Source organism: Eleginops maclovinus, chromosome 17, assembly GCF_036324505.1.
Source record: "Eleginops maclovinus isolate JMC-PN-2008 ecotype Puerto Natales chromosome 17, JC_Emac_rtc_rv5, whole genome shotgun sequence".
NCBI classification, from domain to species: domain Eukaryota; kingdom Metazoa; phylum Chordata; class Actinopteri; order Perciformes; family Eleginopidae; genus Eleginops; species Eleginops maclovinus.
The window spans coordinates 9,301,811-9,445,989 of record NC_086365.1 but is presented as its reverse complement, the minus strand read 5'-3'; the positions used below and the strand labels follow the sequence as shown (position 1 = coordinate 9,445,989).

Below are 144,179 nucleotides of genomic sequence, written 5' to 3'. Positions count from 1 at the left end.
ACTACCTGATGAACATCCACGTCCAGCCCCGTAGCATCTACCTGTGTCGGCACGGAGAGAGCATCGACAACCTGGAGGGGCGTCTGGGCGGGGACTCGGACCTGTCACCGCGGGGCAAACAGGTTAGAACCCTTAAAATAGATTCTTAGTTTGACGAATGCGGTTTTCAGGCGCTAAATATGCTCGTGGCTTCAGTTCTCAGCTGCCCTGGCTGGCTTTGTGAAGGAGCAGCAGCTGCAGGACCTGAAGGTTTGGAGCAGCCAGCTGTGTCGCAGCATCCAGACCGCGGAGCGCCTGGGAGTCCCGTACGAACAGTGGAAGGCTCTCAACGAGATAGACGCCGTAAGCATCGCACTAACACACCAAATCACAGTATTTTAATTTCGGTCAAACTGATATATTATCCTTATTTTCAGGGATTGTGCGAAGAAATGACGTATAACGAGATGAAGGAGAAATACCCGGAGGAGTTTGCTCTGAGGGACGAAGATAAATACTACTACCGCTACCCTGCGGGAGAGGTATGCACACACACGTAATAGCAGTGATTTGCATTTAGGTTGTTTGGTGATATATAGCAAAATAACCCAGATTATCATTTTAGACACAAGAATGCAAACTTACTTCAGAGGTATTTGATATACGAACAATAATAAAGATGCCAACCCTCCGTATCCTGGTCACAGTCCTACCAGGACCTGGTGCAGCGGGTGGAGCCGGTCATCATGGACCTGGAGAGACAGGAGAACGTCCTGGTCATCTGCCACCAGGCCGTCATGCGCTGCCTGCTGGCCTACTTCCTGGATAAGAGTGCAGGTGGGTACTCGAAATCCCAGAAACCCTCTGGTGCTGTATCATAATGTTATTGATTTGTGATGCTAACGCTGTTCATATGTGTTGTTCCAGAGGAGATGCCGTACCTGAAGTGTCCTCTGCACACGGTGCTGAAGCTCACCCCAGTCGCCTACGGCTGCAAAGTGGAGTCCATCTCATTGAATGTGGAGGCGGTGAACACCCACCGAGACAGGCCAGAGGTAACTCCAGATAAACTCACTACTGAATGTGGGAGGAGTGCTGTAAAGAAGTGGATATATGTTGGTCTCAATCTCAAATTAATATTTCCATATGCTCACCTGCAGGACATGAAGAGGGGACCCGGGTCGTTGATCAGGAGGAACAGCGTGACTCCTCTGACCAGCCCCGAGTCCAACATCAAGAAACCCCGCATCGACGATCTGGACGAGGCTGGCTTCTCAGAGCTGCCTCCATCTGTGTCCTCGCCGTCTCACTGCAGCCCTTCACATACCCCCATCAGCCTGTCTGGACAGGTAGGGCTCTAATAAACACACACTCAGAAAATCACACACACATGCCTTTTTATAGTAAATCTGGCTTCTTTATAATGCATGTTTTCCCCTGACTTGTGTCCATGTCTCTTCTGCTCCTTTCCTCCTCTCTACCTCTCTACGTTTACTCCTCTGCTCCTCTCTACGCCTATTCCTTTCCTCCTTTGCTCCTTCTTCCTCTGCTCCTATTTTCCTCTGCTACCTCTTCTCCTCTCTCTTTCTGCTCCTCTCCTCCTTTCCTCCTTTCCTCCTCTGCTCCTCACAGCACTGGCTTGGCAGAGTTTGCCTGTAAGTATTCTCTCTGTCTTTTCATCCAATCGTTCCACTCTCTTCCTGTTACTGCTGCTTCTTTTTTACAAGTTTTTTTTATGGGTGACCTTACTTTTCCTGGACTCAACTTAGAAAAGCGGCTGTTCCTTTTTTGGACACAAAATCAAAATAAATAATAGCGACATGTATGCACTCTGTAATCTCATTTGTGAGTATATGACGGAAGCATCATTTTTCCGTAGATGGACATGTTCTCTGCGCTGTGTCACACTGGCGGGAAATGAGTGTGTTTCCGCCCAGTGAGGGGAAAAAGAAACAGGAAAACAATTGTTATTCCTGCCTGCTGTTTTCACCACTCTTTACGCTGACTCATGCTTACTGTCCTCTCCTTGTCTCTGTGCTTGCTTTGTTTCTGGCCTGCTTAAAGACGAACCGTCCTCCAATATCTGAAGGTGGTTTCACTCTTAGCCTTTCAAACACACTGTAGAGGCTCTGCATTGCTTTGACTGTAGTTCTGCTAGCAGTCATATCAGACACAAATAAATAAAATAAACTAGATTACTGTGACACAATGTCCAGTTTATGAAGAGCTATTGGACCAAAGAAACACCATCAGGCTGAATTAGCATAGGCTTGAAAGTAGCATGCTAAAGCTGGCTTCCAATAGCTGCGTTGTTGTTGATGTTGGTTTGCTAGGTAGCATGCTAACAAGCTAAAAAACAGTATTCACAAGCTAGAAGTTATTTAAAATGTTTCTCTCCGAAACAAACTGTAATGTGTTTTGTTTGTTTATAGCTGGACAATTTCAGAAGTCTAGGAAAGACAGACAGATGTGTTTAATGTGTCTGTGAAGGTTTTTCTGACTCAGCGTAAAGGCGCAAATAACACCCACACACACAACCAGCAACCTCTTTACACAGTGATTAACTCAGTGGTTGTTTTCATGTCCTACTTTTGGGATTACACTGCGTGAGGAATTACGCTCCAAAAGAGGGATTACTCAGCATGAGGAAGTATCAGTACAGGCTGTGTTTATATTATCGTTGAACTTCTGGCAGCCATTGTTAACGTGTTGCGTATTTAAAGGTTGCTACACAGCAGGATTCACATTATTGCTGAATGTGTTTGCATTACAGAACCTGAGGAGAAAGTCCTCGGCCCTGCACTGACGTGAGAAGGTTGGACATCAGACTACAAGCAAGAGTTCAGTTATGAAAAATTGTGAAGAGACACAAGTAACTGTATGTTCTATTGTTAAAAATGATGGTTATCATTCATTTTGTTCTCTTAAGTTCTCCTATTTTATATTTCTTTGAGACTGAAGAATTCAACAACTATAATATTATGAAAGGACAGCTCAGATGGCTCCCTATAAACTATTTTCTACTTGTTTATTATTGAGAGACCAAAGACAGTCATGCCTACAGAAATCCTTCAGCCCATCCTTTTTTCAACTTAAGGTGGCACTGTCAATTTACATTACACAAACTGCACATTTTTGTAATTTGTTTGCAAAAGAAGATGATTTAATTGTATGCTTACATTATAAAATGAGCGATTATTTTGCACAGTGGGAATACATTTGTACTCTTGTTTATTTTTTGTATTTTTCATGTCATGGAGTTGCCGTAGTGCCTGTAGCGCTTGTTTTTTTCAAGCCTTACGCCACTTCTCTTGCCATCGCTATGGAATAGAGACAACATCTCACCTAATAAGTCCATATATCACTTTAATATTTATTACATATTTATTTTTCATCATGATTAACGCTACAATGCATGTTAATAATTTAACTGAGTTCTTAATTTTTTCTTTTTCTGTTTACAATGTCTGCTTCGCACAAATGTAACCTATATTTTTGTTATAACGAAGCGTGCTGTTAATAATATCTCTGTAAATGTTAGTGTTCATACAGTGTAAATGAAGAGATGCATGGGAGACACTTTCTAGAGTCTTAAAATGGAAATGTACGAAGAACTATTTTTGTACTGATGTTTAGAAAGAAGCCTCTGCTTACTTCTCTCAGCTGAGACCTTTAACATGTTTGCACGAAATACTTAAAATGTGTCTTTTGTTTTGTTATTATATTATTTATTTATTTTTTGTAGTTTTGGATGCTTGGAGGGAGAGGTACCCTGTTTCAATCTGAGAAACCAGTATGTTTTACAGTAATGTTGCATCTGCTGGACCAATAAAAGAACTGCTAAAAATCTAAATATTTCAATCTAGTGTTGCACTTTATTTGAAGGTTCTAATGTCCTTCTACTTCTACCACCTTTATCTAATGATCTTGGGGATATTTAAAAAAGAAATTGACAACATGAAATACAAAGTTAAACCACACAACAAAATAAAAATAATCAAAAGTAGGTTTTTTGCAGCAAGCCACAACATTAAAATAGATCTATTCATCGTCCTAATATTATAATGTAAAAACTGGGCCCCATTGGAGCCATAGTAAGTACTTTTACTTGCTTAATATAACTTGAATGCAGAACCTTTACTAAATATGGTATTGGTTCTTTTACTCTATTTCTCAATTTCCTCCAACGCTGCTGGGACTGTGTGTGTGTGTGTGTGTGTGTGTGTGTGTGTGTGTGTGTGTGTGTGAGTGTGTGTGTCAATTTCAGGGTGACAATTCAAAGAGCTGGAGTTTTATTGGATCAAACTATGCAGACAGTTTCAGGCTGTCTCGGTAATAATGTCTGTATTCTTCATCATCTTGTGACACTTTCCCCACTTTGCATATGAAAATGATCTGGGACTTTTATTGCTTCCTCAAATTTCCATATTATAAAGTAAATGATGTAACCTGCAGGATAGATCTGGGCTAATCTTGATGCTAACTTGCTAAAGAAAACGATTTTTAATGAAATTGCTTTTAATTAGATTGTTAGTTATTATATTTTCCTTTTATCTGTCTCTACTTATAGAGCAGTGGATTGAACTTAATCTTAGTTGTCATTTGCACTGTGAAACCAATATGTATCATTAATATTATTATTATTATAGCTGCTGTGTACAGTGCCATGCCATTTTCTCTCCACCCATGACTCTCTCTCTCACACACACACACACACACACACACACACACACACACACACACACACACACACACACACACACACACACACACACACACACACACACACACACACACACACACACACACACACACACACACACACATGCCAGCAGAATGTGGTATTTCCCCTGGATCGTGTGTATTGGCTCATTCTGCGGTCAGATGGCTATGTGGCTGCTGTCAGGTACACTCTCCCTCGTGTACGTGACTTTTCCTCATCTCTCCTCACGTCACTGAAACTCTCACACCTACTTTGAATTTTATCTTTGCAAGTTGTTGTGTTTTACAAGTGTCCCACTGTGAATTAAATATGCAGAATATTGGAATGTTGGACGGAGAGACCCGCTTCTGTGTCATGGAGCGGGTCAAACTCTGTCTCTATTTTTGTTGCTACTTAGCATGACTCAGCAGTGGTTTCCCTGCAGTGACTGCACATTCATGACTTACTGTAAAGACCCTGGTGAACGTGCAGTAGTCTACATCGTCAAGCTCCTGGAGACACAGAGTTATTTCCGAGGCCTTGCAAACCACTCTTAGCTTGCAAACACAACAAAACAGGTTAATCCAATCAAGTCTTTAAAAACGTTAATATAATCAGACAATTGAGAATTCAGGGTGGAGGGACAGATTTCCATATCGGTATTTTGAAAAATATATCCCAATAGAAATCAAAATGTATGTAAATAGAGGGGAAAATCCAACCCCCACCCCCATGCCTGGGTGTGCGGTCCCTGAGCTGGGAAATCTCTGACTAGTGTACTTTTCAGATATGAAGCAATGTGGTACTGCCTCATATGCACGTTGACCTTGTACACATACCTTCTGTTTGTAAAGAAGGCTTTACCTCCATTATTGATGTGCGGTACTCCCTTTGTGCAGAGGCCATTGATGAGGAGTTTGGGTCTTGAATGGAGAGGATAAGTGACTCAGCTGGCCTTGAATAGAGCAGATTAAATAGATCATGGGTTATCCCTGAACGTACTGGCACTGAAATGAAAGCCCTTTAAACAGGATCCTCTGCATAGTTTTGTCACAACATTTTTTTCTAAATGTAGTGACTCATCTTAACTTCACAATGCATTGGTAGATTATCAAATTCAAAGACAGCTTTTTTGTATTACTTTATTTAACTTGGCTTCGGGCATAGATGGCTATCAATCATTCAGAAGGTCAGTGGTTTGATCCCCAGTCCCTGCAGTTAACATGTCAAAGTGTCCCTAGATACTGTACCCCAAATGGGTTCCAATAGGCACGGGCAACACTGTACAGTGCTTTGTGACTCTTCCGGGTAAAAGCATTGTGTGTCCATGTGTGTGTGTGTGTTTGTTTGACCTGTGTATTACCCTGTTTGTGATGAGGACTGCAGAGGACAGATTTAGCAGCCAACTGCCTTGGCAGAGGATACCTTACCATCATTACCTTGCGGCCCAATTAGACACTAGATTAGTGGCTTGATTGCAAAAGATCTAAATCACCAAAGGGAGGAGGCAAAGTAGTGTTTTTGGTGTTGTTGGACAACAGCAGCTTACTTCCTGTTATATCGCTGTCCTGACTCTTCCTAATTCCTCCGCGAGTAATTGGGTTAGAGATTGTTGACAAATAGGATAGTCCCGAGCTGCAGACACGGCAACATTATGAGAGAGGAGAGGAGAGGAGAGGAGAGGAGATGAGACAGAGTGGAAACTATGGAAGGAAAGAAGAGGACCAGAAAAAGGACTGAGAACCTAATTTCTAACAACTTAGAATTGCAAGACAAGGAGAGCAAGGAGGACAAGAGGAAAGTAAAAGAGGAACAAAAATGGATAGGATGTAAAATTAAATGGACCAGTGTGAGCTTCCTGTCCTTCACCCCTCTCAGTTTTTTCCTCCTTCCCTCCTTTTTTTTGCCCTCAACTTGAGTAATCCTCAAAGTGGTGTGCTGAGGCTCACGTAGTCTCATCGCAGTTTAAAATCAACTCATCTGTTTTTGGTTATTACATATTATCCCTAACAACCAATGCAACCTCCTGGCTTTTTTTCCTTAGAGTCCTTTTATTCTGAATTACAACATATCACTATTCTAGTAAAGTACTTGACCTGAAACTGCGTAAAACACAAGAGCCATGTTGCGATAATCAGATTTATTTGGTGTATTACTGGTAAGTAGTAATGAAGTAATGATTTCTTTTTGCAATGTACTGACAAATCTGAATTTCTTGAGTTGCGTAGCCAAGTTCCCCAAGTTGCAAAAAGTCATTTCTGCAAGTATAAACTTTAAGTTTGCCTTCAGTGTGACCTTTGCCAGTTTCACCCCGTTTCAAGTAACTTTTGAAGAAGTTATTGATGTTACAATGTCTGTACACATGGGTATAGGGTAGCCACAGTACTGTATGGCTTTGTTCAGCGTCATATCACGTGAAATTTTCAGCCCGTCCTCTGAGGGTCAGCTGAAATATTCTTACCCAGGATCAATTTCGAACACGCTGTCTGTCACACCATTTATATTACCAGAGTGATTTAAACTGTATGAATTACTACTTTCTAGTTGGAGCAAATGTGGACACTTATAACAAACCGAAAGAAAGAAAAAAGCGTTCTTCCACCCTGAGAGGTGACCTAAGGTTTAATCCCTCTGAGCCCCGTGTGAAGGCCGGTATAATGCTGAACATATTATGACGGTACCTGCATATCCTCTTAACTCATGGGATGTATGGACCTGATCTGAATACCATGCACTGGGCGCAACATACAGCACGGGACATTGAGTAAATCAGACATTTAGCCTTAATTCCTTATGCAGCCACTTCTTCAAAGTTATAACTATTGCATCGATCAGCCAAAGTCAGTTGTTTTAGACAAGCAAGAGATTTGTCACCCCCTTATATCAAAAGTTAGTTCTGGACATAAGTGGGAATTATATCTCAAAAGTTAACTTTTTATATAAGAGGGAACCCTTATCTAAAAATGTACATTTTAATAAAAGCGGGGATCCGTCTAAATGGTTAGGGGTTATCTAAAAAGTTTAATTTGCATATAAGAGGGGACCCTTATTTAAAAAGGAAGTTCTGGACATACACCATTTGACAATAAAGCCTTTGAATTGAATGTGTTAAATAATCTTCAACAGTGCATCAAAACTTTACTGAACACAAACTGTTACCAAAAATATAACAATTCATATTTCGAAATCCACGAAAATTCAACCCTTTTCATTTGGATTTGAATCTTTCTTCAGTGTCTTTTTTGCTGGATATAGTCCATGCAACACTTTTGAGATAAAGAGCAAATAGTATGAACTCAGTTAACCTTCCTGTGCAGCAACCATGCCCCTTGCTGGTAAAACTACTGAATCACATCTGTAAATAATATTACAGATGAGTGCACACCAATGTCACGAGTTATACCTGAGTCTCTGCTGCTCAAACATGTGACCCTATTAGATCACAAACATATTACATTGGACACTGTAACGAAGCCAACTTTGTTACTTTGGTCTGAGAGGTTTTGGGCCTTGTAGCATTGCACATGTGGTTTGCACTTTATAAAACAATTTCCCTTCTACCAGAAATAATGGCCCTTGAGCAGCGGCTCTACTTTATTAGTGTGATGGGCACAGTACATTTTGACATAGTTTGTACTATTTTATTGATGTAGTATTTATTAAATAATTCAACCGTATTATTGGAGTGTCATCGGCAGAGGAGCCACCAGAGACAGTGTCACAACACTGCTTCATACAGCCAGTGGTGGAAGAGGAGGTGGAGGAGCAGTTCTTCCCCACAGACTTAAGTGAACCAGGTCCATTGGAGGTGAATCATCTCACGTCGGTCCAGCAGCAGCACATCAGCACGCTAATCGATCCAGAGCTTTTCCAAGAGCAACCGGGTTTCACCAATCTGGTCCAGCAAAACATCTACCTCAAAGTGACCGCTCCCAGCCGAAAGAAAAGCTACCTTATCCCTGAGCAGTTGGTGCCGGCCCTGAAGAAGTAGATAAAGCTGATGTTAGAGCTGGGGATCATCGAAGTGTCAACCAGTGAGTGGTGTAGCCCAGTAGTGCTTGTACCAAAGAAGGATGGCTCCTTAAGATTCTGTATTGACTTCAGGTATCTCAACAGCATCTCAAAGTTTGACCCATATCCAATGCCAAGAATCGAGTTTCATCCCCACATTGGATCTCACAAAGAGTTACTCGCAGGTGGCATTGGCACCTGAGGCCAAGCTGTTGACTGCCTTTTCCACACCGCTTGGACTGTACCAGTTCTGGGTAATGCCATTTGGTGCACCTGCAACCTTCCAGAGGCTCTTGGACCAGATACTGCGGGAGGTTGCAACATTTTTAGCAGCTTACCTGGACGATGTGCTGGTCTTCAGCCAAACCTGGGAAAAACACAGGGGACACTGCGTCAGTTTTTCCGCTGTAAAATCCAGCCGCTAAACGGTCAGTCTCACAGACACATAAAGACAGTTATAAAAATCTAAAGAAAACAACTGAACAATGATAGCATTAACTCACTTTGATGGTGCAAATAATAAGCATTAACTTCACAACATATATTTTCCACAAGTATTTTAGTTTGGTGTGTGAAAAAAATGTAATCTTGACTGAATCCCTGTGAAGCGCCTATGGAGTTAGGTTTAGTCCCTCAAAGGATTATTTATGCACATGACATATTGCAGTTGATGCTTTATTAATTTGATTGATCTATTATTATAAAAATTCCAGTTTTACACGTTATTTTACATTTCACATAATAATTGTCATTATTTATCCTTTATGGATCACTTTCCAAAACAAAATCATAAAAAGAAAACCACCTTCTCCAAAACCTTACAATGGGAAAATCGAAAAACAAGAAAAAACATACAATTAAATAAATACAACATATGACAAGAACAAAAGTTCATTTTCCTCCATGTAAATATGTACATAACAATAATAACCCAAAACAAAAAAAACAAACAACAACAAAATGCTGTTCAGCATGCAGTTGATGCTAAGGGCTTGTGGCTTTTCCATTAGATGTTTCATCAGATGTTATTTAAAGGGGAAGCCTACATTGTCATGCTCTGTTTCACAATAATCATTTCTTCACTCCGCAAAACTAATTGTAATCACTTTGTTGCTCTATCTGCTGCACTGACACAACCTTTTCCAAGATGAGTCATGACTACCAGCTAACACTAGATGGTGGTGTAGGGTTTAAGATTCAAGCTATTAAACATTTTCAACTAAAAGAGTTACAAACTGTCATTACAAATCCAGTTGTTCTGTGACAGCAATCCATTCAAGCAAATTAAGTTTGGAAACCTCTGCTCTGTTTATTTATATGCATGTTTTTATGCTAATTAACACTTCGTAATTAATTTATAATTACTCTGAGATATTTACAATGTAACATTCATGAAATATTCACAAATATGTTCTTCTGAACTGAGCCAAGATAAGAAGCAATACCTGGGCAGAGCCACATAGTCTAATTCCCTTTAAGCAAGCAAACTTTAAATCAATGTGGTATGATTAAGAGACGACTTTCTAGGACAAACCCATACAACAATTAAGTAGGAGGCTAAAAAACATTGTTCTGCCAGTCACGAGAATTCATGTGCTTTCTATTTTAAAGATAAGAGCAGAAGTTCGAGGTTGAAAGCCTCTGCAAAGTTTAATGAGAACTCTTTGTGCAGAAGTATTGTAAACACATAGGAAGACAAAAGCAGGCAAGATATATACGATATAGAAATACAAAAAGACAACAACAGTGATTGTTGTGCTACACCAGGCAGCCCTAACTAGCATTACCAACAACCAGCTTACAAATATACATATATAATATGAGGCATATGAATCCAGGTTTAGGTCACATTTGGCATGTCATGTTTTTTAGCCACTTTTCTTTAGCCAATTTGAATCCAAAATGATCCACTAATGCCAGTATGCTTGGAAACTCAAGTCAGTGTAACGTAAGACGTGCTTCCAACACACACAAAAAAAACGACAGGGAAAATAACACGTTAGATGTTACCGATACATTGGTGCTTAAAAAGTCTATGTTACTCATATAAAAAGAGAAATAGCTTAACATTCTTACATTGTCATATTGAAAATGAACACTTGAATCACAATCTGTAACATATAAATAATAAAAACTACATCTGGAAATAAATGATTGTACACCTATCACTGCTCACCATAGTCTAAACTAGTATCACTTCTGTTGTTGTAACCCTGCGAGTTTGTGCAGCTCGCCCCGGTTCACAGCACTCAGTTAAACTGAATCCTGCAGCTTAAAGTCATGTTTGAAATGTGCTGCTGGGAAACCAGGGGCCTCTTCAGTCCCAGACACACATGTTTTATAGATATACACTCACTGTGGTACAGAAATACCGTAGACATAAAGGAATAGTTTTATGGGAACAACATTTTATGAGACTATTTAATCTGTTATCTAATCAGCGTTTAGTTTTGCTATGCGCAAAGACAAGTCAACTAAGCTAAGCTAAAATAAAGTAACCGGCATTAGCTTCATATATTACGGACATACATGACAACGGTGTCCATCTTCTTATGTTATTCTAGGCAAGACAGTAAATCAGGGTATTTCCTAAAAACTTGGTGCTTGTTTTTGAACTTTTTTTTTTCCACAAGCATGGCATTGATACCTCCGCCTTTTTATGTTTGAGATGTAAATCATCAATTATATCACATAAGTCAAGCTTGTCAAATGTAAAAATTGCTCTAGTGAACAGGAAGGTATTGAGAACAGTTTGAAGGAAACAGGTACATGTATCTGTGAGTAAGTGCCAGGTTAAGGTGTGAGAACTGGTGGAGGAAGTCAGGCTGCTTCTCGGGAAATGAACCATTGAGCCTGTTGCTCATGTACTGCTGCACATGAATAAGTGGCAGAAAGGCTGACACTGCTGACGATGTATTGGCTTTGGCCTGAAGCCTACAACTTCCTACTATGTTCCTGTTGGACAGTAATCACTTAGAAATAGTTGTATGACTTCCAGTAGAAATATTTGAAGGACTATTTCTCTTCAGCTCCTAGGACAGTGACCCACTCCAATGCAGTATTTTCATAAATGTTCTCTCAGCAATGATGACCAAAAAAAGATATTTCCCATACAAGCAATAGCAACAATGTGAAATGTGAACATGGCACAAGTTGGAGTAGGATAAAGAGCACTATAGTTGGAAAAGGGTCAAAGAAACTCACCACCTTGTTGATGAGTTTGTGTGTGCTATAATCGGAAAGGTTAAAGGCTGTTGTGTTCACATGAGGATGACTCTTGAATGGGATGAAACAGGACTGTTTGGACCATAATGCCTCAGCTTCGCACTGCTTTCTGGGAAAAATGGGACCATAGCTGATGCATCAAAAGGCATTTTACAGCTGACGTCGGTAATATGTTGAACAGCTGTCTTATATTCGCTGTATAGCACAACATTATGATCACTTCAACATCTCATATTTCCCCAAAACCAATCATCTCAAGCCAATTTGTTTCACATTTACTTTACACCAAATCACCAGGGATTCCCAAATGTAATACTCTCTGAATACAGCAGTTTAACACAAGGTTTTCTCCCTGCATGTTCCAATGTGGAACGTTTGCTCAGATTGTGTCTCTGATATTTAAGATACAAACAACACATGAATAAAATCTTGAAATAGAGTTAAAATAACACCATGATCGAAAAATGGAATCATACAAATTTGGCTCACAGCAATAGTATGAATGAAGTACATATTATTTGTACAATGAAATGTTTGGAGAACAATAACACAATCAGCGTTCGGCCTGGTTCCCTATAAGCCTTGCTTTACAATGCAATTATGTCTGCCTCCACGTCATGATCACCCTTTAACAAAAACACACAGTATCTTTCATCCCCAGGTAGCAAAACAACAGAAGAGATATTAGCTGTGATATCTCTAAGCTAACCTTTAAATTGAAGGCGAAGAGGTAGGGTGATGAAAAAAAGTTATTTCTACTAAGCTAGCTCACTAAGTAACAAAAGCTGCCTAATACTACTGGGGGGGTTCACTTTGAGTGTCTACTTCTCTGGGATTCTTGCGGTTGTTTCTTGTTCTTTTTAAACAGTAGATCAATCTTCATGTTTGAATGAGAATCAACAGACCGGATTTATGTTGTCAGCGTCTCCGCTGTGCAGGAAACTAATGCAGTGTGTTCTCTGTTGTACGTCACTCTGATGGACACAGAAAGAGATACAACAGCAGAACCAACAATAATACTTGCTCAAACACTATGTGACAGAAAGTCACCTCAGTTAAAGGTACACATTCCTCTGTAACATTTGGGATAATGCAAGTACACAACTCAAAAACATAGAAAATATAGGTCTAGTTGGTTTTACACATTTCATGCAAAAGTGTAGTTAGCTATATTTAGAAAAGGGAAAATGTTCTAGATGTCCAAGTTACATATAACTATAAATAACATTTGAACAAGTGTTTTAACATTGTCACGATAGGGCATGTATTTAGTAATAAATGGTTTAAAGTCACTTGGAAATTCCCGATCAACAAAGGCAGTCTTTCTCCTCTACATCTTCTCCCCTGGACCAAGTCTGACTCCCAAATGGTGCCATTATGAAATTGGCTATACCCAGAAGCCTTGAGGAGAGTAGTGCGTTTAATAAATGAAACTTGTTCATCAGCCGATATAGCCACTGATGTATTCCAAAGAAACCCTTTATTACCAAGTGCAACCTCTGTTATGTAACTTTGAGCTTTGCACGTCGACAAGCTTCTGTTAATACCACCCCTTAACCCCAGGCAGTCTGGACTTGAAAGAACTACTGTACAAAATTGATTTAGTTTGCAGTCTCTTAGCTTTGTGCTCTTTGAACATGAATTAGAGATTACTAACAGAGACATTACAATGAGTTAGTTGTAAATATCATATCCCACATTACAACATTACAATTACTTGTATGTTCTGTAAATCTATTTGGAATGGTTTGCAAGTTCCATTGGAAACTCATTGAAGTGTTAACTTCATGGAACATTTCAGAAACCACAAATAAGTCCAATATGTTTTATTTGTAATCAGTTATAGGTAACTGCATTCATGTGCTCTTTTTCAAATCAATGGCAGTTCTTCTAAATAGTTAAATACTGTATCTGTGATGTAACATTAGTGATACTACCCTGGGTGTGTATTCATTAATAAATACATTACCGTCACTTGGAAATACCCGATTAACAAAGGCAGTCTTTCTGTCCTCTAAAGTTTCTACCATGGACAAAGTCTCCAAAAGGGTGCCACTGTGAACTTGACTACACCTAAAAGCCCTTTGGTGATTCCTGAAGTGAATAAATGAGACTTGTTTATCAGCTGGTATAACCACCAATGCATTCAAAAGAAACCCTTTAGTACCAATTTGTGACCTTTGTTAAGTAACTTTGTGCCGTGGACGTCCTCTGGCCTCTGTAAACACGACCCCTTAACCGTGACAGTCTGGACGCCAGCCCAAATGTTGGAGAACATTACATCTGCTCTCGTCTTGAGCAGCTTTAGGACCAGTGCTGTCTTACATCTAATGGTTTTGCACACTGAGCGACCATCTTCTTTTGCATCAAATACCCTGAAAAACAAAAACAAAAGCCAGTATATCGAACAGGCGTGTTTTTGTTGAGGGGTACCTCGGTCCAGCTCTCAGTGAGATTTAGAGAGCTGATTGACCAAGCAGAGAAAGCAGCATGTGCTGGGGTGTTTGGTTAACCATAACCCTAACCATGTCCTTGATGTAAAGAAGTGCCTGATCAATTCACAGCATGGTATGCCAATACCAGCGTCTTGAAATAGATTCAAGCAGCTGCTGGTATCCCATCGAAGGGAGTGGAGGACAGTGTAGTGTGGGAGTTGCCGTAGGCAAGAGCCTGGACCAGAACCTGAGTTACCTTCTTGGTCAGCAGCGGGAGTATCCTTGCAAGTGTTTCTGCAGGAGAGGGTTGTTTCAGCAAAGTTAGCAGTCAAGGATAATTGGTCGTCTTGCATCATGCATGCACACTTGGCAACCACCTGGGTTATAGACCGTTGAAAATACAGAATCAGTTGTGTGTCATCTGCATAGATAGCCCGATGGCAGACCCGAGTGAATTTGTGTACAGAGACAACAAGAGGGGATTCAGGATAGAGCCCTGAGGGATCCCTTGTGATAACTTGAAAAGGTTTCGGCACAAACCCTCTCCATGATTGATTGACTGGAGACGACGAGTGAAGTATTGGAGCAGCTGGCCTCTCATCTCAGGACCCCCATGATCCCAACCTTCCAGAGCCCAACCATTATTTCTCAAGCATCCTGACTTCCCTGTTAAACGGTGATTTTAAATAAATACTGTGTTTTACTTGAGCTAAAATACTGGGGGTTGCTTGTCTGGTGCTGATCTCCAACCTGCACACATGCTCCTGTATCATTATTTTTCATGGGGAACAACAGTGTGCATGGTATGATGCAGGTACTTTGACGTCACATAAGGGAGGCTTCCACTTTTACTAATGTTGGAGGATATTTCTGTGACGTGCAAACAGATTTATGAATGGACATCCGTTGTTTAGCGGCCACATCCCCTTGATCTCCTTCTTCCTCCCGCCTCTTCACAATCTGCTCCTCTCAACGTGTTTCCCTTGACTGCCCTGTTTCCACAATCCCATTTCATCAGAGTACTGAGAGTCAGTGTAAAGCCCAAACGGATGTGTTCACTCCGGCTGTGCTTGGGAGGGGGCTTCCCTGATGATGTTGGAAGAGGATTAACGTCCCGCTCCGCCACCTCTCTGCTAGATTACACCCTTCGGATTATGTCAGCATTCACCCAGAGGACAAAAAAATCTGACTTTCAACCCCTTGTGGGCGCACCTTTGGAGTCAGACAGCTGTGGGGAAATCATAAAAATGTATGATTACTATTTACTTCTATACTTTGTTCATTATGTTGATGTGAAGTCAGCTACTCAACTCTTTATTTACATTTCATTTTGACGGCACTTAAAAATCAATCAACTTGGGAAAATTTTCAGCTACAGTATTTAAAGTTTTCCCATTATGTTAAAATATCCACATAAGTACTGATTTGATAAAGCAGCATTTTATGATATCAACAGTATTGAGTGTGCATAATCTGTGCGTGCTGTCAGAGGAGCAGTGATTACCGCTCATCTCGACTTCCTGCTGGATTAGTATCCGAGCATCAGGGGTATTGTCACGAGAGCAGCAGGAGGATGAGTCTGATGATGTTTGAAACCTCTAACTTAGTAGTAAAAGTATGGTTCATTAATTATTATTATCAGCAAAGTTAGTATTATTTTAATTGGTGGCAAGTATGTTATCTCAAAGAAGGAGTTGAAGGTTAGACTACTTACTTATGATAGGGTGAAGGTCCATTTAAATGGTGATTTCTAGCAAAGATACAGCGGATAACAGAGAAATTTCTCTTTCTTTTGAAGTATATCTTGTAGCAATGTTTGTGAAGATGATGAAGAAGTGCCCTGCTATATCTCCAGATTTAATACACCACACTTTTTATCACTGCTCTCGTATTTGGTCATTATCTTAGATATCTCTGTCACCACCACGTCTTGCACAATCATTATCCAGCTGAGGAGCTGAGATGTGAAAAGTGAAGTGATTCAGGGGCCTGTTTTTCTTCGTCCAACAGTGCATTTACTCACAGCATGATTGAACAGTGACAGAGATTGTTCAGGCTGGAGACACACAGCATTTTTAAGCTTGTTGGAGAAACAGTTGGATATTTTTGGAGAGATTACATTGATATCACACACATAGGGAAGTTGTCAAACAAGCATATTTCACAACATTTGTTCACGTTACTGATTTTGTCACAGACTGGCAGGGTCTTAAAACCTGACTGAATTCGCTTTAAAGGGATATGGATGACATTCTCTTTAACGTTGTAATTTTCTGTATATCAATTGTGTAACGTTTTTTTTAAAATAGCCTACAGTTTAGCGTAAGTGAACTGTTTTGGCCATTTCAAAAGTCTTATTGTGGTGGAAAGATGGCATGGAAAACCAGTTTGTATTTTAACTGCCAAGGGATGTTGTGGAGACAGTGTGGATATGTGTTTGAACACATGAAGGCAGCAGCACAGACAACTAAGGTCATTTTTGTTCCACATTATGTCAATAAACAGAGGTCTTCTTTGCCCTACGTCCCTGATTTCCCGAGTGGATTACATAACACAACATTACAGTCTTTAGCGATGAGGAATCGGATTTGAAAGATTCCTGTGATGTCCACAAACACGTAGCTTCTTTGATTAAAATCTTACTGCATCTCTTATGAAATTCTGGGCCTGTTTCAACACCTGCGGCCAAACAGAGATGCTGGTCACGCGGTTCAATGATGTTGATAACAGAGTCTTTTTGGAGCAGCTCGGAACACAGACCTGCTCTTATAAATACTTCAGAATGATGCGTTCAATTTGATGCCACTTTTTCATCTTGATCGCAGTTTTTAAATACGTTTAATCTGTAAATCCTATGCTGTAAGGACTAATATCAAATCAGTGAGCTTTATTAGCTGCTGCTGGTCTGAAGACGTTGGATGAATTTAGTTTTTTATCCCTGCTTATTCCTTACAATAATGAACAAAACAACTTACCCGCTCCAAATGGCGTCTTCCTTCCTGTGATTAGTAGTTAGCTTAGTAGTTAAGTACATTGCAAAAATGGTTTTAACATTTATAACAAATGACCAAATATTTAGCTGCCTAATGAATGCTTTATAAAGCAGCAGTATTATACTACGGTATGAATGCTTTAAAGCTGCACTTTTAAAAAACGTTTTGATATTTTAGATCAATACAACATTTTGAAATCTAATAGCTTCTGCTTAAAACAAATCCAGTTCAATGCAACTCCATAGAACACATCTTTTATCTAATTTCTCCCTATTTAGTTCAATCTTCCAGCTTCCATAAACCAATACCAGTTTTTTTAAAGATAAGACACCACTGTTAAACTGTTAAAAATGTTATTATAAGTAAGAAAATTCCCAGTATGCTGATTTCTCCTCAATATGCTGCTACAAAGTGAACCTTAGGTCACCTCTGTCAGTGGACCTGTTTGATCCTAAGGTCGGCACAGAACTTCTCTCTCTATGTTTGAATCAAAGAAGTTCACTATTAGAAACCGGATTACATAAGAGGACTGGACTTGCTAGAGGCTCAGAAAAGCAACATCTTAGGCCTCTTTTATTGCCAGGATGTCACGCAATAATGAAACATTTGGTATCAGCAATTTAAGACCAAAGTCCCCATAGAAGATCTTCAGAATCCTGGATGTCACCTGATTTTCTACCGTGATAAGCCCCGTCTCTCTGCAAATACTCTGATTGTTAGATTTAGGGGAATTTGGAGAGCTCAATGTTGCATGTTGAAGCGATCTGTTTGTATAATGATACTGTTGTCAGCCAGGTTTACTTTTACTAGAGGTCAGAGACCGAGCAGCAGAATGTCAGGTATACAAAGGACTTTGGAAGCACAGATGCTACCTGAAACTGACTGGGACCGAAACCGCCCAGATATACTACAGTCCAACCCACTTGTGATTTCACTCTCTACTTTACCACTACTTTACCACGTATCTGAGGTTGGCTGTCTTATTTACATATATATATAGTATATATATATATATATACTATATATATATATTATATTATATGATATATTACTTATATATACGTAAACAAGACAGCCAACCTCAGATACGTTTACTCTCTTAGCTTACCAATTTCTTTAACTGGCTTCTTTTGGAAACATATTCATTTAGCGTCCTAACTTGAAGGAATCATTTGACATCTGGACATTTTTTTCTTTCTTCCTGCCAAAAGTTGTCTATCTGTATTGTAAATGTGAAGCTATGCAAAGTTTTCTAATTTAGTTTAGCTTAAAACAAAACCGGAAACAGTGTAAATGTGACACTTTCTGGTTGTCCTGGAGTCTTAAAAGCGACCAGCGGGCCCTCATTAATCTTATTACCCTTGCAAGAAATAGTTTGAAACAATAGTGTGTTTTTGTTGCATATTATGAAGCCAGGCTAGCTGTTTGCTTGTGTTTCCAGTCTTTGTGTCCAGTCTCTCTTTCAGACTGTTGTCATAAAATGTTCGTAGCCATACGTCAAAGTAATGCACCAATACTTGTCTATAACCCACAAAATCTATTTATATGTTTTTCATGTCTTTGTGAACCACAAAATAGGCAGCGTGACAAATGGGTGGGTCCAAAAACACAAGACTTTTACCCAGATTGCTGTTGATGTCAATCCAGAAGTGTAAGTTACTTTTTTGTCACGTAAATCTCACACTTAAGTAAAACCACTTCCGTTGATATAATTTAATCAAAATCACAATCTTATCCTAAAATAAACCAATCTCTCTCTTGCGAAGATGGCACTCAATTCTTTGAAAAGACTGTTTGCCAGTAAAAAGCAGGCGACATATGCTTAGCAGAATGACTGGTTGCTGACACATTAGTTCTAGAAACGTTTTTACAAACAAATACTATTGTAGTGATGCTGCATTTACTCACCCATACTTTAAACCCCTGGCACTTTTGAAGACATATCAGAGGAACACAGCAGGAAAACCCAGTGTCAGTCATCTGCATGGGAAAGAATTCAGTAGCTATTCCCAGCCGCGTAACTCGTTTTCCCATGTGTCAAATATGATTTACTCACGAGAGGCAGGGTGAAACAAACAAATCTGAGAAAGCCTTCAGATTTGACAGACTTTTTGTCTGTTCTGATTATTGCTGTTATTGATGGTATTCTCAAAACATGTCATGCTGTTTCAGGTCACATTAATATTTGGATGTGGATCCCAGATGACATGTCAACAGTAGGAAGTCAAACTGCAGATCTTCTTATCAGTGAACCAACATTTCTCTCCTGGGAAAAGCAGATTATAAATTCTTTCCTGTGATGGGGTCAAGAACAGGTTTCTTTCCTTGTTTGGGTGTCATTTTACGATTCTAAAGACAAGTGAATGACAGTTTTTTCCACAAAAGTATGAATGAAAATTAAGTTGTACAAGCCCCGACCTGTCTTACCAACCGCCTGCATCTACAGTTCTCTCATTTTTATGACAGCAACAACAAAAGAACTGTAGATGCAGACGGGTAGATGTTGTATAGATTAAATCCACGGTTTTTATGCTGTTGTCCATCAGCGACATTTCTCCTCTGTCTTTCATCCAAAGGCCTGCGGAGACACTTGGCTTTGCAAGCATGTAAACACACTACATCTAATGAAAAGTCTTTCACGGTTCTACAAGAAAAATCGAGGAAACATTTTGTGTGAAGAACAAAAACTCAGGAGACTAGAAACAGATTTTTACAAAGAGTAAAGCTGATGAAAAATCAATGAAGGCAATATCAGAAAACAGTGGAAGCTTTAACCACTTGCTTTTTCACCGTCTATCCATTACCAACCCATCGACCACCCACTCCGACACTTCACCTTCTATTATCTTTTTCTCCGCCTAATCCTTCATGCTCTCCATTCTTCATGCTGCACAAACTTCCCTTCAATCACTCTATCAGTGAATATTTCTAGAGCAAGCTTTGGTGCACCCATTCTAAATGTTAGGAGGTAGCTAGATGTTCTGTAATAAAAATAAAAGCTCAGACCTTTGGGTAAGTTTTCTCATTTCCCACTAAATGTCAATGGTGATATGTTGCAAAAAAGTGATTTGTTCTGAAATGACTTAACGGGACGTGCCTCTGCTGTCCTGAATCCTCCCTCTTCATACAGGACAGGACAGTGGAAATAATTTATGTTGTGTCCTCCCTGGGAAAAAAAATAAATGCTGGCGACATGTCTGGGACGAGAGGAGATGAGAGGAGAGCGGCGTCTGAAAATAGAGGTGGAGATGACAGAGACGAGATGGATGTGCACAGTGAAAGAGTGGGACGGAGAGAGACTTGTCAAAACTTGGCCTCTTTGCTGCCTCGTCAACTGAATTGCTTTCAGCATACCGCTCTTACACATGGCCGTGTGTGTGTGTTCTTAAATACTGAACCCGTGCTATCTGAAGTTGGGTGAATATACTGAACCCAAGGCAATATTTTAAATCAAGAAAATTGAATCACTAAAAAGCACACTTGATGTAAAATAACACAATGACACACATGCTCATCTATTCATATTATCCCTGATACCACACAGAGATACTGAGCTAGTAAAATGTAAATGAGGTAGTTCACACAACTCCCCCCTGACATCATGCAGCCCCGGGCGGCAAAGCCTTGCACCACCTCGGCTAAAACACTTTCCCTATGATGTATATCACGGAGCATCAAGCAACAAAACCTTTCTGTCACACACACAACACACACACACACACACACACACACACACACACACACACACACACACACACACACACACACACACACACACACACACACACACACACACACACACACACACACACACACACACACACAGCTCTATCTTCTATAGGGGCATTATACAATACATTAGATTAAAAAGGAATAGGATCATGTTACTTACAAAAATCACATGGCTCTGGTTACAGGTGTGTGTGTGTGTGTGTGTGTGTGTGTGTGTGTGTGTGTGTGTGTGTGTGTGTGTGTGTGTGTGTGTGTGTGTGTGTGTGTGTGTGTGTGTGTTTGTGTGTAATAAGTATGTAAGCAATTCAACATTTCCTGCATCCCTGCAAAAAAGAAAAGACAGAACATGGATTTGGTGAAAATGCAGATTTTGTTATAATTCAGTTGAATTCCTGAATGTTGTTAGGATGAAAACAATGCATGGAATGGTATCTATTTCCACAACATTTATCAAATAGGAGGGCTGCGCTGCTAGACAGATGATGGAAAGGGAAGTCACGAGGGAAACAATAATGGAGGGGCAAGAGAGAATGATAAAAAAAAATTACTCTCCCTTTTTCAGTTCCTGGCACTCCAGTCTGGGATGCTAATTCAGTAATTGATCCTGAGACGCTGCGCTGAGGTTACTGTGTGTGTGTGTGTGTGTGTGTGTGTGTGTGTGTGTGTGTGTGTGTGTGTGTGTGTGTGTGTGTGTGTGTGTGTGTGTGTGTGTGTGTGTGTGTGTGTGTGTGTGTGTGTGTGTGTCTGGGGTTACAGCCCTTCTTGTTCTGAATCAGGGATGTGGAAGAGGAGGAAGGCTCACCCCTGGGAAAGCAAAATGGGAGAGGAAGACATTACGGAGGGAGAAATAGAAAAAACTGAAAGAGGGTACTCTCCGTGGCAAAGAGTTGAAGTGAAACTACAGAACGTCAAATGTCAGATGTCAAAGGTCGGTCCTGGCACATGACCATAATGTCTGGCTCGGGGAGTTTTTAAGGTTTTCCCATGGTTCCCCAGATTGCTCCTCCTGTTTTCTCAGTTCAAAATTATACACACAGCATTGTCATGAGTCTTTCTCCTATACTCCTACAGTTATGTGGTTGTTGGAAAAAAAAAAAAAAAGTTACAATTCATCAAACATTGTTTTTAGCATTTTCAGCAATAGTCCCTCTTGTAGCATGCACACAGGGGACAACTAGATGCAGATGGATGTATTTGTTATCAACACAGACGACATGTGTTTATGTGTCCCTGTGGATATCATGTGACCCTGCTGGGCCGTGGCTCCACACTGTGAAGTGAAGACATACTGTAGCTGAGCAAACACTGACAGTAGTATTTCACACTGTTACAGATCAACAATGATCTTAAACACCCAGGGGCTACAAACTCAATGATTGCTTATTGTGATTTTTTTTAACAACACTTTTTACATGTTCTCTTTAAAGCAGACAGACCCAAGGCATAGAAAATATTTGCGGAATCATGTCGATGGATTTGAATTCCACAAACTCCACACTGCTTTGCATTATAGCTCACTGAGCACGTTCATATCCTGATCCCTGACTTCACATGAGACAATGCGCTAACCCTTTACATTAACACTGTGGCTGTGTTAATTATATGCTAAATTAATCAGAGCACACAAGTCCAATTAGCCTCCGGATTTGTTGTACGACCTGCTGCTGTCGAGCACACTAGTCTCTAACTGTGTGTAATAGAAGTGGGGAATTGAAGGTGAACAGTGAATGAAAACTACAACCATACAAAATGGCTAGAGAAGGCGAAATGGAGTATGATTTAGAATCAAATTTCAGTAGAATTTCCAGAAAATCGGACCAAAAAAAATACGATTACATCCGCTGCTGTTACACGACTATTTTATTGAGTTGGATACATTCAGATTAACAGGTGGTGGTGGTAATTTCCAAGTAGGGGCCTTTAAACAATTGCAGACAAATTCATTTTCTGATCTATGAATTGCAGCATAACACACCCACAACACAAACTCAAGACACATGATCTGGGGTCAGTGCCTTACTGAGGCCCTGCTGGCTCAAAGTGTCAGGGTCACGGTTAGGGTGGGGGTAGAGCTAGTGAGAGTATACGGGTCACCTGAAGCGGGGAAGAAATTACACTGAATTGGTTTTAAGTAATGACTCCCAGATCTTTACTAACACTCCTAAATAATGCAATCTCTCGGTGTGCTTTATTTATGCAAATGCAATGAATAAAGGCTGGCAAAAATTTAAAACTAGTAACAAGGTTAGGTGACTCAATATCAATTCTGTTTTCAATTTACTGACCCTGAGAAATCTGTAGCTGGTGTGTGTGTGTGTGTGTGTGTGTGTGTGTGTGTGTGTGTGTGTGTGTGTGTGTGTGTGTGTGTGTGTGTGTGTGTGTGTGTGGGTGTGTGTGTGTGTGTGTTTGAAAGGGAAACCTGAATCTTGACAGACAGCGAGAGTAATCATGGAGGTCAGAGTTGAAAAGCAATGTTTTTGTTTCATAATTATGTATCACAAGCTGTGGGTCGGCCACTCAATGCCACACTCATGCCTACACACACACACACACACACACACACACACACACACACACACACACACACACACACACACACACACACACACACACACACACACACACACACACACACACACACACACACACACACACACACACACACTCTGCTGTTCATTCTTCAGCTTGGTGATGTCCTGGTAATTGTTCTTGTATTCGTTCAATGCCTCGGAGGATACTTTTTCAATATTGAGCTTTGAAGCTTCAGTTTGAAAGTATGCTGAGATTTTATCAACCAATGTCTTGACTTGTGTTCATGTTTTGAGATCTCTCTTACCATCAGTCATTTCATGGAAGCTTTACTTTGTATGGGTGTGTCATTTTAACAGGATTAAAACAGCAGAAAGACGGACACACGGTGGTAAAGGTTTAGGATGCCAGTATGTTTATTATGAGAAATGTCTGTTTTTCATTAGTTCAGCTCCAGGAGCAGCTTGGGCAAAGCCTTGATGCAGGACCAAGTATATTATGTAAGCAGAAAGCAGCAACCGGTCCAATCATCAGCAACAAAATCTGCTGAGCAATCCCCCAGGGCAGGGCATTTTCAGGTAAGCAATGAAATAACAGTTAAACACATGTATAACTATGAGCTGCATTAACAGTTTGTGGTGCAGGTACTTCAGATAAGAATGCTGCAATTAAACATAATTATTATGCATCAAAATTTAAGCTGGGATGATTTACAGGAAAACATTCCTACCAACAACCATAACCCTGTACAACAAATCACCTCTGGCTGACAGAGAACTCAATGCCCTATTGCTTGTAAAGTGTCTACTCCTCCATAACCCACAACAATTTGCACAACGGTTATTTTGCACAATTTGTATAAATGTGCTGCTAGTGTCAATTTATACATCTGTCTGTCTGTCTGTCTGTCTGTCTGTCTGTCTGTCTGTCTGTCTGTCTGTCTGTCTGTCTGTCTGTCTGTCTGTCTGTCTGTCTGTCTGTCTGTCTGTCTGTCTGTCTGTCTGTCTGTCTGTCTGTCTGTCTGTCTGTCTGTCTGTCTGTCTGTCTATCTATCTATCTATCTATCCATATATCCATCCATCCATCCATCCATCCATCTATCGATCTATCAACACCAACTGTGTCACTTAGGAAACTTTGAGAGGGGTATTGTGCAAAAATAGAGAAGAAGAGAAAATAAGATCAGAGAGAAGATGTTTGATTCACAGAGAAGCAGCCTGAGGTTGAGGTAAGTCTGACGCAGGAGCACAGAAAAAGGTTGCAAGCAACAATACATCAGAGTTTAAGCAACAATATATCTGAATGCAGGCAACAATATAGTACAAGCAACCTCAGATTGCGCTAAATACGTTTTCTGAGGTGTAGAAACAATATATAAGATTACAAGGAGAGGCAACAATATATTGGCGTACAAGCAACAATAAAGTGCGATAAGCCGTATGTCTGAGGTCAAGAAACAATATGTCTGACTCCAAGCATGCAGTATGAAGAGAAGCAAAGCATTATTTAAGTGTGAGGGAAAGCATTACAAAATCTGAACGTGAAATCGAGGAGTCACGCTCAGAAACTAAATGCTGTTTCAGTTTACAAAGCTGTTGCCCATAAAGTCTTCAGTATGGCTCGCCGTTCCACGTGGAACAGAAAACATGGAGCCACTTCCAGGATGAGAGACAAAGTCTGAAACAACAACCAAACTACACCAGATTTGGATCTGATCTTTTTCATCACAGGCAAAACCTTTAGCAGCCAGTCAGAAAAAAAAATCTTGGTACTGTAAACATCCCGGCATAGATTATTAACTCTAATCGAACAACAACAACAAATAGTTCCATGAGGCAGACTGGCCCCAAGTTGACCTCTTACAATTGGTTCTGTCTCTGCAGAGCTGGTCTCACCCTGTGTGTGTGTGTGTGTGTGTGTGTGTGTGTGTGTGTGTGTGTGTGTGTGTGTGTGTGTGTGTGTGTGTGTGTGTGTGTGTGTGTGTGTGTGTGTGTGTGTGTGTGTGTGTGTGTGTGTGAGACAATCCTGTCAGGTAGTATTGTTCAGTCAAGTATAAGGAGATGATGGATAACTGGGGCCGTTTACTCCGAGCACCACTCCCTCTACTTCATACAGCAGCCGTGTCACAGAAAGATGACGAACTGCTGCACTGGGGAGCGGTTCTGCATCCTGTATTAAATTATAATAGTGCCTTTGTTTATAGAGCACTTGTCTATTCTTTTATATATTCATAAAGCAGCTAAAAACCAGACAAACAAAAGATGCAGGATTATATAAGGAAGATATATGACTGCTACTGTTTAAGCGAAAGGTGCGTTCATGGAAAATCAAATATATAAACGTTACCCTGATAAGGAATGTGCTTCAATGAGAAAAAACACTTTATGACATAACAAAAATAAAAGATTGACAAGCATTCAAAGAAGGTTTATGAGGTAAATAAAAAGGACGGACACAGACAAAGACATCACATGCAGAATTAGTAAGTGGGAGAAGAGATAGATTAGAAAGACGGTTGGGGTCAGCGTTCCAGCTAGCAGTTGGGATTGTTTAGGAATCATCTAAACTTATTTAGAGTCGGCTTTATGCATGTAAATGGGTGAATGCTGACTTGTATATGTAAAAGTGCTTTAAGGCGTGTAAAGTCTGGAAAAGTGCTATTAATGCAGTCCATTAAGTTCACTGTTTTACATCCCAAAACATTTTTGAAGTAAGGGGAAACATGTGTTTGTATAACTGACTCCTGGTTCATATCTGTCTGCAGCAACGTTTCTTTGACAGGAGGGTTAAATAACACACAGCTAACAGATAATTTTAGAGTCCATTGATCACCACTTCTTTCAGCCTGTGCTGGAAGTAAGCTGCTCTGGATCAGTGTTTTGAGTTGTTCCTCTAAGTGTTTTCGCCCCATCAACAGAGCAGGCGGAGCGTTCGACCGCACCAAAGATATGCTCTGCTTGTGCTGCTGGATGGAAAGGCTGAGATAACATCCAGCTGAAATGTGGTTCTCAATGAGCCAGTGGCAGGTATGTGATGAAAGGATTCATGACTAGAGTAGGAGGGTTATTGTAAGACTGTCAGAGTTTGCGCACATGAGCCTGGGGATGTTGATTTTAGGTGAGTACAGCATTTCTCAGGTTCATGTAGACCTTCTTTCTGAGAAGGTACAACTTCATTACTTTTTCTCACTCCTGGCTGATTAAACAGCATAATATATGAAGGATTGCTGAGAGGAAACTAAACATGAATGGTAAGGGTTAAACAAGGATACGGCTGCTGAGTTACCCACTTACAGCTGACCTGTGGAATCAAAGTTCCCTTACTTACCAAATTATTATTATCAGTGAGCTTTTACCAGGCACACTTACATTTTACAACCTTATTTTTCCAAGCCAAGACATTTAAAATATTTTTAGGAAAGGAGCCCACCTAGAATGCGTACACTTGTTATGCTGTTACATACCTTTGTCGAATCTTAAATAATGAAAAAATAAATGAATGTAAAATTTGATGCAAAAGTGTGAGTGTGGTTCAGGTTCACTCAAACAGTACTACACCTACGCTTACACATGCAGTCAATCCCAAATGCATTCTTTTGGATAAATGTTTCCCAGCAACATGGAAAATGTAAGCCAATAATAACAGTTCAATGTGACGCTCGGTTAAGCAACCAGTTGCAAAATCTCTGAAGTTTGGCGCAGAGCAGGCAAATGTTCGCAGCTTACAGCTAAGCAATGAGAGCTGCAAGACTCAACCAATACGTTGTAGGTATGTAAAAGCAAAACAATGAGTTATGAGATGCTACATGTTAGGGAATATTTTGTGTAAGCTTGTAAATCTTTAGCTCATTTGCATCTCTTCTTTTGGTCCTCCTTTGACCTGGCTCTACGGCCTTGCAGGTTCTGTTATCTTCATTAAGGAGGGGCAGCCTGGGCTTTCGAAGCCTTGTTGTTCCCACAGTGGGTACAAGCTCATGCTGACCTAAGATTGGCTTTATAGGCACAGCTAGCTCCAGTTTATCTGGCCCACTATGCTCCGGTAAACACCTTATTTGTGACCTGGATGACAGTTTAACTTTAACGTATTGTCTTGTTTAGTCTGACGTTTGAAGAATGTTGATTATCCATTCGGAACTAGTTAAAACCTCTTCCTATTGTCGAGATCTTCAGAATTGGTTTGGCAACCGCTGTGGCAACTCGTGCCTCTACAGTAAATGTCTTGTCAATTCTCCGGGCCGTAACTCTGAATAAACCCAACAGTGTTTTGCCATCAAGTTCCTGCTCTCCAGCGTCTCTCTGTTTCGTCTCCATCGCTTCAGAGGTTTCCACCACACTGCATATAGTAAGACTAGATTTCACTCTACACTACGCTTTACAAATCCAGGTGTCCAATCTGTGGATTTCTAGTGCAACAGAGAAGGTCACTGGAAACAGCCAGCACCACATACATACACAGTATACCGTAGTGTCTGTGATCAAAGTATCAGCTTCTCCCGATTAACAGAGAGAGAGAGAGAGAGAGAGAGAGAGAGAGAGAGAGAGAGAGAGAGAGAGAGAGAGAGAGAGAGAGAGAGAGAGAGAGAGAGAGAAACAAGGACGCAACACAATGCAGATTATTAATATTATTTTCCTTAATCAGTGGTGGGGATGTTCCAATGTTCCAGATGTGGCACTCTCTCTGCCCTCCTGACTCCACGTCTCTATCGCAGCATTCCTCCCATCACTGTCAATACCTAACATTTAGATGTTATATTAGAAATACCTAAATACCCCACTCATCTATTGGTAATTTAAATATGGAGTCTTGTTATGGTGACGTGTGCAGAGACAGTAACCTTTATCACCCACCTGTAGGATCACAGAAGGGGATATTGGAAAAAAATGTATGTTCCTATATTTATAGGAACCAAACATTCACAAAATAGTCAATATTTTCACGACAACCCAGTAATTGTGTCTATTGTGAGACTTTTTCCGTATAGTTAGATTTAGAGTATGCTTTGTAGCTGTTACATTTACCTAAAAAATGGATTACTTACATGGAGCTGTGAAAATATATCCACATTATTGTCATTATTTCTGAACACCTGCCTTCGGCTTTCCTGGGCTTATGTCAGCTTATACCCAGCTGGCATTGGTTTTGAAAAACTCGATCACTTGGCCTTTACTCTTCCTCTGCCCTTGTTTACTGGGAAATATTTGAATAGAGGAAGACGGGGGAGTCTGGGCAAACGACATGGGTACGGGTGGCCAGTTTGTTTAGTTACTTTCACTCTGACTTGAGCTCATTTTATTTTTAAAGTGTAGGCTGTATATGCATTACACAAACATGTTACTATGTATAAACATCATGTGATATTAATGAATCAAACTGACTGCATTCTTTTGAACAGCTGAAATTGAACCAATAAGGAGAGTCAGAGATTGGACATAAGAAAGCCACGTGTTGTTTATGTGACTGTGAGGAAACAGTGTAAGAAGCAGGGCGGTGTAGGAACAAACTCATTGAGTAAATAAGGCTTGAAAGACATCTGGCGATGAGACAAACGCTGCATTGAGGCACACATGGCAGGGATAACTAAGGTCCTGCCGACTCCTTTCAGTAGCAACAGGTTAGAAGGAAAAAAGAGCGGAGTTAAAGAACCTTCAAAGACGAAAGCATTCAGTGACAGCGAGGGAAAAAGAAAATAAACTCTGTTACAGTGCTGTTAAACTCCCCCCCACTACAGATAATCTTGAGCCAAGACACAGCAGAGAACACAGAATGACAGATAAAGAGTACCAAAAATAACATTCTGGTTGGATGAAAGCATAGTGGAGATACTCGCCGAGTTAGTCACCAGGTGAATTATATGTCGAAGGAATTCTGGCATGGAAGCACACGCACATAGAGTCACTTTAATAACACATGAGCACTTCAATTTTATCATCTCATTTTTTTTTAGGTATCTCTTTGTAGCAACTGGGTGCATGCCAGAAGAAAAAATGGCTTAGGTTCGCTTATAGATATAGTCAGTAGGCCTATAGCTACAAATCTTTACTTAAAAGTGAAACTAAAACTTGTCATGAGATGCGAAATCAACAAGACCAGTTTTGATCTAGTCTTACCTATCGCCTATTCTGAATTTATGCTTTCCTATTCAGCATTTTGGAGGACGGGTTCATGACCTGTCAGCTGGAGCAGAAAACATCAAAGCCACGAGCATTTTACACAAAGAATAATGAAGATTAATAACTCAGCTGTTGGCACGGCACTGGTCAAAGGAGATAAATGCATCAACAGGGTCTCAGCAATGATACAATCTGGGGCGTTGGCTTTAACCATGCGACCCTCCCATACCCTGAGAGGAAACTCCCTGCTCCCGCTGACCCTCCCGCAGGTGAAAACAGCGCTCTGCCGTGAGAACAAGAGATGGAAAGTCAAGTGGACAATGAACGCCTGTTCATTTCTCTCTTCCTTTCTCCTGGAGGCCGATGTTCAGCTAGAAGCCTCTCTTTCTCTGCTGTATCACTTTACTCCGTTATCTGGAGACATGCACAGAGGCTGCCAGCCTGACCTACTATGCACAACTTCAGGGAAACTTCGGCTGTTATCCAGTGTTTTGCTGTGGACATATTTTCAGCTTGTTCTACTACATCCTATCACCAATAAGTGTACTATTTCCTGTTTGCACTGTTGAACTACTTCTTGACTGGGTGTCATTGCAACAGATAGGATCATAAAATAATTATTGTAACACATTCATGGTACTCTCCTGTGGCAAATGTATAAAAGACATTACTAATGTACAAATAAATAGGTAAATATTCAGGGTTTTATTACATTTTCAGGGTAAAAAAAATACAGTTTCAAGATTTTTTCAACAACTCACAGAATTTAAAGTAAAGCGACATTTTGTCCAAAAAGATGCTAAATTGGTAGATGCTTTTGAAACTTAAGGATATGAATATTTGCAAGGAAAATAGGATATTTTTTAAACTGGCATCTACTGAATTTGAAAAAACATTTTTTGATCAACAGGATTCATGATATCTCATCTTGTGATTCTCAGAATTGTATTGCATCTTTTTCAGGTGATAAGTTTAAGGGTGATAGGTCGACCCAGCAGCCACTTCCGTTCTTTAGGTTACAGCTTATAAAGAAAACAACAGGGTTGTAGGTGAGGACATTTTAAATAAATAAGTCCCTCCTTGTGTGTCCTTAAGGGCCGAGGCCACACAACATACTTTGTCTTCATGCATTACTCCCTTCCTGTCTGCATTACCTCTACTGTTGATTTCCTACTGTTTAGTCACTTTCGTTTCCCACGTATTGCTCCTTAGGCAACACCCTTTTCCTCTCTATTGTAGGTTTTCCCCGTTCTCAGCATGCTCTTTATGGCCCGCGGCTTAATGAGACCCTGAGTCTTTGTGTGAAAGCATGCTGCTGCGGTGAGGGTAAACAGCAATACAGCGGGACTCTTTATAGCTTTGTATTTCCTGAGGTCTACAAGCCAAACTCTCAGCTCCCAGCTCCCATCCATGTCGTGTTCATCTCCAGTGAGACTCGATATCAGCACAAATGAGAATGAATGCACCTGTTAACAGTTTAATCATGAGGTCAAATTTTCACTTTCATCGTACAACATAGAAATATTGTATGATTCTATACATTTTCCTTCATTATTTGCAAAAACAATACAATTATGCAAAAAACAAAACAGACCAAAATTCTAAAGAGACTTTTTCTCAAATAACCCAAAGCATAAATATGCCATCACGCAGAAGATTGTCATGTAGGGCTGTTTACCTTCTGTGCAGTAATCTTGGTTTCCTGCACGGTTTACGAGCCAAGTTTTTCCTCTCCTCTATAGTAACTGTGTGTGTGTACGTGTTTGTGAGAGAGTGTGTATGGTTTTCAAACAATTTCAACCATTCAAGAATAAGGAAAAATTACAGGATACAGTAATGATGTGTGATTACACTGTTTTATGGAAAGTCTTTTAGTCCATACTGTACATGGGAGAACTAACTTTCCTAACGTTTTTATATTGTTGTTAGTTCTTTGTTTTTATTGCAATCCGGTTTGATAAGATAGTTACGGGTTAAGTATCTTGCCGACACTTGGACATGTTGACTGCAGGGACAGGGCATTGAACCAACAGCACAACCACTAACCCTAACCCTAAACAATTCCCCACAGAGCCACTGTGATTAATCGGGCACCACATTTGAAAGCATTATCCAGTTCTCATTAATACATCCACAATCCAGAGTTTAACTTGGCAAACTTGGACGTTCCAGCCTCTTTTCTCCAAATTTAGCTTGGAAAAACAAGGAGAAAAACTGTTGTTATCTGCTTCCAAAGATATTACACACATTTGTGTATACAAGTAATCGTTTTTTATAAATTATTGGAATTTTTTCTTTGTTTCTTTTAACCCGAGAAACCAGACGTTCACTCAGCAGCTCAGCTCCACAAACGTTTCACTTGCCTTCCCTTTTCATTCAATGACTCCTGAAGGAACACTTATTCTAGAGTTACCTACTGCCTTCCTATTCCCACATGGGAACCGCACACTGATCGCAGCGGGCAATCTAACCCCACATAAACACACACACACACACACACACACACACACACACACACACACACACACACACACACACACACACACACACACACACACACACACACACACACACACACACACACACACACACACACACACACACCTTAAACAGAATTCTTTGACTTTGTGTGCAGTGTGTTAAATAGAAAGAGGAGACACATGGATAGACACAAACATGCAAACCCCTGCAACCCTCTCACACTACCATATGATTTTGTGCCCAAGGATGCATTTGTCCGTTTGCTTTCACAAAACACTTGATTTATGTGTGTTTATCAGAGTGTGTTGAAAGCTTTGTTTTTCACTATTTGTGTATCTGGTCAATATACAGGACAAACAACAGCAGAGTGATGTGCTCTCACACTGTTGTGTGTAAACAAGAGTGCGTTCTTCCTCACAGATTAAATGTTACGCATGTAAGCGAGAGCATGTGGGTGTAAGCAAAACATAAAGGCGCTATGCGAGTGAGTGAGTGAGTGAGTGAGTGAGTGTGTGTGTGTGTGTGTGTGTGTGTGTGTGTGTGTGTGTGTGTGTGTGTGTGTGTGTGTGTGTGTGTGTGTGTGTGTGTGTGTGTGTGTGTGTGTGTGTGTGTGTGTGTGTGTTGAAGGAGTGTAAATATGAGACTGAGCGGAAGAACTGTGAGGCCCTGAAGGAAAATTAACAAACTTCTCGCTAGGAAAACATGTATCGAGCAGCTATGTAATGTTGTATATGTTTGCCTCACTTCTTCCTTTAAAAATAAACTGCAGTCAGTCCATCTAGGTTTTTTTTTCAACTTTAAAAAATAAAAGACGAGCCGTCGCATAGCTCACTTTTTAGAGCTGGCGGCCCATGTATCGGGGTCTTCACCTTCCAAATCCATCTCTCATAAAGGCTAAACTGTCCAAAAACGCCTTGAAGGAAAATTAAATAAAAGATTATACCCAAATCTTCTTAGGGGACTTTTTTGTGCAAATGAATACCGTTTCCTGTGTCAGTGTGTGTATTCCCTGTATGTAATCTAAGCGATGACCCATGAAACTGAGCAGAAATGTGATCCAGACAGTAGTAAAAGCTGTCTTCCTTTTCCTTTCATTCTCACTCTTTCCTTCTCTTCTTACCTGTATTCCTTGCTCCCCTTTCCCTTTTCCCAACTCCTCTTCTTCTCCCCATGCCCAATGTTTTTCTGTCAATGTATCTTTTCTCTTTCCTCCCCGTTTTTTTTCCACCTCCCGCCCCCTATTCGGCTTCAGGCCACGGATCACTGTCACACACACACCCACACACATACAGAAGAATTCAGTAAGGGTAGAAGAGGGTGGGGGGTAAGTCATTCCTAAAAAAAAGGAGTAGAGATTTGTCATTTAAAGTAAACCATCTCTTGGCCGTGTTGTGTTACGCTGAGTGATTCGTTCATGGATGCTTGGCTTGCTTCTGTCGGTTCTGCCATTTATATTTGGATAGTGTTTGCGACTACTTGCAAACCGATGTTTTCATTGTGGGAGGCATGCAACAACTGCTGTGCTCGGAAAGTGTCACTTTCTAGAAGGGAAAGAAAACAACACCATCAAAAACAAAAACACTACCATCCATATCATTTTTTTCTCAATGGAGGAGTTCCCCAAAATGTCATACTGTATGTTGATGTACAAATGATAATGCCCTCTAGGGGCCAATGTAGGTAGGTAGCCTATAGGCAGACCTAATCAGCCATCTTCCCCTAACCTTAACAAGTACAATTGGTAACCCGTACATCATCTTTTCCAACACTTACGAGAAATTGTGGTTGGAAAAAGAAAGATAAATGGTGCTCCAGGGAACAGACATGTGTTACTGCTATACTGAAGGTCTGACCAAAAATCAGTTACAAGCATGGTTGTTGTCTGTCTGTGGACTTGAGAGATTACTGTTGAGTGTGGAAGACTTGTTGGGACAAAGACAGAGACAGCATCTTTTCTAGGTGAGTTTATCATAACAACCAAAGTTTATTCTAAGCAGCAAAACTTGTAGTCAAAGCAACACATCCAGATTCCAAAACACCTCAACAGATGGATATGTATCCATCTTAAACCATTGGTTTCTATTTGGCTGTATTAAATTGGTGGCAGATGCAGAATGACATGGAGCATCTACCATTTCTCCAAAGAGCCAATACATAAACACCTACACACGTGAACAAATGTCTTCTTGGCTCTTAAAAATAACAATAAGACTGAAGCCAAACATCCCAGCCATTGATGAACTCTGAATGTGTTTTGACAAGAGTTCATCTCAATAAGAGATACAACCACTTAAATAAATCCAGATCTTCTAATTGTGTTATCTTGTTATTCCCTCCCACAGCATCTTTGTGATTTCAGAGCTCAGTGAATAATTCTTGAAAAAATAAAGCCTCTTGGACGACAACATGTCTTTTCTTTACTCAAACATTTCAAGATGTCCAAAGACAACTTACACAAGGGCTGTGAAAAGGCCATGGTATCCCAAGCTTTTACTTCACTAATCTTGCTTATACAGATCATATCACACATCCTGGTGCTTCAAAATACTGCCAAAAGCCACCCATAATCATTGGTGATCAGTCAGGTTTCTCTCAGATGAGCTACGTCTATTTAACACTATCATCAGAAACCAATACATTTGGTTTCCCCATCAGAACCCCTGCTTTGTTTACCAGGTTAAAATCCCCCATCCCACTTACAGAAACCAGGTCCCTCATGAGGTTCTTGATGAAAGCCAACAATAACCCTGTTACTTACAGCTAATTGAAACTGAGATGAGGGGATTTGACCACAGGTCTCTGCTATGATTAGCAGGGGTTTACTCTTCGAGTCTTGGATGATTTGAATCTATATGTAACAGATCTGTTAAGGCTCAGGAATTAAGCACTTGTAGTTCACCGTATCCTAACGGCGACAGTGCGACCTAAATTTCACTTTTAAACACCTATGGTTTAAATCTGCTGCATCAAGTTTAAAAATGAAGAGCTGCAGAATGCACAGTGGTCAAATTAGAAACAAACGGCAGGCACAGATTGCATCCAGTGGTTAATTGAAATTACACGGTTAGTACATTTCTTCCAGTATTCATCTCTAATTTGAAGTAACAGGTTGGCTTATGTTGTGATTTCTTTTTGTATTCTTAGAAGACTTGGTCAAAGTAACCTAGGCTTTGTTGTACTTGCTTCTTAGTACAGGTATACCCCCCAAGTATTATAGGACTGCAATCTGCAATAACAGGTCAGTAAATCACACTATAACCTTAACTACACAGTCAATAACCATTTGGCCAATGTCAAAGCATTATCATTTTGGATTTACGATAGTGTTTAGTACATTTGTTCACACTATGACCTACACAGCCTGCTTCGAAAAGGTCCGACGCTTTAATCAATGTCATTTTTTTAGTCCTGAACTAGGGTAAAGGTCACAGCAGCTTTTGAAACAACACGGTTTTCCTTTGAATTTTTCAAATTGAATGGATATTATAAGTGCCTTATCTTGTCGGGCCGACGTTAATCCGCCAATGATAGCAGAGCGCCATGACAGTGCTGACCTTAGTGGAGGTAGGTATCATCACTTCATTTCTCTCTCCACTTGAATGTTACTGTCCTCTGTCAGAGCACAAACGGCTATGCTAAATAGGAATGGTTTGAATTCAATAACAACACAGGTTTTTCACAGCAGCTCGATTCCTATAAGTCCTAACAGATCTGTTACATACATACGTGAATCCCCAGAGACTTCTCAAACACACAAAGAGTAAACACATTTGTAATTAGATGCAAGTGACAGGGTTATTGTAAGCTTTCAGCGGTAACTCGATGAGAACCCTGTCCCAATAAGAACAAACTGAACATCATACGATAATTGAATAAAATCTGTTACAATTATGGGAATTCCTGAAACCCCAGTGACAAGTGTTTTATGGAAAGTACTTTATATTTGATTGTGGTATACAAGTTGCAATGGAAAGTCTGGTTGCTATTTAAAGATAACAGGCTCTAAAGAAAAGAACACCAGACTGGCTGATCAGCTTGAATGGTGCACATTATCCCGCTCATTACACGGCCAGATACTAAACAAACTAACGACTCGACCCCCAATATGGATTGAAGGACTGTTTATACATGCTCCTGGCTTTGTGATATACAGTATGTTCCCTTGTAGGTGTTCAGAAATTCTATGGAAAATTAAGTAGACCACAAAGTTATGGAGCAAAGCAGGCTGACCAAGGAGTGTCTTTCTGTAATGAAAGCAATGCATTTTCAAGTCAACATTAACCTCTACTAATGGCTCCATGCTCATACAGGGAGTAATTAATTAAAAACTACTATAGATCTATGTTTATATTATCTTGCATTAGTTTAGTATATTTGTTTGAAACTAAGTTTTAGGGTTAGGGTTTTGTTTAACGTCTTTGACTTCACATCAAGATTGTAACCTCTTCACATTCTGGTGTGAATGTTGATTATTCTTTTCTATGTTATATAACTTCATTTCTATCATATCTGAAACTTCAAAAGTTGTATCCGCATTTAGACATTTATGGGTCATTTTCAGACAATGCACATTTTTATCTTCTATATTTACCTTGCATTGCATGTATTTCGAGCAAGTGTTGGGCACACGTCCCGTGCTGAACCCGAATAAATCACAAATAAAGCACACAAGCACACCCAGAGGAGTGAGAGCGTTGACGGACGGTCTTGAAGCTGCTTATTAAAGCAACAAGAGAGCAGAACAGAAGGAAAACATTGGCGAGAAAATAAATTATAGCTCCTTGAGCTGTGATTACATTACATTCTTTGGCCAAGAGAAATCCGAAGTTAACTTATTACATTAAAAAATAAACCTTGTGAGTGATTTATCTGTGTGAGCTCCGTTTGTCAGAGTTTTGTTTACATTTACGTTTAGTTTGTATTTATATTCCTCTAAGCTCCTTTCAAATCACTCACTTGAACTTTAAATACATCAACTTTTCAAACCCATTCAAGGTCTTGGTTGGTGGATTTGAAGGCTTAACAGGCATGTAGGAGTAAAACATTTCCCATGTTAAATTTAAAAATGCCTAATAATAGGTTCTTTTTCCCAACTGCAGGCCTTCGTAAGGAATTGAACACTTTAAGTAGCACCTAGGGTATGGATGGACATATTTATTTAGAGAAAACTCTCAATGGTTCTTAATGTTTTGGGGTTTTTGTACGGTCATTACACTTTACTCAAAGGCAGGAACCAGACAGAGTGCAGTATTCATTTGTATAATAGTTTAATTGGACCAAAAATGAGTCATACACACACAATGCCCTGTGTTCATTACAGGCCACATTATGGTTAATATTTTTGAATGAACTATTATCGTGTTTTTACAGCTGGTTCACCATTTGTGAACAGTGTGTGTGTGTGTGTGTGTGTGTGTTTGTGTGTATTTGTGTGTGGGCGTTGTCAAAGCAACATTGGTGCTGAGCAAACCTTCCCTGTGTCAATAAAGGTTATTTTAATTTAATAAGACATGCAAACACACACATACTGTATATACACACAGACACACACACAGCCAGTAGCCATTTGGAGCTGTGTGAAGTTTAGTGCCTTGCTCAAGGGTAATGATAAGTCACTCACACTTGTTTGGAATGATATATTGCCTTTCCCTTATGTCACGCTGTTGCACAATATTAAAAGAACACATATGTGTCACCATACCAATTGGCAAACCATTTGTGATGACTTAAGGCCTGACTCACACTGAAAGTGTCTTTGCACCAAATGAATAATTTAACATGCTTTCAGATGATGTGAATATTCACTGGGCTTGTTTACAGCTGTAAGACAACTGTCTCACCTATCACACCTAATTATTTCTGTACCAACTTGTCATAATGCTGACTCATGCCAGGTTTTTAGCACTCATAACACTGACTCATGTCAGAGTTTATGGACACACTGATTCATTTCAGGGGTTTAAGACTCAAGCAGGTGATGAAACCAGGATAGATTCAAATTGATGTATATTTTAGGCACATTGTCAGCAAGACTTTCCAAATCTCCAATATAAATACCTATTCAGACAAGTTTAAATATAATTCAAATTAGAAAATTTGACTCCCATCATTTCTATCGGTGACATTTTGTAGTAAAATCAATATATTCCAATGAACCTGCTTGTGTCGTGCTCCTCCACTTCAGTTTCCTTCCTCCTCTATCCTTCTTTTCTTTCAACCCTTCCTTTTCTATCCTTACTTATTCTCTTCCTTTTTCTGCTTTTCATTTGTCCCACTTTCCTCCCTCACCTACTTTTTTCTACCTTCTCTCCCTGCATCAATCCTCCCGCTTTCTCCCCCCAGTGAGCAGGATGAATAATGCAGTGTTCTGCTCTGATAATCATCATCATCATCATCATTGGTCTCTCTGATTTGTCTTTTTGCTTTTTTTCTAAGTTAGTGAAACATTTTTCTTTCTCTCTCCTCTCATGCTCTGCTTGTCTGCAAAATTGACAAACTACATTTAAAATACTGTCATTAAACTGTATGCTATATTACAGATGTACAGATTGTAAAGCTGTAAAATACAGTTTCTATAATGTACTGTATAAATACATTTAGTGAGCCTAAAGTTAAATATTTTAAAGATATAATCTATGTTACGGTGGTGTATGATTACAGGTGAGTTATGATTATTAAAGGTTTACAATTTCTGCTATCACAATCTAAATTCCTGCACGGTATTGGGATGGAAATGTGAATCCCAAACTATGGTCTCTGATGGATCGCAGTGGAGGGAAGAGAGGGTTATGTAGCAACCTTTGAGAAATAAAACGTGTATATAATTTGAAATATTTGACAGTATTTTTTAGAGTAATTGATTTTTAATCAGAGTTTTCATTACAAAAAGCTAATGATAATATAGCCGTCTCTATCAGGGTGTCATTTAGTCATGCATTTGACATTTCTAACGCTTTCATAGACATGTACAGACATGCTTGCTTACACAGCAGTCTATAATCATCACCGACATCGTGACTGTTGACACACACACACACACCACACACACCACACACACACACACAACACCACACACACACACACCACACACACAACAATCTACTCCGGTGTGCTTTATTTATGCAAATGCAATGAATAAAGGCTGGCAAAAATGTAAAACTAGTAACAAGGTTAGGTGACTCAAATCAATTCTGTTTTCAATTTAGTGACCCTGAGAAATCTGTAGCTGTGTGTTGTGTGTGTGTGTGTGTGTGTGTGTGTGTGTGTGTGTGTGTGTGTGTGTGTGTGTGTGTGTGTGTGTGTTTGACAGGGAAACCTGAATCTTGACAGACAGCGAGAGTAATCATGGAGTTAAAAAGCAATGTTTTTGTTTCATAATTATGTATTCACAAGCTGTGTGAATGCTCAATGCCACACTCATGCCTACAAACACTCACACACACACACACACACACACACACACACACACACACACACACACACACACACACACACACACACACCACACACACACACACACACACACACACACACACACACACACACACACACACACACACACACACACATCTCTCGTCTTCATAATCCTGTTTATTTCCACTTCCTTCCTCTCGCTTCCTCATCCTCACTCTTTGTTTTCATTTCTTTATCAGGTGTGTTTGTTTTGTATGCCAGCACACAATATGGCTGTGTTTGCATTTGTCCTCCCGATGGACTTTGAATAAGCATGCATGCGCTGCAATCATCTCGATTTAATATGTGTGTGCTGTTTAATTTTCCATGGCTCATGACATGATGCCGTGACAAAATCATTGTCCCATCAATTACTCCGTGTGATACGTGCAACAAGAATAGTGTTGCTGTGGGTGGTTGGGATTGGTTCACTGATGCGTATCACGGGGCAAACAAAGAAACAAGTTGCGCGGTCCTTTCGAACGGGCATGCTAGGATCCCAGCATGAATTCACATGGATTTACTGCTTGCCTAAATCAGGTTTTAAACAAAATCTCAAATACATCTAACGAGACTAGTGCTATCACTCTTGGAAATCACATTAAACAAGAAGGTTAACCTTGTATGCAAACACAAGATGGAATATAAAGTCCATGTTCATTTCATTATAGATTGTTTGTCATTACAGGAAGAGCACTAACAAGCTTCGGAATGAAATACCTTTCTCGGTCCTCACAAACTCTTCTATGAGCCACACTGACCCCAGACTTTGCCATATCCTTGTTCTATCTCTCTTTCATCTCATGATATCTCTCTCTGGCCTTATCTATGGTTTATGTGCCTTCTACGTTTCTAGGTAAAACATTCCAGTGCATTCAATTAAGATGTTTATAAAAATAATTCAGAGAAAGATAACAAGTCGAGATAATGTTTGCAGGCATGTGGTCATATGGGGAAAAGAACACCAACTGTGTCGCTTGATGGTGCACATAACCCCTCATTCATAAGCCAGATATCTAACAAACTAACGACTGCGCCCCCATCATGGATTGCAAATTATTGATTGACTAAAAAACGTATTTCTCTGCTAGAAAAAGAAAATCCGTCACACATCACCAACACTGAACTACGTAACAACAACTACGATACACTGATCAAGTTCTGTAACATCAATCTGTTCACATTCGAACAAGTCCTAAACACACAGACCCATACCCATGTTCCTAAGTGTTCACTTCCTGTCTGTCTTAGTTTTCCGACTCCAGTCGCTCCATATGTCCTATCCTGACAGCGTCTGTACTATGTTACAACTTACATGTTTCCTCATATCAGCCACTGATAGTTTATTTTAATATGCACACTATTCTTCTCCACTCAATATAGTCATCATGTCCAGGTACGCTGTGCATCTGCTTTGGCCAATTGGGGTCCAATTGAGTATTCGTATTTTAACTAAATGGCTTTCATTGCCATTTTCAAATGTGGTGACCCATTGCAGTGAACATGACTTCAAATTGACTAATAAAGTTTATCTGGTTATGTATTTAGGATGTTAGTGGTGATCCCATCAGGATTCAGTCGTAATGACTTAGTCTCCACGTTTGGGTTTGTTTACGGTGTCCCAACAGGGGCATCATGTTTTAAGCTCTATGGACAAAACTCAGGAATTCTGGAATTCAGTCAAGAAACAAAAGCAAGAACAGCAGGAAGAGTAGAGAAGGCACCTTGAGTGATTTCAGTGCTCCTGTATGTGTGATTGCAAGGATATCTTCACACTTTAATGAACAAGCAACAAGCTGTATCAACAATCTTCCCAACAACTTTAAACAAGTGATTGTCTTGCCTAAAGTCAGGTTTAAACAGAAATTGCTTCAATCACATCTAACAGAACGATAGGCTTCACTCTTGGAAAATCACAGTTAAACAAGAAGGTTAATCCATTGTATAGCAAAACGCAGGTGTGATTTAAAGTCCAAGTTCATTTATTGTAGATTGTTGTCTCATTACAGGAAGAGCAAACCAAGTTTCTGAGAATAACTACCTTTCTTCAGGTCCTACAGAACTTTCTATGGAGCCACACTGACCCAGAGCATTTGCCATATCCTGTGTGTTCTGTATCCTCGTTTCATCTCATGATGAATTCATTCGTCTGGCCTTATCATATGGTTTCGAGTGCCTCTACTTTCCTAGGTAAAACATTCCTACTGCATTCAATTTAAGGATGTTTTTATAAAAAAATAGATTCAGGGAAAGATAACAAGTGCGAGATAATGTGCAGCGATGTGGTCATTATGGGGAAAAGAACACCAGACTGGCTGATCAGCTTGAATGGTGCACATTATCCCGCTCATTACACGGCCAGATACTAAACAAACTAACGACTCGACCCCCAATATGGATTGAAATTATTGTATTGACTAAAAATGATCGTATTTCTCTGCTAAGAAAAAGAAAATTCCGTTCCACAGTGCACCAACAGCTGGAACTGCGTTAACAACAACTTTACGATAGCACTGATCAAGGTTTTCTGTAACAGTTCAAGTCTGTTCACAGTTTCTGAACAAGTCCTTAAACACTGCAGAGCCCATACCATGTTCCTGATAGTGTTCACTTCCTGTCTGTCTTAGTGATTTACCTGACGTCCAGCGCTCCATATGGTCAATATAGTCCTTGACAGCGGTCTGTACTACTGGATTAACAACGTGTCACATGTTCACTCACTCATTCGCCCACTGATAGAGTTTATCTTTAATAGTGCACACTATTCTTCTCCACCTCAAATATCATCATCATGTTGCCAGGTTACGGCTGATGCATCCTGTGCTTTGGCCAAATTGGGAGTCCCAATTTGAGTATATTCTATTTAGCTAAATGGCTTTCATTTGGCCATTTTCAGAAATAGTGGTGACCCATTGCAATTGAACATGACTTAAATTATACTAATAAAACAGCTATATGTTATTTTTGATAATTACCTATTACTTTTAGGTGATGTAATGGACTGTTAAGCTCCTGCACCTCGTTGGGGGAAGGTAAAGTATCAAGGAGGTCTGGAAACTGCACTAGTGTTAGATTATAAAGCAGTTTTTTGTAAAAGCCTTAAAAACACACTATATGAAAAACTGAAATCTGTTATCTCTGTTCTTAAACAAAACTCTCTTTTGTATGTCTGTATCAAAGTCCCTTTCTTTTCTGTTCCAGTAAGTCACTAACGTATTTTTAATGCATGCACTTTTTGGGATAATAAACGAGCCCTGTTAACCATATAAATCAACCTCCTTCCTATCTTTCCTAGCTTCACCTATTGTTCCTTATCTTCAGCTCTCCTCATTTTCCTTTCTCGTCCTCTTCCTCCTCACTTTCTCCTCTAAAACTTTCCCCCTCTCCCCCGCTCCTTTCATATTTGATGACTTTACCACGGTCCGGGATAATAATCACACAGTATTCGTGTCACGTGGGCATCCCCAAGGATCTGCTGGAGATGTGCATTGCCATCGTGCTCATTAAATATGTAACGCGTCCTGTACAGTGACGATGCTGAACCACAAACTTTTGTTTTTAGCTGTCTGTGTGGATATCACTGTAACATAATCAGAAGGCAGATTAAACCAGTACACCAGGTAATCATTAAAGTTGTACATCAACATTCTCCATACAGTGTAGTGGTGCCAGCCTGCCTTAAAGGATCACTATTCTAGAGCCATCAAAAAGAGTATTGTGCTCTTTTCTGCCAAAAACTGCTACCTCGTGTGGCACATGCTGCCTAAATGACTTGTCATTTTGTACACACACTTCTTTTTCTTAAGTGCAGCAAAATTAAACGCAAAAATTGCTCGGGACAACTCCATGTTTGAGTCGGCTGCACAAAAAAAACCCATATCATTTACCATGCCTAATCTCCTGCACACATTTAAAAAATAAATGTGTATAGGGCCTCTGCCAGGCTGTATATAAAGCTGCTTTAATGGTTGCGGTTTGGCAGGCTCTAACCCCATAATGGTACAAACCTTAATCTCCATCAACATAGTCGAAATCCTCAGCAGAGCTTTTAGTACACAGGCTAACAGGAGGGAGAGCCTGCCATCTTGACTTTTACTTTTGTTCTTGTTTGATAATATCAGTCTAGCCATCACCCACCTGTTCAATTATTAGTCAGGTCACATCTTGCCTGTGTGTACCGACCAATGACAAAGCATTCCAATCGCTTCCAGATGTGCAGCTACAACAGTGATAACAAGTCCCTTTTCATGTGTTGGGTTGAGTTGCCTTGGGCTCATACACAGAAACACAGCAGTGGATCAAAAAAGTGTACACAAGATAAATGAAGAAACACTTGTCAATGGAATTAAAGTTAAACTACAACTACTGTATTGTTAAGGTTTGTTGGTATAACCAGTGGGTCTTAAAGGGGCCCTACTATGCTAATTTTAACTTCCTGTCTGCCTTCTGCTGCTGATTTCTCCATAGTCCGGCTCTCTGTCTCTTAACCTCTTTCATTCTCTTGCACTGTTTCTTGTTATTGCACTCTTTAGTAGGGAAAGTAACAGTTATACCAGCTTTACTTAAAAAAAACACAAATGTAAAAATGTGTATTCAAAAAAGTTTTTTTGGGCCACAGCTGAAATTGTTAAATTGACCTGACTTCTTTCCAAGGATTTATGACTCAACATTTTCACTTGATCAGAGCTTCAGTCCGCTATCGTCACTAAACAGACCTCAGAGTCCAAATTGAGGAATCGTAACCAAATATCTAATTAGGCCATGCAATAAATTAGGAGGAATGGTACCCTATACACGTGTACAAAATAATTAAATTGGAATATTAAAACTTTTATCAAACTTATTAAGGAAACTATTTACTTTTACAGTGTGTACTTTACAGCAACTTAACTGTGAGTTATGTAACTTTTGTTGTGCTCCTATGATTACCTATATGCATTGATTTCAGTGCATATGTATTGGTGTAAATCAGCAGTAACTTGAATTAAATGTATGTCCATATTCCTTTGATTACTTGAGACAAATGTCTGCCATAGATGAAGAAGTAAATATTGCTTTAGTCACACATCCATGCTCCTCACTCAGTGTCAGCAGTCAGCAATGCTTGCAGAGAGGGGCAGCATACATGCACCCAGAGCCATCTGTCCCGTAACAGAAAGAGCGAAGATTATGGTGTCTAGAGAGAGAGAGAGGGAGGGAGAGAGAGAGAGAGAGATAAAGAGGGAGGGAGAGCGAGCGAGCGTGCATTACGCACACCATGATCCTCTCCACACAGAGCCAGTGTAGCGCACAGACAGGCGGCAGCCCTCACACAGTGGGAAGTTTTCGCCCAAGGATTCAGTTTGAAAAATAATCTCCTTCATGTCGACTTTGTTGGATAGCTACCCGCCGATGCTATGGTTACCTTTATTACGGTAGGGATTGCTTTATTCATTTGGTGTTTTTTTTATGTCGCTGAAGAACGCTGATATTGTAGAGTGTGACACGAGTGACACAACCTGAACCACAGCGTGCAGTATGTACGACAGATGACAAACAGGCACAAAGTTGTACTTCAGTCACAGAGCTTCTGGAGTTGGTGGTGGACTTGGGTGAATAACTTTTAAAAGTTGTGAAATTGGTTCTCAGTGGTCCAAATGTTATTCACACAGGGGTTTGAATGACAACTTCCGAGACTAGTTTGTTCCTCTGATCTGAATCTCTGCAGGTAAAACTAAAGCAGAATGAGAGACGCGCCGTCCGCTGCACACTCTTCTTCCGCTGCTCTCTGTGTGCTCAGGTAGACTAAATGTTGGGTCTTTGCTGAGCTCGTTTACGTACACATACACTAGAGAGTCCTGTTGTTTAACATATGCACTCGGGAGCAGAACTAACTCCATGCGCACGGAACGGTGCAGATGTGGTCCAGGTTGTTTCTTTGGAGTACTTAAGCGTTAGTGGGAGTGATGTGTCATAGTTGACTCCCAAAACCAAGGCGGACTTTGCATTAAATTGGCCCCCTTTTCCCCGCGTATGGTGCATATTTGTTTGTGTTTGCACGTAAACTGCCTGTGCGCACAGAGGTCCCCTCCATGTCTTCTGCTGTCTTTAAACGTTATCCGTTATCCTAAGTGCATCTAAGTAATTTATCATTGTGTAGAGACCTCTCCCTTTCAAGTGGGGGGGGGGGGGGGGGGGGGGGGACACTTTTTACGTTATGTCAAATAAGATCATTGGGATGCGAAGTTGCAGAGTTGAAGTTGTGAAACATTTGACACGTCCTTGTTTTTTCCCAGACAACATAATTTGAACGATGGGAGCACTGGATGTGATTAGAGCTCAGCAACCAATAAATACTGTGCGAGTGTGTCCATCCTGATAACATCACACGGAGACAGTTGTGCGCATGCTCTGTCGTGCAGCGGTGTAGTTAGCAATGTCTGATACGACGTGCGGTTTGGGCAGCTTTGCCCACAGGCACGCATGAGTGGTTTTCTTGAGCCTTAAATGATGCCTTCCTGCTGCTGTCGGAGTCCGCTTTTGCGCGTGCATGTCCTTGAGTGTGTTTGTGTGCGCTCAGCCTCTGCTGGAGCAGCTGTTGCCGCTGCGGATTTGACGCAGAGCCCCTGCTGACATGCAGGCGTACAGCAGGAAAAGGATAATAGGAGGCATAAAAGGAGGCAGGAGCTTCCATCCCGTAACTCCCTTTATAGGCACTTCAGCAAAAAATGGCCTCCCAGGCGCTCCCTGAGAAAACTTTCTCCTACAGCTGTGCTGCGGCGTGCGCGTTAGAGAGGGTTTAGTGCAGCTGCAAAGACTCAGTTTAACAACCTTCAATTTGTGTTTTACTGCAGCAGAAAAAAAATAATTTGGAGCAACGGGTGTGACCAGATTAGGCTCTTGACTCATGGGGAGGACATCAAGAAGTTTAAAGATAGAAAAGGGGCCAACATAACTCCCAGATGTTTTAATAAACTGATAGTGTTACTATGGAGAGTTCCTGTTGTCCTTTTTGGCTCTGCATTCCCAGCTTGTTGCCTTTTCTGTGTAACCAACTGCCCGTCTCTTCCTATCATTTATGTTGCAGGACTGGTCTGCAAACACCAGGTGACAGAAATAAACAACATTGTAAATGCACAATACTTTTGTGGCTTCTTTGGAAATGTTGTAATTGTTTGTTTGCCCATGAAAGAGTTAGGGACCGGGTTGAGGAGGAATGTAGGTGCTAAATTATCCATTTAAATATATGTTTTTCTAACTTTCTATCTTTGTTGCATTTTCAGATATTCAGTTTATTTTAACTCGTTGTACTAGTTAAAGGGTTTAGCATCACAGACTTAGCTCTGAACTAAGTTGGTTTCATTCTTAGACAAACAGGTAAAATATGTGAGGAAAAAGTTGAAAGATGAACTATTGAGAACAAAGATGAAGACTAAGAGCGATATGAAATGAAACACACTGCACTTTGGAACACATCTCATATTGGACTCATTGACACTCTCTGGCAGTTCACTAATTTAAAGGTTGATTGTGTGCCTGGAGGCTTGCAGGAGTGTGAATATGTAGAGACATGGTGCCTTACTAATTAGATGTTCAAACAAACATGAAATGATGCAGGCCGGTAGCTTTCCTGTTTATTTCATACTTTTGATTGCTACATCAGAGCTCTCTCCTCGAGAGTCACCTGTCATCCTGTCAATTCTTAAGGTTTTCCTGAAACCTCATGGAGGACTGATTTGGAACTTATAAAGTTGGGGCCATCCGAACACCAGGGGGCAACGCCAAAACAGTGCGTCTCACGGACCTTTTGTAAAAATTGCTTTCTGCATACAATATAATTACATTTATCTGCATAGCAAAAACTGAAAAACAAGGGAGAAAAGACAATCAACAATCATTCCTTCAATCTGCAAAATGTGATCTGATTGCCAATCGTGTCTTCACCTCTCCCCATGCTGTGTCATAACGTAAACTTCAAGTTCAGAAATGCATAACATAATTCCTCGTAGTAAAATCACTCTACAGTGAATACAAGAAGTCACTGAGCAACAAAAAGAGTAACAGGAAAGTGTGCCTATTTCTTGTGAACTCTTGTGATTCAGGATAACAGGATCCAGAGAGTATTTTATCAAAAATAAATATCAAGTTAGTCCTTTAAAGAATTCTCTCTTTTTTCAGTTTGTGTACAGAGATGTGGGGAAGGGATTTTGTATTAAAGTTAATCTTGTGATTGTTTAACTCTGGTAAAGCTGAATATAATAGTGTTTTTATATTGGAATGCAACCCTAACCCTAACTGTCCAATGCAAGATCATTTGAAAGACTTTTTAAATTGTAAAAATTAACGATCCTCTGATTCTGGATCGAGATCCAAATTCATATCGACCTTTTTGTCACAGTTGTGCTGCATTTTGGGAAAACTATTGTGACAATCCCACACTTTCGATCGCAAGCTTTGAATCAGTGTGTTGGTGAGAGTAAGTAAAACAGCTTGCAAACAGATGTCCTGTAATCTGCGTTAGGCCCATGTCACTTCCCTGAGGTCCACCCACCACTTTGCAACTCTTGAACCACTTCAACATTTCTTGCAGGTTGTTTCTGCCTTTCAAGACAGTTTTATGATTAAAGTGGAAGTGGAACTCAAGTACTTTCTAATAGATTTGCTTCGTACACAAGATTACTGGGGGCAAGCACTTACAGGGTTGGTAGGGCCTTTTTCTAGTGAACATGAAGTCCTTTCAATTTGAATTTAAAGCCTAATAGGAAGATGTTCTGTGCAGTGACGTAAGTACACTGCAGAGCTGTGATGCCTCAGTCCAAACCGTTGTGTGTGGAATTTGTTCCATGCTTCTCTCGTTCGTGTGTGTGGGTCTATACTTCCGCAGTGTCACAGCCCAGCCTGCTAGAAGATGGTTTATACATTTAGCTCAGTGTTTATACACTGCACATTCTTACGGCTGGGTACAGCAAAACAAAGTGTACGTACACACAAATAAATGTCAGGACACTCGTTTAGAGGATTCCTTTAACCTCAACATTTACATCCATGTTACTCTGAAGTGATATCCTGAATTAAACTTTGTCTCCTTTAGATAGAGATCATGTGGTTTGAAGGTGAGGCCTGGCCTTCCCGGCACTTCAGTCATATGACAGTTCAGCCCTCCTCTTTCTGTCCTTTTTGACCTGATAATCTTCCTGTCTGTCTCAGCGATGTTCCTGATCTGGCTCACATTGACTGTGCGGATCTTAATGTCCCCCTTTGCTCTAGAGCCCCCTCTCCATCTCTGACTCTGTGACCTATCGATACCATCCTGGTCCTGATACAGCTGATGAATGATAGTGCTGAGTACAGTGAATTCCCGTATAAGACTTTCAATTACTCATATGTCTCCATAGATGGGGTTTTATGGTACTATCATGCCTAATTTTATTCCAAAGTCGCCTCTAGATTGAGTCTAGATGGGATTTTGAAAGCTTATATTTAAACAGAGAGTTAAGAGACAATGCCTTCAATACATTTAAATCCAATCAAACTGACAGAAGAGCTTATTTTCTGTCCTACGATAAGTTAACAAAAAGAAACAGCTGTCAATCAAATTGACTGCTTCCTGTTTGATTTGCATGTTTCCTGGATGGCTGTTATTGATGTTTGTTTCTGTTCATACAAAACCCTAATATTGAACTGGAGACTCAGTTCAAATTTGAATTTATAATAGTGGTTCGGATGTGGAGGTGGTTTGGAGCTTCAGCATTGTTGGTTGTATTTACATGGTCATCTTTTATGGATCAAATTCAAATCCAGTTACCCATAACATTTTTTATTAGAAGCTGAAACTTTTTTCACTAGAAGTGGGACAGAAATACTTATACTAAGCTCTTTAACATTGTATAGGTAGTTGTGCTTTTTCAACACTATTCCAACCCTTAAGTACTGAACTGCTCTGCTGCAGAAAAATGAGGCAGATGTGTCGTAAAAGGTTATGCATACATTTCCATTACGTTAAAATGAGTCAGTGTTAAACAATGTACTGTTGGATTATATTATTGATTGTATGAGATTAGGATCTGGGGCCTGTTGCAGCTAAGGTAAATAAAGCCATGAAATTACAACCAAAATCTTTTTTTTTTAGTTTTGCCAGTTTACACCTTCTGAGTGACCTCGTGGTAACCCGCCAAATGAAGGGCCCTTGTACAATCATTGTCTTTTTTTCCTTTCGGACTAAGGAGCCTATAGATGACATCTGTGAACACTGATGTGTCAAGTGAGAGGACACCTTTGATATTTAAGCTGACAGATGTTCAGACGGCCAGAGGGGAGAAACCACACACACATAGACACACACACACACACACACACACACACACACACACACATACACACACACACACACACACACACACACACACACACACACACACACACACACACACACACACACACACACACACACACACACACACACACACACACACACACACACACACAAACAAAGCCAAAATTCCCTCAACATGGCCCTTGAGTAAGTGAGCTTTGGAGTTAAATATCCTCAAGGGCCTCTGATCCCATATGTGGTGGCCTAGGTAAATCACGTATCTATATTTACCAGCCACAAAGTCTAAATCAGTAAATCGGAGATACACAGACACTAACCCTAACCCTAAGTCTTTGTTTTGCTCTTCAGCGCTGGGCCCGGTGTTGCTATTCAAGCCATATGTCAATGAACAGAAGACAGCTATCCTCAACTTCTAAAACTTCCCTACTCTTACATTGTTTAAAGAAATGTGAGGGGTGGATGAAGTAGAGTCTAAACTTTACAACAATTTATGACTTCAAGAACTTGTGCAGGTTATCCTGTTTTAAAATGACTATGTAAAGTGATTTATGTTACAGCCTTGTGTGTACGTGTAAGTATATTGGGGCAGCAGTATCTCAGTATAGGAGACTTGGCTTATATGAACTAAAGGTTTGCAAGTTAAATTCCCAGAAGCTGGAGAGGGCCAACATTGTGTGACACTGCGTTTCTACACGGAACAGAACAACTATGTTTGCCACATTGCATGTGGAAGGACAGATTAGTTTGCTTATACAAAATATGGATTAGATTTGGGAAAAGCATGACTTTCTTTGTACTGGAAGACAATAAGCACAACAGAGTTGTTACAGTAACATGCAAAGGCAAATTCAAATAGCTGCACTCAATCAAATGTATGAATACGTCCAACATGATTGTGATATATTGTGATAGTAATACAGCTCTTTTGAATGCATGCGAGTGCTTTTGCATGCCTTATTCTAAATAAATACCTGTGATGTTCCCCAAAATTAAAGAGAAAGCTTTTATTTTGAAAATACTTAAAAAGACACAGAGACTTCTTCCTCACTTTAGTCTAAATGCATGTCTTTTGAACACAATGCTTTGAAACAAATATGCATGTGGCTTATTTTGTTTATATTATTCACATTTTGTTCATCAACTAGTCAAGACCAGCATGTCTTATTGTGACATTAAAGTCAAAACTATGTTACACATTGTGGGCTGACACTAGCCTACTGTCAAAGCCCACACATTCTTAAAAACGGCCTTTAGCATCTTGAAAGTTTATTTTGTAGGTAGGTTTCAAGATTAAATCATTTGAAATACTAAGTAAAGTATATTTAACGTCATTAACAGGCAACCGTCATATTTAAAAATCACTTGAAGGACAACACTTCTTAGACTAAACAATATGAGAACACGTCCTCAGCCAGGTACTTGAGAGGACATATCAGCCAACTTGTAGTGCTCCCTGCTATTAGAGAACAAAGAGTGAAACACTCTTGGCAAAGGCAATGTCTGCTCTGACAATGAGAACATTTTGTCTTTAAAGAGTAAAGCATTTTCTCAGGCGTGGCTTGATCACTTAGTATCTCAACAGCAAAAGCTTATTTGAGCAACTTAGCAAGTGAGACAGGAGGCTTTCCTTTCCTCCATAGCCGCCCAACATATCAGCTGTATCCTGTACTCATTATAAGACTGTTGACCCCAAAGTAGTCGGGAACCTGAGACATCTTGAAATATTGATGACAATGGTTGTTTAGTTTGATATTGTGGTTTGCTTGGCCCCCCCTGCTTTTTTCTCTTTTAGTTGCATTGGCCCTTTTCGATAACATTTAGGACAGATAAAGGATTTGTGATTGTGATCCTGACAGCAAAGTTAGTGCCGGTGTTTTTAGAAGTAATGAACAATATACATGTTTCACTAATAATGACCAACAATGACAGTACTCACACCAAACCATTAAACTTTGTGGCATTCTCTCACACAAATGGGAATTTTTAAAAGGTGTGAAACATTGTCAGTGCTGCCAACATTTCTGAAGTTAATTTTAATTTACTATTGTTATTGCTGCTGTTGTATAATTCCTACCTACTTTTGTGTTGCAGAATGAGAATAAAATAACCTTGAGTCCTAATTTCCGCAACCATGGGTTGAACAGGCATTAAAAATAACTTATATTAGGATCTCAGTCAGATGACAAATAGTGCCTCAGAGAAGAAGACTGCAAAACAGATCCTATCGTGACTTTTGTTTTCGAAGCTCTTTAATGATCTGTTTCTGAGAATCTGCCTTTTGTGTCTTTAAAACATAATTATTGGGTCCTCTTTTACTTTGTGGACTGCATGGGTTCCATTCCTTACTCTCTCTGTGAAACAAAGACAGGTTATCTATAATAACTTATTCCAGATCTACTGCATGTCTCGGAGAAGTGGAACTAAACAGATTGATTATGACGCTGGGACTCTCTTTAAGATCTGTAAGCAGCAACGTAGGTACAGTAAGCACCGGTTGCAAATAAGAACCAAGGACATACCAAGTCAGGGCAGTGAGCATAGGGCCATAACTGCTGCTTGAAACCACTTTGGGGGCTTTTTCATGCTGTGAAATCCTCCGGTAGCGCACACTGTCCAAATCTGCTCCTCCCTTAGACCACCTGGGTTGATGGTGTCGAAACGTTCCTTTATTTGTTCTGCTGCTTCAGGTTTTGTACTGTTCCTTGCAATATTAAAACAATACACAACCAGCATAAGAAGCTGTCGCCCACTTTGTCAGGTTGGCAATACGGCCTCTGCATCAATAATCCTGGAAATAGTACCACCATGAACACACACACACACACACACACACGCTCACCCAAACGTTGAAGCAAGGTCAAAGCCACTGTTGAGCCGTATGGTCTATTCCTGTCTGTGATTCTATTAGGCTTGGCACTGGATTAGCTCCCCTGATCTCTGCGGCTGATTTGGGTTGGTTATTGTGACCCATTACTGCTCCGCCGCTCATGTCACACTCTGTCAACCTGCTCCTGTGAAGGGGGAGTCTACTGAAATGTAACTCCAGAGTGATTCCAACAAAAGACACAGTAAGAAAAGAGTACAAACCTCTGCTGCTCCTGCTTTCAGTGTGTGTGTGTGTGTGTGTGTGTGTGTGTGTGTGTGTGTGTGTGTGTGTGTGTGTGTGTCGCTAGCCTGTAGTGTGAGAAGGGGATGGATAGAGGCTCTCTGTTTTTCTTTCCTCCTCTCTCTTTCATTGAGGACTAACAGACATGTGTCAACACTGCTGCTCTCCTTTATCCAACAGACGGACATGTGCCACAGAGTCTCCCCCCCTTATGCAGGAGCAGCTGGCTTCACTCTTTAGTAATTTGCTCTGTTATTAAGTGTGAAAGCAGGGTGTGAAGTTACCTTCATACTGCGGCCTCCCAGTGGAACATGGAAACATAGTCCCGCACAGTTTTCTCACTTTAATTCAGACTTGAAGCTACATTTCCGGTCAATTAACTAGTCAAACAGAAAAGTATTTAAAGCCTTAGAACTTTAATGCCTTTCATCAAGTCAAGTCATTTTGGCATGAATACTTTTTATTATAAAGCCTGCACTATAAACTGGGCAAGAACATTCTGAAAGAGGTTTGTGTTCATAAAAGACACTGTGGGAAAAAGTAGGATTCATTGACAGAGACCATTATTTTTTTAAGATGGTCTTGCGCAAGTCCCTTAACTTCAAATCATCCTTCAATATCTTGGATGGCAACTCTGTCCTGGTGATGTGCTGAGCTGATTCAACCACCCTCTAAAGAGTCTTAAGTTTTAGGGTGGTGCAACAAGATCTCAATGCTCCGACCTCCCCTTTGTACAGAGTCTCACTGCTGTCGGCGAACAGGCCCATGGCGGTTGTCGTCAGCAAACTTGACGATGGTGTCGGAGCTGTGTGTGGCCACGTAGTCCTGTGTGAAACAGGAGTAGTGAAGAGGGCCGAGCAAGCAGCCGTGGTAGCTCCAATGTTAAAGGGTCACGGTGGAAGATGTCATGTCACCCGCTTGCAATGCCTGGGGTCGGCCCGTCAGGACTTTGAGGGCAATTGGGAGATAGTTGTTGAGAAAGAGATACCTTGTGTTTTAGGGGACTGAAACGGTCATGGTGGACTGTTTAAACTGGAGCAGTATCCTTTCGAAAAGTTCACACACCTGCCTGTTTAAAACAGAAGGGGAGGGATCCTGGGCCTTCTGTACTTCAGCAGCCTGGGATATCTCCAAATGTGCATAAAAATGGTTCAGTTCATGTCAGTACTGTAATCCATGGCACGATCTCAACGGGCAGCAGTAGAGAGACATATGAGCACCACTGTTAATGACCACAAAGCAGACACCTCCTCCCTTACTTTTCAATGGCGTGCCATCTTACATCCAATTGTGTGCATCCTTAAAACCTCACACAAATCTTGAATCCATTTCTACCTCATAAAACATTTGCAATGCCAATTCTCTTTCAACATTTTATGAGGTAACCTAAGTATGGCTCTATTAGCATTCACTCAAACCAGAGGTAATAGTTTATGGATGGTGTCCTAACCCATAAACCAAAGGGGCGACTCCTGATTATTTCAGGCTTTTGAAATCTCTATTGTTTAAAGGTGCATATACTTTCCCACAGTCTATGTTTCCCTTGCCCTTTGCTTGTGCCTGGCGGCATTTCTTGGCATGTTGTAAATCAGTGTGATAATGGAAAAGAACTGGCAGGAAAGTGTATTGCATTCATTGTATTGTATTATATATCTGTTTTATCTTACTAAGACAATAGGGAACTTAATTATAATTTCACTATTACTCAATAGAAAGCTTTGGAAATAACAGAAAGATATACCAATGATTGATTTGATAAGTTGCGCTTGCTCCACTCTCTACAATGACTGTACCATTTCACAATGGACTTTTGAGGATGAAATGGGGGCCACATGTGAAAACGCTGTCAATTTCTCAACATTTTTTGCATTCAGCTAACATTGGAACATTTATTTTAGAGTATAAATGATTCACAGGTTGTGTGATTGGATCGCGCACTGGTGATTGTTTATGTATTTAGCGAATCCACAAAAATATACCCTGTTACTTCTCTCCGTGTCTTATGTGGTCAAACTCGCAAGGTGTGTGTTCAGGTTTGTCTGTCAGCTGAAGGAATGTGTACCTTTAGCACTTTATACATACACACACTTCCCTTCCCGTCCCTTTCATTCTCCTAATTGCAAACATGAACATGCGCCACACCAAAGACGCTTGCCTTGCAACCACAAATGTACACAAACTAGTTTGCTGAATGGATAATGCCGATGACTCACCTGGCTGAAGACGGTGAAACATTCAGAGGGTAATTCACTGTTATGATTGGAATTTTGCCCTTCCCTTAACTTATCTTACCTTAACACCTGGGGGGTGAAAACAGCGAAAGGCAGGAGAAAGACATGTCTGATCGTATAAACAGCCTGCATCAGAACAGTGGCTGCGCTTGGCAAAGAAAAAGTGACAACATAAAAACCTTCACATCTCCTCCGGCTTATCCTGATTCCCCCCTCACTCTCCCAAAAGAGACCAGATGGTGGGGTTAAAAAATCCAGATGGATCTGTTGCAATCAACTTCCTATTTGTGTTGCTCTGTCTCACTGAAACATGCTAAACATGAGCGATGTTTTCATTCCGCTCTCAACAAGTTAATTTATATGCAAGGTTGGAAAAGATGCATCAACATCAAATTGATGCCTTTTCGTTCCAGGACCCCAGACGCCACTTTGTAAAAAGTACAGGAGCCACTAAGTATTCCATAGATTCACTGAATATCTGTTCCTTTACTCTGCATTAGCAGTGTCAAGCACATTATTTCACTTATTGCAAATGTTTTTCCTGAATTATAGTATTCGGTATAAATAAAGCTGGGCGACAGACCGGAAGTCTTTATCTATCATGTTCCCGCTCTCTCTGTGCCGTAACATCTGGAGTCAATTGGATCGTACTAGGGCTCAGACATTGGCGGGTGAAAATCCCTTCGGAGGATTTTCTGGTTTGGCACACTGCTCGCTAAGTCCCATCCCTAAGCGCCCTGACTGCATCATCACTGGGGTCTCCACGGTAACTGGGAAAGACCAATACACTTTGTTGCTTTTTTCTGCCCATAGCCTTACTAAGTTTGGACTCCAGTAGTTTGAAGTGTCCAGTTGTTGGTGCATACTGGACTACAGACTACTTACTATATTGATGTTAATGGAAATTCAGTGCTAACACATGTCAGGTAGTCAGAATTTAGAGAGGCGATAAAGGGGAATTTTCAATGACAATGGTCTGCATAAACACTCTTCTGGTTATTATTCAACGCATATGGATTGAACAATCTTTCCCATTTGGTGATATACTGAATGCGATGCTAATCTTGAAATGTGCTGAATGTGTGTAGATCTTCTTTCCTCCCTGTGGTCGAATGAGCCATATTTGAAGCATTGTCTACTTAACATGGTGACTTTGTTTTCTTTCATACCCAGCTTTATTGGCAAAGTATGAACACACAAAAGGAATTTGACTTAGATTTTCTCCAGATTTCCACTTGTATTTATTTTTCCCAAGTAAAGCAGTTTCAGGTTTGACTCCATGCAGCCCACTAGGCCACAAGTAAGCATGAGTAAGTGGATCATGGTTTTGCACGCAGTGGTTGGAATGATTATTCTTGCATTAAAACCACCTGTTCTTTTAGTGGAAATTGTTTAGCAGATGGACTATTTGTTTATTTCCTCTGACAAATGTAGTCTAATAATGCACTATATCAAATGTTTGCTGACCTGAAGTTGCATTCGCTTTGCTTAGTTTTAAACACACTTTTAACAAAATCACATTACTTGGAAGTGCAAATATTGACAGATCTTTAAATGTTCAATTTCAGAAAAGGTTGAGCTTGAACTCTTGGCTTTAGGGAACCAGCATATCGTCTTTGGCCCCTAAATAGACTAAAGAATGTGCGATGAGCAAAAGTTTGACAGCTTGCCTTATTCAGCCATCACAGTAACAACTAGCTCAGAGGTTAGACAAAAGTCTGCTGCTCACGTTCTCTCCCATTACATTTCATTTCTTAACAGCTTAATCTTCTCACACCTTTTCCACCCATAGGCCTTTTTTACCCTCCTGACACTTTCTTTCCTTCCTCTTATTCCTCAAAAATTATTGGGGCTTAAACGTATGTGACTCACATAATAGGGTCAGCCCTACTGAAGTATAAATGTTCAAGTACTGCTCCAGGATGCTCCAGGTGTTAGCATGTAAAGCTTTTAAGTAGCTATTCCAAACCAGTAGAAAGGGCGGCGCTTGGCCAAGAAGAAAGTCACAACATGTTGCTTTAACGCTATACTTTAAATGTTTAAGGATCCAACAAACATGCCTGTGTTTGCCTTCAAGTGATGATGACAGTAATTATGTGTGATTGAATTGTAACATGCAAAACACACACACACACACACACACACACACACACACACACACACACACACACACACACACACACACACACACACACACACACACACACACACACACACACACACACACACACACACACACACACACACACACAAATGTAACTTTCATTCTCTTAAATGCTAACACTAACACACACACACTGCAAGCACTTGCTCATAGGAATCAAACACACACACACACACACACACACACACACACACACACACACACACACACACACACACACACACACACACACACACACACACACACACACACACACACACACACACACACACTTTTACCGACATGATCTGACTCACATTGCCACAGGCTGCACTGACGACAACACACAAGCAGATGCACACACACACACACACACACACACATGGCGAACTAAAAGGGGTGCAGGCATAAGAGATTGTTTTTACGGCCCTTTTTATCGCTTTGTGAAAGAATTATTCACATATAGAAAAGATAAATGTGCAATACTAACATGCAGTAAGCCAAGTCTGCACTGCTACTGAACTATTATCCCTCCCCATTCAGAGTTAGAAGTAAGCACAAATACAACACCATGTTTGCTCTGTCACGGTGGGCATTGGCATTAGAAAAGGACTCCTGTAAAACAACTTCATGATGGAGAGAGAGGACAGGGATGGGAAGGAGAGAAAAGGCAGCTTATGGCTCAATACTGGAGATGGATTAAAAAACTCTATTGAAAAGCAAAAGTACACATTAAGATGGCCTAAGAAGAAAATGTGGGTTGATAACTGATAATAAATTAATCCTGAGGATGTGGAAAAAGTTGAAAAATATCAAAGTCTATCAATTCAAATGATAGGATACATTCTCTCCTGGAAGGCATTCAAGCATTCAAAGGAATATTTGTTTTAACCCGGAAACTAACTTCCCAATTCCAACATCATTGTTGCAGAGTGTGTGTGTGTGTGTGTGTGTGTGTGTGTGTGTGTGTGTGTGTGTGTGTGTGTGTGTGTGTGTGTGTGTGTGTGTGTGTGTGTGTGTGTGTGTGTGTTTAGGTTTTTCAGCAAATTTGTGGTTCCTGGATCTTGGGGTTTTAATATTTTCCTCGGCCCATACATTTGACACAGTTTATCACTTTCTACTTCCCTCGCTGAGCACAGACCTGAGACCTTGTGTTGCTGCGCTCTGTGTGTTTTGTCTCCTTCTTCCTGCCTGTTGGCGTCAGCTGATAGAGGAGTTACAGTGTTTGTTATTTTTTGTTATGCATGTTGTGGTAATCTCTTATAACAGGTTAAATACATGGGACTGGAAGAGAGTTCTTTAGAATTGCTTGGGCAGGAGTTGTGTCAACTTGTGGCTGTCAGCAAATGTCTGTGTCAACTCTCGTGTACATTAAGTTCAAATAAATCTTCAGTGTTTGCCATCAAGTTCCAGCTCTCTGTTGTGTTTTTGACTGCATGCAGAAGTTTTCATTTCACCGGCTCTCTCTCATGAGCTTAATTTACATCTTCCCAATAAACCTTATTCCAGTCTTGTCTCTTTAGGGCTTCTAAGAGAACTGAAAAAACTGGAAACGTTGACTTTAATAAGATGCATTATGTCAACAGATTTCACATAGCTGTATTAGGTTAGATGAAAGCAATAATATTAAGTTGAACTTCATTTTTTAATTAGAACCTATTATTATTGCTTTCAAATAACCTAATACAGTTATGTGAAAACTGCTGACATTATAAAGTCAGTGTCTTTACTTTGGATCAGATGTTTAGATGTTCGTAAATGGTCCACTTACTATCATGTTGTTAATCCAGTTGACCCTGTGATTTAAAGATATAGGCTTATTCGGTGCTGTGAATTAATGAATTATTTAGATTAGTTATGATTCTGTGGGTTTTTGCAAGTCAAAATTAAAATCCTAAAGACAAAGACAACTTTCTTATTGTTTATCACGTCGTACAGCCCGGAAAACTCATCCCTATATCTGCAAAACCCTGGGGTTTTATAAATGCAGCTTATCAGTACATTTTTCAATTTGTCCCCTCTAAAACCAGTGACCAGTCTATATCTTAAATCAATTTATAAAAAAACTCCCACCCTCTTTTTAAGAGAGAGTCAGAGATCACTATTCCTGTGAAAACAGTGTTTGGTCTCAATTATTTGGTGATTATGTGTGTGCTGTTGTAGAAATGATTCCCAGGATCGATTTCCCTTCTCTTTGTTTTGTAATTTATGTTCAGAGTTCATAATCCCAGTATTTCATATTGTTATCCATATTTGTTGCGGATCATTTCCTCAAGGTGGAGATGTTTGTCATCCGTCAAAACCTCTTATGAGTTGTAACGTCAGTCAAGCTGAGATCCAGAGATCTGCAGTATTATGTAATGTCATTCATCCTAATCTTATCAAGCTGCTTTTACTGTTACTGTTATATATATTATTATGAGCACTTCCTAGAAACCTGGCTTGGACAAGCATAGTACTTGAAACTGGCAGAGTTAATATAAAATATTGATATATGTACACTTTATGCACGGTTAAATGCAGAACAGGTGTTAGCTTAAGTACAACCTGAGTGATAACCTGTGTGATAATACTTTGAATGTTTGCCTCACTATTTCTGCATGTTTCCCCACTCTTTTCAAACACAGGCCATTATTCAATAACTCTAATCCAGTCAGTCAGATAGCAACGCAATGATCTTCTATCCAAAGCCACAAACCCCAGTCTGCGCCAACCACGAGGCAATAGTTATATTTAACAGATTCAACAGAAGCTTTTTGGGACCAAACTAAATCACAGAACACATCTGCAGGGACTCTGAGTCCAAATGAAAACAATTACAAAACATTCACAAAGAAAATGTGCCTTTTTTAATTAGAAGAACAAGGAGAACATGTTTCTGTCTCATCTGCACTTTCTTCATGTGTTCCTCTCAAGAGGCTCAAGGCCTATTAGGTCAGTGCCCCCTCCACGCTTCTCTAGCAATAGCCCTTCTTCATCTGCTCATCATCTCACTCACCTGCTCAGCTGCTCATATTCATTGTCACTTTACTATACTTTCTATAAACTTAAAAAGTCTGGTAACCTCTTTACACTTAGAAATATTACCAAAATATTGACGTTACTTTTTTGATTTGAAATGTAAGCAATGTTCAGGAGTACATTCTCTTCTATTAATAGAAATGAACGGGTCACACACAGACCATTAGTCCAATGCAAACCAAGTTTATAAATTAATGTGTGGCCATGAAAGTAACTTCCTGAGTTCATAGTCAACCATTGACTGTTTCCCGTTCAGGTCCAAAATACCAGTCCTGATCATTTACCAGCAAACACAACTGGGCCCTTGGCCCGCCTGCCCTTTATGCTCACTGAAGCTGTTAAGCTTTTACAAGCTGGCGCTGAAGCTTAGAGCTGCATAATGTAAATTTGCAATAAGTACACGCAAATGTGAGAGAGCAGATATGTCCATGAGGTAACTTTTTGCATGCAGGCTGTGGGGGCCACATGTAGAGGATGTGCTCTCTGAGCCTTTACCTCCTGAGGAGTTGATGCGGATAATCAGCGTCTTAGCAGAAGCACAGACAGGTTTCTTCAGCAGTGCTGGACCACTGCGATGACTTTGTGTTGTTCATGTGCACATGCAGGTCGAGCAGCATTTTATCATGAACTGTTAAACTCTTTTGATCATACCTAGTAAGTGTGAACGTTTGAGTCCAAGAATGCCCAAAGGGCAGTTTCACCCGCCAACATTTTCATACTTCACACAATTACATTTTATTGAGCCTTCTACACTGTTGCACAAGGACTTTAAAGTAAATCCAAGAAGTTGCTCTACTCTATGTTGGGAGGTATTGCAAGTTAGTTAAACAATATAAACTAATCCTGGACTCGGGGTGGGAGTGATGAAGTAAATGACAAAGTATCAAATAGGAAAAAAAGATAGCCCTATTGGAGCGTAGAGGGGCAAACCTCGAAAAGGATCTCTGATGATATGTGCCTTGAGGTGACCACTTTCTGTGATCAAAGGAACATCTGTTGACAGAGCTTCATTTGGCATGTCAGTCTCATTCAAACAAAAATGTGAAACCTGCTAAATTCCTATGCTTCGTGAGAAGAAAACAAAAAAACTTCTCAGGCATGTAGAGAAAGTTCCAAAAACCCTTGACAGAAAGATACTCGCTAGACAGGCACATTTCCTGAAGACAAACATCTGTGGACTTCAAACTGTATATCTTTTTATATGGATATTATGTAATTCAAAAATAACTTTTTACATTCAACAGTAATACACCTGATCACAAATCAGCTAACCAACTAAATGACAAATTACGATATAAGTAAAGGTAAATGAAGATGGGTTAGTCTGCCCATAAAACACTCTTTTTATTATTATTTAGTCCCCCTCCTCCTTTCATCTTTCTTTCACACCTTCCTTTATTCCCTCTTTTGTTCCGACTACAGACCTCTCATATTCTCTGTCCCTCGCCCGCGCCTGAGGTGAAAGCCCTTCAAACTGATTTTGAGGTTTGGATAAAGGAAGCTGAAAACATCTGCTCCCTGTATCATTTTGGAATATTGAAGCCAACACAAGTATCTGCCTCATCAAACCTTGACCTGTCCTCAGAAGTCGGTATGTCACTACCAGCAAATCAAGGCTTATGATACAATTCATGCGTCGTACTGTTTTGGCTAATGATAGCCATAAGATGAAGAGAAGGTTTCCCTCTCTGCTTCAGGTTGGTTGAGATTAGGGTCGCCCATCCAAAAAAGTAGTTTCCTCGAGCGTCTTTGAAAGTGCAAGCTGTATTCAGACAGGATCTTATGGCTAATCTTTCAATTTACCAGTCAATTATGTTCAAACCAATTATGGTCATGGCCTCTGAGTAGTGAGAGGAAAAGCTGGATTTCTTTAGCAGGGTGTCTGACACAACAGCTCTCTGTCTTCAACATCCCTGAACGGTGATGTGTGTGAGGTTGGAGATGTGGTTGCCAGAAAGAAACCTTGTTCTCATCCAAGTTTACCTAATGATTTCCTATCCATCTTGTCTGCAGTCAATATGAGTGAGTGAGAGTAGGATTGTGTTGTAAGTGCTCTCATACGCATAGCTATCTTACATTTTGGAACCAGAAGTGACATGACAGAGTAGAGCTTGGTACAACCGAACGATTAACAAGACATATTTAGTCAACTGAAATCTTACAAACACAAAAATGATTCCAACTTTATTGGCAACAGTGTAGAAAGACATTTTTGACCTTCTGTTTTCAGCAAAAAAACAGAGATGGATCTTTTTGTAATTGTCCCATCATTCATCATTTAGGCAGATTTCCACCAAGAGAACTGCCACAGAAAATGATCTCATAACATCGGTTCACTGACAACAGAAACTGACGGAAAACATTTTGCTAATTTTGCTGTTAAATCAACAGGAGTCACATGCCGTGGGGCTGCAAAGCCCCAAAACCCTGCATTCCTGTTTCTCCCAGTTCTGTGACTATTTTCAGTCCACAGTACCATCTGAATGTCACATGAAAAATATATTTTCCTTGAGCAATTACCCACTTAAGTGTGAAGCACATCGCTTAAAGGCACCCTGTGAAATTCTGGTAAATATGCTTGCTGCTGTTTTCAAGTTCATTCTTATTTTGGACGGAAAAAAAATGTCAGTGAAAATAAATACTGTGAGCTTTGATAATATATGCTGATGGTGAAACAAGAGGCCAGTTGCGGGATTCCTGTCCTAAACACTGAAACTCCTCTGAAGTTCTGATGACCTGTAGATCAATGCGAGGAATCCTGAGTTCCCTGAGGCTTAAGAAGCTTCTTCTTGCCCCAACCTGATCCTTCAGTCATCTACAGTACAGTATAAACACATTGCAGTTAACCAACACAGGAAGGAAATGTTTTGGATTTTGGATTTCCAAAGCTCTGTGGCTGAGAAACCACTCTGACCTTTTTTGTTAACGGAATTCTTAAAATTCACCGGAAAATCTTGTAGTTGCTCAGACTTAGAGGCAAAGCTGCTTTTAAACAAACTAACACAGTTGTCAGCCAGGTTCAAGGGTCTGATATCAGTTTCAACCAGTACAGGGGGTAAAGGGCCATGTTTCGCTAAAAACTAAGTGGTTTTCATGGAGGGTTGTTCTGGTTCTAACATGTCTTAAAGGAAAGTATTTATACCTGATGGTCATCATGGAAAGGGAGGGAGATGTATGGAATGTTTCAACGTGAGAACATTTTTGGTGTTGACCACATTTGTTCAACTTTGGTCAAACACTCTATACTCTGTTAGCTAAATTACCAATTTGATAAAATCCTTTAAATGTCTTAGGATTGGTGCTGCTTCATTGTTAATTTCATCAACATGAATAACCATCAATATATACTGTTAATTTGTTTATAATCTATGGCAATGTGTACATTTCAAATGGTAAGTGACTGAATATTATATATTGGTGATGGATTCTATTTCAAACTGCAATTACTGCTTAACAATTTCCCTCGGGTTAATAAATCTCATCTCATCTCATGCTTTCTATGTACACTTAACTGTTACAAAAGACACCACGTTGAGTCATTCCCGAATACGTTCTTTGATTTTGTTATCATCCCTGTTAACACTGCACAGACATGCTGTTTCCAGATCTGAGTCGCATCCAAAGGCAGACTGAAAGGACAGGAAAACAAGCAAACAGTGTTTGTTGTTTATTATCTGTGGTCACACATTCAACAGAATATAGCACGCGGTCAATAGATTCACCTTGATGCCAAAGAAACAGGTGGACTCATAATATCCTGACAATCCTTGGCTGCACATAAATAGATTTGATTGCATTTGATTTGTTAACATCTGTTTGCATTTTTCTTTTTTCCTTCTTGTCTCTCACACAAAACAGCACACTTTGACTGTCAATGACAAAGTTCCTGTTAGGGATAACATTCACTTCCTACTCTGCTTCATTCGCCTCTGCCGGCTGGAACTTCAACACCTGAGGCTGTGTTAGAAAATGCATAGCCTCTATTGTGGTTGGTCAAGCGCTTCGAAATGTCCCGCCCCTTAGGCTATCACGTATGCTGTGTTGTAGCGCGTGCCAATTGAAGCTTGATTTGTTACTCACATAGTGATGTCACTTTGGAAGTGGAAGTTAAAAAAAAGACTCCAATCAATGTATTTCAGGCAGGGGGCTTTTATGGTAGCAGAGGTTGAAGGAATTTGTCTAACTGGTTTCACTTTTTCTCAGGCCAGGCAACTGATTTCGGAAGTTGTCAGTGTCACAATATGTGGCAACGTCACACTGTGAAAATGCAATGAAGGGCTAATCACATCTGCTTGTCTTCAGGGTGTCACCAAAATCAAACATAAAGCAGCCCAGTACCCACGTCCGTCTACGTACTGTAACATGCTTTTTTACTAATGTTAGGTTTATGGCAGTATCCATGTCTTCCACCTCATCAATACATCAGCAATATTTAATGAACACTTTGTTTTTTCAGACCATAAATCTCATATGACAGCTATAATACAAAAAAAGAACTCACAGCATGACACAAGTGAGAGAAAAGCTGTTTTCATTAAACCTCAATGACCATCCAGCAGTGTTTGTGTTCATTTTTAACTGAGGTATGACTCAGAAGAAGAGCTTGCTTGAGGATTAGGGATTACTTTCAGGGTAAAGTATGTGTGAATATCTTGATAAGGGTTATTGAAAGCACAAAAGTATGTGTGTGTGTGTGTTTTCTGATCCATTGTAAGGTGACATTGCTGCTTAACAGAAGTCCCTCCCTCCCTCACTAACCAACTCTTTTGGTTTGCAGCCATCTGTTTTTTTTTTTACCTTTCTCCCTCTGAAATACATTAAACCTCCACCTGTTTATTGAACATTCATGTGCATTGGATTGCGACATAAACATAAACATCCCAAAAGCAAATCTCTTATCACCATCTGCTTATCTGTGTAAATACTATCATTACCCTGGGTGACACAGGAGAGAAGTATTTTGTTATCTCATTTTGTTTTTGACTTTGATCACAGTTTTTTTTATAGGGAACACTGGTATTTATAAACTTGGATGTCTGCTAGTCATTATCTACGATTGACAGAATTCAGATGAATATAATATACATAGCTAAATGTTTGTCCTTGTGATCAGTGGGAGAAATTCGAGTATTTTTTTCAGTTTTGATACATGTAGCTGCCTACCCTGGGCATAGTCCTTCTGATGCTGCAGAACACAGCCTGTTCTTTCTGGTTCAGGGTCATCAAAGGTGCTTAAATTCTAATCTCAATTTATGACTAGAGCCTCACATGGCCTCTGCTGTGAGAAACAGAGGAGCAACTGTTCTTTTGGTGGTAACAATGATTAAGGCAAAAGCTAAATAATTTGAAGTCTTCATTTTTGCCCATTTCTGCTCTAAAAAGGCTTTGGGGGACCCTTGCGGTTACTTGCTGGAGTTGAGGAGAAACCTGCATGGTTTAATTATATTTACTGTGTGAGTCAGAAAAAGATCATTTTACTGTAATACTAATAATAATAATACATTTTATTTATAAAGGCGCCTTTCAAGGCTCTCAAAGTCGCCGTACCAGTCACACAAAAAACGAAACAAAAACGACATACTGCATGTAGGCAAGTGTGCTTCACTTCTTTTCACCTTTCCCCTGTTTCACAGTTCCACCAGAACCAACAACCACTATTTTACCTTTCACATATTTGCTTTCCTCTGTGTCATGTTTACAGTTGAAGAACGCAAACAAACTCAGTGGTTATAGCTGGCAGGCCATATGCGTAAAGCGCTGCTCAGTAAGCCGGTTGGAATCCCGAGCCGGCAGAACATTCAGGCAATGTCCTCCCCTCTGTCTCCCTCTTTCAACTCTATACATCTCTAATAAAGATAAAATAAAAATAAAAATAAAAACTACAAATAATGTTACTTTTAGTAAATGAAAGGGGTCACTCTTAGTGATGAACCCACAGATAAACCTCACTAATCTCTGCTGTTTCCTCAGATCCTACTCTGCATTTTAGCATCTTTCAGCTTGTTGTTTTGGTTCAGACTCAGCACTCTCTACAGCGCCATTTTCATCCGTAGCAGAAACAATTTTCAGTAATAAATCTTTGGTGAAACTCCTGTATCCTAACTACCCAGCACTAAACAGCACACACAAAGTTAGCAGCTCCCCTGATAAACAAAGTGGAGCATTTAGCCACTAAACAGAGAGATATTTTCCTCGGAGTTGCTTGAGACCAAATCAGAGCTAAAGGGATGATATTGAACAGAAAATGATTGCTGGATAACCGCTTTTCCAATTGAAATGGTAACTTAATTATGTGTTGGTGTTGTGTTCACATTCTTCTGTTGCTGAATCATCAGTGATTGCAGGTTTAAAGGTAATTTAAATCTCCAGGCTGATGAAAGCCGAGCTTCCTGTCAATGGACAACAGTACAAGACAGTAGATGCCGTTGGTTGTTGCTAAAAGGTTAAAATGGACAGACAGAGGCCAGTCAGCTTTGGTAAACAAAATGCAAAGGACGACAAACACAGCTTATCTGAGAACTTGTGCCTTCCTTGAGGTTAAAACCAGCAACACATCTTAAACATACTGTCTGGAAAAAAGCACAGGTGTACAAAAACATTGGCTCTCTGACATGACGTTACTGTGATATGTAAATCCCCCACTGATCAACACACTGGTTTTTAAACTGTGATGAATGACTGATAATCCATTAAAAGACTGAAAAAGCATATGGGCTTGAGTCGAGTGGGTGTGCCCAAATAAGATGTGATGGTACTTTACTGTGGTAGGAAACACTGCTTCAGGTGAGGCTAGTTTCCGTTTTGGCTTCGACTGGAGGAAGCAAGACAAGACCCATAGCACAGCAGCTGTTGGGTTGTGATGCAATCTTTGACTATGATTCCAAAACTACTACAGATGGAAGTGTTTCTGATCATTTTGGAAAACTACCCAAACTTTTTTTAACAGCAATAATAGTTGCGTCAAAAATAAGTTATCTCTAAGAATTCATCCTGCTATTCCAGGGATTCAAATTTGCAATTTATGTTTGTGCGTGTATGTGTGCGTGCGCTTGTGAGTGACATTTTGCACATTCCAAATGTTTGTACCAAGCATTTCCATGTAACATGATTATATGTGTCATATCGCCAAATGGTATGCTGTGCATGTAGCAGCTCATCCCTTCCCATTACTCTGTGTTCATACAACACACACACACAAATACACACACACTACGGCTGTCATTTATATTGTGGTGAATAAGTTCAAGCCAAAGGGTTCCACAAACATGCCACAAGTGTTTATAATTAACTATTTACTGGAAGACGTTGGACAAAACTGTAACCTGTGTCAGTCACAATGAGTCCCTCAGTCTATGCTGCCTGTAAGTAAGTCGTACAAATAAACAGGTTAAACTACAGCAATTAACTTCCTGTTGTTGCATGCATTGGCTCTTATAACCTATATAAGTATCCTTGCCTCACCTCTACACTGGACTACTTCTTATCTCTCTATCTTTCTGTCTTTGCAGATCTTGCAGGTAAATCTAGTGATGTCCATCCTGCTGTATGTGATGGTCCTCGTGTACCTCTATGGTATCCAGGCGACCCATATGGACAGCAGTCGCCAGGGGCATCAGCAGCAGGAGCCGAATCCCGACCCATTGAACTCCCTTATCATCCAGCTGCTACAGGCCGACCTGACAAGGGGGAAGACCAGGGGGAATGAGAGCCAACAGGGGAGAAGCAGGGACTCTCTGATGCCTCACCTCGCTGCAAACTTTCCTTCAGAGGAGCAGCGTGATGCAGAGCGTTGGGGGACAGGGGGTCGCAGCGGGGGTCTCAGTGACGACATGCTGGACCCGCAAGTGATGCTGTTGGACTCGAACCTTCTCAGGCAACACAAGCGATACAACTCACCTCGAGTGCTATTGAGCGACCGGCCACCCCTGCAGCCACCGCCGCTGTACCCCTCAGACGATTACATGAGCGGTGGGTTAGACGGAGGGGCGGCGGGGAACAAGACACGGAAGAAGCGTCATGCTGAGCACAAGAGCTACCGTGGGGAATATTCTGTGTGCGACAGCGAGAGCCAGTGGGTGACAGATAAAATCAATGCAGTGGACACCGAAGGGCAAGCCGTCACTGTACTGGCTAAAATTAAAACCAGCGCCACGCAGAACATCAAACAATACTTTTTTGAGACGCGCTGTCGGACCCCTAGGCCCTTCAAGGGTGGCTGCAGGGGCATCGATGACAAGAACTGGAACTCGCAGTGCAAGACGACGCAGACTTATGTTCGCGCACTGACTCAAGTTCGCAATTTAGTTGGCTGGAGGTGGATACGCATAGACACTTCCTGCGTCTGCGCGTTGTCAAGGAAACGTTCGAGACATAGGACGTAATCAAACAACACAAGCCTTGCTGGTGACAGCCTGTTTGAAATTCTACTTCCTGTATAGGATTTTATTTCCTGTCACAGTTCTCCACCACGGGATTATGAATCATGTTGTAAGGAGAAACACTTTGCTAAAGAAACTTCTATTGAAGAAACCTTGAGTCCACTTAAAATTCACATCAATGTGCTGCAAATCCACCACACGGTGCAATGCCCCCGCAGAAGAACTCCTTTGAGAGGGGCTGGGGAGGGAGGGAGGGAGCGTGTGACGGTGAACTGTACATATAAATTATTTAAATTATATGAAATGCATGTAGTTTATACATGTTTATCTATCTATATATGACGTATGAATATATTTGTGTTATTTATTGAAAGAAATCTTCTTCAAAAGGAAGAGAATGTCTATGAAAAAGGAATGAAACAAGCTATGAACTCGTTTTCAGACTTTATTACAGAGCTGTGCTGCAAAGGTGCTTAACATTAAGACTTTACATGTGCCTTGACCCGTGTGGCTGCAGAGCAGAGAGATAGGACACAGGAACTCACACACAGCAATTGCCACAAATGTTTTATGGATGAACCTAAAAAGTTCCTAGAATTTCCCCTTAATGAGGTGTCAGGCATCCTGTGACCAAAACACTTATATGAGATTTGTGACCAAGTATGTACATTCACACTGCAATATACTGCTGTAAAAAAAACAAGTCCATTCATTCCTCTGGGAGACAGTTTTGAAAAAATAAAAAATAAGAATTTCTCTGAGTGACTTACAGAGTTTGGTTTTCATCAGACTACCTCCACTCTGGTCAACACAACTGACTCAACTGTTATCATGAGCTGTTTCTGCTTCTTCCTATTAATAAAAAAGTACACATTTCTTAAAGCTGGAAAGATTTTATTAACAAATACCCTTTTATATTTATATATATATTTTGAATGGTGATAAATATTATAATATATTCAGGTTATAAAAAGGTATATATAAATAATAATAAGTGGTCTTTGAAAACAGCTGCTGCCGTCTTTGCATTAGTGGTTGCGTTTTATCGCTTCTAAGATGGATTACATGGGAAGAACATTGATTCAACATGTACATAAGCCAAATACAAGTTGCTGTGTAATAAAATATAAGCAGCAGCCATTGCAGGAGTCTCTGACTTTGAGGAAAAGCTAAATATATTAAGTATTTCTAACATGTCGACGTGTACCACAATCAGGTAAGGGAGTTGGAGTAAGATGGACTAATGCTTAGTTTTGGTATCTTCTTGGGATCTGTTGATGGTAACTAGCATATAGATTATTAAGATGCTCAATTTATGCAAGTACATTTTTCATAACTCAAAAATGTTGTGTAAGGCTGTCTTTCACTCGTGGGTTCGGGGACTTTGAGAGAGAAACAGTGATAGTTAGGGTTAGTGTTAGAGGTCTAATCAATAGCCATGTGATCAGATGTTTTACACTTCACTTAGCCCGCCACATACAGCATAGACAAAGAACAGAGATTTCAAAGGGAACTTTACCATATGGGGGACGTGAGAAATGACGTGTTGTAAGTGATCCTTCAGAGTCAGAAAGTCCGGAAGCTGTTGCATGATTTCACTCACACTGAACAAAGCCTTGTGCAAGAGGGACTTCTACAATAGTTTCCACTGCGAGTTATAGATGAATGCAATCTTATTATCTATGATATTATTCACAGCATTTAGAGTTACGGAAACCTTGAAACCTTAATGGATTTGTTCAAGACCATTTCCAACAATCCTGAACACATCTTGCCAGGTTTTAAAAACATCATAAGCAGCAAAAAAAACAACCTGCAAACCTCAAAAACAACCATCATGAAAATGACATCCTATCCGAGGTGAAATGGTGAAACTTGTGCAACAAGTCTAAGAGCAAAGCCACGTCACATTAATGTTAAAAAACACATCAAACGACTGAGAGAAACGGAGAAATTAAAAATCAAATGAAGCAAATCCCCAAATGTGCAGTGACACAGAAACACATCAGAGACAATATGATTGTCAAAGATATGAATCTGTCATTACGAAATTCCTCAGAGGTCACCGCGCATAATCACAGACGCTGGGTGTTAACAGTTCAGGAATGCTGTGTGTTAGAGGGTGTGGGAGGAGACAGGAAGACACAGCTCATCAGAAAATAATGAAAAGGAGATTCTGCTTCAAGAGACATAGATGTCGTGACCGCAATAAGTTACAATTTGGAAAACAGATTTTAGGAATACAGGTTTTTTTTCATGTTCAGTTCACATGTTTTTATCCTAGGAGGACTGGTTTCAATTGAATTGTATTTTATCAAAGAATACTTATTTTATAGGAAAAATCCACATCCAACCATAAAAGGTATTTGGTTACATAACTAGGAGTAAATAACTTATTTCATACATTGTCCTTCTACCAGATGTTTCCCGGAGCTACAGGTTGCTTATGTTTGGTAACAAAACATATTACACTGACATAAAGGTGTCATCTTGGTTTCAAACAGAGTAAAGAAGTAAGGGCGTCTTGCTAAACCGCTAAATATGCATCAATAATTATCAAGAAGATGGGGAAAATAAATGATATAAACCCAGAGATGACTTAGCCCCCCATAAGAAGCTCTTGACAAGAAAAAATAAACATTCAATGAGCCATTTTTTTAAAGACAGGCTACTAGCATTAAGTTATCCTTTTTGTGTTTTTATGTTACATAAAGACCATCTTAGGAATATGCAGTAATACCAACCAACACCTACATTTCATTGCTTCGAAGGTGTTAAGCCTCTTTCCATTTTCGTGCCTTACTTCAGGGCACATACTTTACCATTCTGGCTGAGATACTTCCATATGGCACAGGATTTGCTCAGCAACCTACTGGTTTAATGTGTACTGGACTATAAATGTCTCTGCCATGACATAAACTGTACGGTCTATATAAAAGGTCTTATGCTAGTTGTATTAAGTTCTGTAAGTGTTCGCGCCAGGCCTTTGGTTATTATCATTCCGAACTTTCTGAACTCACTGCAGACAGACATTTTCTGCAGCCTGTTGTGAAAAATGTCAAGCACTGGTTTTAGTCTTTCTGAAGCACTGATTTTCCATAGTTACTGATTAAAAACATGCTGGAGCACTGAATAATAGTGGGACAATCCTTCTTTTGGTTGATTTGGGTGCTGAGTGGTGAGCAAGTATGTACTTTTTCGGCCATAAAAGAACTGCTACCCTGGTTATTCTGTACTAAGTGGCAGTTCCTACTATCCTAGCATATCCAGTAAGAATGTCCTTACTGGAGGATTTTGGATTTCATGGTTAATGGCCAACGCTCAGTGCCAAACATTTGAATTATTTTAGATTATTAGAGAGACAGCCGGGGGAAAAGAGCGGAGGAATTCCATGCAGCCCACAGTCTGGAATTGAACCAGGGACTTGCGGCATTTGTGCCCATGTGGTATGCCCCCTAACCACTCGGCTGTATGATCACCAATTGCCACTCTTCTGGATACGTCCATCTTGTGCCAACTAGTGAGCAAAGAGTGCTTAACCATTACTAATAACTTCTGAAATGAAGAATAATATGGCTTCCCCTCAATATTTATAAAAATAGGACTTTTGGGAGGAAATTCTGGAAAACTTAAAAGTGCCCAGAAAATAGACCTATACTTTATTGCTGTTATAGATTTCTGACCCTGACTTAAAAACTGGATGTGTGTATATCTAGTACTACATTACAACAACAAACCAATGAAGTCCAACTTGTCATGGAGAAAAATGTGCTGCGATCCTGCATTGACCACAGGTTTGGTAGAGCTGCCAGTATGATGATGATGAGACAGTTGTATTCTTACAGAAGATTTTTGCCTTTTGAAGAAGTGAAGAAAATGATAACAGAAACAAATCTCTGCGGTGATGTTTGCCAAGTCATGAGGTCATCACTGCTGATTATATCTTACCAAAGCTCTTCACAAAATCTAAAAACCTTTATTACATTACCATCATGGACACCCTCTCAGCCCTCCAAAATCCTGTGTGTGCGTATTTTGAAGCGTATACATGCCAAACTGACAGGGGGTTCAATTTGTTATTATTTTTGATTCAGGTGAGGGAAGCAGTAGGAGGGAGAATGTGCCATCCCTAATGACCACAGGGTTTTACAGAAGGGTAAAGCTGATTTAAGGAGATGTACATACATGCAGAGCTGGGATTTGAGGCAGTAATCTCCTATTCTAAGATAAGCCTAACACTTGTCAGGTTGCAAAGGGAGCAGATCAGCGACGCCTTCACTGTGCTGACTTAATGTGTGCTTATGTTGAAAGTGCTTTATTTGTAATGGGTAGATTTCAGGGAATGAAAGAAACCTATCCTCTGACAGACTGGTGGTGAGTAGGACTGAGCAGTAACATCATACTGAAGCACACTGGTAGTTTAGATGTTGTAATTAATTTGCCCCTCTTATTTAATTCAAACTAACACTGTGGCTCACTATGGTCCATGGCATTAGTAGCAATACAATCCATGAGTACTCCACAAAAGAACCAGATTTTTTTCTGAATGATTATGCCATCCTGTCTCTCCCATTGGCTCTTTCATCCCTTCTGTTACAGCCAGAGCTAAAAGTGCAGACTCGTCTAATCTGTGATGTCACACCAAGGAACATCTCCACACAGTATTAGTAGGGGCACATGGCAAAGGTGATTGTAAGAGCTGCCAGAAAGATTACGTATCAGAGGTGCTGCTGAAACATATATGGAGAGAACAACCCCTAAACCTTTCTGTTACATGGTTTGATTGACAGCAGTGTTATAAAATGAGGATCATTGAGGGTTAAAGCTCAAATGAACTAACGTTTCTATTTCCGTTTTTAACCCCAAAAGAATGAATATTCAACAATATTTTCCGGCAATGCCAATAGTGTTACAAGTCCTCAAAAGAAAAAGATCTTTGGTAAGTAAACTCCATGCCTCTGTATCATCTCCGACCCAAGACGCATGTGCTTACAGAAAGCATAGCCGTTTGGCCTTGGCGTAGGGTCTAAGCTTAAATCCCTACTGCATGCTTGACAAGCAAGAAAAGAAAGCAGATTAAAATGGGAAAATTGGATTATTTCTGTGTTGGACAAAACCGACTTGACAGACATGGGTGTAAAGAAGGCTTGATGAACCTCGAGAGATTCTTCCTCTCTATCCTTCATTGATACCAGTGGGGGGGATTTGCAGAGGGGTATTCTGCATCCTGGACCAGGATATTAGTCCTGAGCTGTGGATGAGATCTGTGTCTCGAAGCTCGAAAGCTATTTGGGGGTTTTCACACAGTCCCTAAAGCCTTCAGACAGGCTGAAGGTCATAGGTCGTGAGTGTTTACAGATGGCAGGATCATAACATGGACAAGAGGTGGGAGCGAGATTAGGCAAGTGTCCATTAGGCTCATTGTTGTTACTGTAAATCTGAGAGGAGCTGGATTTAAGGTGTCTTCAAGGAAGACCGATAATACATAAAATCAGTGCCAGGAAAATGATTTAGGGAGTGACAGTTAAATGAGATTTACTGGATGTTATCAAGCCAATGAACAGCTAAATGCACCTCGTATACTCATGAGATTTTCTAAACTGCCATCATGGTGTGAACTAAATTGGCTTTGGAAAATGGGCATTTAAAAAGCATAATGGAGTACATTATAGACGCACAAGGAGCCTCTGTTATCTTTTTTCCTAAAGAATATTGCATTAAATCGGACTGACACACAGAAAACGGCTTCTTTGATGGCTTGCAGTGAGTCAGTTCGAGATTGGTTTAGCTTAATTATCCAACATCTGCCCTGGGGCCTCAAACTCTTAGGGGCCCAATATTCATTGTGTGTCACTTAGTTTGTGATTGACTAAAAAAGTTCCGGAATCGATAAGCATGAGTTAGCCTGCTACATTGACTTCTCCTCTCAATTTAACACGTTTTGACCAGTTTTAGAATGAAATTTGCTACATATATCAGTGTACTGATTGCATGGATTTAGACAGGTTCTAAATCAAGAGTTACATGTTTTCCATTGGGGGTGATCTGGCCATGGTTTGGACATAAAGTTTATGAAAGCTACAATTTTGGGTCCAAAAGAGGCCACCGATATTCAAACACTTGTTACATGGTACAGTTCTTACACGTCCAAACATTCAAGGATTTTCATTGCGTGTGGGAGCCGTGATAAATCATATATTTTCACCAAGCTCTCCTGCCAAAGGATCAACTTTCTGAGGATTAAAAAAGTACTTTGTAAGACCAGGTCATAGCCAGAGCAAGTGTGAGGTTCAGCACCAGACATTCCACAACACAGCTTTGAGGGATCCACAAATGCCATGTTTCTAAAAAGTATTTTAGTCCTAATATGGTTCTCACAGTATGGCCAGAAATAGCCATGTTCCGCAATGTGTTTTAAATCTATGTATACTGAGCCATTCTTCAAATCCTTTTTAATGGTGAGAAGCATGCTTCAAAACAGAAACAAGTTTATTCAATTTGGTGCTGATGCAGAAGATAGGTGGTTAATACAATTAAATGTCCAATGTGTACATTTAATTGACTTTACAAGGCTGTTTGCAGCATATTTATAGGGACATTTACTGCCTTTCTGTACTTGTAACAGTTTATAATGCACAAATAAACAATCAATATCAGAAGCCATCTAAAATCTGAAAACTGAAGCTACATTAGCATTTACAGTGCAAACTCGAACCATGTCTCTGAAGTTGACGATTACACATTCACCCTGTGCTTTTTCTCTATCAGAATGTCATCCAGCATTAGTGTTGGCAGAGAGCCTTGACAGTGGAAGGCAAAAGAAAAACAATGACGTTGCCAAACTCTTGATCTCAAGGAGAAAAAAAACCGTCAGGATTCATAAGCTACAATACTTTGAGAATTGACATTGGCATGATTTTAGAGAAGCCGTCCCGCATGGAGGCATTTAATTGGTTGACAAAGGGAGCCCTGTATACACAGCCGAGGGTGAGCCCATGTGCACGCACGCACACACACACACACACACACACACACACACACACACACACACACACACACACACACACACACACACACACACACACACACACACACACACACACACACACACACACACACACACACACACACACACACACACACACACACACACACACACACACACACACACACACACACACACACACACACACACACACACACACACACACACACACACACACACACAAGGGGATAAGAAAAGAGGAAGTAGAGGAAATGAGAAGGTGCTTTTTCACAGAGATGATTGGCAGGTGAAATGTTCTTGCCTTTAGAGTGCACATCTGGAGTTGAACGCAGCATTGACCACCCACTGGGTTTGTGGGTTTGTGTGTGTGTGTGTGTGTGTGTGTGTGTGTGTGTGTGTGTGTGTGTGTGTGTGTGTGTGTGTGTGTGTGTGTGTGTGTGTGTGTGTGTAGCACAGAGAGCAGCAAGTGTGCTATGTATAACAAAGTGTTTGGCTTTTGAGAGCAGAATAATTCTGTTGGAACTATTTTTGTTTTGTATTGTAAGAAATCGAAACGATATTATTATCATCCTCAGAATTTTTGCATCACAAACAGTATATACAAAAACTGACACACACAAATGAAACGTTGACTTTGATTAAATGTATCATGTCTTCAAATTTCACATAACTTTATTAGATTAGTTGAAAGCAATAATATTAAGTTTAATAAGAGAAAATCAGGTTCAGCTTAATATAGTTGCTTTCAACTAACCTAATAAAGTTATGAGAAATGTGTCGACATTTGCCGAGTAAAAATCAACAACCCACAATGCAGTTTGTGCTACTGTAACTATAGGCAAAGATTGGTGCCATTATTCTAATGTACTAAGTAATGCAACGCAATGTTAACTTATGATTCAACACGATGCATTTGTCTTTATCACTCACAGATTGACGATAAAGTGTTGCTATTTCCAAAATAACTTGTATATGAAAGATGCTTTCAAGCCAATTTCAAACTAAATCTGTGAACATAAACAGGTCACCTGTGCAGAATAAATTGCCATGGTAATTGAGCCATAAAAATGTCTTTGAGCTCAACACACCTCGCTAACCGCTAATCCGTCTTCAAGTCCTCATAGTGGTGAGTCAAAGTGTGGGTCAAGTCTGTTTGGCAGCAACATGATCCATATTCTTTATAGATGCTTTCAATCAATAAATCAATTTGTCATACTGTAATTTGACTAAGCTATTGAAGTGTTGATTCAGTTGGGCTGCTTTGCGTTCAGTCTGAGCATACGTTCCGAGAAAGCATCCAGTGGACCTCAATGAAACCCCAACACATTCTCAAAAGAGTGTCCAATTAAGAAGTTCTTTATAATAATATTCCCATTTTTTTCAAATTACTCTTTTTTTATATATCAATAGATATTTCCAAACACCCCCCCCCCCCACCCCAGTCAAACAGTTTTGCTGGTGCTATTTATTAATAAGTCACGCCTGAAAATCAGACTCCAGTGTGATGAATGAGTGTTAAGGGTTACAAGTACACAAAAGGGTCTCTGAGACCGTCCGAATCGGGGGAATGTACGAAAAGTAACAAAATGTATCAAAAGAGTCTTTGTGCGTTCCCATCTTCACCCCTCGCTTCCCTCCCCGAAACCATTTTAAAAGCGTGCGAATAAAATTTATATGACAGGATTTCTATTTTAGTTAAGGAGGTTTGCCTGTGTGGTGTTGGTTGTTCAGTGAAGTTCATTCTTCTTTGTTGAAGTAGTCTGTTGCTTTACACCATATGTCATGTATGGGCTCAGCTCATACTGATGGTCCTCTCTTGGATACGAACTGGTTCAATCCACATTTTAAAATATCGGTTTGAGTCTCTATATGCATTCCAGAGCTTCTGAAAATGATTGATTATGTACGACATTGTTAACTCCACAGAAGGAATGCCAGTAAAATCTCATATCTAGATGCAGCTATGCAGGAGCTATCTTCACGTTTCTAGTTAATTGTGTTGAATTGAAACTGCTCTCAACAACTTTATGCACAAAGCAGCAGTCAGTTTGTGCCATTAAAAAACACATTATATTACGAAACCTGTTTTCTATTTCTCTTTCAAGCTATTCTAAAAACATTTATATTTGAATTTTTTTTATTAGTGATGAAGTTTTGTTGCATGCAACTACTTTGGCATGCAATGGGGGACAGGGGCATAGTCTGTAGGGACTTTGTCTTTGAACCGAAGGGTCTCCGGTTCACGTCCCCAGTCGGACTGGAGAGGTGCCAGTTCACCGCCTGGTCACTGCCGAGGTGCCCTTGACCAAGGCACCGAACCCCCCCACCACTGCGCCCTTTGCGCTCTTCAATAGCTGCCCACTGCTCCTAGTACTAGAATGGGTTAAATGCAGAGGTTAAATGGTGTGTGTGTGCTATACTGTTAACTGTACATGTCTGACGATAATAAAGAGTGTGTCATCCTCCAATTCTTCTTATTTTCCCCTCAAAATAAATAAAAAGTACTTTCCTCAAATTTTGATCTAGCACCATCATCAGGTCATAACTGTAATTATTCCAGAGGAGCAAAGATGAACTTTAGGGTATAATCAGTATACTGTATTTGTGAATCTAGGTTCAATCAATAAACCTTATATAATAAAATAGGTTCATCATCAAGGGTGGCCTTTGCCAGGCAACTGCTGTGCACACAGTCTTAGAAACGTTTGGTGGTATGCAAACAAACGGAAAGGTGACAGATCGGTTGAATGACGGGACAAAAGCACTGACAAATCAATTCAAGAGCCATGCTCGGCTTTTTCATCATGAGTTAAAAACGCAGTTGAATAATGAATTTAAAGACAATGTGGATACTTTACATGAGTGGAAGTGAGGTGGATTAGGCTGCAGAAAAAAGCAGGCAGGCAAATATGATGTTGACTTTGAGCAAAGTGGAGAAGGGTAACAAGGTCAATTTTAAATAGAAATGTGTACCACTAAAGCGAGGACAGACTGTCTGACGGCACTAATGCAGGGTAAATGAAATGATGAAACATCCCGTTGGACTTCCGTAAAGCTGCTACTTTGAGGTGCACTGGGAATTTAGTGGCTCTCACTCGTCTCCATAATATCAGTGAATGCCAAAACGTACGTCTGAGATTTCTTTTAAAAATAACATTAAACACTGTAATGTTTTAAAGGGGTCTTGTTATGGTACTTGAGACATGACACTCTTGGCTCAGACAAAGAAAAGTATTAAGGTGTTTTTGCAGTGTAGCATGTCCTACATGACCGGCCAGTTTCCCATGTCTATTAGTCAGATGACGAGGGAGAAAGACTGAAATGAGAGCTCTCAGAGATCCTCTGCACAGCACTCCATCCTGTTCCCATAACTCTCTGACATTATGTTATTTTAGTCCGTGTTGAAGTGGAGTCATAACCGGTCACTCTAAATAATACTTCGTCTTTTTTCTCTCACATCTTGAGTGCCCTAGTTTTGGTCATAAAACCTCTTGTTTATCTTTTTAGGTAACAAAGAAATGTCAACTCAGGTCTCTGAGGCAGATGGATATCAGGAGAAATATCATAAATGTTCCTGCGGTTCACAGAGAGAGGGTGTCATTAATCACTGAGTCTGGTTCCTAGACAGTCTTCACAATAATGTATATTCTTCCTCTTACATACAAATGAAAGATTTATATTTTGGTCAAACAATTGTCTGGAAAGCATACACACTCCCTTTATTTGTTGAGGTCCATCTCATAAACAAAATGTTTTACAGAGAGTTGCTCTGGATATTCCACACAATGTCATTTTATGGGGACCATTTATTTGTTAGAATGTATTTACAATGCAAATGGTTTATTGCATGGTCTGTATATTATCCACAGTATCCAGGTTACTGTTTGAAAAACAAATTACTGCTGGTTTTGTGTCCATGGCAGTTGGTCAAGATTGAAATAGCTCATCAACTATCAACTGAATGACATGACGTCTTGGTAGACTCATTCGTGGTACCCAGAGGCTGAATCCTACTATCCCTTAACTTTGTGCCTGTAGTGCTAATTTTGGCAATTTTACATGATGGACGACTATAACGGAAACTTCTGGAGCAATTGAGTCAAAACACAATGAGAACATGGGACAGCTGGAACTTGATGGCAAACACTGATGTTTCTTATGAAGTTACGGCCGGAGAATTGACAAGGCATGTGCTGCAGCCACGAGTTGACACAGTGGTTGCCCGACCAATTCAATGTTGCAGGCCTGTGCTCAGTGAGGCCAGTAGAAACTGATAAACTGGGTCAAAGTTATGCACTCAGGAAAATATCTCCCCAACAAGACTCAAGTGCTCATGTTAATTATTGTGCACTGTCCCTTCTAAAATAAACAAGCCTCCTCTCTCACAGATTCTCTCCTCTGTCCCCACTCCTGCATTTTAGAAATGAAGTCATCCTATGCAGAGAGCAATTTCCAGGTTAAAGGCAGAATGGGGGCAGTGTAAGGAGATTAAGAGGCACAAAAAAGAGAATGGAGAAGGGTGCTCCGTTTCAAAATAACAGGATCTGTACACATCCATGCACACACCTTAAAAAGACAAAGAAGGAATTTCCAGACCCCGATGGTCCCCATCTGTGGGCTCACACACCCAAACATGTATCGACAGCTGCACTACAATGGGTGTCCCACGGATGGAGTCCCCTGAAGCCTGAACCCGTACTGGACGATGGGTACCAAGGAGGAGTTAATCCTCTTGCGTGCCACAACTTAGTGGCCAAGGGATCAGGCATTAAGACACAAGGCGTGTTAGAAATCCTTAATGACAAGAGCTTTCACAGAGTCACTCCAGGTCAACACACAGCAGCCCACACACATCTGATTTAGCACAAATTAGATCTCTGGGATTAAAAAGTGATATGGTGCCAAGCAGGCATGGTGCCACAGCTTTGATGCACTTTGCTCTGCAGGCCAGTCAACCTCTGAGCTTCGGTGGGTTTCTTTTGAAGGTTTCTAGGCATGGCAGCTGTGAAGAAACTCCAGACTCAGCTACAACATGCTGGAAGGATTATCTGTTTTCAATAAGAGGTTTGCGAATAGTATATATATCGTAAATAGTTTGTAATTGCCCATTAGAACAACACACGTTTTTTTCTGATCTAATGCTCCTAAGACAAATCCTTTGTCAGCGCCAAATGCTTACAAAACACTGTAAGGCCGTCATATAGCTCAGTGGGTAGATATACTGAGGTTTGATCCCCATGCGGTGGAACCAGGTTCGAATCCGGCCTGAATCCCTTTGCCGCGCGTCATCCCCTTTGTCTCCCCATTTCTGAACTCCACTATATTAAAGGCACTGGTTGCCCAAAAATATCTTTTTAAAAAAACACTGTTTGGTTAGATAAAGGAAGAGAAAACAAGGTTAGGTTGAGGGGAAACTCCAGATTTCATCACTCAATAAAAACGTCTTCTGACTTCCTGCTTTTCATGTGACACCAAGTCATTATTATTATCGCTGATGGAGCAGTTTACATTGATTTAATTGTTGTTCCTATTTTCTTAAATGACCGATTCTGTCGTGACTCTTGGGAGGAAAGCGTTGAACATCTATGGATCTCCAGGGAGGAATTGGAGGATACGATATCGGGGCTACCTTGCTGACTGAGCTGACACTGCGATGTTGTCAGTCTAAAAATTTAACAATGGAGACTTTTAGGTTTTGGCTTAACAAGAGGCATGTCCTTTTCTCCTATATAGATGATTGTAGTTTGAAAAAAGTCCTTGGGGTACAGATATTGAATACTGACTGACCGTTCATCTGAGTACTGCCTTCGATCGCTGTCCTCTAGTATCAATGCTTAATTTTATTCTGGCTGTGCTTCTCCTTGTGACCATGGAGATACTGATAACTCTACACAACTCTTCACAGTTTGGCCCACAAATGGGTAGGAAAAGTCAGTTAATTCAGCCATCCAAACTTCCAAATAAAAACATGTAAATAGCTGTAAATTAAAAATGTATTACAGTAGCATGAAATAATCCAAGGGGAAGCAGTGACAGTGACTGAATACAAAGACCATGTTTGGATCTAACATCATAACCTGAACAATTTGAAGTATTGGTGAGGAGATGCATCTAGAATCCAACCTCTAATGAATCACTGCCATTCTAAATTAACAAGTGTAGAAAAAGTGCGTATGGTTTGCTACAGTACTATTCTATGTATTTTGTTCGGGGGAGCTCTTTCCTGTTATGAGAACGCTGATGAGTGATGTCTGGGCGTCGGAGATGTTCAGGGACCAAAGGTCAGAGATCACAGCTTGTTGAATGTACAGAGGGTGTGTGAAGTGATGTGGGATAGCAGGTCGAGTGTTCCTCTCTGTGTTTTTCAGGACATGTGGACGCCATAAATGCTCTTTGTGGTTTTACGCTTGAAGTGTAACGACATTCCTGAGATGTGCTGTTACAAGGATGATTTCAAGTCAAGTTGTCCCTCAATCTGGATCTGATTCTCAGGCAAAACATTGGACCATGTACCTTTCAGATCTTATCTTAGAAGGGTTCATACACAGCACAAGAGCAGTTTTTCAGAGTATGAAAAAAAATGTCATATATTTTAATTAAGTAAAGTTTATATGTTTCAATTGATGAGGTAATGAACTGTATAGGATGTGAAGAAGAAAGGTCATTCAGAGGCTTGAGGTGAACTGATGTGATGCAGCGGCACAGAGTTCCCTGAAAAATCTATTATAGAGATCCATCATCATTGAAGCTAATGTGGCAGCCAGGATACCTGTAGCAGCCTGCTGACATTGCCATTAATTATGATTTGAGGACATGATGAATTATATTGATCCCGGAGGAGAAATGTGGCCGTAGAAAACCCAGGAGCAGACCTAAATCTCTCATCCTACTCAATAAAAACAGTTTTGATTAATTCCGCAATGATCCTGTCAATGTGCTTTCCAAAAGCATCATTCAATCCATCACACTTTAACACTGCTTCTTCTTTTCTAACTAAGTCCAACAAAAACAAACTCACCAGCATCAAACTTTGTTCTCCCAAACCCAGCTAATAGATATGACCTTCATTATACACCTAGCACAAACTGATCCTGCTGATTGTTTGTTAAATGAACACTTTTGACAAACTTTAAGTGTAACATAAGCTAGGCTAACTGGTGTTAAGCTTTAGCATGTACGTACTGTAGCATAAAGGCATGAGTTGTATCAATACCCTTTTGTTCATCTAAGTTGATTTACTTTACCATATTGTTATTTCATTGGATGAAAAAAAACAACTCATAACATATACAGAAAAATATAAAACGCCTGACTGCTCGAATTATTTTAGGGTTATCAGCTATCTAGCCAGGTCACAAACATAGCTCCTGTGTGGCCTACGGTAAAGTTTGAGATACACGTCTCATACTGAACTATCCGTTATTATGCTTTCCTCGACACTCTATTAGTGTGACAGTGGCATTTCTGTCACTGCACTGTGGAAATAACTAGCATACAGGCTGCAGTTCGTCACTGTATAAGAACCTTTATAACTCTGATCTGAAACTTGCTGTTGACACTTTAAACTGGAGAAGACAACAAGAAGGATCGTGCCTATTATGAGACATTGATCAGTCCAGTGGACACTGCTCTGCTGTACAGGTGAGTCATTGATCAGATTTTATTGCGTAATACATTAACTGTAATAAAGTGAATATGCATTTCTCATCGACATATTTGTAGAAGGTTTGATTTTAATAGATTTTAATGCCTCAAGGTCATTTAAACTTCATAGATTAATCTGCAAATATGTATGTGTCACAAGCAGAAGACCTGTCCTGCATCAAGATGAGTCACATGAAAAGGTTTCAAGGTATTCCCATGTCTAAGGTATGTTTTGAAAAAATGGAACAACTTGACAGTAAGGCTAATACACAGAAAGTGTTTTGTTTTTAAACCGCTCACCCGGCAGATAATTATTTCAAAATTTCCTCGAGTGAAACCAAACGCTTTCCGAGAAGAGACAAGAAGTAAACATCAAGTAAACAGCTTCAATTTGTACAATTTATTCCACATCTGTATTTACCTTGTTGCTCCAGATCTGCTGACTGCATGACTCGCATCATTTCTGAACTTATTAAAATATTTATTGACAGCAGGTGCCCTCCAGATGTCATCCTAACAGAGAGCATTATGCCTCTACTTCTTCATTTTTTTAACCCAAATGTATGCAATCACGTTATCTTCAACCCTGTTGGACGTTTTGATGTGTTCAGGTCTCTACCAAGAGATCGAATTCATTCAAAAATATAAAAATCAAACCCCCTTTTTCTCATTTTCAGTCACAAATTCTTGATTGGGTTAACATTATGCATCTCTTCTGCTCCATGATATTACAGTTTGCTGGGTTGAAGCCTGTTTTCTGCTAAAGTTGTTAGAGCCTTCAGTAATAGGGTTATTTACACTACCATCAGTAGCAAAACCAAATACCTGATCTGTATTTAATGAGTCGCTGTCAAAAAAATCTTGTTTAATTGCATAATTTAATGCTGTAAAACAATCATAGTTATTCCCAGGGGGTTGAATACCTCTATTAAGGCACTGTATAAACAGAGCAGCAAATAAAATAACCGTTTACAGGTGCAGAGACAAATGCTCAATACATTTGGATCTAGGAGGGAGACGTATCAGGTATGATTTGTGATGATCGGATGTTTTTCTGTCTCTAGTCAATGAGAGGTTTGTGTAAAGAGGAGGACTTCGTATTCCTGGGAATGTCGGAAAAGATGAAGAAAGACGGAACAGGAGATTCAGAAAACAACTTCACAGGCAAACAGGATGATAGGGTAAGAGACACAGACAAAAAACACACAATGATTGTAAGTATAAATACGTGTGATGTCTGTGTGTTTTTTTCAGGCCCGCCGGAAACAGGAGAGGGAGCAGCTGGAAAAAAAGAGACTCCAAGAAATAGAAGACAGCAAAAAGGTACACACACGTACACGTACACACACGTACACACACGTACACACACACACACACACACACACACACACACACACACACACACACACACACACACACACACACACACACACACACACACACACACACACACACACACACACACACACACACACACACACACACACACACACACACACACACAGACATTTCTCGTCAGCATTGGTAGTATTGGGAACACACCTACACCGCAGGAGCTCTTGGCAGTCAAGCAGTAGCTAAGTGAGCTGATTGTCAGATTGTCCTGGCTGTCTGCAATTTGTGTACTAAGGCAACGTTCCCATGAGAAACGGATTTGATGTAAGGATTTAACGCTGGAAACGTAGCTAGTTATTTGCAATCAGCATATGGATTCAGCAGGCAAACAGTTAGGCAGACAGTAGCGTGATCAATGAGTGTTAATTTACCGATCAGATTCAGTACACCGCTTAAGGATAAATCAAACTCACTTCCATGGAAATGACAAAACTCTGGCCCTCTGTCAAGACTGCCGGGCTTATCAGTCGCTGCAAACCTCCTTCACACTTCGCGGAATCACACACACAGCATTTTAAAATCATGGGTGTGTTCATGTCATTCAATAATGACTGTTGTCAACACAGATGCACATCCTCATGGACATGGAATGCATGCACACACACACCCACCGCTGTGGGAGTTTTGAGCAGCCTTCTCTTTTCTAACAAAAGTGTGTGAGGTCAATAAGGGCTGTTGTTGTCACTGTTTCTACAGTGACACTGTGTACTGTTTTGCACACACACACACACACACACACACACACACACACACACACACACACACACACACACACACACACACACACACACACACACACACACACACACACACACACACACACACACACACACACACACACACACACACACACACACACACACACACACACACACACACACACACACACACACACACACCTAATGACAACATTTACTCTGAAGGACGGGACAGTCATTCTCACCTCAGTTGGAATGTTCTTTCCACTGGAGATGAACCCAGACTTAAACTCAGACAGACACACACAGAGATGCTGACCCCTGACTTGTGCATATATGCATTTATAGTAGTTGCATACAAGATGCCTAAACACACACACTGCTGAAATGCCACAGTCAAGCGAAATGTATTGTAATTCTGAGGTGTTTTCATAAAATGTTTGAGAAACTAAAGCATATTGGTTGGAGTGCATTATCATATTGTGACAATTGGTTTGAAAAAAGAAAGTGAGAACTAAATGTTTGTGTAATTACTAAGAGGGTGTTTTTTTCCAAACCTGACAACTAAATTCAGGACACACATTTTGATAAAAATGTGGGCAACCTCAATGCTGCACAGGATTCCACCAATTCATCTGGCCCCTAAAACCCCAGATTGCCCAGGCGTAAATCTGAAAACAAAGCTGTTCCCGTGCCTCAAAGTTTAACCTGCAAATGTCAAATGGCTTTTTGAGGCTGGCTCCAACAGGGAGTCAATCTCAATAGACTCCATTTTACAATGCCTAATTAACAGCAGGAGGAAAAAGTGGCTGAATTTCCACTCAATCACCAGTTTAATAACATTAAAATTGCTTAAAATGACATATTATTAGGGGCATGGCCTCGAGTGATAAATGCCGTCTCAGTTCGCTAGCTGTTCGCTCTGCTGCTCCACTAACAATGTTCAATTTTGGGATAAGCCAATATGAAGAGTGCTAGCGTCACTGCTAAGATGGCGATATCTCAACAGCTATTGGATCGATTTGATTCAGATATTTGTGCCCGGGAATTTGTTACAATGACTCCCATGAACCCTTCATTTAGCTCCTCAAGCAGGTCAAAGCTTTTATTTATTGAGTGAACTATCTAAACTTCTGCCTCATTGGTTAGCACTAACATAGCTGGTTCCTATCACCATCAATTTGACCTGATTCTTAATTTTTACACAAAATGTTGGTATTTTACCTACCTCAGGTAAGGGAGCAGAAGGAATTGTTGAGCCCTGTATAGCAAATATTTTCTTCTGTCGTGTTTCCGAAGCACTGCAGCTTTGACTGCTCTGCACACTGACATTTGACTCCACCGCCACCAGCCAGATGGCAAATTGCAACCATGATGCTGTGATTGGAGCAGAGGCACAAAAAGAGTATTAACACAATTTGTCAGTGATCAACAATTAAGTGCAATTTGTTCAAACTATGCTACTCCACCTTCACACTACAAGAAGACGAACAAGTGTGCAAGTGTCCAAATGCCCATTTCCCAAGGTTTTTGGAAAAGAATGTCCTGATTGTACACCTAAAAAGAGTGAGTGTGTGTGTGTGTGTGTGTGTGTGTGTGTGTGTGTGTGTGTGTGTGTGTGTGTGTGTGTGTGTGTGTGTGTGTGTGTGTGTGTGTGTAGCATGTAATTGGGGAGGTAACGATTTAACTGCTTTCACCTTCCCACCATGTGTCAGCATGTCTAGGTATTGGAACTGACATTAAAGTAAAAGCCTTTCTCTCATCCACTTCCTCCACACAGTTCTGCTCCCCCGACACACACACACACACACACACACACACACACACACACACACACACACGGCTGAAAGGCACTGACATCTCACATGTATCTCATTTGTACTGTTTATAGTCTTTCATACACAAGGCTGAAAGATTTGTCATTTTGTCTCACATTCTCGCGAAAATGATACATACAAACACACAGAAGGAAACTGGATCCAAGAGAGTGATACTTAGTCTAAAGTGAGGTCAAGGGAACACAGCCAGAACCTTTTAACACACACACACACACACACACACACACACACACACACACACACACACACACACACACACACACACACACACACACACACACACACACACACACACACACACACACACACACACACACACACACACACACCTATTTGAGGTTTAGAGGTGCAGCCCAACCAGAATGTATGTACTGTTACATCATACCATGGGGACTGTTTCACGTTACAATGACTCTACAGAGCTTTAAGATGTGAGAGAGGATTTGTGCAGGGGTGTTTCTTTTGTTATGGTTTTGGGCTTTCAGCTGCAAAAGAGTCCTAAGGTCTGTTCTTTGTTAATCTGGAGCATTATATCGAGGAGGTTGCAGGATAACATTTTAATAACAACATAAAAGAGCATCTGAAATGTACTTCACAAAAGGTAGAAACATGACTAGAGAGTGGGAGAAAGAGTGTGTGTGTTGGCTTCTTTCACCAATGGTTTATTTCATGACCACAAATCAACCGTGGCCCGCTACTCACAAACTTGTGGTGGACATAAAAAAAATAAAATATTGAGTATAAACAAAAACAACCACGGAGGGATCTTTCTCCTTCTCTTTTACTGACAGACATGTACCATTATTTATATAATGTTTACCCATCTAACAGATGCGGAGCAGCAGAAGCTTTCATCTGGAGTCCCAATGACACAGTCCAGTATTCACTCCTAACTGACTCCTGAGGGAAATATCTAGCTCTTAGGCTGCTAAATGCTTCCCCGTTCTTATGCCTTTGGAATAGAAGAGTATAAAAGGCTTATCAAAGATTGTTCCTGGCTAGAAGGCTGACGCTAAACAGAAAAATAAAAGGTAATGGCCATTTAAACAGACGACTACCTGAAAGACGCTCAAGCTTTGAGTAGACCAACCCAAAGCCTGTCATTCAATCTATTGCTGATATGCATATTTTGATTACTGCTCTTAGATGTGAAGTGCTGTGTGTATCCTCTGTGTTCCAGGAGAAAGAGGAGCAGTGGAAAACTCATGTACAGGAGCTGACCTCAAGCCAGGAGAAGGTCTTGCAAGAAAGACTGGCAAGACTGAAGACATTCAGGGTTAACACACTCTAACACCTGCAGAAATGTTATTTAAAGGTCTGAGACAAGCTATTTATCAAAGTTCCTTGACACAGATCGAGTTGCAGAGCCGTGGCAGTTCAAATTAATAAATCATGCATCACCGGCTCCTCAAATTATACAAAAAACTGTCATGTGTAGCTAAGCAATCATTGTTTTCAGTTTGGTTTGGCACTTGAGCTTGCCGCGTCCTCTTGTCAGTCAAATGCTGTGGGAGAAAACTTAGAATCTTTGATGTATTTTTCTCTCTGTCTTCACACTGCAGGAGTTCCAGAAGAAGGTGCTGGTGGAGGAGTCAGCGATGGAGGACAGGGAGGCCGGCCTCAACGTCAACCGGCTGCTCACCAGGATGTAGACTGATGTTTGATTAATGTGCTTTTTTGGTTGCACTTCAACATCAATAAATGATCACTATGTCAACATTAGTGTGATGGATGTTGTCGGGGATTTCAAGTGTGGTGCTGTTTTTGTCCATCTTTCAGCCTACATGCTAAGCATTTCAAAGATTTTCCAGGCATGTGTAAGGCTTATGTCTGCTAGATTGGTCAGATGTAGGGACTGTGTTTCAACTTATAGCCTGACCTTAGTCAATATATATTTACCTCCATTTGACTACTTTGTTTAATTCCGTAACATAGTGACATCACTATGTAATACTTGCACTTCTATTTTCTAGCGCTCAAACACATTGTACGTGATAGAGGTGTCTTGACACTAAGCCTAAGTGGTTGGCCAATCACAACAGAGCCAACCAGCTAACCAATCAGAGCAGACTGGTCTCTGATTTCAGACAGAGGGGGAAAAGAGGTGCTGCAGCACAGGCAGTATGAGAAAAATAAAGACCTTTTTGAACATTAAAGCATGTAAACACCACAGTAGAAGCACAAAATACAAATATGAACCTGAGAAAATTTGCATAATAGGGCCCCTTTAAGTTGCTGTGCAAACAGTTGGATCATAATATAACGGAGCTGGATCAAAAATAAAACAGAAGAAATTCAGTCTGCTATTTATATTATCTCAACAATAATAGTAGATTATTCCCATGATGATTCCATATCTACCTCAGTAATCTTCTGTTTTTTATACAGTGGTCAAGGAGAGAAGGATGAGGTCTGCAAGCCATTTATGGGCCATAAAACATCATCATTTTCTGTGGAATTCACCTCTAAACGTTTCAAGCCCAGGAAGCTGATAATGAATAATGATGTACAGGTTCAGGCTGTGAGTGATTTATCGGAAGAATATAAAAAAGGTAAAGCATGTGTGAATGGAAACTTTGATCAAAATAATTGATGCCCTTCAGTTAATGTTGTGAATGTGCGGGCAACGTGTGTGTGCCTGCTTTTGCGATTGTGGCTGTGTTTTTATGTAACTGCATGTGTGTACTGCTATTTCAGGAAAGTCTAAACAAGATTTAGGAGATCCAGCTCACTGTGGCCTTCTATGGTAAACATGGGGGGCGAAAAATAGACACAGACATTAATAAATATGAATTTTCAGGGTCACTCTGGTCAACCCGGTCTCCTAAAAAGTATGTTCCCATACATAAGAAGCACATTTTCCCCCAGATAAAGAGGCAGTTTTTAACAGGTGGTTAAGGCTGTGAATCAAAACTAAACGTGTGGTTGGTTATGAGTACAAGATATATTGTGGTTTGCCATAAATAAGGATTGTTTTTCATGGGACTTAAATAAGTCAACATTGACTTCTGGTTTTACATGCAGCTGCCTCCTCCTGGTGAAAGCCTGTGTTAGTTAGACCTGACCTGAGACTCTAGTCTTTGGATATGCATCTATTCTTGTTGCTCAAGGCTCATATAATTACTTCCCCTTCCTCCCGTAATAACTTTTTAATTCACTTGGAAAAAAGTAACAACATCAATTATGAGTTATTGATTCTTAATTAATTATGTTTGCCGACAATGTTTAGCTATCAACTTTTCAAAGCTAAACCATAGGCAAAACAAAAAACATGTTCCTTTCCATGTCTCAGTTGTTGGATAGTCTATTCATTTGGAAATTGCAGTGGCCGTTGGGCATTGATTGTCTCCAAGTCGGCTGCACTTATTCCAATCACTCTGACATATGCTGTAGGCGCTCAATTAAACAACTAAGATGAAAAGATATGAAAAGCAACCAACTGCTACATGTCTATGCACCATCGCCAATTGTGCCAAAAAGAGAAGGACCGAGAAAAAATAAACATAGGTTTAATTCCTGGTGATCCATAATGTGTCAAATGCATCATTTATCATCATCAATTTTAAGTAGAAAGGGTTGGAATAACTTCTCCTCATTTCTATATCTGCAGTTTACGGCTTGCATGCATGTGCATGTTTGCATAAAGTGTGGCCTTTGGCATTTTCAAGATTGACATAAAAGAACGCTATTGGTATAGAATTCTTTCTTCCGTATTTTTAAAGGGTACAAGACAAATGTAGAATGACAGAGACAGAGGGAGGCATAGATGAAGAGAGAGGAGGTGAGCTGAGGAGGAACAGGAGTTTTCAGTATGTCTGAAGGAGAAAAAAAAGGAAGAAACAAGACAAAGTATCCTATTGCCCAAGGACACAGACATTCAAGAACATGACCTCTCTGCTGTAATGTCAACCTCTCCCCCCCTTTATCCTTACCCCCTCCAAACTTTTCCTAAATTCGTGTTTAGTGCTCTCAGGTGGAGCTTGCTTGAATAGATGTAGCATTTATTCACAGACAAACTGTACACACACTGCTCTGCTACAGCTATGTTGTTACTGATGACTTCGTAAGACGAGCTTGCAAAGCTCTAGCGGAAACCCCTGCAGAGTAACCAGCAGACACACAGCTGACAACCTAACTTAATTGGTGTGGTGGAGACTTGCAGGAAAAGTGGCTGAATGTGTCCCTACAACAGATGCAACACGGCAGCTGCCACCTCTCCAGGCAGGTGAACTGTCTGTGCTCTGCAGCTGTTGATAAAAGAGGGATTAACCTGTTTGTGCAGCAGTTATCGCTGCAGCTGGGCGGCTTGTTAGGTCATTCAAACACTGCTGCAGACAATGTACTAACACAGTTGGTTAGGGTTAGTTCTGACTTCATTACATGTACCTATATCTTTGAGCTCAAATCACAATGTAAAATACTAACAGCTGACTGGCTAGCTTAATGTGATTGGGACTCTATATTGTGCGTGAAAATTGTTCCCAGTGGTTTCTGTTTTGTTTTGACCTGATGTGACATTTTTGGCTTACGTCAAAGGTGGGTGTGGTATTTTGAATATGAATTCTTATTGGAAAATTACAATGAGTATAAGTAGGAACCTAAATTAATATTCTGACAGATCAGGGCAGGGCAGGAATGAGCCAGAGGCAGGTGGAACTAATGCACGCACACAATTAACCAGCGATCAGAATCCAAACTTTTTTTTGTTAAATACTTTACTTTAAAATTCCTACATGGTTCATTTTCTGCTTGCTATGCATAATCCATCCTTTCTCTATAAATACTTTTATTACTGAACTTTTTCTGTTCTCTCAATCCTTTCCTTCCCTTTTTCAAGTTTTGCCCAGGTCTACCCTAGTTAGGGGAAAACCGTTGGGACTCATCCTTAAATTATCCATCAGCTTTCACTCATTTTATATTAGCCTGCGTTTTCATTCCCAGCCATCAGCTTATGTTCTGCCTGTCTCATGGTAAAGCTACTGTAAGCTTTTAAAAAAGCCAAATATTTACGGGCATGTGGTCACTGAGAGCAAGGGGTTGTCGAATGACCCAACTATGACAAACATAAACTTACATAATCCTCTTTGGAAATGCACACAGTTGGATCAGACAGAGAAATCGGATTTGTGAATACAGAAATAATAAATCTGCTGCACATCCGGATTTGGCTAAGTTGTGGGTTAATACATCATCTGCAGAGCACATCAGCTTGTTTCTTGGAGAGCTGAAACTAAAGGATGCTCTTACTATTCGTTGAGTTCTGCCCTTTTCAGTTTAAGACTTCACTGAAATCTGTGGAGCACTTTAGCTCGATCACGTTTGCCTGTCAGGAAAATGAATCCCATAAAGTTGTTCAGGCCCTTCCTATATCCAGGATATGGTCAGCCATGCACCCCAGCCTGTGCACTTTGTTCTATATCAGTCAATCGTGAGTGTGAGTGGGCCCAGGTAGCATAAATCGGATTTCGATGTGCTCCAAAATGGTGGATTGGGCTCTCCATTGACAGTAAGACAGTGGACAATATACACATCTTCAGCTGCAGACTGAAAAAACACAGTGAAAATAACCTTCTCATTTCTGTATCTATCATCGTTTGGCTTATTTGAAGCCATTGCAAAATGTCAAAATGTAGTTAAATTGGCTTATCTTAGCTAATGGACTTGCAGGGTCATTGCTGTTCCAGATTTGTATCTTAAAGAATGACTGCACTTATGTTAAGTTGCTTTATGCTAAATGAATATAATGTAATTTGCATTTGAATGAACGTGTCGTGCACCACCCAGGACGGAACAGTGGTGTCATATTTGAATTGACCTAGCCACTACCACCTGTAGGTTAAGGCTGCTATAGCTTTTGTTCCACCGAAACAACAAAATGCCAATCCTTCAAACAATACAATATCTCCACACTACCAGCTGTTATTCATCTATAAAACTGATCTCAACTGCTTAAGGCTTAAAAACACTCATATATATGGGAGAGTTCTTCCTCTTTTTTCTAAAAGTAGCTGTTTAACGTACACTATATTTATTGTTTTGTTTTTTGAATGGACAATGGACTGAATCTGTAGTGCCTAAGCAAGGCCTTAGTTATAAGATCAGTAGTTGTAAAGTAAAAGATCAGAAGCAACAGATGAACAATAGTAGAATTCAAATAAGGATGTCACATTATAACAAGACACTACCAAAGTAGGTTCTGTTAAAATTGTGAAAAATAAACAAGGTTTACTTCTTATTCAGTGATTTGATCAGCAGACATTCACTACATACCCGTTCAAAAGCATGAATGTGTCCAAAGTCATGGATCACATTACATCTTGATTGTAGTTTCATTTACATTTCTCTACAAACATTTCCAACCCCAGATGTGAGACAGCTCCAATTGTTTTTCTTCTTCTTCATCCTTTTTTTCCCTTCTTTATCCGCATTACTGCCTCCCACAGGTGAAGAATCGCCATTGCTGTGAAGTGAACCCCTTCCCTAACTTTGTCTCTCAATGAAAACTCTGTTTGTTTAATTCTATTTATAAATCGTTATCCTTGTGAATTTGATCTATTTGACCTTCCAAGGTATTTTCACACGAGATATTCCACTATTTCACACGTTTTTCCACTCCTCTTATTTGGATGGACTTATCTGCCTCTCTTTTCACTACAAACAGGACTTGTTCCAACCTTCCACGCTACCCTTACTTCTCCAAAATGTGCTGGAAATATGTTATCCAGATTTTTCCCGCTTGAACTGGGTCACAAAGCCGCTCCATGATGTCCAATAAATAAGCAACTTCATTAGCGTACATATGAATATATTGACGTTAAACTGGTTGCATTGCCATATTCTGCTTCAGCCATACGTTCATCTTTTTTCGGAGGATTATTCTTTTGGCCAGGTTATCACGAGGACTGCTTGGTCAAAAAAACAACAACTGATCAATGAGACAAAAGCAAACAGATCACACAACATGTAAAATTATTTTATAATCCATATAACAATCATGTATTTAAGAGCTTCGAGTAAGGGTTAGGATCAGGTAAGAGTAAACATTTCTCTTTCATCTACAACAGAAACCAGCACAACAATCACCATTTCCTTCCTTAAGTCCTTATGGTTACATTACAAGTCCTAAATGGGCAGAGACATGTTGCGATTTGTGTTGCATCGGAAATACAAAAGAAGTTATAGGGAAAATGTCCTAAAGATTTACAGCATGTCGGCATTTAAACATTGAAATAAGAGCTGGATGTGTTGTTCCAAGATGGCACACATTCATTTAAAAGAAAAATTGAGGTTGGGCCACTCAGACTCAGCTTGACTTAACATGCAAAGCCTATATTATGTCTGGTGGAAGTGGAAGCATAAACCACACAACGATTGTCATGGCAGTGTTAGAGTCAATTCAAAAGTATGATTCCATTTCCTGACTCATTGCTTCACTTTACAAATGACTTAATTAGGACTATTGAAACATTAATGAAATCAGTCAAAAGCTGCTCGAATAAAAAGATATCGAAAACAACACGTTATAAAGATTTATAAGATATGAAATCATAGGATTAAAACTAAAAACCAAGATGATAAAACACAGCAGCAGAAACAGTGTAAAAACACTACCATAGAAAGTTACCTCTAACAATTACAGGGTTGAAATTAAAATAACACATTCATTATTTTTTCTGCCATTTCACCGTCATTACTGGTAAATTAAGCGACATTTTATCTAGTGTAGGCACTAAAAATGCTTTGTAATATCCCATTAATTCCAACAGTCACACAGAAAATTAAGCCTGTGGGCTGCCATTGTTGTTTTTAAAGCATTATGTTACTAAGGTAATTACCACGATGTGTGCTTGTTGAGAAACCGGGGTAAATGTCTTGTATTAATGTGTGTATGTTAAAATAAGTAACGCTATCCTGTCCACTAGCAGAAGACGGAAAAACTTTAGCTGCTGTATGGTTATAGCTTATATTTCATTGAGAGGATTGGAACATTAATTTGACCTAACATGCAAAAGCTAATTTTGTTAAAATGCTAATAAGAACAAACAGATGGCTCAGTGTCAGTCTGACACGCAAGTTATTTTATGGGAGATGCAACGTGTCTATTTGGGCAATAGAAACCCAGATCTATTACTTACCCGCAGGAGTATAGTATTTAATTAAACTGTCAGATCATTTCTCACCATTCACAGTTTGTTATTTTGTACTCACAGAGAATAATCTAGTTCTTGGATCGTCTATGATCTATGAGTGGCATGCAACAGGGTGCCACGTTGGCATCCATAGAGCAGTAGGTAGAGAAACAATGACCAGCAGCTGACTAACAACCCTAGTGAAGTTTGAAAATGATCCAAAGGGATTCTTGAAGTCTATGACGACAGATCCACTGGAACACAGAAGAGGACTTGCTCTCCTGGGAGGCTCGTGTGTGCTTTCAGTACCATGTATTTAAAAGAACAGGAAATGAGGAATGTTGCAGCTGCTACAAATTCTGTTGAAAGAAACACATAAGGAGCACAAGCACATGAAGCAGGAAAGTTCCTAGAAAAATTAGCCCGTGTCCATCCCTGAATCTGTCCATTAGTTCTTCCTTGCCAGCTCATGTAGTATTTGATTTTTCAGCCTCACTGTCATTATTGCTTATCTACGCTATGAAGCAAGTGTGCCTCGCTAAATCATGTATATTTTTTACCAAAACGTAAAAATGATATCACTTATCAGATGAACAGTCAGGTAGGAACAACACTGAGACCAATGGGATGTGATTACTTCAAATCCCATCACTACTGTCTCAGACACACCAGGACTCAAAAGACAAAGACACGGACATCCATTGAGCAACATGTCATCCAGTCCAAGTTGCAGCACCCCTACGGATGTGTGTGTTACTCGTCAAACTGCTGTGTGTCTTGAATTCTCATTTTCATTCCTGGGAGATGGAGGAATGTTCCTGGTGAACTGGCTGAAGCTGGCGGCCCTGCACCTCGCCCTCGGCCCTCCTCCGTCTCCAGCCGAGCCCTGTGTCGGTCCTGGGGGGAGAGTACTGTAGCGGCCCGGGAGGGGCAAGACCTGGCCAGGGTTGGTGCTCGGGTGGAGGGTGGCATCCTTGGAGAAGAGGCTCTGGATGAGCTGGAATTTCTCCTTTTCCTCCCGCAGGAAAACATCGACCAGGAGCTTCTTCTCCCGTTTGAATTGCTCCACGATAGTTTTGGGAACGTCTGGGATCCCCCAGGCCACCACGAGGCTGAGGAACATCACCAGATTCTGGATGAAGGGGGAAAGAGATGTTAACAACATAATGTGTGGTGCGAAACATGAGTTTAGAGTCTCGTTTGAAGTTCAGGATCTGGAACGGGTTTTCAACACAAGATCTTTATAGTGTATGAAGCATGTGGATGAGACATTGTGAGTCAGGTTTAGGAACTAAAGTTTGTGTAATTTGGGGGTTAGGGAAAGATTAAGTGGGATGTTAAATGCATCAGGTCAGAGACATGATTTTTAACCTGGCATCATACTGTATAGTTGGCTGAGTAAGTCTTAAGTCTTTGCATGTTGAAGAAAACTTAACAGTTGTGCAGTTATAACGAGCAGATTTTTACTATGATTTTTATGCATAAAGTGCTTGGAAAATTGTCTGCTTAGTGTACCCCGACACAACACTGCTTCTGACCGTGTCGGTGAGCAGGGTTTGGAAGGTGTTTTCTGACACTTAATGATTATTCTGCAGCAGTATTGGAGGTAAACTCCCACAGTTTGGTCGTCGAAGGACATCTGGCATCCATATGCAAGTGAGGAGTGCCGGCGGACAGACGGATGTTTATCAAATGAGCAGCTTGCTGAATGACTGATACATGTGGTAACATTCCCCACCGTGATCTAAGCACTCTATGATCCACCTGGTCTTTCACATTTAATTGATCTGCTATTTTATACGACAGATATGTTCCATATCACTGCAGAGGTGGGTGTGCAGAATATTGATCCAACATGTTTATGCGGTCTGTCTGTCTGTCTGCCTGCCTGTCTGTGTCGAATTGGAGAAAAACTACTGGCCTGATCTTCATGGAACTTGGTGGAAGGGTTAAGCACAGGCCAAGGAATAATCCATTGGATCAGGTGCAGATACAAATATCATGATAGGGCATTTGTTTTGCATGCTTATGGTTTTGGAGTAGTGGAGAAAATGTTATTCCGAGGGTAATCCACATGTATGCCCCTCCACACAGCAGCAAGATCCAACACGTCTTCCTTGTAGCATCCATGTTGTTCCCACATTATGTCTAAACGCTAATGAACACGCTGATGTTGGAAGAACAAATTCCCAACTCTGGAAACGGGATCATCAGAGGAGCACCTGAATGGAGCAATGTTTTTGGTGGAGGCTGTCTGACGGATATACAACTTCCAATCTGTAATCAGCTCGCTATTCTCTTCATGTTGTTTCTGAGCACATACCTGGAACAATATGACAAAAGCCAGTCTTGCAGCCAGGACACACCAGTACTGTTTGGAGAAGGTGTACGCGTCTGGAGACCAGGGGGGTTCCCTGTAGTCTTTGTACCTGGGATAAAACAAACACAGGTATAGCATTCAGTTTAGAATGGTTGTCTTTCTTTGGTGGTCTCTCACCTGGTGGAGCTTAGTTTGGAATAAAATGGGTAGTTATTTTTATAATTGAACTATTCATATCTTACACAGCACTAACTTTTACGCATGTATTTTATACATTAGCTTTCTTTATGTTATTTTGTTCTCTTTGCTTTTCAATGACTGTTTTTAAACAACATTTTCACAATGTGTTTCCGTTGCCTTGTGTTGAAAGGTGCTTTATAATTAAACTTGCCTTGCCTAGTATTAGCAGCAACATTGTTAAAGGAGCCATATTACGTTCATTTTTTCAGTTCATATTTGTATTTTGTGCCTGTACTGTGACACGTTTACATGCTTTAATGTTCAAAAAGGTCTTTATTTACATCATACAGCCTGTGCTACAGCACCTCTTTTCACCCCCTGACTGAAACCATAGCCCAGTCTGCTCTGCTAGCTAATAGAAGCGCGAGTGATGTCACTATGTCCAAAAGTAAATAAAGCAGTCCAGTCTAATCCAATCGCTTCAGGCAGGGAGGGAATGTGGGAGATAGATTCCCTCTGGAGGGAACTTGGGAGTTTAGCCTTTTTTACGGATCATACATGCACAAAAACCTATATAGCACATTCCTGGAAAGGGAAACCCCGGAAATAATAAAAGGGCTTTACATACTGAGAGTAAATCTACAGAAAGACACTAAATCAACAGAAACAAGCATGGCAGTTTGAATGACTTAACCCACTTTCATCCTGTGTGTTAAACTCAATTTAACTTCACATGAGACCTGTACCCTTTTAAAACATCCCACTCCCCCACCCCGCGATGTAGCTCCCTTCAAAGGGCAATAAACTTTATTTTCTTTGTAGTAAACATTCTTTGTTGTGCGAGGGACAGCTGAAAAGTCAAACCATATGTTGACGACACTGCCTTAAACTAGAACAAGTAATAAGATAGAAAGAAGGAAGAAACAAGGAGGAAAGGAAGAAAGAATTAAAAGGATGAAAAAGTAAATAGAGTAAAAATAATAAACAAGAAGGATTTAAACAAGAGTGACGAAAAAGCCAATAAATGACCAAAAAAAAGAGACAAGAAGAAGATGTGCTCAGTTAATCTCACACACACACACACACACACACACACACACACACACACACACACACACACACACACACACACACACACACACACACACACACACACACACACACACACACACACACACACACACACACACACACACACACACACACACACACACACACACACACACACACACACACACACACACACACACACACACACACACACACACACACACACACACACACACACACACACACACACACACACACACACACACACACACACACACACACACACACACACACACACACACACACACACACACACACACACACACACACACACACACACACACACCAAATTTTAGTAGAGGCCTGAGGAAGTAAAGGATCGATCACACATTAATTTAAAAAAAATCTGGAGCCAGTCCGGCTAGTCATTATTAAATTGGGGGATTCTATAGATATGGTCACAAGTTGATGCTTTTGGGTCTCAAAAACCCCCTAACATTTTTCTTAACATCATTAAAAGTCAAATGGTCCTTTTGCCTCTGGCTGGCTGCTCTTACAGTCTGTAGCCAGCCAGCTGACTCCTGACGCCATAAGGCTCTACAGAGGGTGGTGAAAACTGCACAGCACATCACATCACCAGGACGGAGGTGCCATCTATGGAGAACTTCTACACCAAGCATCGTAAGAAGAAGGCCAACGGGATGACTTCAGACATCCCGGCAACAAGCTGCTCTGTATTACTACAACAAACAATATTTTACTGTACATTATTTAATTTTGCATTCTGTCTGTCTCATTCTATTTAAAATGTACATAGTTTACTTGGTCCTGTATTTTACTTGCCGCATTGTGTCATTTGCAATATTTTATTACTTTTTAATGTGTTTTTCATGTCTTATGTGTATGCATATGTGGATAATGCTCGAAGACTAGTTTGGTTTGTTTGATAAGCTGATGGTTGTGTGATTGGTGGTTGGTGATTTCCTGTGCACGCAGAGCACTTACGAGCAACATCGTTGGTGTCAGATCAAATGAATGGATTTTTTTTTTTAATCAGACACACTTCTCTAGAAGAGTAGTTTTTCGGGTTAGATTACAATATGTTTTCTTTTTATATCAAGATGCAAAACAAGTTCAAGTTTGTGTTCAGCAGTTTGCTTGTACAAAGCCAAGCTGTTTCCTGCTGGATGCAATCATTCTTGCTCTCTTTATATTCTTTGTTTGAAGTATAACTATTTGGATGCAGTCAGTCATTTACATATGGAGAAATACATACACAGCCGGTTTGAATCAAAATCAGCAAAATCAAAGCAGCAGCTAGAAGGCGTCGAGACAGTACTGTTGTAGAATTATGCGACACATTTTCAAACTGACCAAAAAAAAAAAACGACAAAAACTACTCTGTACTAAAGGTCATCTCACTTCTTTGAAACTTTAACAGAGAGGCAAGAACTCATACCTCAACAATCAAGGATGGCTCTTCAAAATGATCCACAACTATTACCGATGTCAACAGATGCATGCATGTCAGTGTGAGCAGCTGATAAGAGGAACTGTACCACTTTAAATTTCCCCTCTGTGGATCCAATAAAGGGATTCTGATCTGATTCTGATCTGATCTGACTGCACAGCTTATTTTTAACTCTTTTTTTGGGAAACTGTGCATGTCCAGAGAGTGAACTTTCAGCAGCCGGTTCACTAATGTGCCATGCCTCCAGAACTGATGGTCTGTAAAAAACTTTATTCATGCCATTTCATTGAAATATTTCTTGAAGGGATGATTGTACAGCAAGGGTCAGGGGGTGATTCTGGAGTGCGAGGGTGGGAGATCTAGTCTTTATGTTACGTTTGGGCTCCATTTTCTCAACAGCTCATTAAAAAGTCAGCCTTTCTCTGTGGGATGTGTATCTTAACATATAACATTGCGGTCAAGGCAATAGCAGGCATACAGCCTAGTATTGTCGAGAGAACATCTTTGTGCAGAAAAAGCATTCTCCTAAAACACTAAATGTGCAGAAGACATGGTTGACATTTAAAGACAGAGATCAGCATCATGTAAAGCTCAGGCTATATTTATAGAGGGGCAAAATCAGCCAAAGTTCAATCATTTAGCAACAACAGATACATTGGGAGATTAAATTACCTATTGTTGAATCTAGCCTAGCAGTTTTCAGCTAAAAAATGTAAAAAAGGATGTTATAGTAGCCGTACTATGCTCCTTATCAGGGTTCTGATCATACTGTGACATGTTCATATGCTTTAAAGTTCAAAAAGGTTATTTGTTTTTCTCATACTGCCTGTGCTGCAGCACTTCTTCTCCCCCTCTTTCTGAAACCAGAGCCCAGTCTGCTAGCCAATAGAAAAACAAGTGTTACATAGTGATGTCACTGAAGTAAACAAAGGGCTAAAATCAAGGCTTTTCAGGCAGGGGGGGGGATATGTGGTATATATAAGTACCTCTGGCTTGGTATTTTTGGAATTGCAGACCATTTACATGCACAAAAACCTAAATAACACACAGGCAAAAAAGCATAATAGGGCCCCTTTAACAAGATGTATCATTTAAAAATAATTGGTATATTTCAAATGTTGATTTTTGTATTAAACATGGAATATTTGTTTTCATACCTTGATAAATGCTCTGATGTAACCACTGTTTAACATCCCAACCCCAATTAGCTAAGTTTAAACCAAAGAAATGCAGGAAACGCGCATCACAATAAAAATGTAATGTGATGAATCAGATCTTTTAATCATTCAACCCCCCCTCAAACACACCCACACTCGTGAAGAAAATTGCTGTGAAGCGATGATGAATGAATGAGTGTCTCACAGCACTTGAGCAGCAGTATAGAGGATGAAATGTGTGTGTGCATTGTGTTGGTGTGTGTGTGTAAGCAGGCTCTTATGGTGTCTGATTCCTTCTCCTTATACAGTCATGAGTGAGGAATGCTGCCCGTGAGACTCAGCTTTCTCTCCCTCTCTCTGATCTTTGATCTGTTCATCTTTCTCTCTGTTTTACAGTATTTTGTAGTAGTTGAACGTGAACTCAGCTGCAAGACGTGACCTCCCTCCTGTCAGTCATTTAACTGAGCTGCCTCGGTGGAATCAAACATAAAATGGTATCAAAGAAATGCTTCTCCTCTTCCTCTCGCTCCATGTTTGGTTATAATGCGCAGCTCAATATTCTTTCATAATAAGATTATAGTTAGTGTGTGAGAGATTCTTGGAAACCTGTGTGTTCCCCCACATTCACACACACACAAACACACTAACTCCTAACCTAAAAATACTTAGGCCTTTTAATTGAGTAAAAGTATCATTACCATGGACTCAAATTTAAACTGTTACTTCAGTAGAAGTATGGAATATGATCAGTAAAAAGCACTTTGTTTATCAAAAGTAAATGTACTAAGTTTGCAGAATGGCTCTTTAAGAGTGTTGTAGAATAATACGATTCAATACCAATTTTAGATACTTCTATTGCTTCACATCATGAGTTTTCATATGTTCAAAGTAGCTAGTAACTTTTTTTTTTCATTACTTGGCCAATCCATCATATACTAGATTGATCTTTGACAGATTAAGGGCGCAGTCAAGTTACAAACAAATGTAATTTCAGAGTTCAAATTTGAAGACATTAAACCTTATGTTGGACTTCATAGTCAGGAGGTATCAATAAAGTAACCATAGCTGCTCTCTGCTTAGATATGTGTGATCATGTGCAGTTAAACAAAAGAACATTTAAGGGATACACCGTTTATGACCATGAGGAATATTGATCATCATGACATCTCAACTGCAGGAATGAAAGATAATCCATCACTTTTTCCCTTGGCTATCACTTGACTTCCAGGTGATAAAAGTTTAACTGCAGCCCACTTCCTGTCAGCTCAGGGAACAAGCACTGTGTTGATGTTAAGCAGGTGGAGGCTAAAGAGTCCTGCTATCCCGATACTCCTATCATACGTTTTCCTGGAACACATGAGAAGACATGATTGAGTACTTCCTGTCTCTTGTTTTTATTAACCTTGAGTGAACTGTTTATGTTTTTGTATTTGTTCTTTGTTTCCTTTGGGCTCGCAGGCTAAGCACAATTTGATTTAAGGTTTACTGATGTCAGGAGTACAGAGAAAAATACAGGAAGGTCTGCCACATGACTTCCAGGACTAATAAACCATAGCAGGGGCCAGGACTGGAACACCTTTGAGGAGAACACTTGTTATATTCCTTTTTATAGCACAGTGAGATCACTAAAATCAGCCCATATGCTGTGAGGAAAACCAGTTAGGAACTTTAAAGAGTGAACAAGTGAGCTTAGCAAAGGGATAAAGTGTGTCCATCTGTGTAGTATTTTATTAAAAACAACGCTGACATTTCAAACATCAATTTCAATTCAGTTTACCCACATTCTTACTCAGCAATTATCTAGCACTGTAGAGATATGCTACAGCGATGCGCTGCCCACTGACGCAGTAAAAATGACTTTTACTTCCTCACATCCCCGTTTTTGAATGTAATTAAATATTTAATACCTTTGTGGTTGGCCTCTGTCACACCATCCATCTTTCTATCCAACCATCCGACTACAGTGCCTCTACCCATCCTTTCCTCTCTTATATATCAACATCTTTCCACTCTTGCCATCCCATCTTCCTTTTAATGAAAGCTTCCTTCATCTCTCAAGTTATCCATACTTACCTCTTTCATTTCTTTCTGCGTGTATTCACTAGAGTTCCTTAAATGAAAGAGGGAAACTAGTTGTCTGCAGCATTTAAAATACTTTAAATTACATTAGTTCAGTCATTAGCCTGAAGAAGCTAAACCACTGTCTGGACATACACTATTCAGCCCTACACACACTGCAGACACTCACAACCTTCTTTGAACATCCTCCAGCCACATTCATGCCTATAGGCGTTCAACGGCATCCAGTATGTGGCCGTTCTTAGGCGTGACGTACCACACTACTTTGGCACAAAGACTGTATTCTTGCAATGTAATGATTTGCTGTCTTATATAACAGCAGACGGACCTCAGTCTGTGGGCGCCGGCATCCATGACCTTTTCCTCCACGCCTTATATTGATGTTATGAAAGCGATGCTTGCCACTGGCATGAGTGAAAGATGAAGATGAGACAATAGTGCACTGTATTTCTAAATGTGAAAAATGATCACGACGCCATGCAAGACTCAGACTGCAGTTTACTAGCTAGATTAGGGAGAAGTCTGTTGGCCATTGAAAATGTAATTACCTGTGGCTCATAAAAGTGTCATACCATGGAAAAATTCTCCATGCATCATCCCTACTATTTACACATCAATGAATATAACACTGTATGTGGCTCTATGCAGATGATATGTTATTGTACGTATTGAATACTGACGACTTAATTTGCCCTGCACTCACTTTGAGCATCTTTGTATTTTCGTTTTTTCAAAATAAATAATAAAACGAGATAGAAATAGACTTCATGAACCCAAGAAGAAACAGAGAAATCTTTCTGCCAGATTGAATGGATATTAGCCTTGAAATAAGCCTCTATATTAGCATCTGTTGGTTGTTGATGCAGACACTGAAGTGTTAAACGATTTGTTAAGGTCTATGACTAAACAGAGTAATATTGTTTGATCCAGTTTCAAAATACCCCAAACTTAATTTCTCTGATTTAAATTTAGATGAATTGACTTAACTGTTTTCTAGAAAGCAAAACTACATCAATGGCATACGTGTGTTTGTGTGTGTTCTTACCGGCAGACGGTGATGTCTCCTTGCTCTAAGTTCTGCGGTGCCGTGCCATGTTTAAAATTTGACACGTTGAAGTAGGAGAGCGTGTGGTCAATGAAGCCGTGCATTGTGCCGGTCTCACTGAACGTGTACTGGTAAACGAGCCGAGGGATGAAGTCTGACGTGAAAGAGATCACAAAGGCCTGCAGAGAGAAAGATGAAGAAAATGTATTTTCCGATGTTTAAAACTTTGCATTCTAAGATATCTGAGTAGTTACTACATACAAACACAAAAGAGGAATTCTGCTCCCGCTTTTCCATCGCCTAAAAGCTCTTGAGGCGGCTTAGGTGTTTGTATATGTGTCCAATGCCCCATAGCTCTAGAATAAATAGAAAGTCCAGCTGCTTGTTTCTCAAATCCTACAGAAATCTCTTCAGTATTAAAAGTAAACTGAATAGGATTTAGCTCGCTATCCAAGGACAAATCCCTAGCAGGACTTTCCTGACTGCACAAACACATACACACCGTGACCCCCTGGATCAGCATGTTGACAAGTTCAAGACGAATAATATATTTCAGAGCAAACAAGTGTTTAATCTCTTATTTAATATCTATTGTTATCATAGTCAACCATAGATAATTTAGTTTAGTAATGTAAGTATGCAGTATGCACACTCACGCAGCAAACCTGAAGAAAATCGGATAACGACTCGAAAAATATATTCCTGCAGAGAAGTTTGAGGTCAGTGGCAAGGTTATGCAATCTTTGTTTACCACTGAGTGTGATTTGTGAGCGTAAACTAATAATGAATATTGGCACTTGAGTATGATGTAAAGACATTGAAATGTAGACATACGTTTGTTTCACAAAGAAAATGTTAGATATACCAAAGCCAATGTTTGGGAAGCTACTTAAAAAGCTTTTAGGCTACAAAAAACTTGACAGTTAAGGAATGTGATAGCTACCCAAAGGAGAAATCCAGTTCTGTTAACTAAAGCAGCTTAGAAAAAGTCAAAGTCTGAAAAACTCTAAATTATTTTTCAATTATTTACATGTCGTACGTTTACTTAAGAAATTAAAACTCACGTATTTTTACTTTTAAAAGAACCTTTTTTTTTATTATTGAAAGTAGGCCTACTTCTCATGGACATTTTACCTAGTCATGTTATAACAATCGTAGCTAACCATAACTCAATGAAACAAGGAAGAATACATTAATACTGAGAAAGACTCCTCGTGACTATAATTGGTTTGTGATGTAAAGTTATTCCTTGGAGTTCCGACTAAATCTGACGGAGACTCAGTTTAAACTGCATGGAGAGGCTGCTAGATAGCGGCCATATCGGGGACCAGTCACATTATGAACCTGCGTCGATGCATTTCTTGTGAGTATATCTGTCTTCATCACTAATTCAACGAGCAGATATAGAATGCATTACATTGCATTAATACTTACATTTATAATGACAGAGAATTTACCCATTCCACTCAGTATGTTGTACCAAATGCCTATGGAAAGAAAAAAACAAAGGAGAGAAATAGAGAGATAAGATGGAGTGGCACAGATCTGTATGAAGTGCAGAAGCAACATGTAAAGAGTTTCTGAAAGCTATCTTATTAAACTCAAGAACTTTAAAAGTTCTCAAAATTCTACATGAAGCATGCGCTCAATGTTTCCCTTCCTGTGTACATAACTAACCTGATTCTCCAGTGTATCTGTTCATGTATGTTCAGTCCATTAAACATCATCAATGGAGTTTTTTGGTAGAACTTTTTGCAGAAATAATGTTTTAATGCTAACATGCTAAAATGCTAGCTGATGTTTAGTGGGTGTATGTTTACCTTGTTCAACCATCTTACCGCATTAGCAAGCTAATATCTTCATATGAGCACTCATCACAAAGTGCAGCTGAGGCTGGTGGGAATGTTATTAGTTCTGCAGACTTTTGAAATGCAAGGAATTCTGTAACAACTGGAAAAATGTAATTATTGGGCTGGAGTGAGATCAGCTGTCAGTATCCATCTATTTATCTGAACTCTATATATGTGGGAGAGTGCAGTATTTATGAGCTGGTTACGTGTGTCACAGCACTTACCAATGTCTTTAGCACGTACGGCAACTGGCCTGCGTAGCTCTGTAACAAACTTCTTGGCATCCAGTCGGATCTCAATGACGTTGTTCAGCAGAGCAAAGAGCGGAGCAAGAGGGAATGAAGCCACGAACAAAGAGACGAAACCAAACTGGATGACTGGAGAAAAGAGACACAACCATCAAACGTGTAATTAACATCCACCGATGAGGCTTTTTTAGGTCTTCGGTCCAAGTATATGTACAATAAGCCTGTCATGTATACAAGTTTTGTATTTAATAAGGCGTTGTTCTAGCATTGGTTAGGAGAATTTAAGGCCACGCTCACTGCAATGATCCATATCCTGCATACACACTTACAGAATGTATCCCCAAGAATTGATATTGTTTACTTTATGTTTCTCGCACTTTTTTTTTTAATCTAAAAGTGCTCTTGAACATTGAAAAATCCCAGAAATAGATGGGTATTGAGGAACATATTGTGGATACAAACTTCAATACGAGGAAATGTTTTCTTATGTCCTGCAAAAGGCCCATTGTTTCTTATCATCCCATACATGTAGCTGCTGGAGACCGCATAAACACTAGCGCCACGTTGCTCATGGAAAATGACATTAACATAATTCACTTTATGATGGACATAAAGATAACCAAAGATATATTTTGTACTGCAGGGCACAGATTAAATAAAGACTTCATTCATGTTTTTGAATGCAGTTTAATGCAGAAAAATAATCTGATGTTTTGTGAGGTTCACGTTACGTCATAGTAGTATCATGGATGTCTACTACTGCAAACATTACAAAATGTTTTCCTTATCTGCCAAACTGCCTCGCAGCAGAATTCGTAGACAGTGGCAGTAGTTGATTCTTAAATTACTCTTTGTCCATTTTTATCTAAAAGCACATATCAGCTAGGCTATTTTGAGAAAGGCCATCTGAAAAGGGTCTTCAGTAGTCCCTGAGTTTTTTTTAAAAGAGAAGTCGTTCATGTGAAAAATCCATTTTATTCAAGCTACACGGTCCAGAAACGTGTCTCCCATCTACCCCAAATGAAAGTTCCCATTAAACAGTGGTGTCCACATCAGATGTGAGAGATCCACTGGTAGTTGAATAACATGATGATATTATATGTTATAATACTGTATTGTGATTTGTTGGTACATCCTGTCTGCTGTTAAAATAGAAATAAGAGATCATAGTGTGGTAGAATCAGAGGATAATGAAAGAAGTGTTTACGGAATGGCAGTAATCATCTGATAGAAAATATGTTACAATCAACACTAGTGTTCTTCAAAAGAAAAGTCCCAGGCCAGCGGAAGCAATGACATCGATAGACACATCACTGCTTGAGGTGTATTCTGCTTACAGTAGTTACCCAACAGGCTGCAGTTATTTCACCAACAACAACTCAATCATATTGTGCTAACGGCTGTAATGTGAGTCAGGTGAAACTCATGTGAACACTGTGCTCTAATTCAATTGATAAGCCACAGACAGAAATAAGCTTAACTGCATTAAGAGACATTATTTGAAAATGTCAGAGTTTAAAGAGTCTTATTGTGCATTCCGGAACACATACTATACGGAAGAAATTAGTATGGCAGAAAAATATTTAGTAGTGTCCCAAAACATGGTATATCAAATTCAGTATGCTGAAAATACTTGGATGTACTATTTCGTCCAGTCATAATTAGCTATGCGAGCCAGCCATGGATGCAGAAAGAGAAGTGGACACAGCGTTCGAGGCGGGAACTCTCCATTCCTTTATAAGTAAGCGCATGAAGCTCAAATGCCCCGACTCATAGCAAAATAATAATTGGGATAAAGTATTTGTGGGCCCAATGACGTCACAGAATGACACAGAAGTTGTAGTACCACTATTTAGCCACTAAGAAAATATAATTCAATAGCCGGCGCTCTTCCTGGGGGCTTAGGTCCAGCAGGCTTATCCTGCTTTTCTGAACCACAATCCTTTACAGAGATAATAAATAAGCAAGACAAGGTGCAATGATGTGACAAGTCTCAATGGTAAGCATACTGCATCCAACAGTAGGCATTTGTTAGGAAAGTTGTACTTACTCTCAAGTAGAATAACTAACAGCAGTGTGATTTTTGTGAGATTACAACCATCCCGGCCAAAGTTACATGGGGCTGCCAGTCCAGCAGCCATAAAACCAACTCTGCAAGATTTAGAAGCCCCACTGCCATTTTATACACCAGAACTACTAAATTCTGAATGCTATGTACTGCAGGAGATGACTTACTTCCTGTGTTTCTTCAAGCAACACTACTGTTCAACCTTCCTCTTGAAAATATCTTTGTAGCATGACATAGGCTAACGTGAGAATGAAAACTATTCAAAGCGCCACTAAGACGCTTGTCAGACTGACGCTTGTCAGACTGACGTTTGTAAGCGGTGGTCCGTCTGTCCAGAGTCAGACTGTGTCCAGACTCGCTCCGTGCTTCAGATGATGCCTTTTAAGGCACTCCACCGCACCAGCTAAACTGGGACTTTTTATGATTCAGCAGTGTGTGGAACTTGGTGTATGTGTTATGTAAGTCAGTCTGATTAGATAACCTAGAGACACAACATCCTTGACTATTTATTAAAGCTAAAGCTGTTGGAATTGTATTGTACATTACATCACAAAGACAAGCACAGGCATACTGACAAACTCTGGATATGAATCCTTTAGGCTGTTGGCAGCAGCTACTCCGCTTACTCCCGCCAAATTAAATAGTAGTTCAATAACCACAAAAAGCAGTGCTCAAAGGACTTGTCCTGGCTTGCAGCTTCCCTATGGCCACAGAGATGTCAGAGGTCAGCTGCAGTGAGGCTGAGAGGATTCTGGCCCAGAGATCAAGATGGCTGATCAGACAGGGGAGACTTTACAGGTCCTAAGAGTCAAAGTTTAATATCGCCTATAAACCTCCCCATTTCAATAACTGAAATATTACTTTGAAAAATTCCAAATCAGTCATTATCCAATACAAACTTATTGTTTATTAAGGGCAAGTCTACACATTTACAAAGTGATTCAAATTAGCAACTAAATGTAGATTACAGAAGTTTTTTTTCCACTTTTCTGCAAGAACACTAAAAGATAAGCACATTATTGGCGCTACAAACCTTCGACAAGTTATCGCACAACATCCACCTGCTTCCTAAGAATGTAGAGAGGAAACTTGAGAAAGACAAGTCAGTTTGCCTGACTTCGGCTAATGTACACCCTGAATCAGTGGAACATTAGCAGTGTGGGAACGGGGATTTCCAGCGAGCCCGAGACTGACGGCTTCACCTCAGGACGCCATGCCGAGACAAAGACTGGCAAGGAAGAAAATACGACAGCCGAGCGGCGGGCGCTAGAGGGCAAGCTTAGAATAACCTCGCTATGTACCTGAGCCGAGGTTGATGGGTTTGAGGAACAAACACACACACACACACACACTAGCGTGAGCACATTCTCACAGATACATGCTTGAATGAAACACACAGTTACAGAGAAGCACACAGACTAATAATAAAGGAGTAAACCATCTAGCAGCTCTATGCGAGTGTGTATTTGCATGTTGAGCTCAGGCATTTCTGACATTCCTCGCTGTGCCCTGCAGCAACGTTGGCTCACTTTTCTCCTCTGTTTTTCTCTCTCTCTGTCCTCACTCAATATCACATAAAATCTCCAGGTTATCAGATCACAACACTATCAAAATTAAAAAAACAACACTATCCTCTGTAGACTTTTCTAAACTTGGGAAGAAGTTAACTGAGGTCTTGTGATTCATTAAAATATGAAGATATTTCCATTCTTTTGACCTTATAGTGCAGATATTTCTACACCTGAGTCTGTGGAGTCTGAAGCCCACGTGTAGGAGAACATTCCAAAGCAGAACAAATCAATTTAGCCAAAAATAACTTCATTTGATATTTCCCATTTTTGGAAAATCTTCTTGTTTTCACTGCTTTGATCTCAGTTTAACTAACTACGCTATACAATCCTTCACATACAGATATTGCCGGTTTCTTAAGTCAGGCTTGTTGCTGCATGTTGGCTGAACAGCTGCGGCACTGAGGAAATGCTCAGTAAATATTTAGCTGTGTGGTCATGCCACCATCTGTCATCAATATATATTATTTGTTGTGCTGTAGGTATCAATTTTTAAGCACATTATACATACTACGTGTCCTGCCTTTTGTGCGACACCTGTGTGGACGCATAGACACAGATGAGCTGCATCTTCATTTTAATGCTGACTCACAAACAGTAAACCACCTAAGAAGACTTTTTTTTTTAAAACACTCATTTATGCTCATTTATAGCTTTCTTATGGCAGTCAGGAATAGTGTGTGTGGAACTCACTCATCTCCATGTATTCTGGTGTGAGGCCTTCAAAGGGAGCGAGGGCGTAGTCCAGGTTCCACTGCTGTGGAGGCCTCTCCTCCTCCATCTTCTTCTCAGCTGATCCTTTATCCTTTATTGCACGCACCAGCTTCTTCAACTTCCTGTCAGTATGAGCAGACACAGAGAGGGGGGGAGGAGAGGACTAGTAAAGAGATTTAAGACAAGACTTCAATATTAAGAGAGTGGGAACTAAAAACCTAATCTGAGTTAAAGATTTAACAGAACCCAATTCCTATTTTATAGCTGTGATGCAGAGTCTAATTTATTCAGTGAGGTCTGGACTGACATTTATTTTTCAATTTAAGCTTCTACTGAGGTTTTATAATGAAGTCTGAATGTCTATTTGAACCTAAAAAGAATTAAGGGTGTTTTTTTAATGATATCCACTTTCTTTATGTTTTTTTATTAATAAGGCGGACAACAGCCATACCTGACAATCCAATGATAGCAACCTGTCAATCGCAAAAAGACCCGAATCATCTTTGTCTCTTACACGTTGAGACAGGATCATTTAGGGTCAAGTACGTAACATTAAACCTGTGAAATCCTCAAATGCACTCTTCACTACCCTTCCTCATAAAACAGGCCCACAGTTTCAGACTGTGCTGTTACTGGGGGGCTGCAGTTGAGAGAGATTTTAAGCAGATGCGTGTGGAACAGATGCTACATAGATGCTATCATGGTATGTGATGTCCTTAAGCGTTAGGAGTTCAGAGGAGCTGACAGCAACAGAAACAGATCAGCCTTAAGTCAAAAGGCATCTCTGTTGTGACAGTTGTTATAAACAGAGCTGACCTCCAGCCTTTGGGATTTGCATGTTAAAGCTGAGATCAAGTAGCCCTGTACAGGCTTTGGAAGAATGTTTTTAGGGTGAGAATGGGAACATGTGTGTATGTGAGTCACTGAAACATCGTACAAAATGCTCTTCTGCATTCCATGCCTACAGATCTAGGAAACCTCCCACCAAGTGAGCACATAGGGAGGAGCTTACTTACGGGATGCCAATCTCAAAGATGTTGTTCTGGATAAGTTGCTTCCCCAGCATGATGATGCTGAGCTGGATGCACAGCTCGATGAGGCAGCCTCCAGGCGCACACTGAGGGACACACACACTGATCCATGAGAACTTTATGTGTTAAAGAAAAAGACAAAAAGATATAAAGTAGGATAACAAACCTCTTCCATCCGATAATCATTAAAGACGTACACGTAATTACCAGGACGACCAGCAAACCTGCGAGCAAACACCCACACATCCACAATGAGGATTGAGAAGCTTCAATAAGTAATGTGAAAGAAGCACATGAGGCACTTTTGGATGTTTTTCAAAGTGAGTCACACGCTCATGCAGGACGTACCGCCCCTTGAAGAAAGCCACATAGAAGATAGGTGCGTATGCGTTCATGAACTTCAGCAAGAAGGCCTTCAGGATGAGACGCTCCTCAAAGTGGGTTTCTGTTTTGGGAATCTCTGAAAACAGGAGAAGTGAAAGAGATTTAGTATGATTTTGTTTGGAAAGGACAGTGCGGGGGCTAGAGGGCCAATTAAGGACAAATGAACACACTGTTTTTTTATGTAAATAGATGTTAAATGATTTCTACATTAGGGTTTCAGGTCCAGGAAAATATCAACAGAGCATTAAGTGTGTGTCAGTTTGAGTCATAACATGATCACTGTGCTGGAAGTAGGTTAAAGTACTAGCAACACACACACACACACACCCTTTCTTTTCCTCTACTTTAGAGGTTTTGAATATGGATGTAGACATGATTATAACCTCCTGGGAAGACTGATGGGATGACTGAAGCATGAAAACATAAAAGTTTCATTAAACCACACACACACACACACACACACACACACACACACACACACACACACACACACACACACACACGAGGATGACAACGAATATTATCACATGTAAATCTGCTGACTTTGTTGCAACGGTGCTTGAGCCATATTTGTCTCTACATTTGAAACACGTATCAGTCACGTATGACTGTGTAAACCTCTGATGCCCATTAGTATCCAGTAAGAGTCAGAAAAAGACTAAGTGTTATATAATATTTTTTAAAGGTGGCATACTGTATTCCTAAAGATTAAAGTGAGGCATAATCTCTCATAAGAACTACAGCCTTTCTATAACTTCACAGTCTGATTATGACTTTCCCTTTTACATTGTTTGATATTGGCTCCATATTTTAGTTTGATCTTGGTTTGTTTGTGATATTTCGGGAGGTGAACTGCATTGGACTTTATGTGTTTCCGTACCAAGCTCAGTCAGCCACAAGGCCACGGCGCCGTAGATCTCATCCAGGATCAGAATGACCACCAGGTTGATGATGACCGCAGTGGCCGTCACCGTCACCCGAACATTGGACTTGGTCTCCGGGTCGGGGCTCATGGCCATCAGGGCGGACACTGTGATGCGGTAGATGATGACGCCGAAAACTGCTGAGAACGTCAAGCCGAACTGGAGCGGGAAGGAAAACAGAAAGAAAATAAATAAGTCATTACTGGACCATATTATCTGATACTTACAGGGCAGAGCCTGGAATTAATATTTCAGATGTAGGTCAGCCATGTATGTACAGTAACGTGTCATATGCTGTATGTTTATTTTTCTATTTAAAGTGCTTTCATCCATGTTCAGTCAGAAAATGATGATCCCCTGTTGAGCATTCAGCTGATTGTATGTTCTTACCATAAAGAGGATAGAGGAAACATTGATGAAGTATCCAGGAAGACGATCTTTCCATGTCAGCTTCTCAATGGCAGCCTGACAGGAAGCACAGCAGAAACGGGGATGTTATCCAGCACTTTTAGAAATGCCAAATCAGTGACGCCGTTTACCGACACATTATAAAGGAAAAGAAAGTTCTAAAGTGTTTATCCATTAACTGAATGGTGAGTTAAGAAGCATGTGTATCTCAGCTTGTCCATAGGCAGTTACCATGTCTCAACAAAGACACAAAGGACCTGCTCACAGTCTGCATGGAACACATGATTTCATTTCCAGGCACGAATATGGGAACTTCTGTTAAGAGTTGTCACTGTACATAAGCGTTGATAAGTACAGCCACATTTAGTGAGTATAATGCAAAGGAGCAGGCCTGGGTGATTTTGCTGTTATTTTGCTGTGTGTAGACCTATAAGGTGATCCACACACACACACGCACACACTCACACACACACACTTAAAGTCTGTACACTGACGCTTTTTGAAAGGTAATGAGCAAGACAACAGCCCCATCGTGTGGATACAGTGGCACATTGCAGCCTACGGTACTCTGACTCCGTTCACTTAATATACACAGCAACATCCATTTAATCCAGCCTTTAATCTTTACTTTAACGTTGCTTTGATAAACCAGTAAATAATACATTTTACATAATAAGCCTGCACCTTGGAATTCCGGAAAAATATCAATATATTCCAGCACGTGCGAACCAAAAACACATGCTAAATGTTCAGATCACAGCCACTAACTTCTCCTCCGTTCATCTCGACTCTGCAGCTGTTCTTAACATCTGTTACTATTTTTTTTTAACGTTCAACCACTTTTCTATTTAATCTGTATATGAAAATTTACTTTTCACACACACACACACACACACACACACACCCCTAAGATATCGACATATTGGAGGACAAAAAGACCTTCATAGTTTGTATGTGTGTAATTGGTGGGGTAGTAGTAAATGGGTCAGGTGTTATATTTGGCATGTTACATCCGTTGAGGAAAGCCCTTCTCATCTTGTGTCATTATTCTGTAGGTCAGTCTGCTCGTCCTCCCCTTCACTCTCTTTCTCTCCTTGTCTCCCGACCCTGATTGTCTTATAGTTCACACACTTTATACAGCTTTGGCTCGAAACATATGAAGTATGGGCAGCTTAAATAATATCTGCAGGCCCATTGTTGATGTGCTAGATCTGGGTTCAATACGAGATCATTTTCTTCTGTGGAGGTCCGTTTTTGAGCCTCGGCGGACGAGGTGAGGCTTGTTTTTAACCTTTGCTCCTGAAGATTGAGCGGTCAGTAGACGTATAAAACTGTCAATACAAAAGGGAAACCCCACAACCAGGAGAGAACAACACATATCAGATATGTACAGTATCGGTCTTGGTGGCAATAAGACATACCCCACTCCAGTCATATAGTCTTGATCCTACAGCTCACAAAAATGTCCCAGGTAACACATGAATAGTGTGTGTATGAGAGAAATAGAGTTGTGTCGCCATAGTGACGTTCTCTGATATATACTGCTGGCTTCTTGCCCAGCATTCATCACTCCCACTCGTTCCTTTCACCTTCTCCAAGCCTCACTCTTTCTTTGTTTCTTTCTCTGTCATGCTCTTTGCCTCTGTACACTCTTTGTCTTTTCAATTAAGTTCAACAGAGAAAAGGCTGCAGTGCAAATAGCAGTTATGACACATAGACATTTTCCAAGCAAACAAATTGAACAGCCTCTCAAGAGGACTTTGAATTGTACATAGTTTAATATTTTAAAATATAGTTTCCCAAAGCTAGACACCGCGTTTTAAAAGTAGATGGTATATTTGTCAGGGCCTATCATCAGTTGCAGTGCATAGATCTGTCATTCATTTATGAAGCGAAAATTTAGTAATATAGAGAGAATGAAATTTAAATCCTTCATTTTTATGGATGTAATTTCCACCCGAACAAAACAAACACAAGTCTTTCAGTCAACCTACAGTTCTGTAATGCTTTAATTCCCACAAAGACACTTCACAGGTTGATTGACTGTGACCATCAGATATCTGGATTAACGTCCGAAGAAAATAATCTGAAAGTTGCAGAAAGAAATACCTGAGGAGTTGAAGCCAGAGGATGGGATAGGAAGAGAAGGACAGATTGGCAGCAGCCTGCAGGCGGAAAAAAGAAGAGAGGACAGGGAGAAGAGAAAGAGGACGGAGGGAAGGAAGGAGGAAGAGGAAAGTGAGGCGAGGCGAGGGGAGAGGAGGGGTTACCGGTATTCCTGCAGCCATGGCAGACAGTAGTTTCTGTCTCCATCTGTCCTTCCCTGTGACTGCCCCATCCTCCAGCTTCTCTGGCTGCAAGACAGAGGGACAGATTACACACACACACACACACACACACACACACACACACACACACACACACACACACACACACACACACACACACACACACACACACACACACACACACACACACACACACACACACACACACACACACACACACACACACACACACACACACACACACACACACACACACACACACACACACACACACACACACACACACACACACACACACACACACACACACACACACACACACACACACACACACACACACACACACACACACACACACACACACACACACACACACACACACACACACACACACACACACACACACACACACACCTTTGCAGCTACAGACTACGGACTATAAACCAACGTATGATCACTATCACTAAAGTCAAAGGCTTCAGCAGAGGCTAATGACTAGGCCTCAAACTCTGATTAAATGTAACTTTGCTGTAAAAAATGTAAAAAGGCATTCAAACATTAAAAACAACAACAAAATACTCTCTCTTCCCAGACTTTAAAAGAACCGATGCACAGTCGAATCACTTCGCATCACCACCACTAAGCTAGAGGTGGATAATGTTCGGATAGACACTTGTTAGCAACATTTATTGACACCTTTATGTTTCAGAAATGGGTCCCGTGGGGTCTTAACTGACACATTTGATGTTGTAGATTCGAACAAAACTTTAGGATCTCTTCAGCTTGTGTTAAGCACTTATTTCAGGCTTTGATGCAAAAACACATTCAAAAAACCCATTGAACCTGTTGGAAGACTCAGTCCTGCACCACACTCTGCTGACTGTAACCATGAGGTATGATGGGAAGTACTGCATAAAGAATTTACTCTAAAATACCTTTCCGTTGGTATTGTTAGCAGTCAGGTCCGGCTACAAAACCGGAATGTATACATCGTTCATATTCAATGATGCATTCAGTCATGAGTTAGGGAGTCAGGCTTTGTGGATTGTCATCTTTCCTACCTCGGTCTTTTTCTTGTTCTTTTTCTTCTTAAAGTTTTTCTCCTTTCTCTGTCTCTTCTGAAGGAGAATTGTTTCGTATCTTGGCCTGGGATGTTCCTGAGAGAGGAAGGGTCAAATATGAGTTGTGTAGGAGGGATGTCTTAACTTGCAACAACAAGGTTAAGTTACTTCACAGTAACAGTACCATAATAACTGTAAAAACTACTTTATTTGTTGATGATTTTTATGTTTGTGTTTGATATACCTCATCATCCTCGATCCCGGTCAGATCCCAACTGAAGCTCAAACTGATCTGTAGGCGCTTCCAGTGCTCCAGGAATAACACCGCTGAACAAACACACACATATACGTTCTATAAATAAGTTAAATAAGGTGTGGAACTACATCCTCAAGTGCCTGAAGAAATAACATATTTTCTCCCCGATTTTACAAACACTACTTACATAGTCTATAACAAATCCATCCCAATAGCTTTTTTGACCAAATTTCTTCTTGAGTAGCTTATTTCTGGAGGTTGCAGTGCTACAAATGTACAACTCATTGCTTTTGTTTAAAATCATTTTCACAAAAAAGTGTAAAGGGAAAAAATGGTGTATTTCTTATTTAAAAATATGACTAATGTCAAATATGCAGCTGATTATGAATCACAGAATTTGAATTGAGCAACTTCACACTCAGTAAACTTGTTCACACACACACACACACACACACACACACAGACACACACACACACACACACACACACACACACACACACACACACACACACACACACACACACACTCTCTCTCACCCCAAAGAGACATGAAGATGGCAAAGAAGACCGTGGCGGGGTTGTCGAAGAGGTGAGAGGCCCTGGCGGTGCCGCAGGCAGTGCTGAGATGCCAGAAGTCACAGGCTCCGTCACACAGCGGACACATGGTGAAATTGAGACGCTCATCACACATCTCCAGACTGAGGGGAAGGGGGGGGGGGTCAAGACTTAAGTCACAGAGCAGCTTCCTCTAACAACATTAGGATTTTTGACACATAAAGGCAATTAAGCTGAACCTAAAAAAGTTAGAAGTTGTGCATAAGGCATGGATTCAGTCTCCCAGTGTATGTGGTTGTGATCAAGCTACATTTTGTTTCATGCCACACACACACACCCACCCACACACACAATCACACACACACACAATCACACACACACACAATCACACACACACACACAATCACACACACTGCCAGCCGTCCCTTCTGTGTTCCTCCCACACAACCATCTCTAAAGCCAGAAGCTGCAGGTATCTGGGTAATCCCTGTCTGCTGTGTGTGTGTGTGTGTGTGTGTGTGTGTGTGTGTGTGTGTGTGTGTGTGTGTGTGTGTGTGTGTGTGTGTGTGTGTGTTCTGCATCCTTCAAAAATGTTTTTATTTTATCTGACATAATTTGGTCTCAAAGGAATTTGTGGCATTCAAACAGACCAATGTTTGTACAGTAAGAATACAAAAAAAGTCTGATTCTCAAATGGATTTTGTCTCATTTTGGTTCCGTCATTGAACTGAAACGTGGGCTTTTAGTGTTCCTCCTCAGATGGAGCTGCAGTGCAGTTTGCAGTACCTTGGTATGTTAGTATCCACCGTCGCCACTCCGTATCCAAACACAATGATTCCCACTATGGAGGCTGGGATCAGCAGTTGAGTGTAAACACCGAGCCATGCGAAGTAAAGACCGATCTTCTCCCCGAAATACTTCCTGTGGGGTCAGAGGTCAGGGGTTAGGAGAAAGTTACATTCAGGCTCCGATCTTCACGCTCTGCTTGATCCTTAAATAGAATAAGAAGCATGTTGTTGTTTCAGTTATTTATTATTATTCATTAATAGATCCGCTCTGCAAAGAGGCTGCAAAACATAGCCTTGAGACAAATTCAATATTCATGACATAATGAGAAACAATCATGGGAAAAAGTATGGAAAGCTCAGATATCTGATTCATTTTGACAGTCTATGCCTTTAAAGGGCCACCAAAATGTTGGAGTCCTTCTATGAGCAAGTCAATGAGCAATGAGCAGTTAATGCAACTATTAATATTCATGCATTCATCAATTCATAAAAAGGGGTTGATAATAAATTGCACTGCAGTTAATGATGTTAATTAGCTCATAGTTACACTAAAATAGCAGAAGAATGTTATAGTTATCAAAAAGTAATTATCACTTACTATATATAATATTACTATTAATTATATTAATTAATTTGACTCATTTTACATCAAATCACCGCTTGAGGCACCAACTTTTGAAACAGTCATTTAATTCACATAAAATAGTTTCATACTGGACCGTGAATTTGGCAATCTGATTAACAAAAGTCTTTCAGTGAACTTCTATTACCAGAATGCACTGCAATGTATGTAAATTAGATTAAGCCTGAAAAAACATGAGTTACTGATGGGATTTGTGGTCACTTTACCTGACCAGATCAATGGGCTGGTACTTGTAAAAGGCGGAGTATCGGGCCCACTCATCGTGCAGAACCTGACAACAAACAGGACACCGTCAGTGTATGTGTGTGTCTGTGTGTACTAGCACACCTAATGCAACCCTGTGTTTGATAATGAATAAATTATCCTTGAATCTACAGTAACATAACGCCAAAGCTAAGAGAAAGAAGGAGGAAGATGATATTATGACGTCTTGCGCTTGATGCTCAAAGGCTTTTGGTTGCTAACCACGGTTCCAAAACAATGTTTGTTCTTTCCTTAGGAATTCCAGTGAATCAATCTATACAGCACATCTGAGAAATGTTTACTAAACTTAAAGTCCAATCTGTGACAATCTCACAGGAACAATCTCAGAAAAATAGGAGATAAGAAAGAAACTAATGTTTAGAAAGTGGAGTTTCAGAAATGGAAATGTTATTTATAAAAGACTTTTAGAGGACAGACCTGCTGTAACCAAGGTCACTTTCTGAAGAACTGGAGCATTGCGGAAGTGTTTCATTAGACATACAAAGGGAGAGAAGGAGGAGGAGAAATACAGGAGAGTAAATGAAGAGAGAGAAAGGAGAAAGTCGGCCTACCTGTCTGTCGTTCCTCTCCTCAGGCTCTCCTATGACCTTATAGTCACCCTGAACAGAGAGGAGAGAGTGAGTGCACACAGGCACGCAAGGACACTGTGTACTCAACACATACTGGAAACACTAATCAGAGCCCTTAGTATCACTCATGTATCAGCATCTGAGAACTAATTTTTCCACCTGCTGTGCCTACATTTTCTTTAAGATGAAAATCAAACTGCATATCATGGACGTCACGATAACCAATACCCTGGTGAATTACTACTATGCAAACTGCAATGAAATGTGTTATTGATCTCCATTTGAGTTTTGGGGGAAACCAAAGCAACAAAGCGTTGACTCTCTGAAATTCAGTTTCCATTGTCAGTATATTGAATCCTGTAGTGAAATCAAAGGACGTCTATTGGGAGTTTAAAACATCACACTTACATCGTGAAGAGGGAAGGCAGCGTCATACACGCCTTTAGCTATCAATGTGCTGATGCCTGAAAGAGAGACACAAAGACACAGAGATAGAGCAGAATTAGGCAGATACCCACAGGTAATACAGCTCTGAAGAGATCACTTTTGAACCTTAAATCCAGCCCCTGAGAAACCCTACAACCTGAATCCTTGCAAAGCCAAAAGCTGAGCCCAGAAAAGCGTCCCATATATCAGACGGTAATGACTAACTGCACCCTCTCATATACTGTGAGCAGCAGTCTACCAACTAACAGTGTAACTAATTATACAGTATCACACTGTAAAGGAAACTATTTAAATTTATAAGTGATTATGAATTGGCAGAATTTATTTCTACCGTCAGAGATACAAAGCCATATCAGACCCTACAGGCTCAGTGACCTCAAACTGGAAGACGACCAAAAGAAAACAGAATATGTGCCCACTGTTTCGACAACGCTGCACTTCCTCCTAAATTGTGAAACATTCAATTTATTTTGTGAAATGTAACTCTGTAATCCCAGGTTCTAAAGAACTTAAAGAAGGCCCGCTAACAAATCGGAGCAGACTGGGCTCTGGTTTCAGACAGAGGGTGAAAAGAGGTGATGCAGCACAGGCAGAATGAGAAAAATAAAGAGCTTTTTGAACATTTAAGCATGGAGACATGTCCCAGAAGAGGCTCCGAATATAAATGTGAAACTGAACATTAGCATAACTTGGCGCCTTTAATGATCTCTCATCATTAAAAATACACTTAAAAGAAGGAGACAAAGCATATACATACACATCAGGCTACACCCTTCAGATTTTCAGAGAAGCAGAATTGGATTAGTTCACATAGAATTGGATTAGTTCACATAGCTCCTGCTATACACACACACACACACACACACACACACACACACACACACACACACACACACACACACACACACACACACACACACACACACACACACACACACACACACACACACACACACACACACACACACACACACACACACACACACACACACACACACACACACACACACACACACACACACACACACACACACACACACACACACACACACACACACACACACACACAAATGAGACTCTTTTAAGTTGGAAAACAACACACATCCGAAGGGTCTCTCTGTCTCTTTGTGAAGCATCATATCCTCATTCTGTTTTGACTCTCTCCACTCCACAAGCTCCAGTTTGTTTGTCTTGTTCTCCAGTCCTATTGCAACTCAACACATGTCAGCATTCACCAATCCACACACACTTCAGAAGCTGCCAAACAAGATGCCACCTGCTCATCAGGAGAGATACACACACACACACACACACACACACACACACACACACACACACACACACACACACACACACACACACACACACACACACACACACACACACACACACACACACACACACACACACACACACACACACACACACACACACACACACACACACACACACACACACACACACACACACACACACACACACACACACACACACACACACACACACACACACACACACACACACACACACACACACACACACTATAGTGATAAATAATGACTTGGAGGTCTGCAAAGTTGTAAAGCACACACATGCTCACTCAACCAGCTAGATACTACCACAACTCCCATCGGCCCCTGCTTTAATCTCTGCATGACCCAGGAAGTTTGACCCACTTGTGGAGTGAATGGAGGAGGAGATACAAGTGTGTGTTACAAAATGAAAACACCAATATCGAAGAGGAAAGAGCCTTCCCCTGCAGCTCCCTCAGTAGCCTCTGGCTGAGACCTTCTGCTGCAATAGGAAGCCAAGCAGACATATGGTGGACACCGAAAATCAAAAGGGTGTCAGATCTTTTCTATATGGGACTGAAGGATCTCATACATGCACGCAGATGTTATAAGCATGTCATAAAAATATAAACACTTAAATGTCTTGCACCTCATTTAGAAAAGTGAGGATATTTGTCTCATATAGACCATTTCTCAACAATAAATGTTTATGTTTATTGGCTATTAAGACTCTTCATTAGCTGTTTTTCCATCTCAGTAGACATTGTAGAATTTTCCTTTATAAAGTCTGTAACACTGATCCCGTTTTGGAGTTGTAAGTGTTAATGAGCAAGTTGTCTTTTGGGAACAGCCTGGTGAGAAAGTAAGTGTTGATTTAAAAAGCCTGAACAACTAAATCCCAGATCAATTTGGGTCTCTGGTTGTCGTCTTTGGTGGGCTTCAGTCCTCCAGCAGATACACTCTCTGATGATTTATCATGTAGCAGTGACGTATGGGGTCAGATCAGTCTCATAATACACAAATGAACACAGAAGGATTCATACTTGTATTTCATGATCCGTAAAAGCCTTCACACTTGTATTTCAGGATCCACACAAATATTTTTCAATGCACACACAAATGTGTTCTGTTTCACATACATGTAAATAAAATCCAAACACATAAAAAAGTGTTACATGTGTATTACTGATCCACACATTTGTTTTCCATTTCAAGCCGCTGAACCTGCATACACAAACCGCTTGAATGCCTCTGTGTGCATTTGTTTATTATGAAACTGATCTGACCCCATAGTGACGGTCTCTGACGACTCGTTATGTAGCAGAAACACTCTCTGGGTACTCGTCCTTCAGGAGTAAAGCTCTCTGGTGGATATTCTCATGAAGCAGTAAAGATTTCTGGGTACTGGTCTTTCAGGAAAAAAGCTCTCTGGTGGACCTTCTCATGAAGCAGTAACGCACGTGGTAAACTCATCTACCCAAGCGTTTAAAAAGGTGTTCGTTGAATCCAATTATCCAATCATCGCACTCCTTGTTTGGGTCTCTAGCTGTGATTGACTTCACTTCACTTCCTCACTGAACTCCCAGCAGGCATATCAATATCACCTCCCAGAGTTTTAGCACAACCTTGACCCGCTACTGACAGTTAGTTTCACTCTGCACAAGTGTTAAACCAAAGAATCAATTGAGCTGCACCATTTCAACCCCTAATATCATTAATGTAATCACTGACTCACACAAACACACATGTTTGTATCCTCACCTATGGTTTGACAGGTCCGTACACACACAGTCCGTCTTAGGATCTCATACACCTGAAACAGAATTAAGAAAATCAGACTTGAGATAAAAGCTAATCCTCAACAAGAATCAGATTAAAATTTTAATCAACACCTACTATTCGGCCCCGTGTGGCATTGTCAAAGAAAGTGTCTTTAGATGGGATGTTGTACCTAAAAGAAACAGGAAGAAAAACAAACTGTATGCTTACTAATGAGCCGTTTCTGTCACAGCCTGGTCTTGGCTAATCACCCCTCACCCGCCTCACCTGAGTTGCTTCCCTGCTTATTAATCACCTGCCTGGCCTCAACAAGGTTCAGCTGTCCCTAATCATCCCTCTTCCCTAGTGTATTTAAGCTGTGCTGTTGCATTCGTCAGTGCCAGTTCGTCTTTTCTGTCTACAAGGAAGTGTTTACAGAGGAATCCCAGTGTTAGCCACAGTCGTAGCATTTTGATGCCTTTTCTTTGTTTGCTGAATTAGTATTTTTCCACCAACTTAGTTGGTTGTTTTTTGTTGCTTCAGTCTGCCTTTTTTTGGGGGGGGGGGACTTTGTCTGTATTCTTTTGCCCTTTTTTGATTAAAGACTTGACGAAGACCCTTTTTGTCTGGTTGTGCTTTTGAGTCCTATTTTCTTGCTGGTGCCAGTGGTTTTTGCATGATAGTTTCCGTGTCTACATCAAACAGCCACCTTCTACCGGCACAAAGATCCAGGGTGAGGCCAAATTAGAGCTGATTTCCCCTGAGGGTATTCAATTAATCCACAGTGCATTTTATTTGTTTTTGAATTAAACCTCTTTGTTGTTAAGATAGTAAAATGTGCCACTTCCACTAAAAAGTGCTTGTCTTATATGTGTCTGATTTCTGATATCTTTGGAAAACCACAGTTCTCCTGTTTCAAACCGCAAAGGATGTTATGCAGGAGTGTGTGTAAGTGCAAGTGCGTGCTTGTTACTCACAGGTGGAGTTTGTCCCTTGAGAAGCAGTGTGTGAGGAACTTGGTGCGTTCATGGTCCTGATGTGGGACTTTGGGCTGGAAAGGCTGGTTTATTTTCCTCCACACAGTGCTCATAGTGGACCCGAAACCACTTTCCTCTTTAAGATCATAACTCTGATGAAACATACAACACATGGTTAGTCTATTTATTCCAAATGCTGGTCACTCCTGCCCAAAGTGTCTTACTGCTCTGATGAAAAAGTATCTCTTTAACATTAAACGGCCTTGCAGAGGCATCAGACTCTGTGTTTCTGCAATAATACTATGGAAAAAAACAATCACACACCAACAGACTATAGCCGGATCCAGAACCGTAATATCTCTGACTTACTGCTAACAGAATGTAAGCTGGTAATAAGCTCTCACCGTCTTTGTGGGGACTTTAATCCTGAGAAACTCGGCCTCTCGACACAGTACGGGCCAGGGGGCATGGACACGGGTGAATCTCTGGCCGTGGGTCTTCAACTGAAAAACGAGGAAAGTATCTCAAACCTTAAGGAACATAAATAGATCTGTACCCAGTCACATGTTCTGATTCATCTGGGTTAATGTTAATGTCAAAGTTAATGCTAAAGTGCACCAAAAAGCATTTTTTAATACAGTAGACGTTCTTCATTCTGGATATATTACCAGATTTCTTGGCTGCAAAGCCCCTGCTGGCTTACCAGACCATCTGTTAGTGCTGCTTTGACCTCGAAACTGGCCTATTGAACTGCAACCATATTCCACAATCCAAATTAGAAGTGTTTACCCTAGGTCAGTGAGTGAGTAAGCAAGGACTTTTTTATTATTCAATAATAAAATACCTGCAGAATTGTTGATTTCCTTTGTTTCAGATATATTTTCGGCAATAAAAGTTCACTGTTTGTATTCCAAAAGCTTTAATGACAAACTACTAAAATAAGGAAATGCTGAGTTTCATTAGAAGTAACTCAATTATTTAGAAGTATAAAAAGTTCTGAGAGCCTCACACAGAGAATTTCTCTCAGTCATGCACAGATGGAGAGAGAAAGGAGTGGAGGGCGAATAAATGAAGTGCTCATAAATGAAGTCAAGTAAAGTAGTAGGGGAACATTGAGATTATACTTTGCTTCTGAAGCAGGCACAGCCAATCCTTGCCATGCGCCTCACTCATTGAAACACGTTGGCTAACCAATTTGGCCAGCAGCATAACATGACTGGTATATATATAAAATATAGATGTAGCTACTGGTCCCAAAGCCAAGCCTGGAGCGGTTCTGTTCACTGCATTGCTGTCGCAGCCTGTTTCTGACACATTTGAAAACTGTTATGTTCCTGTCATCACTTGCACCAAACATATATCATTTTCTGTATTTAAATTCAATCCTGACTCATCTAGCTTTGTTCTCTAGTGAATCATTTTCTAATGTAATTATCATTTGACACTAACATGCATTAGCAAAATGAATAATAATGAACAGATCCAAACACTGACTGACTGAGTAGCATTGAATTAACAAACCCACTTCTAAAAAACAAAAAAGTTATTGTTTACAGGAGTCAAAAGTGTGGATCCAGCAGCCGTTATGGAGCTGCTTGCGGTGTGAGTGAGAGTGTAAAGGGAAATGAAAGGGAGACAGCAGGGGACAGTAGCCAGGTAACCTTACTCTTGACAGACCCCCATCAGCTTCTGCCAGGGGGGAGGGGGTGAAAAGAGAAAGTTGGCATGGTAAATGATGGGAACCTGAAACCACTCTCTTTCTCCTCTCTCGACTCCTACTCTCCTGAGATCTTTCACTCCCCCTCCTCACATATATTGCTGCACCTTCTGCTCCCCGCCTACACCGACTCACTGACTGATTGACTGACTGGCTGACTCACTGACTGTCACTCTTACTCCTCTTATATTTCATTATCTTTCCCTCACTCACATCCACACTGTCCTTTGTCCTACTGAGGGTCCGTGGAGCGTAAAGCCACCTCACCTGAAATGTTACTAAATGCAAATTTCCCGAGGAAAAAGCTTTCCAAGTTAGCATGTTTAAGAAGATGTAACCAGTGTTACCGGTGTTACCGGTATTACCGGTTTAACCGGAGTGACGTTACACAATGATACACAATTTAAGCAATGTGATAACACAGTAATACTGCTGTTACACAAAGTTACTAATGTAACACAGTGTTACTGCTGATACATGATGTTACCAGGGTTACACAGTGTTACTGCTGTTACATGATGTTACCAGGGTTACACAGTGTTACTGCTGTTACATGATGCTACCAGGGTTACACAGTGTTATCACTGTTACATGATGTTACCAGGGTTACACAGTGTTACTGCTGTTACATGATGTTACCAGGGTTACACAGTGTTACTGCTGTTACATGATGTTACCAGGGTTACACAGTGTTACTGCTGATACATGATGTTACCAGGGTTACACAGTGTTATCACTGTTACATGATGTTATCAGGGTTACACAGTGTTACTGCTGTTACATGATGTTACCAGGGTTACACAGTGTTACTGCTGATACATGATGTTACCAGGGTTACACAGTGTTACTGCTGTTACATGATGTTACCAGGGTTACACAGTGTTACCGCTGTTACATGATGTTACCAGGGTTACACAGTGTTATCACTGTTACATGATGTTACCCGGGTTACACAGTGTTACCACTGTTACATGATGTTACCAGGGTTACACAGTGTTACTGCTGATACATGATGTTACCAGGGTTACACAGTGTTATCACTGTTACATGATGTTACCAGGGTTACACAGTGTTACTGCTGTTACATGATGCTACCAGGGTTACACAGTGTTATCACTGTTACATGATGTTACCAGGGTTACACAGTGTTACTGCTGTTACATGATGCTACCAGGGTTACACAGTGTTATCACTGTTACATGATGTTACCAGGGTTACACAGTGTTATCACTGTTACATGATGTTACCAGGGTTACACAGTGTTACTGCTGTTACATGATGTTACCAGGGTTACACAGTGTTACTGCTGTTACATGATGTTACCAGGGTTACACAGTGTTATCACTGTTACATGATGTTACCAGGGTTACACAGTGTTACTGCTGTTACATGATGCTACCAGGGTTACACAGTGTTACTGCTGATACATGATGTTACCAGGGTTACACAGTGTTATCACTGTTACATGATGTTACCAGGGTTACACAGTGTTACTGCTGTTACATGATGCTACCAGGGTTACACAGTGTTACTGCTGATACATGATGTTACCAGGGTTACACAGTGTTACTGCTGATACATGATGTTACCAGGGTTACACAGTGTTACTGCTGTTACATGATGTTACCAGGGTTACACAGTGTTACTGCTGATACATGATGTTACCCGGGTTACACAGTGTTACTGCTGTTACATGATGTTACCAGGGTTACACAGTGTTACTGCTGTTACATGATGTTACCAGGGTTACACAGTGTTACCGCTGTTACATGATGTTACCCGGGTTACACAGTGTTACCGCTGTTACATGATGTTACCAGGGTTACACAGTGTTACTGCTGTTACATGATGTTACCAGGGTTACACAGTGTTACCGCTGTTACATGATGTTACCAGGGTTACACAGTGTTACTGCTGTTACATGATGTTACCAGGGTTACACAGTGTTACTGCTGTTACATGATGTTACCAGGGTTACACAGTGTTACTGCTGATACATGATGTTACCCGGGTTACACAGTGTTACCGCTGTTACATGATGTTACCAGGGTTACACAGTGTTACTGCTGTTACATGATGTTACCAGGGTTACACAGTGTTACCGCTGTTACATGATGTTACCAGGGTTACACAGTGTTACTGCTGTTACATGATGTTACCAGGGTTACACAGTGTTACTGCTGTTACATGATGTTACCAGGGTTACACAGTGTTACTGCTGTTACATGATGTTACCAGGGTTACACAGTGTTACTGCTGTTACATGATGTTACCAGGGTTACACAGTGTTACTGCTGTTACATGATGTTACCAGTTTTACCAGGGTTACACTTTGTTATCATTGTAACCAGGGTTACATAATGGTTCCGGTGTAACAATTTTTATAGTTTTTATAAGTAAACTCCCAATTAATACAACTGCTACAGTGTCCTCACACAAGAGTTACTCTAAGTTAGACTACATTTCGTTTAAGCCCTGCTTGCCTTTCCTCTTTCTCATGCCTGAAGAACATTAACAAGTCTCTTTATATTACCCTCCAACATCTGCAATCCTGCAAAATCTATTTTTTCCTCAGACTCTTACAAGGTGCAAGAATGAATTACAGAATTAAGAAATTAGCAATGATTCATGGATGTTAAATTAAAATGCAACAGCTACCTCGTCCTTTACTTTCACAACTACACATTGCTCTTCATCATCACTTAGCTATACCTCCTACCAACATTCATTTTATTCTACCATTGCTCACTTTCATTTCTCAGCTCTCTCGCCCCTCTCTCCTCTCTCCACCTCTCCCCTCCTTCCCTTTTTCATCGCGCCATCAAAAAGAAGGGGATATAAATACCTTTCAGCCTGGAGAAGGTTAATTAGTAGAGAGATTTCCAATTAGCTCTTTATCTCTGTAGGGGGGGTAAGTAGGACGCAGCCGGGGGCATCTTTGGATGGGGGGGGGGTGCATAGAATATGAGAAGGTGATCGATTAGGCGATGGCTGGCTAAGGTAGAAAGTGAAGTGGTGGGGAAAGAGGAGAGAATGAGAGGAAGATAAAGACGGACATGTGAGGGGATCACACAGAGAACGACTCGGACAAAGAAAGAGAGACACAAAGAGAAACAGCAAGGATAGTTATTAGAGGAAGTCATTGAATTAGGTTAAAAGCTGCGGGGGTTGACATTACAGTAGCTCCTTAGAACTGCAGGGATTAACCTGGATATACTGACTTCAGGCTAACTGTGGCCTCACACTTATTAAAAGCTACTGTAACGTGGGGAGCAGCTACAGGTTTCAGCTGCAGACCTGTAATATCGAGTACATGACAATGTAAAGAAAAACATGTATCAACATTTCGTTTCATTACAAGATGTTGGGCTCATCCATGTTTTATTTGACCGTTGCACATTTTTGTTTTGCCTTTATCAATGTCTGGTAAATAAATAAATATCTCAGCTGTAGTCCCTGGATCCTCCAGCTGAGCAACAGATCTCAGTGTATCAGTATATCACAATATACTACAGTGTCTCACACAAGAGTTACTCCTAAATAAGACTACATTTCCTTGAAGCCTTGCTTGCCTTTCCTCTTTTTCATGCCTGAAGAACATTAACAAGTCTCTTTATATTACCATCAGCCCCTCCAACATTTGCATCCCGCAGCAGAGGTCAGTGTATCAGTATAGTAAACTACAGAATTACAATTAACGTTACCCTACCATCAACTGCCTGTTATCCAGACTCTTTCACATGTGCCACACACATGAAGTGGAGTCAGAGAACATCCATCCATCATCCATCCATCACCCACTGAAAAAAACACAAGGATACCCAGTATGCAGAAAACAGGATATTTTCTGAGTATTGTGGCATTAAAGTTCTTGCTAAATGACTCTGGGCCTCCAGATTGATCCAACATTAGGGACCCCTACAGTACGGAATTATTGTTCCATTCCTGTCCTTCCCCTAATTTGTCAGTTCTTGGCCTCTTGTCCCTGGGGGGGGGGGGGGGGGGGGGATTGTCAAATGAGGGAAGCCTTACAAAACACTTAATCCTGCTCACTCCGTCTCTCAGGCCCAAACAGCTCCTTGAATTAACATGTTGCTCTGATTTAATTAAGTGTTCTGTAAGGGGAATTCCCTAAGAGATCGAAGGGTCAGCTCATTAATCCTCAGACACTGTCAACAAGTTTTAACTTTTTTTTTTCCAGCATCCAATTAATCTGAAGTCAAACAGGTTGGACACAGGCAGTGTGATTACGTCTATTAAGATATTACGCAGGTAACTGTCACTTGACAAAGAACCTACACATGTTTATTGTGTGTTTAACATGGTTCGGCTTATGAAATGAATGTAATTATGCACGAGAACACATGTGGAACTTAATCGCTATGTAAATGTTGCGCATAATTAATTACTCATTTTATAATCCTGATGATGAACACCGGTTGAATACAACTGACTCTGGAAAATCCAAGCGTGGCAAATGTAATTTTACAAGGATCATTTAGATTATTTCAGAGTCTGTTTTGAAGAGTTTACGTGTCTGAAAAACGATGGTTGTTAACAAGTGGCTGAATAGGACTACAGAAGTTGTTGAGGACGTTGTACGTCATTACGCCGAACACGTAAACACTCCCGCTAAATTTGTTTTCCCGTGTTCTGCTTGAAATACTGTACTCCATTGTAGTTCGTTTATAGCATAATGTTAGCATTTTGCTAAAATTATAAAAGTAGGGTAGACATGTGGAGATTATCCGGCTAAATAAAACGTGCATTTATCAAACAGGTTCGTTTTCGACGGATCTTATTTTTTACAATATTCCAAAATCCTATGGAGAAATTGCATTGCGTTTTACGTCATCCCTGTGGCGCTCTATTATTATCTATTTACCCTCTCTTGATCTACTCCTCATTCATGAGATGATAAAGAGCTATCAGTCACTGATCTCATGCTGGTTTAGGCTCTGGGCCACACTGTCATCAATCTCATTAATACTAGCCTGGAGCCAGCACACACTGGCCAACTGGCTGCAAGCCAGGGCACACACATGTCCACACAGTCACATGTTTTCATTAAAATAGGTATCACACACACAGCAAACCCCAATGATACGCCTTGGGAAGACATTTTAAAAGATTGTTCACTTTTAAAATGTTTGTATACAGTGTTGTTTATTGGTAACCACCCAGCTGCTACTGTTTCGAATGCTTATCAGGGATGTATCCATTCTCAAAACTGCAAGAGCATCTGCCACCGCTTCCAACAACTGACGCCAAAAACTACATTTTCTAAATGATTCCTCTTAATGTCAGAGCCAAAGCGCAGCAGTTCTTCATTTAATGACAAGTTGAACTTTAGGATAAATAAATACATTTGTACAACTGTGTGGCAGAGAGCATGCAGCCCCACTGTAAGAACACAGACTGTATGTTCTGCAAGGTGTGTGTTAAACACACACATCGGAACACACAATTGAAGCAAAGTGATTTGTACATGTCAAAACAAAGTAAACCATTTCAGGCCTAATTATTTAATCGATGCCAAGAGGTCAGCCGCACAGACTGTATTGGCTACAGCGACTATAAATCTGCCAGCCCTCAGAGCGGCAGAGCTTTGTGTGGATTCTGGCATCAAAACGGAATCACAGTACAATACAAATGAGACAATAAAAATGGAAACAAACCATGAAAGTATCTCAATGACAATTTGGAAACTGCAGTGGAGCACAGTCATATTCACTAAATATATAATCATACAGTACATAAAAGACCAAACTGTTTTCCAACTTATTAGAGGACGTCATTATATCTTCAGAGAAGATACAAAGTAAACATGCTGCCGAGTTCAGATCCAATGCTAAGGGAAAGTGCTTATCTCAGGTTTTGTGCATCAATATTCACCCCTATTGTTGAAGGTTTCATGTTTTTTAACGGCAGGTGTTTCTGGATGAGGGAACAAGGCTGAATGACTCACCATCTTTTTTTCTACATTGCTCAGGTTTGCAGGTTTAGTGCAGTCTGCACTGACTTGTGCATTGTTGTGTTTTACCAATTTTTATATGTTTCTGACACACAACTCTGTCATTGTCTCTAACTCTTTTACAGTTAAAGAGGGTTTGATAGAATTATACTGTGGTCAGTTTATTTGTATAAAGTACAAAAAAACTGACCCTAAACCTGTTTTGTTGATGTTAAACTTTTAGTTTTTTTTTTCAATTCATAACCCTAACCCTTGCCCAACAGCATCTGTCAACTACAGTGAAAGGCTAACTAATATAAGTTAATACAGGTGCCAAAAACAAAATGGATTTGTGTTGAAAACAATTCAAGTATGTTAAAAAAAAAAAGGCGTCAAACATGTCATTTCCTAGGGATGCTAAAGTTTATTTTTATGTAGTTTTAATAAGTTAGTGAGCATTGTGCGACAACGTACCGAATGCTGCCTTCATGAGTGTGACAACTGAAGCTTAAATCTGAAATGGGTTTTGCTCTTTAGACAAATTGACCCAGAAATAAGAGTTAAACTAAGAGATGAGGTTGTGGATGGACCAATGAATAAAAAAACATATTTAAGTGAAACTGTTTCATAGTTGTGGATGAGGAGGAATGTTTTGTTTGTGTGTTTTAGTTGGCCGACTGTATCAGATTGTATTGAGTTGGATGTGTTTTGTTGACTTCTGCCCCGTAACAGAAGAAGATACAGGGGAATATGTTATAGTACTTTCTGCCAAGATTCTGCTTGCACTTTGTGATCTCTAAAGCTCACTCACATGTTTATGTGACTTTGACTGTTATTTAGTCAAGGTGATTAAGGCAGGCAGAGCAACATTGTACATAAAACGTAAAAGGGAAATTCTTCTTTAATAGAAACCTCATCGTGGCATAAGGCTCTAAAAGTCACCTTAGATCCTCCACAACACATCGAGTCTCACCCACATCTTCTCTCTACTATCAGAGCCAAGTTCCCATGTAGGCGCTCACCTCAAATAGCTCAAGATTGAGTTACATCAGATTCTGTGTCAGGGTTTAAAAATCCTGTACAGTCAGTAAAAACTGTAGCATCCAGTCTGTGCATCAAATCAAAGGCTGCTGGTTAATGTCTGAAATTATACTTCAAGTTTTTGACCAAAATTACAATTATTGTTCATCTTCATTACAACACAACGCTTTTAAAAACATAATTGTAAGAGAGTAGGGGAGGAAACACATGCAGGCTCACCTCTCTGTCTCTCTCTATCTCCAGGCCGGCCTCCTGCAGGCTGGCCTCAAACTCCTGTCTAATCAGATCCATCTCATGGTCAGCAGGCTCCGTTAGCACGTTTCCTCCTGCACCTCCGAGCTCCACGAACACCTCGCCGACAATCGGCGCTTCCCTTCCCGGGCTGCTGCCTCGTCTTCCTGCAGCTGCATCGGAGCCCGCTGCATTTGGAAAGTTGCCATTGGAAACAACGGATATCCTGTCGTGTGAAACTGAGTTGCTGGCAAAAGATCGCACGGAGCCGTGCCGTCGATGATGGAAGACCAGAACGTAGTCAACTTTCCGTCTGCCATCAGAGAAGCAAAGGCCTTCCCCGCTGCACTGAGGACTGGAAACAGAACCCACAACCTGCAGGGAGAGAAATGTAAAAGTAAAAAACATAGTATTCAGCAGTACTGTAAAAACACACAGTAAGTATGCAGTACATTAAACATACACATGGAGCCATCTGTGCTGTAAAGACACACAGTATTTATTGCTACTGTACATTTAGTGCAACACAGTATGCAGCTGTACAGTAAAAATGCATATACATATTAATCCAGTATTAGAACAAAGAAACCATCGTCTCCATCGTATCCTCATACTGTACATCCTCACAATCCATTACACACATACACATGGTTTAAAGACCCCATACAGAAGCTCTACGTAGCAGGAGTTATGTAATAACTGTTTGAATGAACTTAAACATCTAGTGGCTTTTGGCAGGTTCTCAAAAACACTGAAGTGAGAACCTCCAGCAGCAGAGTGGGCAGTCAGCTCACCTTTGCCAGTTTTATTCTTTATTTAGAAAGAGGGAGACTAAACATGGAGGACACAAGAGGGAACACTCTATAGGCTCTGGGCATGAGGAGAGAGCAGGTTTTACTTATCAGAAGGACAGCGTTTCAATAGGATGTTGTGCATCTGTGCTAAGTTAATTCTGCTCCATTCACAAACTGTGTGTCACTCATGGATGTATGAGCTGCCAAGTTGTGAACATTGACATACCACCACCATTAGGTTGATACAGGGAACCTGTAAGCAAACCAGAAGACATGGAGCTACATAAGCATAGTTGTGTTTCTTGCTACCTAGCAAACGTTCGTCCTGTGCTCTCTTTTAGCTCCATCTTTGGTCTCAATCAACCTCCAGGAAAGAAACGGACACATATCTGTCTCTTTCGCAGCATAGTTCTCCACTGTGTCTGTAACGTAGTGGACAGTGGCTTTTTTGTTAAAACAGCTGCCTGCTGCAAAAATAACTACACTACTAAAGTTTGGGGCGGTTAGCTACAGTGAGCTAAAACACTTTAAAGCTCTGTAAAGCCCATACGTTTATTTTATTCAAATTATAACCAGTTTATCAGTTATTACTGTAAGTTGTTTTTACATTATTATCACATTGTCATTTGATGTATTGTTTGTGTAAAATACTAGACACTCAATGAAACTAGCTAGCAAACAAGCTGCAGTTACCTCACACTATGGCATGCCAGCTATGTTTGTGACTAAGTTTGATAAAAGTATCATCTTCAGGCCTTGTATACTTGGGTGTCAAATGTCCTACTGACTGTGTCTGTTGAAGTAGATATTTTTTTCCTAACACAGCTGTCTAACCCTACCAGACACCCCAAAACAAATGAGTTTGAGCAGACATAACGAATGCACTTCAGTTTAGGACTGCCTCTTCTAAATCCATTAGTCCAGATAAATTACTTCAGTTCCCACCAACTCTTTGAAGATGCTCATAACGCCACTGTAACTTTTAATTGGATTGTTTTTGCAACGGGACTCATTTACATGGAAAAGGGCCAAATATACTCCAAATGTCTGCCTATGACCTAATTTAAATAAGGAGAGGAGCAGCAAAACACTATTTTAGCTTGCCAGTGCAGTTAAAGATGCATTTCATAGTTACTTTTTCCTGAGTGCTACAGGTTTACAGCTACAGCCGCACACACACATCTTTAGTGAATTTGCCCCTGAGTGGGCAAAGTTGGGATTCTAACTCTGATTTCCTTGTGTTTCATATACAGTACATATCTGAAACAGCATACTACCTCACATACTTTTCATGGCTCTCTGTGAAACGTAATATAGCCACATGCTCTGTTAGTTCTACAGCCAGATTAGCTAAAATATTTAAAGGCCACACCATGGTCCATTCAGACAGGTGTTTTCATTTATTTAGACTGATTGGAACTCTTAGGCGTTCGCATGCTGATATCTTCCTTGCACTTGTTGGTTGGAAGAAGTCACACCTTTTATCAATTTTGACATGGGAGGGGTAAAAAATGTCATAATATTTACTTCATAATTAATTACATTTACTGAACCATTGTGCCTGTTGTCAGAATTACCAGTTTGGAATTGTGCCCTCAAACATCTCCACAATAAAACCAAAATTGTTTTTTTTAAAAAATCAAAAATCCCAACTGTAAATAGCACTTACTATAGAAGTTGGGGATTCGTTATCATGGGATTGCAGTGATTTCAAACCAAATTCCAGCAACATCAACCAAAATGGGGTTTAATAAACTGTTTTACAGTAGACTCTGCACCGAGATTAACTGTTAGAATAGTTTCTCTTGTCTAAACATGTCAAAAATGTAATCGTTGTTGGATTTTTAGTATCTTAGTACCTGTCATAAATTCAATATTAATATCCATCAGACGTTTTTGTAGTGCTCCTCATTGCCTTCTGTTTGCTGATTAGGATGATTAGACTAGCAAGCTAACTCCCAAATGCTTGTTTTGGTAAAAGATTCTCAGCAAGTTCCCTGGAGGTTGGAAATGCTTGTCAATCCGCTCCTATTTGCTGATTCCTTACAGTGGTTTAACGTGTTGTTGTGTCAAACAACAGTAGTAAGTTACACCAACTCCTTCCGAACAGTTTACTGTGAACATCATCGCCAAATGTAAAGTGTTTGAGTGGGAGGATGACAGATCCTCAGTGCAGGAAAGGATGGATACTGGTGTACTCACTGGGATCTTGTCTTCTGCTGGGGAGTTCTGCATGCTGGTGCGCTTTAAACACACACAGATTAAAGGAAGAAGTGGAGAGGGAGTGAAAATTGGCGGTTTTTTGCAGTAAAAAGCAGCTAGATGCATCATCACCACCCTTATCCCCGTCATGACTAAACTCCAGCTGAGGTCCCCGCTTTTAGTCCACAGTGCTGCTGCGGCTCTGCACAGCACGGCTCATTGTTCCGTTACAGAAGATGTGTCCGATTTCAGAGGCAGCGGATATGTGAACAGGCTGAGCGTGTGCTGCTCATACCCATCTCTCCATTTATCACACTGTGGGATCCTGAGCTGCCGCGCGCTTTGGCACGGAGCATGCCACACTGTAAAAAATGTCTTCAATATGTCAGGTGGTCTTGATGCTGAGTCTAAAAATGTTGTTCTAATTTCTTGTTGGCATGTTTATAAGCACATCTCTGTCACAGGTTGTAAAACCTGTATTGTGTTAGGAGTGCTTTCACCTGTTAAAGAAGTGTTTCTGTTTCTGAAACATAAATTTCACCTTCAGAGGTTGAATGGAAACAAAAGGTGCAACAACTTTACGTTTTCATGGAGATTCTTTTTACAGTTTTTTAAAAAATATTACAAATACAGTATGACTCCTATTTGAAAAAGTGTCCGGTTAAAACTGATATTTTTTTGCAGTGTAAAGAGAGGGAGCTGCCTTGGTTGAGAGACCTGAGTTTTCTGCTACGCCACTATCACAAAAGCAACTAGTGCAAGAAAGTGTATTTGAAGCATGTTCAAAAATGTGTCCGAGTTAAATATTCTGTCTTCCTCAGAATGAGGAATCATTCTACCCAAGAGAGATCTAAACCATATAAAACCTGCACTAATATGAGCCCAGCATGTTTTCACTTTTTGGTTTCAACTTTCCCAAACATCCAAGTACCAATGTATTTTTCTGCAGAGAACAATAAAACATATCTTGATGAAGAAACCTTGGAGAACAGCTGCTTTCTCCATCATCATAACAGATTTTAATGAGATCCTTTCTATTTTCTGCTTAATCATGAAATGATGAAATGCTAAGCAATCCATTACCCATGCAGTAAATATTACATGATTAACTTTTGACTAGTGAGTGTGAGCAGGCTTTAATGCCAAGCTAGTTCCAAATTAGGAAAAAAGTATTTAATTATGTTGCTGTTTTTCTGTACACTCATACTTTCTGTTGTCCTTGAATACCTTCAGCAGAGTCTGTGATTCCTCAGCGCAGACTTCCTTCTTACAAACTGCAGGCTGCAGCGTGCTGTAGGACATGGGTTCCATTCCTATTGAGTACACGTCCTTGGTCAGTTGATAAAGGGCATCACTGTGGATGGAGGAGGACTCACTGAGTGCTGTGGACACTCGTATACATCCCGCACCATTGGTCCAAGACTCTGAAAGATAATAGTTGTGGAAATGAAAGAATTATCACTCAGGGTTTAGCATCCTGATTCACAGAGAATTCATGCTGAGACATGATCTGTGCTGTAGGGTCCAGGTTACTTTGGGTAAATATGTCCCACCAGGGACCAAACACTGAAGTTAACCTGGCACTTTTGGGTTGATCCAGATTCCTTTTGTCCTCTTTTCTTTGTTTATCCAGGAAGTGTCAACCAGCTGAACTAACACTTTTAAAGCTTACTTCACTTCCATGCACCTCAGAATTGTATAAACTGAATATAAAAGAGATGTCAAAAACATGACTTTTAATGTAATTTTCACACATTTGCAGGAAAACATTTGCCAGCTATTAGGTCATTAAAACTTGAATGTGGATTAAAACACTGAAAGTAGGGCTGTCGTCACTTAAAGTTAAGTTTAAGTTCCTGCTAAATCTTGAGTTGTGCAGGAAGCCCTTGCTAGTAGAGTGTCTCTGTGTGCCTGCCAATAAATCGCCATCAATAGTTTTACAGTATATGTGGGGGAATACGCTTTTTCAACAACCCTTAAAATCCAACAGACAGTTACCAGCATCTCTAGCTCACTGAGTGACACAATTAACAACATTTATGCAAGCTTTTAAAAAGACATTTAAAAAAGAAAGTGGTTTGTTTTACAGGGTTCTGACAGTTTCAGCTCCTACTCCAGCAGATTTTCTAACCCTGGGAACTACAATCTGTAGAACATTGTCGATCAGTCTTGTATGTATAAATAAAGAACATTTCACAGACCAATCAGACGTTGCAGAAATGTTTCCTGACCCAAAGATAAAATTTGGGATTTTAATGACAATTTCTAATGAATGATAATCCCTAAAACATACACATTCTTATATGTTGAGATCCTTTTTAAAAACAACACCTCGAACAGTTGCAGTCTTAATCAGTGATCTTTGGAGATGCACTTGGTTAACAGTATTTTGTAAGCTTTAGACAGAGCCAGGCTAGCTGTTTCCTCTCATCTCCAGTCATTATGCTAAGCTAAGCTAACTAGCCGCTGACTAGCCTGCTATTTACCACACCGAAATTACGGCAATAATCATCCTCTCATCCAAAATATCAAATTATTTCTTTAAAAAATGCTTCTCTACACAGCACACCTTCTGTATCAAGAATTGACATGATATATTTGTGTAAAGAATGAACACAGTTCTGAATTTAAACCACAAAACAGCTCCAGTGCAACATTCAGGGGTGCCTTGCTCGGCTGCAACTTATCAAGTGGAGAGCATCTTCCACTTTTCTCACACATATTTTCAAAGCAAGACGTGGGGATTTGGTGGCAGTTCCCTTATCAAACTTCAGACATGTTGCGGCTCTGTAGCCAGAAATATGCAAAGTGGCCAAGTGTGGCTTTGTTTCACACTGTGCAAATTGAATTGTGTGTCAGTCAATCTGCATCAAAGCACTTCACAAAGGACAAGCCTACAGCCTCTCAACAGCACGTCTCAAAACACAAAGAAGTCAATATAATACAGGAAAAAGGAAATGATGGTTTTATTATGTACATGGTGCAGGGAAGAAGGAGAAGAAGGAACACTGTTGCTCTCAACGTTCCTTCCTCTTTATCAATCTGACTTCTGGATTGAGGAACCGCAACAGATTGACGTTTTTATAATAAGGTTACTATGTGTGTGTACTATGTGTGTGTATGGTTATTTTAGGGATACAGACAGCTGTAGCCATAGTAACGCACCAGGCCACGTGCTGTGCTCTGATTTCAGCACCACCGACAGCTCTCTCTGTTTCATCTCTCTCATCCACACAGGTTGTACTGTACAACACTTAACATAGCCTACTGTATTAGCCGGGTCAACAGAGGGGGGATGTCTTCATGTTGAAGCATTGAAACACCTTAAAGCAAATATGTGCATCTAAAGATGGCAACAGTTGGGTTTCTCCTCCTCACAGCAGTGCAGTAGCCTGGAGGTTAGAGAGCGGGCCAGTAACTGGAAGGTCGCCAGTTTGAATCTGGTAGGAGGGGATTGGATGAGAAAATCCCTCATGCATAAATATAGATCAGGGCATCAAAAATGAGGCTCTGTTGAATGTTTCTGGATTTGAAAATAGATGAAACAAAAGTATAGGATTTCTTGAAAAAAGGCGTTCACAGTTTTAAATAGAAAGATGCGGGAGAAGGTTTTGGGAATATTACTGTAATGCATTTCTAGACAATCTATCCCGTAGAACTGTCACAATGCTTAATTTAGCATAACGTGTGGGGAATCTGTGAAGATGAATATTTATGTCATATATACATGTTGTGTTATGTTGCCTTTTGTCACTAAATTGGTTTGATGTTGTAAAAATATACATTAAAATACACTCTTCGTGCATCACGCAAAGATTTTCACAAGACAAATCTGCAAAACCTGTAGCATTAACAAAGAATCCACAATATATCTTAGTAATATCAATTTGAAAATATGTAATAATTGTTATTACTTAGATGTATTACATATGTGTTCTTTACATACATTCACGGATATTTCTCAATGTTGTTTTCTTCTGTATGACTATGGAGCTATTTTTTTCTATAATGGGTCCCCATTATGTCACGCACATGCATAAGGATGTGCACGCGCTCATGTGGGTGATACACAATCCTGTTTCACACTATTCCACTGATTTAAAGGTGGTGGTAAGGTGCCAACAAAGACAAACAAAAAGAATGAGACTGCTATACAAATGTTTTATAACAGGGGAAATGCATTCAATATCTTTGTAATACACACAATGCATGTGTCAAACCAAATGTAGAAAAAAAAGGTTGAAATGGGCACAGATTATCAGGATTTAACCAACCTTGGTCGAGTATGCAACTCAATGGTGATGTGGAAGTTAGTGTGCTAAAACCAGAACCGTTTGTGTCTATAACAGAGGTCAACCCTAGGGGGTCTGCAGAGGTACTGCAGGGGGGTCACGAAATGTTGGGTTGATTAGAATTGTCTTCCATAAATGTAAATGTCTTTAAATACATATTAATATGAATCCAACATATTGTAGAAACGGTTAAATCGAGGCAGAAGACGTTATCTTTCCCTCACAGCACAAAACTAGCCTGGACCTCCTGTATTGAAAAGATGATACCTTGTATTTGTTTGAGAGAAAATGGATCGTTTTGTAACTTAGACATCTAAGGTTCAGTCAACTCACTAATGTGGGAGTATGTGTTCCATCCACAGATGGCTTGAGGATTCAAAAAGGATTTAAAATTTAAAAAATGAATCTGTGAATTATTTTAATAGCTCAGTGTTTTATGCATCTTTATACGGCCAAGCTTGCACTTGTTTAAAATAAAAACATGAATATATGATCCTTTGTATTCATTGAAGAGCTTAGTATTGAATGCACAATAATAAACTACTATGTTAATACTATAAAACAGAGCTGTATACAATATATATAATAGAGGGTCCCTGCTCCATCTCTCCATCAGTTTGGCGGTCCTTGAAGACGTTTAAGACCCCTGGTCTAGAAGATACATTTTTGGAATTCAGCATTTCTGATGCTGAAGGACAAGTCTTCAAACATAAATGTGCTCTTCTAGGTGAACAAATGCATAATGCCAAAGCAAAGCAGCCTGTGCAACAGCTGGGACCAGTCCATCAAGGATACGGTAAATGGACTGTATTTATATAACGTTTCATCAAGTCTTCACGACACCTCCTTCATACAGAGCAGTGGAACTCTTGGGAACTAACATTCACACACCGTTGGCCAGTATTGGTGTGTGAATGTATCCTGTGTTGACTGCTCGGGCTTGGATCGAACCCATAACCTTCTTGTTGATGACAACTGCACTACACAGTTTTAATGACTTTGGAAAATGAATCTTGCAGGAAGGCTCAATAATATTCCAAACGTCCCAGAGCTGCCAAATCATCAGTCAATATCAATATCACGTGCCCACACGGTGTCAAAATGTTTCCCCCGCAGCAGTCCCATTGAATGTTCATGCAAAACAGCAAACAAGTGACTTCTTCTGAAGGCAGCTTCTAATGTCTTTTCTAGACAGCTTCGTTTAGCTTTTGCCTTACAAGGCTTTGATAGCACTTACCTGCAGCTAACCTAACAGCTTCCTCGGCTCACTAACAGTAAAGCACAGCAGCTACTGTATGCAAACTAAACCGGTAACTACCCTCCCTCAGCATGTCTCAGACAAAATAATGCTTAAAAAGTGATTTATTACATTTATATATAAATAGTATTAAATGGTTTCTCCAGAAGACAAGCAGAGAACATGGGGATCACTTTTTGTTCTGCAGAGGGCCCTGAATGAATAATCAAATTAAACTACAGCAGCCTCACATGCAACTGTACACCGTGCCTGCTCAAGAGCTGCCTGTTGACGGCTGCCCACACGGCCTGCTGACACACACACACACACACACACACACACACACACACACACACACACACACACACACACACACACACACACACACACACACACACACACACACACACACACACACACACACACACACACACACACACACACACACACACTGGGGGGATATGGTAAGGGACAATGAGCGGGTTACTCTACGGTGGTCCTGTCTAATGTGTCCTTTTTGTTGGCTGAGGATCCAGCAGGGACAGGAAGCACAAAGGAGAGTCCTGCTAGGTTTCCTATAGTTGCTGTGGCACTCACCTGCAAAGGTAGAGGAGGGGGTTTTACGGAGAGCCATTTCACCTCAACTCTGAGTGACTCCAGCTGAGAGGCAGGCCTGGTTTCCTTTGAGTCTGTCAGTCAGCCATACTGGTGGTGAAAGGAATCAGCTCAGCTCTGCCCGGTCAACATGCTCCTTCAAATAGCTGTCTGCTCAACACAAACTCCAGCTTGTTGTGAACACTGCAAACCCAGGCTCATGGGTAACAGAGCAGCCGGCTGATTGGGTGTTCTGTTGGGGAATTACGGGAACACACAGACAAGCAGAGATTATTAGGCCTCTAATGTGCATTAATCACTGCGCCTTCTGTTCAGGTTTAGCTGCAAACCTGAGGGCTCTTAAAGGTCCCATACTTTGAGATTAACACCAGGATGAGGCATCCAAATGCAAATTAAACTTCTAAAATGTGGGGATGATGAAAATCACATCAGGCACGTGTGACATAATGGATTAGCCTTCTCTAGCCTTCATTACCAGTCGCTACTGATTAGGTCTTTAAGTTCAAGTGCAGCCTCACATAGTCAGGCTTATAGCAGCTTAACAATATGAAAGAAAATCTGAGAATTCACGTACAAAAAAATATCAAAACTGGTCGGAATATTAGAAAGGTTAAGGGGGCCCGGAATTTTAAATATTAATTAGCTTTTAAAATGTGAAAGTTAAAATAAAAACAAACAACAGAAGGTGTTTCTGTAATATTAAAATTCACCCCCAAATAAGATCATAAATTCAAATCAGATTGATTTAATCTGCAGATTACAAAATCTGTTTTCTCAGAAGCATTATCTCGGTTTGGTATGATGGCTGTTGCCACAATGCACCCTGGGAGTTGTAGTTCTTTACTTCTCCCTTAAAGTATTTTCAATTTGTCTGTGTCTGTACAACACTTAATCCAAAGTATTCATTTCCTTTGCCCATTTAGGGGAATCATTAATGAAATTAATAATGAGACAAGATGCAGGGTGGTGTGATTCTACTTCCTGCCAGTCTAATTGCTTGGCCAACATCCTCAACTACTAATTGTACGGTAACTGATGCTACAATATAGTGTGAGAGGCAGTGTCGGGTGACACACACTCTTATTCTGTCAGTAAGGGTATCTGATGTGGCACACGCAGCTGCTGCCAAACACACACACACACACACACACAC

The 144,179-nt window shown here is 40.3% G+C and overlaps 3 protein-coding genes across 8 annotated transcripts in view; 2 read left to right on the top strand and 1 right to left on the bottom strand.

Annotated features, from left to right (window-relative positions):
- Positions 1–3,832, top strand: part of pfkfb3 (6-phosphofructo-2-kinase/fructose-2,6-biphosphatase 3) — a 6,553-nt gene extending 2,721 nt beyond the window's left edge. Inside the window, exons 8-15 of one of the 4 annotated variants that reach the window (XM_063905797.1) lie at positions 1–122; positions 196–342; positions 417–521; positions 687–816; positions 907–1,034; positions 1,140–1,328; positions 1,612–1,634; positions 2,753–3,832. The exon at positions 1–122 is cut by the window's left edge and continues 86 nt beyond it. In XM_063905797.1, the coding sequence (XP_063761867.1) occupies positions 1–122; positions 196–342; positions 417–521; positions 687–816; positions 907–1,034; positions 1,140–1,328; positions 1,612–1,634; positions 2,753–2,759 (851 nt within the window). In that variant the 3' untranslated portion in view covers positions 2,760–3,832. Of the gene's footprint in view, positions 123–195; positions 343–416; positions 522–604; positions 817–906; positions 1,035–1,139; positions 1,329–1,611; positions 1,635–2,043 lie in introns of those variants that run through there. The other 3 variants (XM_063905794.1, XM_063905795.1, XR_010167824.1) reach the window with 3 other exon arrangements.
- A 41,073-nt stretch (positions 3,833–44,905) lies between these two features.
- On the top strand, positions 44,906–69,111 carry ntf3 (neurotrophin 3). Its single transcript, XM_063905736.1, has 2 exons — positions 44,906–45,063; positions 67,971–69,111. Exons 1-2 carry the CDS (start codon positions 45,046–45,048, stop codon positions 68,841–68,843), a joined length of 891 nt encoding a protein of 296 aa, XP_063761806.1. The 5' UTR covers positions 44,906–45,045; the 3' UTR covers positions 68,844–69,111.
- Positions 69,112–94,378: 25,267 nt separating this feature from the next.
- Positions 94,379–143,203, bottom strand: ano2b (anoctamin 2b). Of its 3 annotated transcripts, XM_063906131.1 has the most exons (26): positions 143,009–143,203; positions 138,110–138,306; positions 133,875–134,261; positions 125,349–125,447; positions 124,945–125,096; positions 124,106–124,160; positions 123,971–124,022; positions 120,879–120,934; positions 120,453–120,500; positions 119,844–119,908; positions 118,993–119,127; positions 118,189–118,349; positions 117,640–117,722; positions 117,396–117,491; positions 116,317–116,400; positions 114,029–114,103; positions 113,596–113,797; positions 112,680–112,791; positions 112,498–112,555; positions 112,317–112,417; positions 111,280–111,422; positions 106,927–107,079; positions 106,287–106,339; positions 104,853–105,031; positions 97,874–97,979; positions 94,379–96,682 (listed from the first exon to the last, which is right to left on the bottom strand). In XM_063906131.1, exons 1-26 carry the CDS (start codon positions 143,043–143,045, stop codon positions 96,311–96,313), a joined length of 3,261 nt encoding a protein of 1,086 aa, XP_063762201.1. In that variant the 5' UTR covers positions 143,046–143,203; the 3' UTR covers positions 94,379–96,310. The 3 variants fall into 3 exon arrangements, with proteins under 3 accessions (XP_063762201.1, XP_063762202.1, XP_063762203.1); XM_063906132.1 differs by lacking the exons at positions 138,110–138,306; positions 143,009–143,203 and adding an exon at positions 136,883–137,091; XM_063906133.1 differs by lacking the exons at positions 116,317–116,400; positions 138,110–138,306; positions 143,009–143,203 and adding an exon at positions 136,883–137,091.
- Positions 143,204–144,179: the final 976 nt, after the last annotated feature.

What these genes read in the sequence shown, in the direction of transcription:
- ano2b (XM_063906131.1), bottom strand. Translation starts at nt 143,045, where the DNA reads ATGGCTCTCCGTAAAACCCCCTCCTCTACCTTTGCAG. An exon ending in ACGGACCTGTCAAACCATAG is followed by an intron (nt 120,935 to 123,970) that starts GTGAGGATACAA and finishes TCTCTCTTTCAG; the next exon opens with GCATCAGCACATTGATAGCT. An exon ending in GGAGACATCACCGTCTGCCG is followed by an intron (nt 97,980 to 104,852) that starts GTAAGAACACAC and finishes GTTTTATCCCAG; the next exon opens with GTACAAAGACTACAGGGAAC.